At 41.3% G+C, this 128,778-nt stretch overlaps 2 protein-coding genes across 3 annotated transcripts; one reads left to right on the top strand and one right to left on the bottom strand.

Moving 5' to 3' along the window:
- Positions 1-43,103: 43,103 nt before the first annotated feature.
- Positions 43,104-66,099, bottom strand: APIP (APAF1 interacting protein). Its single transcript, XM_079952687.1, has 7 exons — positions 65,952-66,099; positions 58,958-59,058; positions 56,086-56,134; positions 51,383-51,500; positions 48,292-48,427; positions 44,739-44,906; positions 43,104-44,225 (listed from the first exon to the last, which is right to left on the bottom strand). The coding sequence occupies exons 1-7, from the start codon at positions 66,024-66,026 to the stop codon at positions 44,126-44,128; spliced, it is 747 nt and encodes a 248-aa protein (XP_079808813.1). The 5' UTR covers positions 66,027-66,099; the 3' UTR covers positions 43,104-44,125.
- An 824-nt stretch (positions 66,100-66,923) lies between these two features.
- PDHX (pyruvate dehydrogenase complex component X) lies at positions 66,924-118,605 on the top strand. Of its 2 annotated transcripts, none has more exons than XM_079951934.1 (11): positions 66,924-67,111; positions 73,971-74,054; positions 81,586-81,686; positions 84,606-84,799; positions 86,818-86,916; positions 97,317-97,488; positions 98,453-98,600; positions 106,382-106,440; positions 110,957-111,115; positions 113,991-114,055; positions 117,634-118,605. In XM_079951934.1, the coding sequence occupies exons 1-11, from the start codon at positions 66,970-66,972 to the stop codon at positions 117,896-117,898; spliced, it is 1,488 nt and encodes a 495-aa protein (XP_079808060.1). In that variant the 5' UTR covers positions 66,924-66,969; the 3' UTR covers positions 117,899-118,605. The 2 variants fall into 2 exon arrangements, with proteins under 2 accessions (XP_079808060.1, XP_079808061.1); XM_079951935.1 differs by lacking the exon at positions 66,924-67,111 and adding an exon at positions 67,409-67,430.
- Positions 118,606-128,778: the final 10,173 nt, after the last annotated feature.

Raw genomic sequence — 128,778 nt, 5'->3', positions numbered from 1 at the left:
TCTCTAGCCATCCTCCAAAATTAATGTGAAAAGAAAATTGTATTTGAAAATGATGGTGATGAAAAAACATGATGCAGTAACAAACAATAACTCCCAACCACACATGCACACACAGTTGAAAAGGCCTGGGAGAAGAGGGATGTTTTTGCCTCACACCTAAAGATATGTAATGACGGCACCAGGCGAGCCTCTCTGGGGAGAGCATTCCACAAGTGAGGAGCTACTACATAAAAGTGGGTTAAAGCACATTTTGGAAGAGTAAATGAAGCAGTATTTAGATGGCTTCACTTTAATACTCCTGAAAACAACTGCACAGGCAGTTTTGACTCCGGAAACATTTTGAGGTATCAATTTTAACAAATAGAATTTATTCCAACAATTCTTCCCAAGAAAACTACTTGGGACAAGGGATGTAGAAGAAAATCAATTCACTTTGCATTTATGGGTGAACTGCTGTAATCTGGACTTTCCAAAGAGCCCAAGAAGCAAAATACAGCCATCCTGCAAAATTCACACATTTCTGATGTGGCAGTTTGCCAGTCAAGGAACTCAAGTTGATCCATGTGGTTCTATCTCCATATCATTTAAGCTCCACAACAATCCTGTGTGGTAGGTTAAACTGAGAGGCAGTGACTGGACCAAGGGCAGCCAGCGATTTTCATGGCCAAGCAGGATTTTAATCCTGGTCTCCCAAGTCCTAATCTAACACTAACCACCACACCACACCAGCCATTGTCAGATACTCTCTTTGTGATTCCAGTTTTCTCAGCTCCCCCATATGATGTCCTCCTCCTTTCTTTCCTGATGTTTGTCTATGAATTAATACCTTGGAAAGATAACTAGCTTTATTAAAACAAAACAGAATGGCACCCAGGAGATTTCAGTATAACCAATTCTGAGATGCCAATTTAAATGCTAAATGCAGAGTGTCTCAAGAAGATAGCCTTTTCTGCTGAAGAAGCATTTGTTTTTGAATTTTCAATTATGCTGTGGGAAGAGGGAAAGTAGTGTAGTTCAGCACTGCTCACAAGCACCAGAGCAAGGTGTTATGAAAGCTATTTTGCTACCACCAAAAGCTTCACCTTGTGTGTTTTCCCCTGCCCACACGGCTTCATGGGATGCTACTTGTAGGGGAGGATGAAACCACTGCATGGTGGCATCATGGCACACTGTACATTTTAGAGTAACAGTTGTAGGACATGCTCTTCTACCTTCCAGATGTTTTTGAGTACAACTCTCATCTGCCCCAGCCAGTTTGGAGGCACATCTGGAAGGCACATGGTTGGCAAAGGCTATCATAGAACATGGAATAAGCTGCCTCAAAACATGCCAGACTATGGTTCATTTAGCCCAGTACTTGCACTGGCAGAGGATCTCCAGCAACTCAGGCAGAGCAGTCTTTCCCACTTGCTGTTTCCTGGCCCTTTTAATAGGAGACATGATGGATGGGACCTTCTGCCTAGAAAGCATGAGCTCTACCACTGAACTATAGTCCAGGGGAAAGGATAGAGGGCGATCGGTGGCTCCCATAACACCTACTTTTGTCCTCAAATGTTTCTAGACATATTTGATTCAACAATCATTTCCCAAATGTCTCTTGCTTCCTTCAAAGTCAATCCCTGTTCAATGGCAGTAAGCAAAGTACTGGGGTGTGGGTGTGTATGCATTTCTGTGATAAACTTCCCAACCCTTGGAAGTCTCAGAATTCAATGTGTTTGTCAGGGTCATCGCAGAAGGAGTTTTTACACACACACACACACACACACACCTCAAGTCATGTTGATGAGAGCAGCAGGCTGTACAAAGCAGCTAAAACACACAGTTTTATAAATTGCCCAATTGAAATAACCTAGAGGCCACTCAGTCAGAATTATATGAGTTAGTCCCTCAAATCATGAGACTCATTTGAAGTGGTGAGCAGAATTAAATTGAATTAATGTCACAGATTCAATAAACAAACATCTGCATTGTGTATGTAATATTTATAATTTATTCTGGGTTTTTTTTTACTTGCTTTATGGTAAAGTACATACTGGGTCTTTTGTTTATCTCATAATATTATTTATATTTGATTTCTGCTCAGGTAAGGGTGATGCTGAACTTCACTGAAAGCAGAAACCATAAACAAAAGATTAGATGGTTCAAGGTTAATGAGCTCAGAAGCCATTTACCTCTAGGTCATTTGTTTTAGTCTGGAACAGCTTGATAATGAATTTTTTTGTGTTGCAACTTATATGGCCTCAACTCTTAGTTGTTCATTGCAGTGAAGGGGAGGGGCATCAATCTTACCCATAGAAAACAAGGAGCATATTGAGTTCTATCAAAGTTCTACCTAGATTTACTGCTGATTTGAAGGATCCTGATTAAATAAAAAGGCAAGTTCATAGTATTATGCTAGGAATAGTAAACATTTTCAGAGGTCTCTCACAAACAGGTCAACTTCTAAACTGAATTCTTTTTCAATTTCTGTTTCCGATTCTTGTTTTAAATTTTTGTTAATTGCAGTGAATACTAAAGCACTAATACATTTAGGCCGCATGCTCACAGGAACTTTATCTGGGAATAAGCCCCTTTGAATTCAGCCGGACTCACTGTACCATATATGGTGGCAATGTAGCAAAATAAAGAAATTTTGGGAGGAAATCCACTTTGAACTAGAAAAAATGTTAAGAATCTCATTTACAGTCATACCTCATGTTACGTTTGCTTCATGTTACATTTTTTCAGGTTGCGTCCTGCGGCGATCCGGAAGTACTGGAAAGGGTTACTTCCGGGTCTTGCGGCCCGCGCATGCGCACAAGCACCAAATCACATGCACCTGCGCAGATACGGTTGCGGGCTTTTTGTGTTGTGAACGGGCCTCCGGAATGGATCCCATTTGCAACCAGAGGTACCATTGTACTAGAAAACCAGAGGCATATCTGTTGGGCATCACTGATTCAGATATTCCTAAAAAATGCAGAGATCTTTATTTGCATGCAACAGTGGCAGCGAGAGTCCTTATAGCTACAAGGTGGAAGAGTGACATAATTCTTTCTAGACAAGAGTGGATTCAAAAATTGTCTGAATATGCAGAATTAGACAATCTTTCAGGAAAAATAAAAAAATAAACCGAGAACTGAATTGGTATCAAAATGGGAGGCCTTCAGAACATATTTTAAACAAAAAAATACCATGTTAAGACCTGTAGCAGCTTTTGAGTGATCCCAGAAGTTTTTAGCAATTGCTTATATAAACATAAATATTTATAAATTGTGAAAATATTAACACAAAAAATAGTATTTTGATATGGCAGTAAAGATATGTAAAGAAGAATTGAGGGATAAATGGGAGGTTGGGTATAAAACATGAGATTTTTATTTTTATTGTAACATGAAATTGCAATCACAAATTTATGTCATACTTTTTATCTTAGTAACAGATTGTATTTTTTTCCCCCTTCCCGTCTTAAGTTGCACCCTTTTTCAGTATTGTTTTGTGTATTATTTTTCTTGGTTATGTAACAAGCAAGGAAAATAAAATTTAAAAATAAAAAAGAATTCAGCCGGACTTATTTCTAAGTAGACATGATTAGAAATGCACTGTAAACTAAAGAGATAAATAAATCAGCTTATTTCACTTCCCAAATGTCATGTGGTTCTATTCCCTTCTTAGTTCATCATTCCTTGATTTATAGTTTCTGCATGCTAAAATGTGAATTGGGTATGCCATGCTGATATATATTTAATTTCTTAAAACTGAACTGAATAATCCTTCTGACAGTAAATTAGCAGTGCAATCCTATGCGTGTCTTCTCAAGTGCTTTTAGAATTGCAGCTGAAACTTCGAGAAGACTGTTGGGATAGAGTTCAAAGGTCTAGTTCACCGAGCAGATAATGATGGGATTATAGCCTTTTATCTGTTGAGTTTCATTCTGCATTTGCAATGGTTGTATGTGAATCTACAAGCCACATTATACACCAACTCCCACCAATCTCAGCCAGCATGGTCAATGGCTAGGGATGATGGGAGTTGTAGTCCAACAGCTCCACCAGAGCCACTGGTTCCCCACCCCTTTTATACAGGCTAAACTCAAGGTGTTTCATTCATAATTTTCCCCCTCCCCAAAAAGAACACCCAACTGACACACAGTAAATTTGTTTGTAAAAAATAAAAAGTCTTTAGAACAACCTTGTTGAAGGAATGAGAAAGAGTAAGGGGGAGGAGCAGGGAAACCCTTTCTTGAAACAGAGCTGAAGTTGCAGTTTATGTGCTAATAGGATTAGTTTTTGCTCTGCCAGAGATTTCAACTGAACTGTCAATTGGTGCAAAAATTCACTGGGAAAAAAGAAATTGGAACCACTCCTGCCCTACCCCCGCCTCAAGTTCTCCTTTTCATCTCACAGGAGTATTGTGCTGAAATTGACAATGAAAGGCTCTCAATTATTCTTAGGTTTTATCGTAAGCTTTTCAATGAACTACGAGGGTGGAGTTAATCACCTCAGCCATTGCAAAGCATTTCAAACTCTAGAGGCCGGGGGAAAGAAGTTATGGGAAACAAAGGAGAACCCAGGGAGGGGAATAAACATCTCCTTTGATCATTATGGGATGGTTTACTCTGACATTTTGTTTTACAGTGTTAAATTACAGGTGTACTTACATTATGGGAGTATTGAAAGTACCAGAACCAAGAATATGTTTTCCCCTATTTTTTTTCCTTTTTGTGGCACAGACTCTTTAAACCACAGGTCCCTGATCCCTGACATAATGCAAAATTAACTTTCCCCCATAGTGGTGATCAGCATTTCTGACTAGTGGACCAAGAATTTAGCTGAGAGGAAAAGTACAATTGCTAGGTGTATTTATTGGGAAAGGAAGACATATTGTACCCTATATTTCTGTTCTGTATTGTCTTTATCAGGTTGAAATCTGAAGGGTCTGATATATTTGCAAGAGCCCTGTGTGCATTGTTATGCTGCTTGGTTTTGATAAAATGCAGTATTGTAGTTGGTGCTCTTTAGCTACGTCAAACCTTGCTTCACAGCTAATACATGGCATTGGTCCATACCACAAGTTGTGCAACTTTCTCCAGCAAAAATATTGCTGCTTTTTGAGGATTAAGATCATTATTTCAATATGAACTTTGTGAAAAAGAGAAGGGCAGAGGCAAAGGGAGTTTTTCCTCTCTCACACTGGGGATTCAGAGTCACCATGAGCACAATAATATAGAATAAGAAAATCCTCCGTACACCCACAACTTTTTCTTTCTCTTGCTTCTTTGTTTAACCTTTTTCTCCTTCAGTCTTTCCTTCCCTTCTATACTGGATGCAAAAACGTAAAAGAGAAGCAAAATTATTATCCAATGCAGCTACTTTCAGTCTACTTTAAAACAACGTCATTTGAACGTCATTTGAGGTTTTGGCAGTTTAGATGAACTCAAACCTCTACAATTAGAAATATTAAATGACTGAAAGAATAGGAATATTTTCCAGCTCTTGATAAAAAAAAAAATCAAGTTTCTTGGCATTCCTGTGTAGAGTCAATTTCACCAGGTTTCTTGCCCTGGCAACAAGAATGTGTGAATCTGGCATACTGCACATCCCAAAACTGATTTGGTCATATCCAGCCTATTAGTAACTGCTGGGGCAGGCATGGTCCTAGAAACAACATGCCATCTGTATTGCAGAATCTGGAGTAGGATGTTGAGCCTGTGTGAAAGTCCTGCCAAGTAAAATAATAACAATCCATTTAGAACCTGTGTGGATGGGACAGCATGAGAGATGAATGGGTCCACCAGCCAATGGCTTAGCATAGGGTTCCCACAACAACTGAACAATGTATTGCACTTGTGAACCAAATAAATGCACTTAGTTAGATCTAACATGCCTACTGAGAGGGATCTGCTATTTTCTCATGTAAGCATATTGGTTAAGACTGCATGGCTTCAATATTCAGATGACTGCTGGGGGCCAGTATGAAGTTGTCTCTTGCTCTTACGGCTGAAATTATCAATTAAATTGGCTATCCCATGCCTACCTGGAAGCTAGGTCCATTGCAATCAGTGGGACTAGCTGCTGAGTAAATACGCATAGGCACAGGCTGTAAATCTTGATTCATAAAAAAGATTTTACTTTTGAACCATTGTTTACTCTGCTAAAGTTTGTTTGCTTCAGAATGAAACCAAACCCCAGGCATATTGACTTAATCTGAAAGTTGCAAAGTTTGCATTTGGTGTTTGGGTTTATACAATTCCTGACTCAACTGATCATTATTTGTACAAAGTGTGGCCGATTTTTATGTTACAGAAACTTTGTAAAATAAAATAGTTGCCCCCCTCAAAAAAAAAAAAATCCATGTGAAAATTAGCAACTACCAACTGATGGTAGTAAGAGATGAAAGGTGTTGTGTTTTTTTTGGGTGGGAGGGGGGTGAACACAGAACTGAAGCACACCTTCATTCTTTCCCCTATTGTGGGGAGTGAGTGCAAAATAAAGAGGTGACTGTCACTACCAATTACAAGCTCAAAAGCAGAATTCTCATCTCATCTCACACGGCACAGTACTTCTCAGGGGAGGCAGTTCACATCTTCAGATAAGACGAGTGATATGCATGCATGTGTGAACCAGTCTTTAGCAACTCTAGTTCTGAAAGGTACATATTTTTTGCTCTATAAGACTCACTTTTTCCCTCCTAAAAACTAAGGGGAAATGTGTGTGCGTCTTATGGAGCGAATGCAGGCTGTGCAGCTATCACAGAAGCCAGAACAGCAAGAGGGATTGCTGCTTTCACTGCGCAGCGATCCCTCTTGCTGTTCTGGCTTCTAAGATTCAGAATATTTTTTTTCTTGTTTTCCTTCTCCCAAAATTAGGTGCGTCTTGTGGTCTGGTGCGTCTTATAGAGCGAAAAATACGGTAATTTGACATCCTAGCAGTTGTTCCTAGGGTATCCTCGGGCAGATTGGGTTTATTCCATTTTCCCATCATAAAACTCAGTGGGACAAAAGGGGCTATTGTCAAAGTGCTGGTTTGGGAACATTTGACAAGCCTAACAACATGTTTATTTTAGCAGTATGAATAGGGTTGGCTGTCATAGCAAAAATAAAATAAGTTATCACTCTGCCATGGAAAAAAATGACAGAGAAATTGTTCGCTTGGTAACAAACTAGTCCCTTCGCAGGAGCTGAGGGCTTGAGTCTTCCCTGCCCCATATGGCAAAGCATGGGACACCCTTTCTGTACAGTTAAACTTACAAATATGTATTTGCTTTCTGTCTCTGAACTCTGTTCTACGGTTTTTACGATGTTCATTGTAGCTCACACTGGTAATACACATGAATTATTTTGGCCTACTGTTATTCAACTCCCTGGTCAATTTCTTTCCTTGATGTTTCTATCCAGATATTATAAGTGTAAAAATGACAGAAATTCAGGAAGATCACCCCCTTCCCCAAACACCTTTAATAATTAATTAATTAATTAATTAATTATGATTCATTCATTCAGTATGTGAAGGTATCTAAACAAACAATAGATACCTTCACATATTGAATGAATGAATGAATGAATGAAGCATAATTTATTATGATTATGATTATGATTATTTCTTACCTAACTTCCATCATAACAATCCTCAGGAGTCAAAGGTCAGGGCAAAGATGTCCATCTTCAGCATATGATGAAAGTGCACCTCTGTGGGGAGAAAATTCCACAGCTTAGGGCCTGTCAAAGAGGGAGGGAGGGAGAGAGAGACAGAGACAGACAGACAGACGACAGACAGAGTGTAGCACCACTGAAGCTTAGAGTTGCCAAGACCTTACTTGTACTAATTATCTGAGTTCACAGATGAGCAGGTATTTGCACCCACATCTGTGAAGGCACCACACTCTGTACATATTCCCTGTATTATGGAGCGAATAGGGAAGGCAGTTTAATGTGATATATCACATTGTTTGGGCCCACAATAAGGAGCTCAAAAATTATTTATTCTGTTTGCTAACTGCCCTTCCTCTATGAATATCCCAGGGCTGTGTCCAAAAATATCGATTAAAAACAATTGAATAAAACCAGTTAAAATGTCCACCGGTACTTTAAGCAATAATCCAACCATCCAACCCTAATCTAACAAAAAAAATAACACCAATATGTATGACAGGACTCTTGAACGCCTGAGCAAAGAAATGCATCTAAGTCTTTTGCTGGAGCCTCAAAAATGATCAGGTGTTGATCAGTGGTACCTACAACCCCCTTTCTTGGCCCATTCATGATTATACATGCCTCCCACACAATGCCATATGTGACATCAGGTGTAGGGCAGGTGGACATGGTCATGGGCCAAACTGGAAGGCCTCGGGGTCTAATTAGGCCCATGAGCCAAAGGTTTCCCACTGCTACTTTGTGTGCTGCTGTCCCTCTTTAAAACTTCTATTTGGATTTTAAGTTCTGTTTTCTTCAGATTTCATTAGTTTCCCTTTCAATTTCTATACTGATATCTAATAAATAAATAAATAAATCTGATGATCCAGAGTTTAAAACATATCCTATGGACCCAAAGGTGGTACTACTCACTTATCTCGAGAGTTTCACAGCTTACTGAATAAAGATTTAATCATGCACCTTCTAATTGCTGCAAAACTAGTAATTGACAGACACTGGAGATCCCTCAACACAGATCTTTTTTGAAGCCTGGCTCTCAGAGATCTGGGACATTATAGCCATGGGCAAATTAACTACCTTAAGATGTGAACTTTGTACTAGAAAGAGGAGTACCACCTTCTATGAAACATGGTTTGATTTTATTCAATATGTGCAATCCATTCAACACAGCTTTTGCCCACACATGGAACACAGTGGAATGACAATTTCAATTAATTACTTTATTGATGCTTGTGAAAACTTAGAACCAGAAAGAAGCTATGTCTTACTTAGAAGCAAATCCGGACATTTGTTGTTATTGTGTAATTCTGTTTATGATTTCAATCAATAAAATGTGTTTTTAAAAACCCAAAATGAAACATATCCTTCATATTCCTTTGAAACAACCCAGCAGCTGCAGTTCAAGCTACAGTGCAACATTAGTTCAGACAAATTCATCCTACTCCAAGTTCTACGAGGCTCTGTGCCTGCACTTGTATTCACTCAGCCCAGTCACTTCACTTGCTATTCAAAGTAATGTGAGTTCTGGCAGGGTCTACTTTGCTATGCTTTTCATCGTGTACCTCATGTGCACCAACACTGGGTGTTGTCTCCAAAACAAATAACAGTGCTTCTTTTCTTTTCCTGGCATATTTGAGAAGATCTTTGTTTCCCCTTTAATCCTTTGAGCTAGAATTAACTCATCCTGCATACTTGCAAGGTTTTCCCAGCAAAACGTAATTTGCTTGTCATTCTTGTTTGGTTGTTATTCTGCTTCTGCACAAGAGGTTCTTAAAATTGGTTTTTAGCACCAGGTGCAAACATCTAAGCAGGTCTTCTTTTCGTACCCAGAGAAGATGTCCTGCTCCTGCATTTTAAATATTTGTTGGGATTATTTGTTAAAATGCATGTCATTCAATTGTACTAACAGTGAAAGGTCAATTCGTAGAATCATAGAATTTTAGAGTTGGGATGGACCTTGAGGGTTATTTGTCCAACCTCCTGCATTGCAGGAATTTCAACTAAAGCATCCATGACAGATGGCCATCCAACCTCTGCTTAAAGACCTCCAATGAATACTTGCAAAGTATTCATTCCACCACCTCCCGAGAGACTCCGTTCCACTGTTGAACAGCTCTTACTGTCAGAAAGTTCTTCCTGATGTTTAGTTGGACTTTCCTTCTTGTAACTTGAATCCACAGGTTTGGGTCTTAGCCTCCAGATAAGGACAATTCATTTTCTTTTCTTACTAATTAAAAATACAAAATAATGAAAATCGGTATAACATAAACAGAAAAGTTATCCATCCCTTCCAATATAGAGTCTTCAACAATCACACTTGATCACAAACATTCTGTGTGGAAAATACTCCAGCTATTTGTAAATCCATTTAAATTCCTATGCATTAGCCCCAGAAATAAAACTATTGTTATGCCTGCCAAAAGCCAACGGTCCCAATTTAGATGGATACTAAACACATGACCAAGCATGTTTACATGTATGTATCCTAAAGGATGGGGCATCATGAGCCCCCCAAAAAGCTGTGTGTGTACAATTTACCAGATGAACCCAAATGTCAAAGCCCTTTTCAAAAAGCTGAAATCTCACCAATCAGCTGCTCAAGAAAGCGAGCTGCATGTGGGCTTCCCAGAGTCATCTGGTTGGTCCCTGTGGGATGCAGGACGAGAGAGGCCTTTTGTTCAACCCAGCAGGCACTTCTTAAACTCCATGTACCATTTGTGGGACTGGCTCCAATATAATTTAGCCTACCTTCCATGGATCAGCTTCAGCATTCTTAACATTGTCTAAGTTTTACATTTTTCTGCCTGTACAAGTGGGAGCAATTTATTCTTCTGTTACTTTGCCATGACCATATTATATCTATATATAATAAAATAAAATAGAAGACCCTTGGTACCAAGGCAACGGAAATTAGTTTTACATGGAAAAACACTTTCCTATGGAACTGTGGGCAGCTCTGTATGTAACAATTTCCTCTAAAGGTATTGATGTTCATGTAGGAAAACATATGTGGATTGTAATGTATCAAGTGTACTGTGAGTGATTTTCCTGCTACAATATTTTCTGTGATTAAACCCATGCACCATACATATCAGTGCACACAGGCAGACATATCTCAATGTAAAAATAGTGGGGGAAAATGTTATGTGCTTATTAAAAATACTATAATGAAGGAAGTGGTGGTTAGTGGTGATGGGTTAGAGTTACAGATGCTAGCATAATTACCTGCTAATAGACAAAAAATGAAAAAGGGATTGAAAAAGCAGACTTTGAATTTTCTGTTTGACAAAATACATCTTTCCTTGATGAACAGCTATGTCTGGAAATCCCTTTGTGGTTAGGAGCCACAAAATCAGATTAAGTTTCAAGGTGCAACTCACTTTCCATCTGTATTTCAAGCTGATCTTGGAGAAGTCACTGTGTCAGGGAATGATTCTATGCTACCCAACCAAGAAGATAAAGCCACCAAGCTTTCATTGACAGAGTGATCAATGAATGCTTTAAAGTGCATTCCTATACAATATTATTCAGAAGAAGACTCCATTAAGTTCAGTGCCCACTTCTCTGGGAGTAAGCCCTAGTGAAAATTTTAGAAGACAGTTACGAGATTGTGCTGTTAGTTGGGTATTTGGTGGAAGCCAATTTTAATTAATAAAGAGAAGTTTTCATTGGTAGTGGATTTGATTGTCAAGAGCACACTTGAGATTAGTTTAGTTTCTGGTGTGTAATTTTAATCCTTTTGTAGCAAATACAATTGCTGAATAAAATGTAAACTATACTGTATCAGCTTTCCATATTACTATTGAAATTTCGATAATATACTCATGAACTGAGCAGATGAATTGTTTAATCAATTTATAATACTTAAATTAACATGTTTATTACCAAAACCTCAATATAACTGCATTTTTTTTTATGGGAGGAAGTGTGAAATTAACTAGTAATTTCTTAGCTACCATTGATTGGCATAAGAAAAGGGCAAATGGAGCCATTTTTACAAACTTGGAAAGCAACAATAGCTTCACTTTGCTTGGGCCCTGCTCTGTGGCCCATTTAGCACAATAGTTCATCCAGCTCTGAGGGATGATGAGACTTGGAGGACTTCAGATTCCTAGCGTGACTCATATTGATGCAACTGCTTGGGCAAAAAGTGCTCTTGCTTTTTCCTGGTCATTCCAACCTGTTTACTGTAATATGTCACTCATCAATACTGCTGTCACTAGGAAGCAACGCCCCTCTGTTCTGCAACAACAAACAACAACATACCTCTGATAACTCAACATGCCCGTTTGCATGCCCAAATACTGATTTTCAAGCAAGATTTGGTGGTTTGTTGGCACATATCATTGGGATGAGTTGGTGTGTGTTTGTTTGTGCCTTCAACAAAATGTTGCAATAGAGAGGTCCTGTTCAGAATTTTCCCACCCCCCCAGAATCATAGAATCATAGTTGGAAGAGACCACAAGTGCCATCGAGTCCAACCCCCTGCCAAGCAGGAAACACCATTAGAGCACTCCTGACATATGGTTGTCAAGCCTCTGCTTAAAGACCTCCAAAGAAGGAGACTCCACCACACTCCTTGGCAGCAAATTCCACTGTCAAACAGCTCTTACTGTCAGGAAGTTCTTCCTAATGTTTAGGTGGAATCTTCTTTCTTGTAGTTTGGAACCATTGCTCCGTGTCCGCTTCTCTGGAGCAGCAGAAAACAACCTTTCTCCCTCCTCTATGTGACATCCTTTTATATATTTGAACATGGCTATCATATCACCCCTTAACCTCCTCTTCTCCAGGCTAAACATGCCCAGCTCCCTTAGCCGTTCCTCATAAGGCATCGTTTCCAGGCCTTTGAACATTTTGGTTGCCCTCCTCTGGACACATTCCAGTTTGTCAGTGTCCTTCTTGAACTGTGGTGCCCAGAATGGACACAGTACTCCAGGTGAGGTCTGACCAGAGCAGAATACAGTGGCACTATTACTTCCCTTGATCTAGATGCTATACTCCTATTGATGCAGCCCAGATTTGCATTGGCTTTTTTAGCTGCCGCGTCACACTGTTGGCTCATGTCAAGTTTGTGGTCAACCAAGACTCCTAGATCCTTTTCACATGTACTGCTCTCAAGCCAGGTGTCACCCATCTTGTATTTGTGCCTCTCATTTTTTTTGCCCAAGTGCAATACTTTACATTTCTCCCTGTTAAAATTCATCTTGTTTGGTTTGGGCCCAGTTCTCTAATCTGTCAAGGTCGTTTTGAAGTGTGATCCTGTCATCTGGGGTGTTAGCCACCCCTCCCAGTTTGGTGTCATCTGCAAATTTGATCAGGATGCCCTTGAGTCCATCATCCAAGTCGTTGATAAAGATGTTGAATAAGACCAGGCCCAAGACAGAACCCTGTGGCACCCCACTAGTCACTCTTCTCCAGGATGAAGAGGAACCATTGATGAGCACCCTTTGGGTTCGGTCAGTCAGCCAGTTACAAATCCACTGAGTGGTAGCATAGTCAAGACCACATTTTACCAGCTTCTTTACAAGAATATCATGGGGCACCTTGTCAAATGCCTTGCTGAAACCAAGGTAGGCTACATCCACTGTGTTCCCTTCATCTATCAGGCTTGTAATTCTGTCAAAAAACGAGATCAGGTTAGTCTGACATGACTTATTTTTCAGAAATCCATGCTGACTATTGGTATCACAGCATTCCTTTCTGGGTGCTCACAGACTGTTTGCTTAATGATCTGCTCCAGAATCTTCCCTGGTATTGATGTCAGACTGACTGGGCAGTAATTATTTGGGTCCTCTCTTTCCCCCTTTTTGAAAATAGGGACAATATTTGCCCTCCTCCAGTCTGCTGGGACTTCGCCTGTTCTCCAGGAATTCTCAAAGATGACTGCCAGTGGTTCTGAGATCACGTCTGCCAGTTCTTTTAATACTCTTGGATGCAGTTCATCTGGCCCTGGAGACTTGAATACATCTAAACTAGCCAAGTATTCTTGTACTATCTCCTTAGTTATTCTGGGCTGTGTTTCCTCTGCTGAATCATTTGCTCCAAATTCTTCAGGTCGGGCATTGTTTTCCTAATCCTAATCAGTTTTTTATTATTATTTGCCCTCAGTCAACATTTCATGACCATGACCAGTGATCATGCTCAGCCCTCACTGTGCATTTTCCCTAAATATTAATTGTAGTTCAGATAAACTTAGGCAATGAGTGCATGGTAGTGATTGCAGTTTGGATCAATGAGCAGAGGCTTGACAACCATATGTCAGGAGTGCTCTGATGGTGTTTCCTGCTTGGCAGGGGGTTGGACTCGATGGCCCTTGTGGTCTCTTCCAACTCTATGATTCTATGATTCTAAGATGTAGGGTTGATTCTTCGGCCCATACCATTTTTCATATGAAAAGCCATCACCACACTTATCTTAGAATGGAAAAATTGCATATAATGTAAGCAGCCACAGCAATTATATGATAGGCATTGCAGCTCTTCTAAATATCAGTCCCCAAAGGATTCTGTTGTTTTTATTTGTTTGTACTCAAACAGAGAAACTCCTAAAACTTTAAAAAAACTGTTTGAATTGTCATGCTTATTAATTGTTTGTTTTAGTCTATGTAGTTTAGTTAAGGACGTTTTGGTGCCCTAGTGGAATTGTTATTGTGTATTCTAATTATGTATTGTAAACTGCTTAGAAGCCATTTTGGCTTGACAGTGACATATACATTGATATCATTAATAAATAGCAAAGAGATCCAGTGTAATGTAGTGGTTAGGATGTTGGGCTAGGACCTGTGCGACCAGGGTCTAAATCTACAGTAGGCCATGAAGCTTGCTGGGCGAACTTGGACAAGTCATAGTCTCTCAGCCTAACCTGTAATAAATGTATAATAAATGTGTAATAAATGCAACAAATAAATACTTGGTAGCCCCTCTAGTCCATGTACTGTCGCACTGAGCCAGGCAGATCAATGTCCTGACTCTGTATAAGGCTGTTTACTATTGGTATCCGAGATGAGCAGCATGCTGGCGAGGCAATGGAGTATGCAAGACAGGTTCACAAGTGAATGGAATGAGGTTAGCAGGCACATAGGACAAGTGGGAAGAGCTAGGTGAGAAAGCAAGCAAAAGAGATGTCTTCTCAGGCACTCTATGATGCTGTGCGATCAAGATGAACACAGTGGTGAGGATGCAAAGGATAACAATCGCCAAAAGACACAGCCCAAAACAAGCACTGTGGATGATGGGAGAAATAAATTAAAGTTTAGGGTTTTCAGGGACGTTATCATTTCTGTCTCCAACAAAAGGATCATACCAAATGGGTGGAGGATTTTCACATAATTGTCAATTAAGATCTGTCAGGCAATTATATCACCCTTCCCAATCTTTTGCTTGTTTGTCAGCATGTCTGACCTATTTAATTCAAGGAGCAGCTATTGCAACAAAATGCGATAGATGGGAGAACAGCTTGACCGACAGACTGATGAAAAAATATATATACAGCCACAGATTCAGTTATCAACAACAGAAAGACCATGCAGCCATGGTTGTTGTTATTACAGAATCAGAAATGAAGTTTAGAAACAGTCCTTATAAACTGAAGTCCTTTAAAAATGCAGGTCCAGAAGACCTCCTAGAAACCAGAATTAATGGCTCCAAATGAGACAGATCAGAAGAAGGTGAAAATCAGAAGGAGTTTGATTTTAATTCAAATTCTCAGAAGATTTGTTGGATTATTTAATTGAATATCACCCTATGCCTGCATGTTGAGCTGCTGTTAAAAGCACAGCTACAATGGCCGCTTGAAAACACTACTTGGAAAGTGTGCAAAAGAAATAACCTCCCTAGGTTTAAAATGCAGTTTGTGAAATCTGTTATGTGATTACTCTGTTATAAAGCGTGTTCTCCCTAACTGAGAGCACGTGTTGCGGTTGGGGAGCAGGCCGCCCCGGCATGACTAGGCAAAATTGATCAGCAACCTAGCCTTAAGGGTTAATTGGGTTGCTGGGGAACATTGATTGTTACCAATTCGGAGGAGGAGTTAGAAGTTATAAATAGTAGGGCCAGACGTAGGGACGTCCTCTTGGCCGATGTCAGAGATGGGAGGGAAATAATGACTGTTTTTGAAACATTTGACTTTGCAAATCACACAATTAACATTGCATGGAGGGGAATAACAGAACTCTGCCCACTGGCTCCACCTGATGTGCCACATCCCTTCTGTTCATGCAGTGGGGGGCAGAGGGGTCTGTTCCTGGTCACATGGAGCCCCTGCACACAAGCAGGTGCTCAAACGTTGCATTTTCTCTACAAACAACCATGTGCAACATAAGGTTGTTGCAGGAAGAAGCCCTAACAGTGGGGGTGAGGCTAAAGCACAATCCTGCTCTACCGCCAACACAGATATGTCCTACCTAAAAGTAACACATGAATAGGGGTTATGAATTCACAACTTGTATGTGCATCACAACTGCCCAGTCAGACTTTGGGGAAGTAAATTTTGGTGGTCCCCTGTGGCTCGAATGCACAGCTCGTATCAACTGGGTGCTATGAGTTCAGTATTGTGGGCCCAATTTTATGCAACTCCAAGTTTAGGCCAGATAAGCCCCCTTCCTACTGAATTTCTAGTGCCTACTGGAGACACCCCCACAACCTCCGTCTGCAGCAGACACCATCAACTTATAAAACCATACAACAATATATTAAATGTATATGGCTGCCCACCAATAAATATTTCCAGAGCACCTCGCAAATCAAAACAAAATTAAGAATACAGGACACAGTAATTAAAATTATATAATAATCTAGCTCATCACGAAGCTGCAGCTCTGTGTTCACAGAAGTCCACAGCCCAAATCATAGGTGCCAACTCCCTGAGTTCCTGGGTGCCTGAGCACCCACAAAATTCCCCATGAAGGGGCCGGGCACCCACTACTTTTGCTGCCAGGGCCAAGCACGCTGCATGTTCCTGGTTAGTCACAGGAGTGCCCGAGAGTACTTGTTCTGTCAACACAATGGGATTCCCCCATTTGCTGAGATACAAGGAACTGAAAAACTAGGTATTGATACATAATATTTCCAGTTGCTGGTTTATAATTACAAAAGAAGCAAACAGGAGAATGATATGTAGACATTTTTAACCTTCAGCTGGTATCGAATGCAGCTGCTTGGATGCTGGTGGGGGCCAACCGATTGGACCATATGACATCTTTAGTGTACCAGTTGTACTGATAAACTAATCAATTATTTGTTTTTTGAAATATGGCAACCCTATTTAAAAGCCTGCACATGGGAGATTGGCCTCAGAGGCTGATATTGGGTCCACCACTGAGATCTGAGATCTATTAGATTATGGAAATCTGGTCACTCTAAGAACAGGCATATGTTCTGGGCCGTTATTTTGTTTCTTTTTGCCAGGACTGAGCCATCCATCCCAGATACTCTTTAAACAGGTGGCTGGCCTTGAGACTTCCACCAAGGGCTAGATATATACATAGCTGGCTCAGGAAAAAGGATAGGAAAAGCAACAGAAGAAGTACGACTGACTACTAAGAGATTCAAGTAAACTGGGTACAGATGGAGGAAGTGAATCATATCACACTTACTCCTTGATATCCCAATGGTCTTCCAAGTATTTGCAGGTTCTAAAAGGCACAGGGCACCTTTATTTGTACACCTTGTGTCAAACTATCTCCCTCCAATTCAAGGATGGCAATGGAAACAGTGAGTTGTGGTTCAAGCAAGCAGCGCTTGTCTTCACAGTCCATCATATATGTTATGTTAACCCTAACATGTCATACCTGAACAGGATTTCTGTTGTCTTTCAGATATGAATTCATTTTTCATTGTTTACCATTTTTCTGGTTTTAAATTGCTTTTAGGTGTTGTATTTTACCTTGTCAAGTTGCTTTAAGACTTTTTATTATATCAAGTGAGTTACTAATAAATGTCGAAGTAAATGTTAATATTACTAATAATATCAACAGCTACAGTATTAGCCATGATGACTGTGGAGAAACTTCAGCTTCAGAGGCAATGCTCTGAATATCAGCTGCATCCGTGATGCCTTCATGCCCTTCTTGTGACGTTGGAAGCATCTGGTTAAACATTGCAAGAATCAGGATGCTGAATGTTTGTTCTTATATAGGAAGCATGTTTATATCCATGCAGGGTTACTAACCAAAATCACCTACTTGAAGGCCAAATGTCCAACACGTTCATAAACAAGGGCTCTGTTAATTGGGCAAAAAGATATTTCCCTTTAAATTGAAATATAAATGTTCATACTGTTTAGTTGTTAGATCCTAAATAATTTGAGAAATAAATACCGTACAGAGCTCAGGTAGTTTGGCAACATTCAATAGGAGTGTAAGATAACACATACAAGTTTAATGAGATATAAAACAGTGTTTTCTGGATTATACCAGCTATATCTGCTAATCCCTAGCCTAATACTAAATCCAAAATAATATACCATTCAGCACAATCAGATGCATCTTGACTTATTTAATTAGGCATTACTCAATCACTTAGACTTACAGTGTGTGAGGTTGAAGTGCTTAGCTTCAAAAATCAGATATTTTTGTTCAATGTTTTTTATTTAAATAGAAAAGCAGTTTTTAATTCAATCTGAGTCTTAAATTATTATGATTCAGGATTCAGGTAGGTTGCCGTGTTGGTCTGACTTAGTTGAAATGAATAATAATAAAAAAAATTCTCCAGTAGCACCTTAGAGACCAACTAAGTTTGTTCTGGTGTAAGCTTTTGCATTCTGAAGAAGTGTGCATGCACACAAAAGCTTATAACCAGAACAAACTTAGTTGGTCTCTAAGGTTCTACTGGACAATTTTTAACTGTATTTATTTATTATGATTCAACAACCTCAGATATGCAGATGATACAACCTTGATGGCAGAAAGTGAAGAGGAATTAAAGAACCTTTTAATGAGGGTGAAAGAGGAGAGTGCAAAATATGGTCTGAAGCTCAACATCAAAAAAACGAAGATCATGGCCACTGGGCCCATCACCTCCTGGCAAATAGAAGGGGAAGAAATGGAGGCAGTGAGAGATTTTACTTTCTTGGGCTCCATGATCACTGCAGATGGTGACAGCAGTCACGAAATTAAAAGATGCCTGCTCCTTGGGAGAAAGGCGATGGCAAACCTAGACAGCATATTAAAAAGCAGAGACATCACCTTGCCAACAAAGGTCCGTATAGTTAAAGCCATGGTTTTCCCAGTAGTGATGTATGGAAGTGAGAGCTGGACCATAAAGAAGGCTGATCGCCAAAGAATTGATGCTTTTGAATTATGGTGCTGGAGGAGACTCTTGAGAGTCCCATGGACTGCAAGAAGATCAAACCTCTCCATTCTTAAGGAAATCAGCCCTGAGTGCTCACTGGAAGGACAGATCCTGAAGCTGAGGCTCCAATACTTTGGCCACCTCATGAGAAGAGAAGACTCCCTGGAAAAGACCCTGATGTTGGGAAAGATTGAGGGCACAAGGAGAAGGGGATGACAGAGGACGAGATGGTTGGGCAGTGTTCTTGAAGCTACCAGCATGAGTCTGACCAAACTGCGGGAGGCAGTGGAAGACAGGAGTGCCTGGTGTGCTCTGGTCCATGGGGTCACGAAGAGTCGGACACGACTAAACGACTGTTTGTGCTGTACATTTGTACTGTTTTATTGTTGTTAGCCGCCCTGAGCCCGGCTTCAGCTGGGGAGGGCGGGATATAAATAAAATTTATTATTATTATTAAACAACAACATTTATTATGATTCAGTTACAGTATGTGATTAAAAGTGGCATGTGATTAAATGTAAGCCTACATGTACTACCCTACAGGTAGTGTAGTAACAGTGTGAAATTGGGGAAAGAGACAGAATGTTGGTCTCTCTATCAACAGATGGGGGAGATTTCCATTCAGCTCCTCCCTGATTTGCACTTTCTAAAACAATACACAAACCAAAATGCTGCTATTCTTCAAAATTCACACTTTTCTGAATTTTTTTACAATATAGTTCTTCAGTCAAAAACTGTGCAGAAGCATTTAGATTAGGGGGAATTGTGTATAAAAATATTTTTTAAATTAAAATAGATACAATATGTTTTTTTTTGGGGGGGGAAACAACTGATTGCAGAAATATATATACACTGTATTTTTCGCTCCACAAGACACACTTTTTTCCTCCTAAAAGGTAAGGAGAAATGTCTGTGCGTCTTATGAGGCAAATGCGTGGTCCATGGAGCCGAATTGCCCAGGGGCAAAAAGCAGGTCATGCTTTTTTTTTTAGAAAGAGGGAAAGGGGTGTTGAAACAAAGCCGCTGAGCAGCTTCATCTCTCACCCCATCATTTTTTAATGTACTGAAGATCCAAATATATAATAGTCCCTGCAGATTAAAAAGTTGTGTGAGCTGGCCGGGACTGATAGGAACTAGAACAACATTCGTCACAAAAACCTTTGCCCACAGGAACGTCCAAGCAGGCAAATAATAATAATAATAATAATAATAATAATAATAATAATAATATACTATTTATACTCCGCCCACTGGCTGGTTTTCCCCAGCTACTCTGGGCGGTTTCCAACAAAATATTAAAAATACAATAAAACATCAGACATTAAAAACTTCCCTAAACAGGGCTGCCTTCAGATGTCTTCTAAAGTCAGATAGTTGTTTATTTCCTTGACATCTGATGGGAGGGTGTTCCACAGGGCGGGCGCCACCTGCACCACCGAGAAGGCCCTCTGGCTGGAGAGTTGCACTGGATGTGGAGGATTCCAGTGTGTTTACATGTGTGCTCCCTAGCCTAGATCTTGCAATTCTTTCACCTGAACCAGAGTTTGTTGCTCCCTGCTGAATACTGAATACTGAATACTCCCTGCTGAATACTGGACTTACCACCAATTTGCACTGGGTGCAGAGCCTTGGAGGTACTGCAACTATTATGTAGAATGGAAGACAAGAAGCAGGGGGTGCCAAATTTAGGTACTGCGGAGGGTGCCGCTGAAATTTGAGACCCCAAGGTCTGCCACTGCTCCCAGTGCAAGGGTTTCTGGGAAATAATTTTGTGGTGTTCTTACATACATTTTGCAATTTATAAGGGACTGTCTTGCTATCATTTCATGTACTGTGGTGCAGTTTGGCCCTCAGCTGCTATATACTAGTATTCTAAGTAGTTCCTAATACTTGTTTGCCAGCCACTTCCAGGATTGTGCATGCATGCATGATGAACCTCTTGGTTTAATGAGTCCTAACAATCAAGCAATTAGAAATTAATGAGCTCTGATACTAAGAGTTACTCTTTAGAAAGGTACTGTTTAGCCACAACTCAAAGGTCAGACTGACTTCCTGCTGTTTATGTAGCACTGTATGACTAGCCTTTTGCGCAGTAGCTAGTTAAAAGCAAGGCTGGCTTGGTATTGCATTGGCAGCGTCTCATTAATATATATGTGAGCACTTGTTCACTCGTGAACAAAAATTAAAGTATCCTGAAACTGTGCAGTGGTGTATTAACCAGAAGCCCCATTTAGCCCCATAGGATCTGGTCCCAAGTAATCACTTACTGTACAGGATTGCATCCCTAATGGCATACTTTATGCACAGATGGTGTTTAACTCATAGAAAAAGCTAACATAGCTTCATTATATAGAGACTGTCTAATGGGTTGTTCCATGTTGACAGGTAGATTAACTTGAAGGTAGACAAGGGTAAGTCAGAGGTGGAGCTAGCTGCTCCAGCACCTGGAGCGGCACACACGCCCGGGGGCACGGGGCTAGCTGCCTGCGGGGGTGAGTATCCCAGGGGGTGCCGCCCATGGCAAGTGTCCCAGGGGGCAGGGGGCGATGTCACCCCCTCAGGAATGACACCTGGTGCGGACCGCACCTACTGCACCCCCTTTCTCTGCCAGAGGGGTAAGTCCACCCCACCCCACCGGATTGAGCCCTGCCACAACACACATCAGCTGATGTCACCCAGTAATGCTGATTGACAGGTGGGCATGGTTTGCAGGGCAAATTGGGGCCACCTGGTGGATGCAAACTGGCCCCCATACCAGAGGTTCCCACATAACCTAGTTTCTAGGACTTCTTCAGTCCCACCTGGCAATTCTGGGAAGGACTGTCTGGATTCACAACATGTTCTCTTGTCCTCCTCCTCCTTTCTAATGGGCAAACCCTTTCATTAGGCTAGCATTCCATTTCAAATGAAACCAGTTCTTTCTTTCTGTTAGAGGCCAAGCTGGAAAAGCTGTGACAGCGGATATAACGCTGATCGGTTGCAGACAATGCACATGTCGCCTGTCACAGACCTTAATCAAATCAAATCAAAATTGCAAACAAGCAATGCATTTTTAACAAAACTAAAATCAGTGGCCCATTCATATTTTAAAATGTACCTCAAACAACAACTGAGCCAATTAAATCAGATTGCAGAAAGATTTTCCCCTTTGCACATATTGATGGGTGTAATTATGTAAATTTATTCTCAACATTCAGTTATATTTCCTGGATCACAACCTCTGTGAGGCAAGAAGAATTTCAATACAGAAAATACTATTTCATCATATGTCCGCAGACAGGCGACTAAAAGTGTTATCCTGTCATATGTGCAGATTAACCAGCCCTTCGGTATCGAGATCAGTTTTTTTATATATATATAAAATGTTCTGTAGCAATTTAAGCTGGTTCTCAATCCTGATTCCCAGGTATTGAAATTTCATCATTCACAAATGGAATATTTACACACAGGAAAAATAGGGAACATGTGTTGACCTCCCCCAGCTGTATAAAACTACATGATCATTGCTGAATTTCTCTAATTAATTCTATTCCTTCCCCCACCCCTCTAATTCAATTTTTCATTATGTCAGAGGTTAGAAAAAAACAGCAAGTGGATCTACACTGATTTGATTCCCCAATCCCTTTCAGCAGTACAACTGAATCCCTGGGTAGCTGAAGCTGAACATCATTCAGCTAGAGAAAATGTTCATCTGTACAAATGGGCAATGAAATCTACTACTGGGAAATCTGTTGACTCACAGTACAAACAGCATGGAAATGTAATTTCCTGGATTGCTGCAGGTTTCTAGACAGTGGAGACTGGTGCATGCAAGTCAGAGATAAAAGTGCCATTTTATGACTGATATGAGTTTTTGTGAGGGTTTTTTTTTAACATGGGGGAGCATTCAGTCATATAACATCTGACTCAATACTATTGAGTCTGCACTGGTTAATCCATGTCTTTCACTGACCATGTCAATCATGTCCTATAATGGAACGGTAATTCAAACAACGTGCCTAAACCATGTGGGATATAACATCAGTCTTCTTTCATTTATCCTTTTATTAAAGCCAATCTGTGACATATTATGTCAACCTGCGGCATGGTCAGATATGAAAGTGTGATTCAGCCACAGCTTCTGCAGCATCCCCTTTCCTCATCCTTACTGACCCCTTTGACAAAACCATAAAAGAAAACATTGTATGGGGTGATGAGAACAGTCTGTCTCTTAGGAGCCGAGTACATTCTGTTAGGAGCATAACAAGAGACAGGCAATGCTCCACCATCTCGTCATAATAAATGACACTTTGAGTTAATTATTACTTTGTAATTCTTTATTTAAACTTTGTACCAAAATTCATTTGCAATATAGCCTTTCATGCACAACATGAAAGGCATTATTGTGTGCGGTCTGGGTGTGGCAGGATCCCAGGTCAAGTACAGAATAATTTTGTTTACATGCTTGAGTGGTGCAGTGCATAGTGTACACGTTGCACAGATAGCCACTTGATTTATAAGACTAATTATTTACATTGGATTGTTTGCACAAAGAAACTTTTAATATACCTGGATTCCCTAGGCCAACTCTGTTCTCAAGGGATTGTTCTGCCCTGTGCTTAAGTAATTGCACTTAAGATACCAGATAGGGCCTTCTGGTCAGAAAGCTGTGATCAAAACATTTGTGCTGGTATCTCTGCTAAACTGCTGGAGTAAACTTTTGGTACTGCACAGAGACTTTAAGTCAGTGCTAAGAAATACTCTCCACATTCATAAGGTTCCAGGTTGAGTCTTCAGTATACAATTGCACCTCCAACAAAAGGGGTGGGTCTTGAGACAAATCCAGTCTAAAATTGCCTGTAATACTGCTAGTCAGATGCCTCTAGGGAGCCTAGGCCCAACCAACACCTGTTATTTTCCCTCAGCATCTGGTAGTCAGCAGACACATATTTTCATGGATTTTTCCCATGAGCTTCTAAAGCTATCTAAACCAATACATAAAGTGACAGTGAATTCATAAGATTCTTTTCATTATGGTTTACATTTACATTATTGTTTACAACTGGCACAAAAATACCTCAAAGCTACCTATCAACCGTTGTAAAACAAGATTCATACAAGAAAATAAAACGTTTCTTAAGGAGTCTATTCAACAATAAGAATAAAAGGGATGAATCCTACTCCATCCCATTAATTTATGAATTATACACTTCTGTGAGTAATGTATTTTCATTTGTCTATCCTAAATCTTCTGCCAATCAAAATAATTGAGAGCCCTCCCTCAATTGAAGGTACAATTCTGGCAGGGTTATGAGCAAAGTGTCCTCTAGTGGTCCCCATCCTCTGTCTGTGGGCCCTGATGAACTCCAAGTGGTGCCAGATTGTTAGGTGTAGCTGTCATTGTAATTTGCCCTCAGTGCCTCAGATGTAGCACTATTCAAAAGCAGCGGTAGCCAACATGGTTTCCCCCGGATACTGTAAAATTCCAAGCCCCATCAACCCCAGCCAAAATGGCCATTGGCCAGGACTTGTAGTTGAACTTCGAAGCTGAACAATATCTGGCTGCTCCTGCTTTAGGGCATTGTGGGAAATTGAAATGGCAGATAGAATAGTCCCAGCCAGGATACTGGGCTCTGGCTGCAACCCAGTAATGTAAAGTACTGAAGCTGGTCCTGATTTATCTATCATCGATCGATCTATGGATTGTTCTATATCTCCATCTGTCTTATCTATTCTGTTCTAATGTGTATATTTGGAAATTTATGTATCTATTCTCTATGCATTTGTTCACCACTTAAAATATCATAACCAAATTTTGCATATGGTTCCTGAAATCCAGGAGCAGATTTTCATCTATGTTTAGATAAAATTGGACACCACTGTGACTCAAGATGATGGACTGGACCTTTGAAAGCTGCATTGATTTCAATCAAATTTTGGGTAATAGGTTCTGAGATCAAGGAGAATGTTTTCACTGTGTTTGGATACAATTGGACATTATTTGGAATCAAGATGGCAGACTGAACCTTTCAAAACCTCACTGATTTTGTTGGTTTCTTAGAATTTCCAAGCTACACTTAGTAGTAGGCTACTAGTAATTTTATAAATCTCTGTCAGTACTCTCTCCCTGCTCCCACTCCCAAAAAACATTAATGTCAGGCAGGTTTTTTAGACACCTTCTGAAAATTCTAAACATGTAATTTAATTACATATGCATGTTTTTAAATTTTGTTGCTTCTATCTGTAGATTTTATTAATTAAGCAGTCCATAGATTTTGTTAAACAAATAAAAAACTAAACTGCTTAAATATATGATTGACAGCCTGTCAAAGGTACAGGGTTCATTAGTTGGTTGCTTTCATGTTAATGTACAAACCATGAATGGTTTCTTGGAATGTTCATTGTTTTTAAAATGTATTATCTTCAAAGCATACTCACCCTTTATTTTGAAAATAGCAACAAACTCAGTGTCAGCACAGAAGAGTCAGTGAGCAGGCTCTTCATCATAATTCTCTCATTCAGCTGCAGCCTGCTGAGTTGATCAGGATCAGTGGTGAAAAACAAGAACTGAATAAGTACAGTGGTACCTTGGGTTACATACACTTCAGGTTACAGACTCTGCTAACCCGGAAATAGTGCTTCAGTTTAAGAACTTTGCTTCAGGATGAGAACAGAAATCGTGCAGTGGTGGCACGGCAGCAGCAGGAGGTCCCATTAGCTAAAGTGGTGCTTCAGGTTAAGAACAGTTTCAGGTTAAGTACGGACCTCTGGAACGAATTACCGTATGTACTTAACCCGAGGTATCACTGTACCTTATGGTCAACAAAAAGGTACAAAGGTTTACTCTGACCCTGCATAGTGGTCCTCATACACTATTTTTTATCCTACTGATTGTACAGAAAATTACTTCTAAATGCCTCAGGGAGGCCTATTTAATATCTGTTCTAGCAGCTTGTAGATAAATGGACACCAACTCATTTGAACTGGTATCTTTGAAATGGAAAATACTATGGGAAGAAATGGGTAAAAAGAAGGTATTATAGATATCCTTCCCAAAGAACTATTATAGAGGGAAATGTTTTGTGGTTTTGCCCATATCTCTCATAGCTTTCTTTAGAATCCATTTCTTATATAATCCTAATAATTTAAACACACTTCTATTTCCTTTATCAGACCAATGTAATAGAAAGAAAGGTGTGCATTGACAGGCACTGTGTGTTATCTCCCATACCTAAAACGCTTGATCCATATGTAGGGAATTTTATATTTTCTGCTAAATTTGACAAGAACCCCGAAAAAAAGTATGTGAAACCTCTAAGCTATTCGGTGGCTCTTCTTTGCATGGAAATTACCACTAGCTGCTGCAGTAGTCAGAAAGTCATGAAGAAATACTGTGAAAAGGGCTTTATGATCTTAAAGTGGAGTAGATGTATGCACTTCTGTAACCCAAGAAAACCTTATTAAAAACATTTTTTTAAAAAAAGAAGAAATACATGTGAAGATGGTCATCGTTTTCTCAGGAAATACATTTCCTTACTTCATTTTCGTAACGGTACAGTGGTACCTTGGTTCTTGAACGTAATCATTCCGGAAGACAGTTTGACTTCCAAAACCTTCGAAAACCAAGGCTCAAAGGGCTGGCTGCAAGTTCAATTGAGAAAACTGAAAAACATGCAGCGGAAGCCGTTCGACTTCCAATGAGTGTTCGAAAACTGAAACACACACTTCCAGGTTTTCGGCATTCAAAAACCGAAACATTTGGCTTCCCAGACGCTCGAAAACTGAGGTACTACTGAAACCAGCACAACAATGAATGCAGTCAGAAGGTCAGGTCCCATTGAAAGTCCTTTTCTCTCCTTCTCTTAGCAAAGCTGCCCACCTCTTCTGACCAGCTTGTCCATAGGTTGTCTTGCAAGTCTAAGATTCTAAAGGACCCCATTCACACCAACACGTGACACTTATTTTGTCCGTATCTTACATATTTGTGTACTTGACCAAACCCACACAACTCATGGACCACTGAGACAGACACAGTGCTTTAGACATGTCTTGTGGCCTAGCAGGTTTCTCGTAGCTTTTGTAATCTTAGCAAGCAACGAAAACAGGACAGTCGCTGAACCCCTGATGAATCACCAAACACTGCTAATAGACTCCAATTCAGTGCAGACCTGCTTTAGGCAGCTTCTTCATAGCAGACTTTGAACATTCTGGTTCCTTTCACTATATCAGACCCTCCAAGTGTCCCTATTTTCCAGGGACATCCCTAATTTAGAGAAGCCATCCTGGTTTCTGTGTTGGGTTTTCTTAATATTGATGTGGTCAGTGGTGCTACCCAGAGGGTGTGTGTTTGTAATTATAACCTGCATGGCAGCACAATTGTGAGCTCTTGACAATTCAACACACCTGTAGTATCTTAACAATTTAACTAATTAGCAGGGAGGGGAGTTTCCCTGCTGCACCAAATGCAGCGATGTGATAGGGTAATTGATTATTTTGAAAATTGTATTTAAGTTGACCAAATGCTTTGTATGGTACTGGCTGATGTAGAGTTGCAGCTGTTTGATTATTATTTAAAAATAAAGATAAGCAAAGATATTGCGAGCAAGTTTTTACTCCATCGCTGTGCAAACATGGTTGGCGAAGAAAGTCCAACATTCTGATTTGATTCCGGAATGTCCCACATTTCATTAGGATGTCCCTATTTTCACTGGAGAAATGTTGGAGGGTATGGAGTTATCCAACCCCAGCACCGTCTGAAGGCAATCCTGTATAGGGAAGGATTTTTTTAAATATTTAATGTTTTATTGTGTTTTTATATATGTTGGAAGCTGCCTATAGTGACTGGGGCAACCCAGTAAGACGTGTGGGGTATAAATAGTAAAATTATCCTTATGGAATGGAACATCCCTATTTTCATCAGAGAAATGTTGGAGGGTATGCTATATTTTTTCCTCATTGAAGCATGGTCTGAAACTGCACATAATCAGTGTTGACTTTTTTATTTAGATAGGTTGCTTCTGTAATGTAACTTTTAAAGTGTTGCATAGGACACTTCTGTTTATTTGCTTAAATTGCTCTGGTGTGTTTATCTGAATGTCTGTCTAAAATTCCCATGCAGCACAATGTTATACTTCTTTCCTTAGAAGCAAGCCCCTAGATAAGCATGTATCCAATTACAGCCCTAAACTTCACAGGAACGTTGCTTATTAGCTTGTTCTCCCTTTGCTTCTACTTGTGCATGATGACAAATGCATGTTTGTATGCATCATATGTCCTCGCCTAACACTTTCGATTTTTCACTGCACCTATAAATTTGGCAGCAGTTTATGAGTCCATTCCATCAAATGCATTGTGAATGGTAAAAGCATTTGGGGCATAGCATAAGGAGTTCTGTATGACAGGAGCCTTGCTGGAGGCTGTGATCTGTTGTTCAGCATCAGCTACATATTCAGGGTGTTATCCATTATTAGTGTTATGTAGGATAGAACCAATGAAATACCAAAAGCAGTTTAAAACAACAACATCACATTTACAGCTACTGTTGAATAGATTAAAATGAATACAATAAAACAACTGTCTGCTTTCCAAACATCTTCTTTTAAAGGTTGTTGGGTTGTTGTTTTTTGCTAGCTTCTGGAAGGCTGTGCAAGAAGAGGTGTGGTGCCTCCTTTAGAAGGGATTTTTGGAGCATTAGCATAGCAACAGAACAAACCTTTCTCCTGGTGACAAGCAAGCATATTTCAGAGGACAGAGAGGAGGAGCTTTGAAGATGATCTCACTCAGGGGTTGACTTTGGTAATCTTCCGTAATATGGCGCCCTGTGCGAAGCCAAAATTTGGCGCCCCCAATGGATCTTTTCATTGATGAATCTTCTCAGTTTTGTGTGCCTTTGTCTTTGTACCCTGGGTGGGGAAAGTGCCCACACTGCCCTAAATCTGGAACTGATCTCAGTACATGGGCAGGTTTGGGGGAGGAAGGTAGTCCTCTAGATAACCTGGTCCAGAATGATTTGGGGGTTTGAAGATAATCACAACCAATTTGAATTGTGCGTAGAAGCAAATGGGAAGTTAGGGCAGCTGCTATAGTAAGGAATCCCCATGCTCTCTATATGCGGACTCTGTTAACATTCTGGCTGCTGCAGCTTTTGTATCAACTGTAGCTTCTGAGTATTCTTCAAAGGCAGTTCTATATAGAGCTCGTGGCAATGATCCAGGTATGATGTAACTAAGGAATGTATCACCATGTCCAGATCTGCATTCTCTGGGAATGGGTGTAGTTGGAGAACCACTCTAAGCTGGGCAAAGAAACTGCTGGCCATAACGGCCATCTGGGCATCTAGGATCAAGGCCAGGTCCAGGAAACGATTAAGTCTCTCTTAGGTACAGGAGAGATGAGATGTTAATTGCATGAATGCAAACTAATGTGCACATTTTCAAAAAATGTAAACAGCAGCTGAAGCGGGGGGGGGGGGGATTTAGTATTTGTCAGGAGCACAAGAGATCAGGAGGGGGAAGTTTAACTCTTTACTCCTTACAGTCCCAATGAAAACTGATCCTCTGAAGCTGCTATTTGCATCAGAACAGCTTCCCTGTTCTGATGGGTGGGTAGATGTATCAGGACCACAACAATGGGAGAAGGGTTAAACTTTCCTTCCCCACCAATTTCAGTTCTGATGCTGCTTAGGGCCCCAGAGGCTATTTATATTTATGTATTTCTTTCATTAATTTCCTGTACTGCTTTACTTTTCTTTTGGGGTAGGGGGAGATCTCTAAGCAGTATACAATCTATCTTAAAACAAATAAAGATTGAAAATGAAATACAGAAGGTAATAAAGACCCACATTTTTAAAATGCATGTATTTTTTATATTAAAAAGTGTGTTAATTGCATTCACTGAGGCTGAGGATACACAATCTATTTAAAGCACACCCATGCCCCAAAAGGGAAAAAAAATAATCCTGGGAACTAGAGTTTGTTAAGGGTGCTAGGAACTGTAACTCTGTTAGAGATAAATCAGTTCCTAGTATTCTTGTAGTGGGGGGATATGCCTTATGTGTGCTTTAAACTGATGGTGTGTATACAGACTCAGTTAAAGTTACATCTAGTTTAGCTCTCATGGTGGCTCTGTGTTAACTTAGAGGAATTATTGATCATTTGCTCATTAGAAAAGCAGCAACTGAACTGCCTTGCTGTGCGATTCCTCTGCTAGTTAGCAGCTTTCTTGTGCTTTCCAGAAGAAAGGATGCATTTGCTAATGGACAGCTCCTACACACTTGACGTGCTCCAAAGTCATGTGTAGATTCTTCGTTCCCCATTTGCCTTTTTTCTGTACCAGTAATTTATTTTCTATGCCAATTTTTTTTTTTTTTTTTTGCTGAGACAGCTAAGCTGAACGTCTCTCTGTCTCCATGAATGTTTGCAATCCTCCTGAGATATACCGTGTCAGATACAGCACTAGCATTATGTAACACAGTGAGGAGTGCAGCACACAGCACACCCACACTTTTAAAATACCAGAAGGTGAATCTTAATTGCATATTTATTGAGAAATAATACAAAGTGTTGCTGTCTGGTCTTTGACCATAGTAAAGATTGATTGACTGAATGAAAATTGTTTTTCAGCAGTCTTATTCCAAACATTCATGATAAATTTGTGTAGCATTATTTTGTTGTGTCTCAAAACCATTTGAAACATTGGATTGACACATGTGCTTAAAAAAAAATGCACCTTGAAGACATTTATTTATTTATTTATTTATTTGGAAGAAGAAGACGACGATGAGTTTGGATTTGATATCCCACTTTATCACTACCCTAAGGAGTCTCAAAGCAGCTAACGATCTCCTTTCCCTTCCTCCCCCACAACAAACACTCTGTGAGGAGAGTGAGGCTGAGAGACTTCAGAGAGAAGTGTGACTAGTCCAAGGTCACCCAGCAGCTGCATGTGGAGGAGGGGGATGCAAAGCCGGTTCACCAGATTACTGTATGAGTCCACCGCTCTTAAACACTACACCACACTGGCTTTCTTACCTGTCCTTTTCCGTAAAAAATTGGGGTTTGCATGCACACACATTCCAATGCTCTAACTCATTGGCATGTTCAGGTAAATGCCTGAACACATCTTTGATGTTACACTCATCAAGTGATGAACATGTGTTGCTTTTTTATTATTTATTGTTTTCATGCATGAGGATAGCAATAACAGTAAACAGAAACAAAAATCTAAAAGTCTGGAAATGAAATATAAAATCAGTCTATAGCCACAAAACCATTATGGGGGTGATTCAAATAATATGGTATCTCTCACATATACTGTACATCTTATCTAGATCTTACATTGTGGTTCATATTGTCCATATCTGAATAAATCACCCAGCCACAACTTTTTCACCACTTCTGGTAGTGTCTCGTATTCTCCAGTGCCCATTGTATATTGAATAAAGTCCCACCACACAGCACAAAAATGCTTGTGGCTGTGCTTTTAGTTGTAACAAATGTGTGGAGAAAGTATTTTTTCTGATATTGCTATATACCATACGTTTCCATACCAAGTCTTCAAAGACACATTATCCAGGTTTTTAGGTGATAAACATGTGTGTGTTTGAATTAGTACTTAGGAGATGCCTAATATGGACACAACCTGGTTGGTGCAGCCCCAAACACTCCTTATAGTCATAAAGGCATAGTTAATTTACAGTCAAATCCAGCTGAATAAAATAGAGCCCATGACAAAAGCAAAATGAGGTCTGGCTTTCGGTGTGAGGAAAGAGAAGAGACCCCTACTAGAAACATTAATAAAATATGTGATGGAATGAATACACCCTTTGCCATAATTAGTATTTTAGCACTGTGGCTTGCTGGCCATTGCCACGGCACTTACTATATTAATACTATGTAGCAGAAAAGCATCCTTATAGATATGTTTCTACAGCAGCTTTTGTTATTCCAGAAAGGGATTATAAATGCAAATTTTAGGGTGTGTGACTGGGATGAAAAAAATGAGGGATCTGCCAAAGTAAATGACTGAGGAATTCATCTATCAGCGTTCTCAGAAAAGGAGCCAGATGTAGACCACTTCTAAGTATAGCGAAAACGTGTAAATTTGGAAAGCTAAATATTTCTTAAGTTACTTTTCCATCTCCTTTCCAAGGATCCATTCACTGTTTTCACCAAACATACTCTTGCAAAATAAAGGCAGTTTATACACTCAGAAAACAGTACTCACATGTTTTTTCCCCATCGCACATAAAGCTTTGCCCTCTTAAGGTCCCAATCCTGCAGAATATACTTCAGCTGTAGCTGGATTGCCACGAAAGCCTCCCATATATTCAGCATATGTTTTGCGGCAAGAGAGTCCATTTTTGTCATGGTGGCAAAAGCTTCACCAGCTGAATTTTCACATGTTGTGCAGTTATTGAAGAGACAGGAGCTATGAAGGGGCGCAGGGAGTAGACAATGCTTTTCTATTAGCTATGCACCTCTTACCCAAGGATAAATTGGGTAGGCTTGAATAGAGTTGGCCTTAGGGACTGTGTTAAAAAGGCGCTCCTTACTCCACAATTTCATCAGATCCAGGATTTCTGGGCCAGGAAGTTCTCATCATGGTTTTGGAGGAAATCAGTGTTGAAGTGAGTCTGGGGAATCTGGTTTAAAATTTATGTCCTTCGATTTACAGATTGGGTGAGTTTGGGCCAGTCACTGTATTTCACAGTGCAGTTACCTCACAGTGCAGATAAAGGAGGGAGCCATGCAGATTATCCTGACCTCCACAGTAAGAATTGTCTTACTCGGCTCCAACAGAACGTTTTTCAGCAACACACAAACATACACACAAAATTCCCTTAACTGTTTCAAATAAACACCCCGTGTTTGGTTCCCCCGCAATTCACATGTGTGAAGTAAGATCAGCAAGAATGCTCGTTTAATTGCAAATTTCTCTTTTTTGCTTTGTGTTTCGCTTGACAGCATATGAAAGACTCAAGATTAACCTCTGTGAAAATGCCCCATGCCTCTCTGCAAGCACTAGCCCTCTGTGTGCCAGTAGATAGCGTCTGCTTGCCATCCTGGGGCTCACACCGGACCCAGTGGAAACATCTTCCGCCATGATCAATGCTGAATAGCTGCTTCTTGGACCTTCCATGTCTTCAGACACCAGGAACGTAGCAAGCTGCCTTATAACAGGTCAGACTGCTGGTTCATCGAGCCAAATATTGACATCTTTTTTTCAGTGGTTTTCCAGAATTCAGTCTTTCACTCACCTACTACCCCCTCCTTTTAACTGAAGAAAAACAGTGTTTTTCTAATGGGTAGATTATGAAGTGGAAGTCATCGTGACAGCCCTCCATAGCCATGCCTCCAAGGAGAGTACAAACATGCAGGCAGCTGTCTTAACTGATTATATCCATAAACTCAGTGGCCCTTACTTCTGACTTCCATAGGTTCAAGTTGAGAAACAAAATCAGCACTGATGAAAGATCTAGAAAGCTGAAGCACAACCCCTTAGGCTTTAATTAGAAATGCAAACAATTTTGCAAAGATGTGTTATCATTTAAATTGCTTGCATGAAATCGGAGTCTGCTTGATTATTGTCTTCATTCTCCAAATTTGTTGCAAATCAACTTGAAAGCCTCATTATCCCCTCATTCACACATCAGGGCAGGGAGAATCCATCAGTCGTTGTTCTTGTTCTTAAAAAAAAGTCCTGGAGCTGTGCTCCCCTCACCTATACCATGGGAGAAGCCAAGGATTTTTACCGTGACACCTTCCTCATGCAAAGCTTGTAGACCAGATGTGGAGAATCTCTGGACCGCCAGCTGTTGCTGAGTTATAGCACCATCAGGCCAAGCATGAGCAACAACTAGGGATGATGGGACATTAGTGTAGCAACAACTGGAAGGCCAAATTTCCCCCCATACCAATTGTAGACAATCAAGAAGCGACATTTTTGTCCTCATCCTCTGATGTACACCAACAAAACCAAAATGCTCAGGCCCAAGGTGGTTCTGGGAAGGAACCATCCTCCATATCTGCTCTCACAGCAGAAGTGTTTCTCCTACAGGCTGGTCTCAGCTTTCATGGTTAATTCTTAGTCATAAACTCTTATTTTTGCAAGTGACGTTTCTTGGTTTGAGAAGTTATATTGATTCAAAATGGTCACTGCCACAGCCAGTGCTTCAGTTTTTTAAAAGCAAGGGTTCATGTGCATTTAAGTGAAGCCATTAATTACTAATGTATTTCTCCCCAACCTGACCCCCCTTTGAGTCGCTCGTTATTATACTCCTACGTCGGCACTCCTCTATTTACAGACAAACTGAGTAAAACACACCTAGCCATGTTGTGAAATTTTATTGTTTCATTTTTTGGCTAGAACTTTTGTAGGTGTAGACAGGCATTTTTATTTTTGTAGCATGAGAGGCATATCCAAAGTCATTGTAACCTGACGGCTGATTCACATAATAGTGCTTTGACCCAAGAAAATATTACAGCACAAATTATGGCATTTGAGATAAGTAACACCCCAAAGGGATTGGAATTTTACTGAATGGCTTAAATGCACCCATTGTGGAGGCAAATTTATAGTAATCCTTTGGTATTTTTTTGTGGATAGTGACTTATCTAGGAGGAGCGTGACCCAGTCGGTTGCTGCAGCACAGTCTTAAATTACTCAGGATTTTGAGGTACTGACTAATAAAAAGCTTTCACTCATATAAATTACATTTGGGGCTTGGCAACCAAACAATCTTCCAGATTTTCCCTAGCTCTTCCCAGATCATGATTATGCAAATCTTTTACAGGAAACTAGTCATAGTTATGACAGTGTTCATGCAAACTACCAGATTTCTCCCTCATTATAAAATCTTAAAAAGTTCATTTCTCTGCCCAGCAACTAATTTTAATCAAGATAGAGGAAGAGGGTCTCCTGGTTTTGTCAGACCAGACCTCTGCCCCCCTTTTCTCAGAGTAAGTTCTTAGCTACCACTCTGTTGGTGCCTCCCTTTTGCCTTAGCTGAATTTGACCCTCAGAGCTTTACATGTGGATCCCTAGGTTTCAGCTGTGTACCATATTTCCATAATTGATGATTATGCAAATATTTTACAGGTATCTATAGTCAATCCTCGTGAATGTGTTCATGCACAAAGTACATGGCGTGCCACCATTGCATAAGGCACTGAAGGTATGGAGCAACAATATACTTTCTAGCGTGATTTATTTTTCTCATCCTCTTCTGGCCAAAGTAACCGAGGTTGAAATCCTATTTGCCAGCGGTTGGGAACTTTTTCAGCCAGTGGTACACACCCCTCACTGGGGAAGTTTCTGGGGCTAGTGGTGGGCATGCCCTGTGATGGGTATGGCAAGAGGCAAAGGTGGGCAGATCAACAGAGGCAACAAGTTTGGTGTAGCCCTGAGCCAAGGAGGTAAGTAACTAGGAAAGGGTTTTTTATGTTAAATGTTTTACAGTGGTACCTCGGGTTAAGTACTTAATTCGTTCTGGAGGTCCGTTCTTAACCTGAAACTGTTCTTAACCTGAAGCACCACTTTAGCTAATAGGGCCTCCCGCTGCTGCCATGCCGCCGGAGCACGATTTCTGTTCTCATCCTGAAGCAAAGTTCTTAACCCGAGGTACTATTTCTGGGTTAGCGGAGTCTGTAACCTGAAGCGTATGTAACCTGAAGTGCATGTAACCCGAGGTACCACTGTATTAGATTTTTATACATGTGTGATGGAAGCTGCCCATAATAAAATTGCTGTTGTTGTTGTTGAATAGGACATCCCTACTTTCATCAGGGAAATGTTGGAGAGTATGTAGGCTCCATGCCAGCCTCACAAAGGTCAAAGGTTTCTCCTCACACACTCCAGCCCATCTCTGCATCACCCATCCAGGCAAGCAAGAAGCATTTCACAGTTCAACCATACAATCCAGGCTGACAGAAGCATTTGAACTGGACACAGAGTAGGCCTGGTGAGGGGTGTGCCCTTGAGAAAGTGGGTGCACCTGGGAATGGGGCATGGCCCAGTGAGAGTGTCAAGAGCCAGAGGCCTGGAGGGCCATGTTCAGCCCTGGGCCTCAGGTTCCCTACCCCTGCTATATACAGTTACCTGAGACTGAGTCCCCTGAACATGTGCATTGCATTCAGTGTTGCATGCACAGAAGACAAATTTGGGTAAAGTATCTTTCCCTCCCACTCTCTGTTCATATATTTCAAAAGGGTTGGGGGAGTGTCTTGCAAATGTTGTCATCTGGGAGGTTAAGGTTCTTCCACTCAGTTTCAGGTGAATCTTCTACTGCAGTACTGGTCAACACAGCCAATGATTGGTAGTCCCTCATTACCATCTAGAAAAGTTTTTTTTTTGGGGGGGGATATGGGGACGAAGAGGACAGGAGTGCCTGGCGTTCTCTGGTCCATGGGGTCACGAAGAGTCGGACACGACTAAACGACTAAACAACAACAACAACATGGGGACGAAAAGGCCAAGGGACAGATTAGTTGTGCAAGCTGCCTTCTATTTGTGCAATGTTGGATGCAGCCCAATGGTACTAACACCTGAGTACAGATATGCTGGATTGTCACTATGCCTTTCACAATGGAATGCAAGGGTTTGCTAACATCTGCAACTGCAATGTAATGGGGCCTTCTTCCTTCTCCTTCCCTACTATCACAGTATCACCCTCAGAGGATCCTGTGCTGGAAAACTACTCCTGTAAATCTGAGGATCTCAAGGACTATACTGGCACATTTGTGTGCAGGCCATTCTTTGTTGATCTGCTGCCTATAAGAAAGTTACAGTGGTACCTCGGGTTACAGACGCTTCAGGTTACATACACTTCAGGTTACAGACTCCGCTAACCCAGAAATAGTGCTTCAGGTTAAGAACTTTGCTTCAGGATAAGAACAGAAATCGTGCTCCGGCGGTGCAGCGGCAGCAGGAGGCCCCATTAGCTAAAGTGGTGCTTCAGGTTAAGAACGGTTTCAGGTTAAGAACGGACCTCTGGAACAAATTAAGTACGTAATCAGAGGTACCACTGTAACTGAAAATGTTGATACTATATAAAGGTAAAGGTAAAGGTACCCCTGCCCGTACGGGCCAGTCTTGACAGACTCTGGGGTTGTGCGCCCATCTCACTCAAGAGGCCGGGGGCCAGCGCTGTCCGGAGACACTTCCGGGTCACGTGGCCAGCGTGACATCGCTGCTCTGGCGAGCCAGAGCCGCACACGGAAACGCCGTTTACCTTCCCGCCAGTAAGCGGTCCCTATTTATCTACTTGCACCCGGGGGTGCTTTCGAACTGCTAGGTTGGCAGGCGCTGGGACCGAGCAACGGGAGCGCATCCCGCCGCAGGGATTCGAACCGCCGACCTTTCGATCGGCAAGCCCTAGGTGCTGAGGCTTTAACCCACAGCGCCACCTGCGTCCCGTTGATACTATATACTAGTGCTTAAATACTCCCTAGTTTATGATTTGGTGTTATGACTTAATACATTCAATGAACATAGTGTGCATTCTTGTTTCTGGTGGCCACTTATACAGGGCAAAACAAGTAAATGTTTTTGAAACTGCAAAACGTGTGTGTGTGTGAGAGAGAGAGAGAGAGAGAGAATTCATTAATTTGAAAGGTGTCATTCTGAAGAAGATACGAAAGGAAGAGTTTGTTACATAAGACCTTGTATAAGACACTAACAGTGCACTTCTGTGTAAGTCTACTCAGAGGTAAGTCTCTATAAATACAATGAGATTTACTTCCAGATTTGTACAGAAGGGCGACTAACCTGTGACCTATGGGCCTCCTCCTAAGGTTTATAGCAGCTCTCCCGTAGATCACCCCAAAGTATGTGCAGCATTTTAAATTAGTCACTGTGATGACATGATGCCAAATGATATTTGTGTCTCCCCCAAAAGTGTCAAATGGCTATTTTTTTTAAAAAAAGAAAAAGATTCTACCTGAGTTTAAGAATGGATAATGAATGCTAAAAATGATTTAAAAATATTAAAATGATTTAAAATATATGAAATATATAAAGCTGATGAGAAGGCCTTTTGGAAAGTGATCTTGAGAATTGCCCTTGTCACCATGCCTGCTTTTACACTTTGGCCAGTCCCACTTTGACATACAGCTCCCGGAGTCTTGAGCGTGGATCAGTGCCCAAAAAAAGGTTTGCCAATCCCGATGTACAAGATGGCAACTTAATTCTGCCGTTCTTCAAATACTTGAGGCTGTGTGGGGATGCTTCCCCCAATACCACTGGGTGCATGGAGAATTAACTCTGTAAAACTGACAGAACTTGTGTTATTGGTATTCACATCATGTATTTCCCATGAATATTGAGGGGTGGGGATATTTGCCCAGAATCTTGACTATAGTTTGGAGAGTGCGGATCAATCATATCTTTGTGCTGGTTTGTGATAACAACTTGAGACAGTGAGCTAGTGAGGACTGTATCTTTGGGCATCTTATTTCTTCTACGTGACTTCCTACACTTTTTCTTCTTCAAAGTAAGGATTGCATAACTAAGGCCTTTATCAGACATTCCTCTTCAAATTGGATGTTAGCCTGAGACAGCTCATAAGCTATTATTGGAGGCCTGTCTGAAGATGCAGGTTTTATTTGTTTGTTTAAAGACAAATTAACTGCCTTTCAGGTCACACTGCCCTCAGAAGGCAGCATACAAAATTATGTAGCAAAATTAACACTATATAAAAGCATCAAATTAAAATCATATTAAAACTTGAAAATGAATTGTAGCCCATTTAGGGCGTATTCATATAATTTGAATGTGTCAAATTTTATTTTTCTAAAAGTCATTGTTCCCAAACTGAATTGTTGATTTCACAATTACACCGAAATTATACTAGTCTTGCATCTTGTTAACATCTGTGAAAATAACATTATATGAGGAGGAAATGCTTTGCAAGAAAATGTGCCTATGAGTCACAATTGCAAACAAACAGGATGTTAGAAGAAATTTGCATTCTTATGCTGGATTTTCATGAGATGCTCTTTTTTTAAAAAAATGCAAACTGATGTGGAAACTGAATGTAGGATTGGGAAAAAGAGGAACTGAAGTTAAAAGATTCAGACTCCTTTTGGTGATGCTCTGGTAGTTCTCAGCCAAAGGGAAACACACTCAGATGCTTCTGCTAACAGCTGGAGGACCACGCACTACTAAGAGATTGCACTCCTTACCTCCCAGGAAGGAAACAACAGCTAGAAGAAAAACAGCATGGCCCTATCAGAAAAGGAATAGCTGCAGGAATCTTGGGATTGTAAGAATCTGCTTTAAAGTGAGCCAGGCCACTGATCAGTCTAGCTGAGTATTGCCTATATCTCCAGAGTTTTAGACAAGGGGACATTCCCATTCTTACCTGGAGATGCTGGGGATTGAATTTAGGGACCTTCTACATGCAAACCAAATGCTCTCCCACTGAGTTACAGTTGTCCCCTTCACTGCCAGAAAGAACATTGGAATCTATATACCAGCTGGAACCGCAAAGCTGAAGCGAAGCACTCTCTGGCTTCTGCTTCTGGCCAGAGGGCCAGATTGTGTATGTGTACTTAAAGGCAGTTAGTTCCATCTGTCCAGATCAGATGATGTCGTTGAGATTATGTCACTTCAAGAATTAGTATCTGTCTTTGATTCCTTTCCTTTCCTCTCCCCATTGCTTTCCCCCTTTATTATATGTTTATTAGACTGAGTCTTCCAGCATTTTAGAATTTAAAAATTCTTCTAAATTTCTGTACAGGGCTTAGAAAAAAATTTAGGTGCTTAGTAATTAATAAGGGTAATTTCTGCATATTTACATAAGGCGTAACTGCTGCTGTGAGATGGAGATCCAATCATATGGAAGTAGTTTCTCATGGGGAGCCAGGCCACGGTGATAATGTATGAACTGGGCATTAGCCACGCCTGGAGTGCTTATTTTGGCAGAATATGCCAGCATTCCAATGCGCTAGCTCAGCACCTTTCAGCAGTTCAGATGATACGTTTTCGAGGGCACTCTTAGACCGACATCCTAAATCAACGTGGGTAGCTGGGAATAAGATCCTTGAGTTATGTTTACTTTAATCATAAGCCTGCCTCTTCACTTTATAAAGAATATGGTAGATTTATAATTAACAATGTACCACCCTGAATTTTTAAAAGGCCACTAATTCAAGAGTTACACTACCCTTTGCGGTTACCGTTCTTGTTGAGCAGGTTTCTGAAGATTATAAGCTTTACCATTGTGTTGCTCTAATGCCCGAGACATCTGCTTCTAAGGAGGCATCCGAGCTGCAGAACAACAATCCAGTTGTGGTTGGCGAAGTCTCTCCGTTTTTGAAGATTGTTCATTAAAAAGTGATGGTGAATGGCTGACAGAAATCAGGGTGGGGGGAGTCCTTTCTCATTATAGTCTTTCTGCAGAAGATTTGAGACTAGAGCACATGAAAGATTTCATCCAGTTTCTTTTTTAAAAAATATTTTAAAATCATTTTCCGTTTTACATCAAATTCCAATACCCCATTTATCCAGTTTCTTGGTTTTGATTTGAAGAAACCCCAAACAGCAAAAAAAAGGTTACACAATATATATAGAATTGAAGATTAAGAATTTTATCAGCATTCACACATACACACACCCCTTACTACGCTTCACAAGTTAACTTTAACTGTTGAACGGGGTGGAGCTGCATAGGATTCAAACTCCCATTGGCCCCAGGCCAATCAGGAATGCCCAGTTATCAGGAACGAGGGGAGTTATAGGCCAGCAAGAGCTGGAGGGTCACTGGTTCCTTACCTCTGCAATAAAATTACTACCTGTTGACCCTTTTCTTGTCAGTGGTACCTCAGTTTAAGAACAGTCCATCTCCAAGGGCCTTCTGGCAGTTCCCTCACTGCGAGAAGTGAAGATACAGGGAACCAGGCAGAGGGCCTTCTCAGTGGCACCTGCCCTGTGGAACTCCCTTTCTTCAGATGTGAAGGAAATAAACAACTGACTTTTAGAAGACATCTGAAGGGAGCCCTGTTTAGGGAAGTTTTTTTAATGTTTGACGTTGTTGTTGTTTTTATTATTGTTATTGGTGTTCTCTTGGGAGCCGCCTAGTGGCTTGGGAGACCCAGCCAGATAGACAGGGTATAATTAATAAATTATTATTATTCTAGTCTTTACAGCTGCATTAAATTGATCACATAGTTGCCTATGATTGACATGCAATCCTTGAGGAGTGAGAGCAGGTACTTTGAATTATATGAGCAACTGATACTGATGTTTTTGCATTGACTTTGAATTAGTCATTAATGCTAACTTCAGTTACCTTCAACATGACACACTTTCAATTCATACTAGACAGGAAAGGCACATAAGTTTTGAGGCCTTCAGCAAGGTGGTGTCCAGAATTGCTTTTTAAGTATACTCTGAGAACTCAAAAGTGAATCTACTCATAAATACACAAGTGAAGCAAGAATGAAAACGTAAGCTGATTATAACTTTCACTTATCTAGCACCCTGAAACAAAACTTGGAACACTGTTTATTAGGAGTAATAAGGCCTGTGGTGTGTCTGATTCATCATATATTTGTGTCTATAGTGTTGAATGGATCTGATCAAATAGTAGGCAACCTTGCCAATTACTTACTGATGACCTGCTACTAAATTCTGGGTGCTTTGCTACAGGAGTGCACAGGATAGGTCTGAAGTGTCTTTATGAGCCTTTTGTGACACCTAAAACCATGATAGGCAGAGAGCCAACAACTAGCCTAATAGTTTAGCAACACTGACATTGAAACAGTTGTCCAAACAGGGTGTAGCTAAGACAACCCTCTTGCAGTATCCGACAGGCAAAGACAATGTCTTAAGTGTATCATCCACATACAAAACCAACCTCTGGGGGAAAGGCAGAAGGTACTGGGTTCAATCCCAGGCATTTCCATGTAGGACTGGGAGAAAGTCTTGTAAGAAGTCCTAGAAACCTGTAGACAGTACTGAGCCAGAAGAGGCAATGATACCAAAGTAGAATGTGAAACTTCTGCTCCCTTGATGTTTCACCAAACCTAGAAAATTTTCTAGAAGCGCTTCAAGATCTTACTGACTGGTTGTCTGGGACTGTGCTGAGGAGGGATGGTGGGAACCCCCCCCCCCCAAGATCCTGTCTTCCCAGGAAAAGGAGGACAGTGTAGATTTGGAACAGCGGTTTGCAGAGAGGCATAGTTCAGAAGGCAGGAACTGGGAAATACTGGATGGGGAACAGTCTTTGGACATCATTCCTCCACTGCCCTTCCCAAGGTCAAGAAGAGCTCAGAAAGTCTCAGAACAGAAAGCGCAGAGGGTATAAGTTCAGATTTCAAGATGTAGGAGTGACGTAGATTAATAGGAATGGATGGGGTGTGAGCCTTAATTGGGAGCACCGCCATTTCTAGGGAGACATTTTCTTTTGTCTCTCACTGTGATTACTAAAGAATCTAACTGGTAAGATGTTCCTTTTGTTTGATCTTCTTTACTGCCACAGGGGAGGAAGCTGATTCCCCGAATCCTGACACAGGTAGACCTTTAGCTGATGGAAGTGTGGAAATATTCTCTTCCTTGTATCTCCATCCTGCATGAAATATTCAGATGTTACCTGTTTCATGGAAGCTATCTGATACCAATATATGCCTAATTAAAAAAGGGTATAGTACAGGCATAGGCAAACTCAGCTCTCCAGATGTTTTGGGACTACAACTCCCATCATCCCTGACCACTGGTCCTGTTAGCTAGGGATGATGGGAGTTGTAGTCCCAAAACATCTGGAGGGCTGAGTTTGCCTATGCCTGGTGTAGTGCCTTATTTACCATCCCAAACACAGTGTTTGATTCAGATTTAAGGGCAGCTCTGTAGAGACGAGGAACCCCCTGGCCTTTTTAAGAAATCATACAGGAGCAGCAGAGATTCTAGTCACACAGAAACTGCTCGTATAAACCACCCACTTGTAGAATTCAAAGCTTTTGTAATCAAGTCTCTTTAGTAAAATTACACATGGTGTAAGCCATACTGAAAGAAACTTGGCACAAAGGTCTACTTTACGAATATTACAGAATTTAATTTTCCTTGAAAACAGAGTTGTTTCTAAAGAGGATTAAATCGTTTGGCAATATTATCCAACATAGTTATGTAACTGAAATGGTGAAGAAATGATATGTGCTGTTTTATCCACAACAATATCCTTACTGGAAGAAAAATAAATAAAGACAATAAGCTTTTTAAAAAGGAATGGAAATGTTTTATAGAGTATTTACAAACAAATTGTAAACAAATCAAGACATTGGTAGGATTATTGTAAGAACCTGCGGCTTTAAAAATGTTTGTGAGATAGATATGAGAATAGATGAATAAAATAATAAGTTAATTTGGAGTATGCAGTAAATGATGAAAATAAATGCAAAGAACCGCAGAAAGAGGGGGAAGAAGAGTCAAAGTTTGAAATGTTAGAACGATTGTTGAATAATTGTACATTTGTACATAAACGGAAATTATAAATTTAATTATATAAAAAAGAAAGTCACCATGTACTTTCACATATCTGATTCTCATTTCTACTTCAAATATTATCATTTTTAATGCATACATTTTCTCCTCTGCTTAACTTACAAAGAAGGCATCCATTAAAATTAACCAAGAGAAAATCTATTGTAACCTAGGGGTTGCTGAGGAAAGAGGATAGTGTAAAATATAATTACTACTGCACTTTTCAAAGAGAAAAGGGTAATGTCCCATTTTGGCGTACTTTTATACGTTGCACTCTTTCAACACTATCAAGCTTTTCCAGACCTAGACTCTTTGTTGATTTAGTTTAAAGCTGTTTTAAAGAACTTTTCCATTTGGTGCCATGCTAGGCTTTCAAAATACAACATGTCTTTTATTTATGAAAACCTTACAATAATTTGAAAAGTTGTAAGGCCTTTGCATTTTGATCATGCTATATCATAGAATATGAGCCACAAGGAAAATCCTAAAGAAACATGCCAGTTGTACTGTGAAAGTAAAGGGAAAGGGAAGTCCCAGATTCTTTAATATGCACAACTGGGAATCCATACTGCCTTGGGAATCCTTCAGGATTTTAACAAACAGCATAAAATGGTCTGTATTTAGCAGCAATATTTCACTAAAACCAATAAGCACATATTGTGCAAAATGTTAAAAGTTGCTTGGGCGTGAACCCTAAAACCTATTGATATTTCACTGAAATATCAGTGTCATTTTGGTGAGAGATGTCGAGGTATTAAACGATCCCATTTTCTTCCTTTGGAACTGCAGTAGGATCAAGTCCATGTTGCTTCATTTGTACCGCAATATCAAAAAGGTAGTCATAACATTCACACCTAAAAGACAAAACGAAGAAAGTTGGCATCTTGCTATGTGATTTAGCACCAATTGTAGCAATATAAATTTTGTGTGTTTTTTCTTATACAACATTATCTTGGTAATGTCTTTCCTCACATTAGAAACGCAATCATAAATAGCAACAAGACCCGAATTAGTTTTTTTAAAATTATGCTTAGCTCCCAAGTCTGTGCTACGATCTGCAAAACATGTGAAGGCTTTTGAAAATATTTGCAAAAGGGAATTGTACTCCCAGGGATCTTCACTTTTGGGAATCTGAGTGTATGAGAGCTGTTCTCAGTATCTACATATATTAAAGGAAAGACACAGGTGAAGCAGAAGTGGCGATACCTTCACCTGAAAACAACATGAATTCTCTAGTACATTCAGGAATGTAAAATCCAGTGATATTTGCTTGCAACAGCAGTGAGCTACCATTGTGCTTCTTCGTAGTTGTACTCACATAGTTGTACTCGGCTATGAGTGACTGCCAAAGAAGAAGAAGAACTCACATTGTCTTGGCTTTTCCCCAAGTTTCTCCCCAAACATAGACCCCATGACGTCTGACCAGCACAGCACAGGAGTCTGGGTAGTCATCCATTGCCTGAGCCATTCTTTCCTTCAGGTCCTTCTCTTCAGGTGTGTTCTCGACAATAGGAACCACTAAGGTATCATCATACCTGAAAAGATGATGGAATTGGGACACATGTTCCTTTTCAGGTTAGCATTATGCTTCTGCTACCTGGAAAGGCTGGTCCAAAGCAATCTGGTTGGCATCTGTCTGTCTCAGGAGACAATGGAGGAGTATGTCCCACTTTTCTGCCACAAAGCCGCCCAGGTGATTAACAATGAATTAAAATCAGCAATGGCATCCCGTATACCCAGGGAAGAGCAATCCTTTCTACCCAGCTCTCCTGGTTCAGCTGGCCTCCTGCTGGCCATCAGTGGTACATGACCCCTTCCATCAGTTGAAGGTGCAGGAAGGCAGGAGGACCACTGCTGGGATGCCTAGCAGCAGCAGTCGCCAGTGGAAAGCCCCAATGCAGGGTGTTCTGGATGTGGGGATTGACTGAGTCGGTCCCAGGTCTGCTGGATCCCAAGCCAGTGTCACTGTTGTCATGCAACAGCATTAAGCCTGAGCTGGGTCATATTACAATTCTCCCACCTTCTGCTCCACGAGCTGTGTGCAGCAGAGCTCTGGATGCTTGGTGGCCCTGCGACTCTGTAAAGGCTCCCCAGTGTGTGTGTGTGTGTGTGTGTGTGTGTGTGCTGGATTGCAGCCTAAATCACGTAACACAATGACGACACCAGCACCATGTCACTGTGGTATTAGGAGGAGTTTGATCTAAAGCATAGAAGTGAATGAAAGAGGAACTAAATCATCAAAGAGATAGTGAACATCACAGCTTGTTTGTACTAAGGACTTTTTGAAACAAACGTTTCTTTGAAAACATCTCCCTATCTATGTTCCCATTGGTTCATCATGGAATTGGCACTCAGGAATGGTAGTGTTTAGGTGCACAGCATCAATGGGCACGACCAACCACATGACTTAAGGCAGCAACCATGCACCACACGCCTACCCAGGAACAAGTCCCACTGACACTTATTTCTGAGGAGAAATGCATAGGATTGCATTGCAAGTGTCAACAATTTCAAAGAAGTTGAAACTCTTCTTAACATTGGCTAGACTCTATCAATTGTTCTGTATTTTGCATTTATTTGTCTTAAGCATTTACCAGCAGCAACGGACCTTCACTCTGCTGTGACAAACAGCACAATATTAATCTCTTGTTATTAATCACCAGCATATGGTAGGTGATGCTACACTGTTGGAACAGGTTATTACTGCAACGGACATAACACCCATGAATTGTAAAAAACAAAAGTCTGCTTATGCCACTGGTCATCCTAAAACACTAGAGAAGTCAATTCCAGAAGTTAATTGTGCAAAGATCAGACCACTGATCAGTTTCGTTGGGTCCTGAGTTCTTTCATTTTGAAGGGAGTGAGGAGAGAAAAATATCACGTGAATTCCAAGAATTGATGTTTTGTTCCCTTGTAATTGTTTGCTTAGAAGTCTTAGCAGATCATTCGTGTTGTTCTATCATATTCTGAGAATCTCAACTGTGAGCAAGATGGAGCCTGTCCCGCCCTGGAATTTGCTCTATGAATACTAAAGTGGGATTAAGATAACCTGGCATTGTTTAAACCAAGTTAATTAAAACTGGCAGGGTACTAGCTATACACTGTTGGAACCATGACAGAAATAATAAATTAAACATGCCACAATTTATATGCTTGAACTTTGTTGTTCTAAAATAAGATATGACTCTAAGTATATCTCGCTCTTATATGTAAAGATGATTGGGCACCTCTCACTCACAGAAGTATCGTGATTCTTAGGATACTTTCACGTGATCTAGAAAGGTTAAATACAGTACATGTAAGTTCAATCCGTCTTGATTACCAGAAACAAAAAACCTCTGCAAAGGGAGTATTTGTATGTGTCCTCCATAAAATGGGGGGGGGGGGCGTGTTAGAAGTAAAAACCAGAGCAGCATAGTAGGCCCCTCTGCACTATACATTTACAGTGCATCAAACTACTTAAAACTGTTTTGGCTTCCCCCCAAAGAATCTTGGGAACTGTAGTCTGAAATATGGGGGTTATGGTGCTCAGAGTTGTTAGGAGGCCTCTATTCCCCTCACAGAGCTCCAATTTCCAGAGCAGTTTAACAATTAATCCCTTTTTGCCCAGGGAACTCTGGGAATTGTATCACTTTCAGGGGAACTGTAGTTCCCAAAATTACTTGGGTGAAGCCATGACTGTTTAAAGTGGTATAATACTGCTTTAAATGTATAGTGCCGATGGGGCCTTACAGTTTAACCGTAACCACGTCCTCTCAGAAGTAATTCCTATTGAATTAAATGGGGCTTACTCCCAAGCAAGTACGATTAGGACTGCAGGCATACTTATTAATCAGAAAGTTCCAGTTTGAAACTTGCCTCTACCATGTATGTGCTAGATGGCCTTAAAGCAAGCCACTCTCATGCTACTCCCCCACCCCACCCCATCTGCAATATGGGAGTAATAATGCTGACTTCCCTTACAATGTTGTTGTAATGGGCACAACTAAATAATTAAAGTTACAGTGTCAAAACGATCAAGCTACTGAACTAAGACGTTTCATAAACGAGCTACAAAGCTAGAATCTGGTATACAAAATGACCCAAGAAACCCTAGTTACTAGGAAAACATAGGAGATAATTTTACACTAATGTGCAAGAAATGTGCTAGGTAGTTGAAAATGCAACAACTATAGGAATTTGGATTTGAAATAATATCTACCACCCTTCTTTACCCAATTCTTCCAAGGATGTCTGTAACAGTAACCTGGGATCTCAGAGATTCTGTGGAATTATTAGATAGCTCTACATCAGGGGTCAGCGAAGTTTTTGTGGTTTGGGCCGGTTCACGGTCCTGCAGACACCATGGTGGGCCGGAGTGTGCGCACACATGCGCAAATGCTATTTCTGGCTTCTTCCAGAGCAGAGGAGGTGTGTGAAGCTTCCCATTGGCTGCTGGAGCTTCCTGCAGCCAATGGGAAGCCAGCCAGAGTCACGGAAGGCAGTGCCCACTCTGCTCTGTACTGGTTTAGCACAGCGCACAGGAGCTGACTGAGCGGGTGGCGGGAGTCCATGGGCCGGGTAAACGACCCCCATGGGCCGCTTGTGGCCCATGGGCCTTAGGTTGCCAACCCCGATCTACATCTACTAACATAGGTTTGTAAAGGCAGAAGAGGTGTGTCTTGTACAACAACAGCCAATTTATGCCAGTTCAGCTCATATGTCCCACTGAGTTCAACAGAATTTGTGCCCAGCATAACCATCTATAGGACTGCAGACATATTTTCTGGGAAATTACCAGAAGAAGTTCTTTTTTTAAAGTGAAGTATTTGCACATTGCACATAAAAACAGATTATCTGAAATATGAACAAGAGAGATTGTTCTGAAATCGGGGTAAACTACGACACGAGCCTGAAAACTTCTCAAGGAGAAATTACCTGAAATAGTCTCCTGCTGTGCATTTCTTGATCCCTTTTATCATCTCTTGATGAGTAATTTTAAACTCTCTTCCAGGATAGAGAAGTGTGGCCATTACAGCAGCTTTGGAGTGCGTATGGATTACTGCTCCAGCTCCTACGAAAGCGAAAACTTCTATGTTTTATTTTTAATGAAAAACATGACTCAAACATCACTCTTCAATCGCAGCTCCTTTTTTTCTTGATATGTTCCTGGTATATAAACTTACGACCTACGTTAAATATTTTTGCTAATACGGACAAGGTAAATTAAAAGACAAAACAACTCACTTATTTAAATCAACGGAAAGCATGGCAGACTGCACTCAGTAATCCTCAGAGAAAATGTATGGGTTGCTTCAGTTTCACTAGCTTAATGCAGCCAGCTTCTTACGCACCACAAAACAATGAAGGAGGCATTTGTACATTTTCCTATAAGCCTTCTTTGTAGTATTTTATCAGAGATCAGCAAAACTTGGTTTTATTATTTTAACCCCGATTTGTAGCCAAGAGCTCAAGAGAATGCTCCGTATATCCCAACACTGGCATTGAATATTAGGAAAAGGGAAGTGTGTGTGCCAAAATGTTAGTAGTGACAAATATTCAACAGGGTCCACACCAGGAGTGTGGTGCTCCTGCCAATGTGACCACACTGCTCCAAGCTTGTCATCACCCAGTTCTGCCCCTGTTCCCTCCAGGTAAGTTGCAGTGACGCCGGAAGGGTGGGTTCACCCCACCACAAACTTTCTTAATAAAATTGTTTCTACATCTATACCAATTTCCAATTGTTGTTGTTTAGTCGTGTCTGACTCGTCGTGACCCCATGGACCAAAGCACAACAGGCACTCCTGTCTTCCACTGCCTCCTGCAGTTTGGTCAAACTCATGTTAGTAGCTTCGAGAACACTGTCCAACCATCTCGTCCTCTGTCATCCCCTTCTCCTTGTGCCCTCCATCTTTCCCAACATCAGGGTCTTTTCCAGGGAGTCTTCTCTTATGAGGTGGCCAAAGAGCCTCAGCTTCAGGATCTGTCTTTCCAGTGAGCACTCAGGGCTGATTTCCTTAAGAATGCATAAGTTTGATCTTCTTGCAGTCCATGGGACTCTCAAGAGTCTCCTCCAGCACTCCAGGGACAAAAACCAGTTTCCAGTACTAATTACTAATACTAGCATGCAGCTACCAGCTAAGTAGCACAGGTGGGAAACAGAGGCAATATTCACAATTTCTAGTAATTTGTATTCCTTGGGGAACAAACTTAAAAGGAAGCAAATAACAATCTAGAAAATTATCTCTCTCATCTTGGACTTCAGCCACACTCTCCACCTGAGGGTGTATTAATTACATTCAACACACACATCCCCAGAAGGCATACATTCTCAGAATGAAAATTCAAATGCCCTGTCAAGACTGAAATACCCCAAACTATTTCTTTTCTCTCTCTCTAAGATTTGATTTGATTTAATAAAGAACCAGTCCTTTGAGTTTAACCTTTGAACTGGTCCTCCACCCATTCCATTCCAAAGGTGCCAAGCAACAATATGAACAGATTCTGATTTACTGGCTCTCTTGTTAGTCACGCTAGACATATTTTCAGGATTATACAGTCGTACCTTGGTTTTCCTGCAGCCAATCAGAAGCAGTGATTTGGTTTTCGAACGTTTTGGAAGTCGAACAGACTTCCGGAACAGATTCCGTTCGACTTCCAAGGTATGACTGTAGTCTAGTCCTAACGATAAGGACTAGAGTCCCACAGTCAAACATTTGTCTTATTTTGAACTGAGCTAGAAAATTCAGCCTTCATCTCCCTGCATTCATTCCTACCAAGAGCACCCAGACCCCTGTCCACAGACACAGTATAAAACTTTTCTCCAAAACCTGCCTGCTTCCTTGTCTCCTCCTTCCCCAGCCTAAGTGGTAGACAGGTTCATTGATTTTGAACATTCTGCTACTCTTTTCCAAGTGCTCCTCCTCCTCATCGCTTTTAATGTCTTGCCACTGCTAATATGGCAGCAACACGCCTCATTCTGAAGAAGAAGGGGTATTTTCTCAAAGCAAGGCACTGCGGGACAAGTGGCCCAGGAAAATGCCTGAGCTGCCACTATTCTGGGGTGGCTGGGAATTATTTGAGAGAGGATGTCTACTAACCCCCCCAAAAAAACACTGGAAAAGCATTCTCTGAAGCCACCTCGCCCATGGTGCCTCTTTGTCTTCCTCAGAATGAGGCAGAGAGGAGGGGAGGATAAGCTGCCAGCACACGAGCACCAGCAAAACATTGAAAATAAGGGGAATGGCCAGGAGGTACTCATTCATTGCCTCACCGCTAGCTGAGGCAACTGGGCACCTCTGATTCTGCCACTTATGATTTCTCCCTCAGAAGACTAGTAAGTCAGCCATACTCTGTGCACATACAGAGAGATAATAATAATAATAATAATAATAATAATAATAATAATAATAATAATAATAAAAATAAATATACCCCACCCATCTGGCTGGGCTTCCCCAGCCACTCTGGGTGACTCCCAACAGAATTAAAAGCACAATAAAACATCAGACATTAAAAACTTCCCTGAACAGGGCTGGCTTCAGATGTCTTCTAAAAGTCAGATAGTTGTTTATTTCCTTGACATCTGATGGGAGGGCATTCCACAGGGTGGGCGCCACCACCGAGAAGGTCCTCTGCCTGGTTCCCTGTAACCTCACTTCTTGCAGGGAGGGAACCGCTAGAAGGCCCATAATAAAAATGTCGCAATTGTTACCAAAAAAGAGAGACTCCATTGGGGTACATATTTGTATTTGCCGAATGAAGCTTCTCTGAATCATTCCTTTTCAAAAAGCCATCAAGAGAGTTTTTTGTTATAAGGAGGCATATATATACTGTCAATGAAATCAACCAATCAGTAAAAGAAAGATGTTTTAGCTGTTATAGCAATTACTGCAAGAATTGCATTGTACTGTTGTAAAGGCATGTTCCAATTCTGCTGCAGTTTCAATTAAGAAATCTCCATTTTATAAGCAGAATACACTCGTGTTTATGAAGTGCTGACTTTTCAATAACGCTGCTTGCTGCCTACCTCTCATGGTGTAAGCATTCATGAAGAGAGGCGTGCACTGACTCTTCTTTAGCTTCTTGTGTGGTGGGGGACCACTGATGTCCCGTTCTTCAATGTCACACACAAACATATCTTCAGGCTATAATGAAAGCATTTGGAGACACAGTTTGAGTATTTATGCACACCTACATTTCAGCGAACTAAATTATAAAGGGTTCAAAGATCAGAGAAAGATCTGCATTGTGAGCTGAAAAACCACTGCAACTTTTTTTTGGCTCTGCTTCGGAATTTAGTAACTGTTTTCTGTTATGATTTTGTTTGATGCTTGGTTTTGCATTTTAATAAAACAAGAAAGGAAAAACCCACTGGAGAAAGTAGTTCTTGATAAAATACATTCAATATAATTAGATTCTGAGAGGGTGCAGAAATGTGAATGTGCAGTGAGTTGTTAAGGCATGGTGGAAGTGACCAGTTCCCTGTCCAGGATCAAACTTGGGGGGGGGGGGTAAGGCCAATGACGGAGATCAGCATTTGACTAGCTGATAAATACCATATTGCTCTGAATATGCCACACTATTTTCCAAATTCCGACCGTGAAAAGTCAAAGTGTGACTTAAATTCATGACCTTACCAAAATTGCTTTTTAGGATATTGCTGCTGAAACAGACATACGGTAAAACACACACACACACACACACACACACACACACACACACACAAAGCGAGACTCTTGTGCAATTAATTCTAGTGCCATTCATGGCTTCCCCCATATTTTACAGGACAGTATTGATTTTTTATTTGCATTTACAGTGCTATGAACAGGTGTTTGACCCACTTGCGGGTCCTCTCTGGTACCTTTCGGATTTTCTTCTACATATGCCATTTACGGGTGTGAACACCTGCAGAATTTTAAGGAGCGGCTTATATTCTGGTATTGTCTTTTTTTCTTCTCCCCCCTTCCAAATTTTAAAGGTGCAGCTTATTTCCGGGTGTGGCTTATATTCAGGCCAATACGGTATATTCTTTGAATGCATTGTGAAGCCAGTCTTGCTCCACAGTGTGCATACACAGAATGGCGGTAGGGCAGGAAATGACAGCACATACCTGTCCTCCTGGCCTGACCATTGCCACTCTCGTCTACTAGGGGGCAGCGGGGCCAGGCAGTGGAGAAGATGCTTCTGTGAAGGTGAATGAGCAGAACCAAGGCACCATTTCCACCAGAGTGTCCGCACAGCACCTCTCTGTCTCTGCCACATCAGCTCTCCCCTTCTTAGCAAACTGCAGTGGTGCTGGTGCCACGTCAGGCGTATGATGCTGCCTTTCCTGAGAACATCATTTTTTAGTTGTTCCCTTTCTGGTGAACTAATTTACGATAACATTAAGAAAACTGTATGACCAGTACTATATAGATCTATAGAAATGCACACCCTTCTATATCACTGATTCTATTTTATTTTTAACATTTTGTGTTGCTCGACTTTAAGAAGTAAACTCCCCTAGGAAATGCACTTTGTTAGAAACTACCACCATCTTAGCATGCTCGTTGGTTTTCGAAACTCTCTCTTTCAAAGGATTAGAGACACACAAATGAAAGCTGAGACCGAGAGCCTCTGGAATCCATCTTTTGATTCTGGCACACGTACAAACAATCGCAGAAAAGACACAGAGCCCTGGTCAAATATTTGCAGAGCAACCCTATATGCACATTTGTTCAGAAGTGAATTCCATTGCATTCAATGGGCTTGCATCCAGGTGAGTATAGGATTACAGCCTTCATTTGAAAATATACCTTAATATTTATTTCACTAATGTTGCAGCAGAAACAGCCTATGATTTAATCTGCACTCCTACATCCATTTACCTGGGAGGGAACTCCCCTGAACTCACTGGGGCCATCCTTTGAGTCAATAAGTATAGAATAGCACTTAAGTTTTATTTTACCGATACATTCTTGGGGCACCTATGAGAATTCAATCTAGTAACTTTTTTAAAAAAAAAACCTGTATTGGTCATGCTTTCTGTTAATCACAACACAATATTCACAGATTGAGTTTCTGTGCCAATAGAACACAAAGATTTCCTTTAAAATCAAAATTTTCGAGTTCAGACATCTGACTCGTTTTGTCAGAAGTCTTTTTTATTTAAGTGTTTATTTAAGTATTAATTAGGAAGATTAAGTTTTTTATGCTGCTTTTTCTTCTTTTTTTCTGTATTTTCTTCTTTTCTTTTTTCTTAATTGTTTTTTCTTTAATTTTCTTTTTGTAGTATGAGATTGTAAATTCTTTGTATATGTGTGTAATTTAAATTAATAAAGATTATTTAAAAAATAATAATCCAATTTTTCATTATGGTATACAACAGGCACGTCCAACATCCAACAGGATATGATCCATCATCCAATATCAAAAACTGGCAGTGAGCTACCACGCTCTCCCATTGTCATTCTTCAACTTAAACGTATTATATTTAGCTGGGGAAACCCAGCCAGACAGGCGGGGTATAAATAATAAATTATGATAATGATAATAATAATAACAAATTATTACCCCCATGCTAGCCCCCTCCCAAGGCCATTGGTGCACACGGGAAGCCAACACGCCCTGAAATGTCCAATTCCCCCTTTACCGGATGGAAGAGCTCTGTAGGGAAGGGGGCAGTGGCTTACTTTCAAACAAATGTATCTAGGCTGGAGCTGGAAAGGCGGGGAAAGTTCAGCATCCATGCAGAACTAGGAGGGAGAGAGTTTTCTTTCCATGGGAACCGGTGAGAGGGGGGAGAGGGAGGAGAAACGTCATGGTCTCTCTCACACAAGCTGCCCTTCCCTCGGCTCGCCAGCTGACTGGGAGCCTCCACAGGTGCAGCCCGTGCAGAGCTGTGCGTGCCCCATTTTCGCCTCCCTGCCCAGAGGCTTGTTGGGGGTGGAGGCAGGTGCCTCGTGCCTTTCCGGGCTGGCCAGCTGACTGGGCATCAGGCAAAGATGGCGGCCCAGCGGGGTGCTGGAGGTGCCCGCAATCGACCAAAATCCTTGCGTGGTCCCTGAGTCGATCGCGGTCGACACGTTGGACATACATGGTATACAACATACAGGCCCAACTGCACAGGCCTATTTTCATCATATTAAGCACTGTTTCTTCCCAGCTTTGCAGACTGCTCCAGCATTCTGGGTGGGTAGAAGGAGAAGCCCCTTCAACCAGCCTCTAAGGTCAAGAGAAACACGGCTGTACAGAGCCAATTTCTTGATTCATTATTAGTGGCGATTCCTGCTTGGCCACTGGACGAAAGCAGTGCTCCTAATCAACCCTGCTATTGTGGGGGTTCTTCTAGCCCAATATAAGGGTAAGGCAGGCAGCCCACTCTTGTTCCTGACAGTAGCTCACAGCAGCAGTGGCATTAATGGCAAGTAAAACCCTCCAATGTCATTTGTGAAATAAACTTGGCTGCAAAAAAGAAAATAAACCATCTCACTTTACCACTCCCAAGTGTCTGAGGGGTGAGGTGGCAGGAACAAAGGACCAATAAATGGAAAGGAAAAGATGATAATTAAGTGGACATACATGCATGCAGCGTGGATTTGATTTAAATCAAATCGATTTAAATCACGATTTAAATCACTAGTCAGTAAGACTTGATTTAAATCATCATTATTTTTTACAGAAAGGCTCATTCTCACTGGTATAATGTTAATATTTACTACCAGATGAAGGTTTCATATTTGTAATAATGAATTTTCAGAGTACTTTTTACAGTTATATCAAAAATTACTGATTTGATTATACTAGTAGAAATACATAAACAGATAATTATGAAATTATTGTGAGGTTTAATAAGTTAACTGTTTATATTTGGACAACTTTTCTGCTGTATTTAATTCGAAGGAGAAAAATAATCATTTCCTTAAAAACAATTTAAGCATTTTATTTAACTAAAACAATAACATTATAGCAAATGTATCCATGTTTGTTAACTGATGTGGTTAAACATTTTTTTTAAATAAAAAAACTTAGACTAAGTTTTAGCACACATGAAAAACTTAAAACAAATCCTTATTTGTTGATGAATAGCCTTTGGACCATAATGTAACTTAAATAGAAAACTATCTTTAGAAAGATTTTTCCTCCAAAAGCATTTTATTTTAAAAATCCAATTTAAATTTTAAAAACTCTGATTTAAATTTTAAAAATCTGATTTAAATTAAAAAACCAATTTTTTATTTTTTTAAATTTTAAAATCATTGCTTTTTATCCACCCTGCATGCATGTCTTGGTTATGTGGCTTCAATAAGTTTCTCTCTAATACAGAGAAACTCATTTTGGCTGTCCAATAGGAATTGCAACCCTTCCATACAGGCAAAAGGGCTCCCCAGAGTGAGAAGATCCAAGCAAACTATCACCTCTCTCTTGCATACAAGGAACACTGCAATCTATCTGGCCCATTCATCCAGGCTGCCTCCTTAGTTTTTTCTTTAGCCCAGGATACCTTAATGCCACCATTCAAGGCTGTTCCAAAATTAGCCTGTTTAGGCCAGAGCTAATTAGAAAATGAAGCTTTTGAGCTTTCTTCCTACTAATAAATGTGTGTTTAAATATGTCTGTGGCTGCAATCCTATACATATTTACCAGGGTGTAACTCAGCCAGACTTCCTTCTGAGTAAGCATGGGCGGGATAAATCTTCAGATTAGTTTTCAAGGAAGATTATCAGAGGTAGAAATGCTAGCTGTACCTACCTGAATTCTTTCTTTTTGGACACCAGAGGGAGCAATATATATCTCACTGCTAGAGGGGGAAATCAGAGACATTTAGCTGTAGGCACAAAATAGCATGAAACATATGGCTTCATTTATCAACAACAGATCATACAGCAATTCCTCCCATCACAACATGATCTACATCTGACAGCAGTGCTTAAGCTACTGCCACAGGCTTAGCTAGCCCTAGAACACCCGACATTATTATAGCTTAGAGGTGTTATTGCTTGCCGTTGCCCTTAAAGCTCTTCATAGTTGTGATTATGCAGTGGACGCTATGAGACAAAGAAATCCCTTTTGATTTGCAGGGGAATAAACATCTATACTGCTGTAGGTTAACCGAGGCTGCAATTCTAAGGAAGCCGAAGAAAATCCTTTTGAATCCAAGGGGACTTGATACACAAATAAAGCGGTTTAAGACTAAAGTGTGAAACATAAGCTGTATGCTTTGTTCTTTCTTACGAGTTGTTCATATTTTGCTGTGTTTAGCGTACGCCACTATTTAGGGAGGAGGAGAGGGATTGTAAATGATTTAAAATAAATATATATGTTTTTAAAAACTATTGCACAAATCTGTTTGTGGGCAAAAGAGAAAGTGAAGCAATGTCTGCATGAAGAACCGTTGCTTTTAATAATATTGAAGTACTATGGAGCTCTTACTTGGAATTTTGCAGAGCAGAGACACCTAGTGGTTAATTGGTCAGGTTATGCACAGCTGATATTTGAAGACATAGGTACATTCATTGGATGTTAAAGGGAGGTGGGTGGGTGCACATTTATGAAGAAGATTCCATTTGGTCACTCAACTGGCAAGGATTTGCAGTCAAACTAAAAAGCACAATATATATCTGTGGGGAATACAGTGGTACCTCCGGTTGCAAACGGGATCCGTTCCAGAGGTCCGGACGGATCCCGAGGTTTTCGCAACCTGAGGATCACTGTTATACGCATGCACACAGCGGTAGACCACTTCTGTGCATGCGCACATGGCGAAACACTCCCGGGTTTGCCTCTTTCGCAACCTGAAGTTTACGTTTTCCAAGGGTAACGTAACTCGGGGTGCTACTGTACAGTGGTACCTCGGGTTAAGAACTTAATTCGTTCTGGAGGTCCTGAAACTGTTCTTAACCTGAGGTACTATTAGTACCGCCACTGTGCGATCTCTCACCTCGAAGCAAAGTTCTCAACCCGAGGTACTATTTCTGGGTTAGTGAAGTCTGTAACCTGAAGCGTCTGTAACCCGAGGTACCACTGTACTAAGAATCAACATGGTATCTTGCATAGAATTGTCAGCAATGAAAGCACAGTGCTTTTTGAAATATATACAGTGAGTATATAAGGCAGCAGCCTCAAGTCACGGACTAACTTTTGTGACACAGGAGCCATTTTCAGTTTAGATGAAAGATTAAGGCTGCAGTTGTTACCCCATGATCAGAAGTGCTGGTGGGAGTTAGGATTAGCTGGCAGTGTCCCTCGGCCGGGCTCTATGTGGGGAATTTCGTTGTGGCCACAGCATGGCTCCAAAATGGGGTGTGGAGCTGAGCAGGAGAGCTGCGCATATGGCAAGCAAAAAAAAAACCCAAACACATATACACAAACAGCACTTCCTCTACCTTTTGCCATGGTGGACAGGAACCAGCAGGGGTTCAGGTGAGGCAAAGGATATGCCACTCTGCACCTCCCTGGACCCTCTTAGGATTGCCCTGCATGCCAACCTCTTCCCCAAGGCTTTTACACATTTGTAATAAAATTAAGCAAGGATAATTTTAAAATGTCAGCATTTGAAACTGACATTGCACTGTGTTTATGGGAATGCTATCCTGGCCTTAGGAATAATTTAGCCTTTATTAAGTGGTGAAGTTATTATTATGTTAAAAAAAACCATCAATGGGATTTATTTCTGCATCATGTGTTTTTGTTTTGAGAGCTGTTACTTTATGGTTTTCACTACAACAGGCCTTCTGCTTCCTGTGTCTCCAGCCCCGAGATGAATACAAGTGGTGCTCTCCCATTTATTCCTCCAAAAAATTTTCTATAACCCAAGCCACTGACTTCAGTCATCCTGCCGTCCAATTCTAGCCTGTTTTTCTAAAACCTCTCTTGCTCTTTGGGGGTAGTGGAGTCCCACTTCTGTTGCCATTGCTACTTCCACTTTTGTTTATCATCTAGATTCACCTTCTTCTCCAAGCATGCACTGCTTGTCCAATACTGGCTATACAGGAAGAGGGAAATGGCAATTATCATTGGAAAACTCTTTTTTGGAACAGCTCAAAATCCACCTGCTTGAATCCACATGTGACCCCAAGGCTAGAAATTGGCAACCCATGTGGCAAAACCCTTCACAGTGTAACTAATATGTCTTTAACCAGACACACATATCAGTATATCTTTATGCCAACAGATTGAAAGTTTTTCCTTTTCCCACCACTAAGTGGAGCTAGGTATCCACAAATGCAAATATCCAGAGCAACTCGGAAATAAGCCAAACATTTCATGTACAAGTTTCTTTAGAAAATCTATTTAGAGCACTGCACCTGCACGAAATCATTCACTTTATGTTCTGCTGTCAGCTGGAGGAAATTATTTATATTCTGCTCAGAGAGTCTGAGGACTTACTTGCTTAAGATATACAAGAATGACAGCTTTCTTATCCAGGGCCCATAAAATTCATAATCTGCTGTATTGCACGTAAGTAGCCTTCTTTGACAATTGTTTAAGGCCACTCTAATGAAGTTCCAATTGTCTACTTCTTTTCAACATCTATCATGTTTTATCTTTCACTTTCCCTCCACTTACGCTGATCTGTGCCTAAGTGGGTATTAGTTTAAAACAACTACTACTAAACACTCACCCGTGCTTCATGCTGATTCCACCACCAGTCCCTGTAACCCATCCTAAGTGATAAAACTGACGGCAAAGCTCTGGGATCAAATTCCTTGGATGCACATTCTCCTACGGAGGAAACAAAAAGAAAAGGCACATTTTAAAACGGCTTGTTTGCTTTTTAAATGAAAGCTGCAATATTTATCTGATTTATTGATTAAATTGTGATTCCAGCTGATCAGGAAATCCCCCCATTTGAAGTTGTTTTAAATAGAAATACTTAAAAATATTGCTATTTTGAACAGATTTCTGCTCTTCTCTCTCAGTCAAGGGGGATTCCTTCTTCCTGCTGTAACACACGAATCTCTAAAAACAAAGTATGCTTTTTCTTCAGCATTATGGTTTGTTTATATGCAAATTTGATTAATCAAAACTCGCACAATAAATTCACTGAGATTTGTTTAAGTGGATGGCAGCTGTTATATAAAGTCCATATAGCATGGGTGACTCAATTATCTATCTCACATTTAAGATTTTGCTAAGCTAGAACTCCCATCAGCTCTAGCGAGCATCCCACGGATGATGGGAGTTGTAGCTCAGCAGCATCAAGAGGGTAAAAGGTTCCCACACATGGGCTCTATCCTTTTGGTCAGTGGTAGACAACATGGCGACCTCCAGATGTTGAACTACAATTCCCATCAGCCCAAGGCAGCATGGTCAATAGTCAAGGAAGATAGCACTTGGGAGTTTAGCAATTTCTGCAGGACCACAGATGAGCCATCTCTGCAACCAAGTAAGGCTGCAACTTACATGGGGGATCGTGCCTAAAGCCAAAATTGTGTATAGTCAGAACACACTGGGTTCAATGGTGTTGGGAATACCAAAGTCATTTTTTCCAGAACTTTTCCCCCTTTCCATTTTGTTTTTTAACTGCCGTGCACATAGGTTGTTGGCTTACTGTATATCATTTTACTTTGTGCAGAAGTGTCACCTACCCTTCCACACTATCCATATAAACTGTGAACTAGGACTATGAATGAATCAGGCCACACATAAACCATAAGCATTGCGGCACAAGCATCCAGGAGTCCATTGTGATTTCTGTGCAGAATGGGGACCTGTTTGACCTGAGATAGTCCTGTCCCATGATTCTAGGAGGGACTTGACCCCAGTTGTTTTTTCTAAATAGCACAATTCTCACCATTTGCAGCTATGGAGGGCGGGGTACATGCTTCTACACGCTTGGCTGTGGTTGACCAACAGACTTTTCAGGTCCAGTCCAATGCAGAATCTGCCCAGCAGTGAAAAGGGCTGCACAAAAAGCATTTGCTCTTGTGCATATGGCGAAGAACAGTGTTCCTTCTGGTTCCTTTGCACAGCATTGCTTGACACCTTTAGATATTATGGGTACCCGTGGGTTCAATACCCATCTCTGCAGTGGTTTCAAGTAAAAACATGAAGGTTTCCTGTACCTGTGATATATTGTGCACAAGGTAGCTATCCATTGACTTTTATGTACAGCTTTAAAACATCTGCTTCTAATACAGCTTCCGAAGTTGCACAGTCGACTGTGCTTCTTTTTTTAATATTTCACGCAAACTGAGACTCTATATATTTTCTTAAAGGATGAGCAACTACAAGATTCCCTAAATATTTACATTTAAATTGAAGGGAAAAATAAATTAGATTTCTGCAACTCGTTCAGCTTGATAATCGGTCATCAGTAACAGACATTGAAAGATAACTTTCAAATGGAGTTTCATGAAATTACTATTAACAACTGCAATTTGTCATTCTTCATTTACCACATTTTAGCAGATGCCAAGCAAACACTCCAGGGCACCTTCACAGTTGATGTAAACTGGAGTATCTGTCCTGAATGCAATGCAGCCATGCAGGTTTACACCAGTTAATACTGCAAATCATTACTAATCCCAAATCTGCTATGAAATCAAAGTCCTTTGAAACCTTTCATATTATTATTATATGTTAGTCTAACTATTATACACACTATTTGCTGCAAAGAAAAATGATATACATTTGCATAAGCTGGGTGTAAGCTTCATCTCAGTAGAACACCTTTTAGTATGAGCTTCAACTTATGGTATGTATCAGCGTAATGACAAACATTTGCAAAAGGATTCACCAAGGATTTACAGAATTACTGTTAAGCCAACATGACTGAAGTATATTGATGGCAGGGTGGGGGAGATTGCCACTTTTCTCTAACATTTCAAATGAAGTGAATCATTTATCTGACATGAACTTGAAATTGTTGTTTTTAAAATACAGATAAATCTGGCATGTACAGTGGTACCTCTGGATGCGAACGGGATCCATTCTGGAGCCCCGTTCGCATCCTGAGCAGAACGCAACCTGCGTCTGCGCGTCTCACGATTCACCACTTCTGTGCATGCGCATGACGTCATTTTGAGCAGCTGCACATGCTGCGAAACCCGGAAGTAACCCGTTCCATTACTTCCGGGTCGCCGCGGAACGCAACCTGAAAATGATCAGCCTGAGGCGCCTTTAACCCGAGGTATGACTGTATTCCAAAATATGCACTAGGTTGTTAGTGAAGGCAGGTCCACGCAGTCATGAGCCAGGCTGACTGTGTGAATAGCAGTTTTAGGGCCCCTCCCCACTGTGCACCCACAACTGCCTTCATTCACACACCTGTGTGCAGGTATTCTCCATTTCACCATCTGTTGCCTCCAACTCAACCATTTCACCTTCCTGTTCTGGCAATCCTATATTCATATGGTTCTCCAAAATCACTGTGTCCTCTTTAATTCCACTTCCCATTTCATCCTTCTCTGGTCCACTTTCATCAATCCTAGCTCTGATCTCTTTTTAACTGCTCATCAAACAATTGCTAAAGGATGCCAACAGTCAATGGAATGTCCAACAGAGTATTTACCATACTGAATGTTCCTGTTAACAATTCAGTCTCAATCTTAAGATCTTCAATCTCCCGTCTCCACTTTAAGATCTTCACAGTGTTATCTCTTATCAGAACACATTCCTTTCCCACAAAGCAAATATGAAGTAACAAAATTACTTTTGATTTCAAGGCAACACTTTCACTGGGAAAATGGAGAATTAAATTTTTTTAGCACTCAGAACTCACTTTATCATAAAACTTTCTTGGTTCAAACAATTAGAACATTACCCCCCCCCCCTTGCTTTCAGCCCTTTAATGATCAACTCTTCTTAAAGCCAGAAAGTAGCTCACACACCAAATGTAAATTTCAACCAGCAGACAGAAACATCTTTCTCATTTGTAAATTTTAACAGTCTCAGAGATCTTTAGAAAAAAGGCAGACTTGCAGCCCCTATGGCCTTCAGGGCTCCTGAGTGGCTTTTGGGCAACATGCTGATCCCTCCATTCTAAGTTGCTCACCCCCACCCAGATTCCAAGGTGCTGACAGCTTCTTGGTCTCCCGGTGCAGAAAAGGGCTTTTTCAGAGCATCAGAGGTTATTAACCTGTTCACTCTTATCTCCAGAGTGAATTTTGATAGCCAAGATTTATGTCCTGGCTATCATCAGTCACCATGTAATTATCTCTGTCAGCAACTTGCCAACAGAAGACGTTCAGTCTGCCATGTTCATCCCCTGGAAATCCTCCATTTCTCATAACACCAGAACCCAGAGCCATCCAATTAAGCTGAATGGTGGAAGATTCAGGACAGACAAAAGGAATTACTTATTCACACATTTGCTCCTACAAGAGGTATTGATGGCTACTAACTTGGGTGGTTTTAAAAAAAGAATAACATCAACAGTACAGTGGAACCTTGGGTTGCAAACGTGATCTGTGCAGGAGGCACGTTCGCAACCTGCAGTGTTCACAACTCGCAGCACCGTGTCTGCGCATGTGTGGGTCGTGATTTGGCACTTCTGAGCATGCGTAAAGCACTATTTATTGCTTCTGTGCATGCGCCGAAACCCGGAAGTAACCCGTTCCAGTACTTCCAGGTTCAGCACAGTGCAAAACCCAAAATCGCGTAACCTGAAGCGTCTGTAGCCCGAGGTACCACTGTAAAGGCTACTAGCAATGATGGCAATGTTCTGTCTTAACTTGGAGACCGTATGCCTCTGCATACCAGTTGCTGGGGAAAACCGTTGGAAAGAGCCCTATTGCACTCAGGTTCTGTTTACAGACTTTCCATAGGTATTTGGCCACTGCAAGAACAGGATGCTGGACTAGATGGGTCTTTGATTTCCAACTTAATAACAGGGAAATGAGTTCAATACTGACTGGCATAAACCAGCTGAATGCCACGTTTCTGAAAATACGCTCTCATATGGAAGGATTGTAGCTCAGTGCTTTAAACATGAGAAATATCACCTATGGAAGTGAACACTGCACGATCTGAAGCAGTCCTTGAACCAACAAGTATTATGAAATGTGTTAGCTTAAAAGTTGGCAAGTAATTTTCTTTGTCCATCAGACACCCGCCCCATTTCAATTCTACCACGATTCTCAAATGAGAAAATTTCCATTTAATATAATGGTGTAAAGAACGGTCATATTCCTTTTATAAAAATAGCAACCATAAAACCTTTAATTAGTCAGTCTTGTACAAAATGTATCAAAATAATTCACATGATATATAATTTTGTTGTTTTATTTTTGGAAGGAGATGAATTACATCTTAATTATAGAGAAGAACTTATAAACTAATGTAGTCAGAGCTTCTGCAATTTTCAAAATTCCAAAATAGAATTTGAGCTCTTCTCATTTCAGTTCCTTTATTACAAGAATTAGAAGCATTAATAAACTGAGGAAGCAACAATAGATGAGGCAGCTGTGCTGATAACCTTAGCAATTTAAGTGCACAAAATGATACATATGTAAGAAGCACAACATGATTTGCAATAATCCTTTAAAACTAGATTAATTCAACAGCTAGTTTTCCAGGGGAATTGACAGTAGCATTATCATGTTTAAAGGGCCCTGGTGATTCTTGGCACCCTACAGTTATGTTTCCCCTCTGTTGAAACCACAGTGTCTCCCCATTGCCACTGCTCCCCTGCTTGCCTGCATACTTGCTGGCTTGCTCTTTAGCCATCTATTCTCTCTTCTGAGGATAGGATATAGAGAGTAACAGCCTGGATAGCCCACTGCGGAGTAGTGCGAAGTAGGCTTCCCACTTCCTGTCAATACCATTTGCAAAATGGGCAGCAGGCAGCCTTAATCAGAAGAACGAAGGAGACTTTCTGGCCTTTGGGGTCTAAGTATAAAAGTTGGGGTGGGCACTAATGCTATCAGCTTGGGTAGTATATACCATATACTATATACCATAAGGTAGCAGGAATCAGAGAATAGGAATAAATGTTGAGATATAGTGGAGTCTCCCAAGGATTGATATTGAGACCTGTGCTTCTTAACTTGTTCATAAACATTTTAGAATTAGGTGTGAGCAGTGAGATTGCCAGGTTTGCTGATGAGACTAAACTGTTCAGGACCATTAAAAGAGTTTGTGAAGAGCTCCAAAAGGTCCATCTGCAGCCATTTGGGTGGGTACATTGGGGAGTTCTTTGGTGGTTGGGCTCCCAGGCAGAGCTGAACTGAAATGACAGATCTCACACTCTCTCTTGTTGATTTCACCAAACCAGTGGGTCCTTTCACTGATTATGAAAGTGGTACAACTTTCATTTCTTTACACATTGAAATTACTCATTCTGTCAAAGTTCTGACCACCTTGGATCTGAAATATAAAGCTAGAAGATTACTGCAGCTCAGTTCTATGCTGACTTCAGCTCAACTCTCTCAAATAGTACTGAGAACGCTATTCAAATTAAAATTGAACAAGAAAATTAGTAAGTATTGACAAATAAAAGCATTAAAGCTCATAAAGCTGTACACTTACAATTTGTAATACAGCTAGATACAAATGTGTAAATATACTTATTAAGTTAACTGAATTTAAGCCTAGTTTCCAGTGGTTACCCAAATGTTGTAATCCAAAAGCCACTCTGCCCCAGAATAAGAAGCAATGTAAACAGTAACTGCATGCTGATTAGTAGGCATTTCAAAAATAGATATTAATATAGGTATTGTATTCATCTTTGATGTGGGCACATTTGTCAAGTAAACTCCACCCAATTTTAAAATGCGTTATACAGGCGCATATGGAAAACAAGATCTTAAAATAACTTCAATAATTAAGCAGTGTTTTAAGAAGTACTCCCCAACAGAGCAAGATTAGTGACTTGCCATAGGCCACCTAATAAACTTCATAGCCAAGAAGAAAACAGATCCTGGATAAGAGTTGACTCCAGAAGGTGACAAGGTCATTTTTATTTACCCCGTAGGGACTCAAGATTGGGAAGAGGCTCCCTGTCGTGCCAGCATTCTCATTTTGCACAGAATCCAGGATGCAGAACTAGGGAATTATTTTTTTCATGCTCTATTCCTCTGCGTCAGGCAAAGGCAAACTCGGCCCGCCAGATGTTTTGGGACTACAACTCCCATCATCCCTAGCTAACAGGACCAATGGTCAGTGGCTCTGGGTTATTGGTCTTCATTCCCATCACTGGTAAAAACTGAAGGCACAGTTGGATCCTGCAGTTCCCTGCATTTGCTTGTTATCAGCTACTCCTGATTTCTGCCCCAACCTTTTTAAACAGCTATGATAGCCAGACATGGTAAAGCCTTCCTCTCCGTTTTCTCCTTTCCTTGCTGATATGGCTTGTGTCGATATGCACCGTATTATTAATAATAACAGCAATCTTTGCATCATGCTTCCCAGCCTGTAAATGAAATCTTTTCATCTGCTGAATTTTAGGTTTTCCCCAAAACAGTGTCCTCTCGTTTTACAAACGAAAGTTTCCCTAGGAAAGTGAGCTTGGCGACCAGGGCAACTTAGCCTTGCTCCGGCGGGCGATCTTCCCGGCTCCACCTGGGACCCTCGGCTGAACCTGGTCCCTCCCCTCCCACCAGGAGGCCCCTCTCTTTTCCGTGAGGGGAGAGGGAAAGAGAGAGAGGCTGGAGCTGATCGGCTTTGCTCTTTACCTCGGCTTTCTCTAGGCCCTTCCTGCAAGGACAGCCACAGTCGCCTCGCTGCTGCTGCTGCTGCTTTTCAGCCATCTCGCTGCACGCGAGAAAGAGAAAAGGCCCCGCGCAGGGAGGAGCTTGGCTGAGCCGCCGGCAAAAGAGGAGGCTGCCCTCCAGGCCGGCAGCAGTGAGTCCTTATGTCCTGCAACCTTATCACCTCAACCCCGACGAGCCACAACAACAAAAACGCGATGCATTAAGTGGAATGCGTGCATTTACTCAAACGTGAAACCGACCAAGTTCAACGGAGCTTACTCCCAAGAAAAGGGTCGCAGCTATAAGGCTCCAAATGTCGCTATTTAGCAGGCGGGGGTGCGTGTCTCCGTGCCTAATTTGCCGCTTAGTAGGGAGTGAGAATGCATTTATTTTTTTACCTTTTTGTTCTGAATTCGCCGATAAGGCTAGATATGACTGGGGAGCAGCTGGTGACGGGGAACCTGGGAGCAGGTGGTGTTAGGTGTTGCAGGTGTTGTTAGACTCCAACTCCCAGCATCCCCAGCCAGCGCTGCCAATGGTCTTGCACGATGGGAGCTGGCCAAGAGAATCTTGCCAATACAGTGGTACCTCTGTCAAAACAAAATAAAATTTTTTTTCCCTTCCAGTAGCACCTTAAAGACCAACTAAGTTAGTTCTTGGTATGAGCTTTCGTGTGCATGCACACTTCTTCAGATACACAGTATATCTGTGTATCTGAAGAAGTGTGCATGCACACGAAAGCTCATACCAAGAACTAACTTAGTTGGTCTTTAAGGTGCTACTGGAAGGAATTCCTTCAGAGAGAGAGAGAGAGAGAAACCTGGCGCATCCACCCGCTTGCGCTGCCTGGGGAGCCTCAACTCCGGAGGAGGAATTCCTCTGGCGCGCATTTTTGTTCAGGCGCTTAAAGGGCACCGCGCCGTCGCGGGAGTATTTCTTTTCAGGCAGCGGCGAGGACAGCCCGGTGGGCGCTGGGAGGGGGTGGTGAGAAGAGGGCAAGATGGCCGCCTCCTTGCGGCTGAGCTGCAGCGGCCGGGGAGCCGCGAAGCTGCTGCTCGGCAGGAATGTCGCGCTGGGGGCTCCCGCTTGCCGGCCTCCCGCGGCTGCCTGGAGGTTCCTGCACCTCACCCGGGAGCGGCTGGGTGAGTGTTGGGTTTCATGACACGCAGAAGCCCCGCATTGGTCACCTGCCTCTAAAGGGTCGGGGTTATTTGGCTGCCTGTGGGATCAGGTCGCGGGGTCCTTGATTTGGTGGGAGAAGGTGGCGCCTGTTTGGGTACTCGGAGGGTCGCAGGTGCCCTTGCTCTGGGATGGAGTTGAGGATTCATCCCCGGCATGCCTAGCGGCCTTTTACGTAGGGCTGTCTTTTCGATGTACCTGCAGCTGCTTCTGTTATGTTTCTATGCTGCCTTTGGGCCGAACAGGGTCCCCGATCCGGTTTTCAAATCCTAAATTCAAACGGTATGACTGAGTAGGGTTTCATGTGTCACTCGCTTAAAAAGAGATTTAAAAGTACAAAACCCCAAAGAAGACATCTTTTTTGTGCCTAAAAGTAAAAACACCAGCCCTCCAAAAATGTGAAAAAGCGGGTAGGAGTAACTCCAGTACAGTGCAAGTAGCCAATATATTGTTCACTATAAACTACCCACCAGTCCCACTCAGCATGGTCTGTAGCCAGAGATGATGAGATTTATAGTCTAAAATATTTTAAAAGGGTTAGGTTTTGGAGAAGAATGTGTAACAGTCTCTTCAGCAGTGTCTCTGAAGCTGTTCCTCTTAGTACCTTAGCTTTAGTGATAAAAATCAGTAGTCTGAGAAGATGCCACAATACACACTTCTAGAATCGGGTAATTGGGATGCTGACGGTCATCTAGTCTAACCCCTGCAATGCAGTAATCTCAACTAAAGCATCCATGTCAGATGGCATTCCAACCACGGCTTTAAAACCTCCACAATCTCCCAAGGGCATCCGTTCCGCAGTCGGGCAGCTCGTACTTGGCATTCACTCGGGTGTTCTTGTAAAATGTAACATTCATGAATTATTTTTTAAAAGACGGAAAAAAATGAGAACTTTTAACACATTGAAATGAAAAGTTACAGAATCTTAGAAAAGTCTGTCAATTCCAGGCAATATGTTGAAAACAAAGAAATTGTTCAGATATTGGTTCTAATTATAAATAAGGCCGCATTCATGAACTCTGTCTGAATAAACTTCTGTCAAAGAGGACCCTTTAAATCCCTCTATTGTAGTTTATTATCTAGGATATTCCTGTTCTTCATTTCAGAAGGACTCCCTTAGACAGAAGATAAGGGGTAGATGGTTTCTTAGAAGTAAGTCCAACTATGGTACCTGGTGCTTACTCCCAGGTAGGTCTGCATAGGACTATAGTCTTCAGCCCTCATCATGTGTTTCTTGCATTAAGAGGTTGTGGGACCACACATTTTAGCCCTGTATTATGGAATTACTTCTAAAGTAGTTACTTCTAAAGTAGTTTCTTTATCTAACTATTTGTTACCAGTCCTTCATAGTTACAAACAATTCCAGAACGAGATACATAGCAATTTTAAAACACAACACCTCAAATTACAAAATAAATATATTTGTAGACTCCCTGCACAATTTAAGAGTACTGGAAGGTCAGGATTCTCAATCACAGGGGAAATGTACAGTAATAGAAGAAGTAACACCACCAGCACCTTTGATGTGTGCTATCCCTTTGTGTGAGTAATGCTTAAAGAGGGCTTTAATGAACTCACGGATTATGTAAAAACTGAACTGAGGGCTTTACACTCTGAGCCAAGATGTCACACGAGCTCTGAAGCTGGAGGAGGTTGTTAGGCAGCATCATACCTGACCCTACATTACTTCTTCAGTGACTTTTCTGTACTGCCTAAAAGTTCTGCCTTATCTAGTGATGGTGAATATTCGCAGCTTAGTAGCATTGACCCAGTTGAATGTTTGCAGCTTAGTAGCATTGACCCAGTCTGCTCCTATAGGTGGCCTTGCAGTGTCAATACTCTCTTATGACCCTTCCCCAGAGAATGTCTGAAGGCACAGTGGTGGTGATGGTAATGGAGTCTGCCCTTGAGCTGTGCCTAGGTTGGAGAGCCATATGTAAGTTGTTGTGGAGTTCCTTGGAAGAAGAGTAGGACATATGCAACACTAATGGTAGTAGTAGTTATTGCTTCCTGTCCTGAATATTACTTTGATGGTGCAAGAAGCTACATAGTTGAGCTGGACGACTCTTTGAAATCCGCTGTTAGCCAAATTGCTACACTCTTTCATAAAGGCAATCACTTTTACAATTGGGAGCAAAGCACACCAGTCCACAAATGATAACACTGGGCAACAATTTTTTACTTTTTGAATGTTGTCTAGATTTCTACAACTGATTTAGGGTATTTTTGCACTGCTGAATCAGGAAATGGCATCCGTTTCTCTCCATCAGGTCAGGTTTACTGTAAACTGAATGGTGGGCATTGATAAAGGTAAGTACATGTAAATTGCATGTTGCTTCACCATTTTTCAAACTTCAGGGCTTGAACTTCTGTTTCTTGGAACTCCTGGAATGCTCAGCGGCAGGGAGGTCTCTCTTCAGAGTCCAGCAGTAGTCAGCCATCATGACTGCGTCCCAGCGATCCTGATACCTGGTCTCCATCTCTTTCATGTCCTGATGGAATCTCTCCCCCTGCTCGTCACTCATTGAACCCAGGTTCCCAGGAAACCCGTCCATATGTGAAAATAGGTAGTGCATCTTGACACTCATGTTGCAGCCCAGGTTTCTGAAAGCAGTCAGCATGTTGTTGACAAGTTCTGCGTAGTTTCTGGCCTTATTGTTGCCGAGAAAGTTCTTCACTACCAGAACAAATGCCTTCTGCGCTTCCAGTTCCACTTCGTTCATTGAGTTTCTGAACTCTGGATCTCTGATGAGCAGATGGATCTGAGGACCGTCAAAGATGCCAGCTTTCAACTTCTCCATGGTCAATCCTGGAAAAGCCTGGCACAAGTAAGTGAAGCAGTCACCATCCTTGTCCAGAGCCTTGGTGAACTGCTTGATTAAGCCGAGCTTGATGTGCAGCGGTGGGAAGAGTATTCTGTCTCTGTCCACCAGAGGGTCGTTGATGACGTTCCTTTCTTTGCAAGGCACCAATTTCTCCTGCACAGGCCAGTCCTTCATGTAATGCTGAGCACGGTCCCTACTATCCCACATGCACAGAAAACATGGGTACTTGGTGAAGCCAGAGTGTTGTCCCAACAAAAAGTTCACCATCTTCAGGTCAACACAAATAAACCACTTATGCTGATCATAACCATTTTTCTCCAGCACATACTTCACCGCTTCATAGTTCTTCTTCAGTGTACTCGAGAGAGCCAGGGGTATAGAGGCAAACTGGTTGCCGTTGTGTAGCAGAACACATTTCAGTGATCGCTTGCTGCTGTCAATGAACAGTCTCCAATCTTTGGGTTCGTACTGTGGCACTCCAAGCTTGAGCAGAAGCTGCGCAATATCTGCACAGTACACCAAGTCCTTCTCTACCAAGAAAAAACGGAGGTACTCTTGATGCCTGTTGCGGAAGAAGCTGATGAGAGCACTGTCAGAGAGGAAGTTTTTTCCCTTCACTCTGGATGCCACCAGTTCGGCAGAGTCCTTTGACAAGCTGAGGTCGCAAACTAGATCATTCAAGTCCTTTTGGGAAAATGGATGTAGAGCATCATCTTCAAGAACCACTTCTTCTTCTTCATGTGTCCTTCAACACTGGAGGCATCTTCGTCACTAATGTCAGGAAGTTCTCCAAAGATAGGCCCTGGAATTTCATCACAGTGAGCTACAAGATGACGTGCTGATTGAAGATCAGGATACTTGAGGCTGCTCCGGTTCTTTCTGTTGATCCCAGTCACATCAACAGCACAGAAGTAGCAGTCAGTGACATGGTTTTATGACTTCAAACATCCCTTTTCGACATAATCTCCCAGAACTATCGGACCTGAATACTTCTTGTCATTAAAATAATCATTTCCAATCAAAACAATTATTCGACATGGCATTTTACCCCCACCAACTTCTTCTAAAATGCTCCACACAAGCGTACATGTGAACAAAAATGTAAAAAAACGACATGTGGCCATAGCTCAAAAACTTGACCTGATTGAGCAAAACCAATGTGATTTTTGGATTCAGTGCATCAGATTCGTCCTAAATCAACTGAAAAAATGCAGACAACAAATTTGTTGTTGACCAGTGTAATCTAAACGTTAATGTTAACTCATCTTGCCTCTAAACTTTCTGTATTGTTGCCTATGAAATATTTCTCACCAGCCACAATAATTTTAACCTGCAGGTGGCAGAAGTACATATTCTGGAGCATAACCGTGACGTTATCCTAGATGAATATTTGCATAGAAAGGCTGCTTTCTAGCTGATAGATGCATAACTGAAGCAGGAAGAAGGATAAGGGGTGGATCCCTACAATGAAAAATCATTTGACATCTTGTCCTGCCGTTGATATGTTGATGAATATTATAGAAATAGATAAAGTGAGATGATGCATGTTTCTGAGCTCTCTGGAGAAATGGGGACCATAGAAATATGATTAATAAGTATTTTGTATGTTGTACATAACTTTTAGTTTGCATTCAGTAGTTTGCATTTTAGTTTGTATAGTATTATGTGTTCAGAGATACTTGAGCACTATATCCTGGGTTCTAGCTAAGTCAATAAACGTAGCTTTACCACAGGAGTAGGAACCTCCAGCCCACAGACATAGTACAGCCCACCAGTTGGGAAGAGCCCCCTGTCACTCACAGCTCTTTCTTCACTCTCTGTCCTCTTCTCCAGCTCTTTGCCATCCTTTGGTAGGGCTTGCCCTGAATGAATGAATGAATGAATGAATGAATGAATAAATAAATAGTAATGTTAACAACAAAGCAGGAGAGATTTGTTGAGTTGCTTGGTTAGCCGTATTCAAATTCTTTTCAGTTGTATGCATTTTGCTTCACTATTATAGCTGATCGCTAAACTGTTGTGTTTCATGGCTTATGTATTTTTTTTTATTTGTGTACCACTTTTCCACAAAATTGAGTCCAAAGTGGATCATATCATATCAACAGAGCAATAAGTATTAACAATTTCAAAATACATAGAGGGATAGTTAGAAATAATCATAATATCAATAAATAAATCCAAAACAATCCATACAATAATGTAGAAAACAATACACATAACCAAACCTAATTTAACAGTTTAAAACTAAAGAGCGAGAACAATGCCTAACAGAAATAAAAAAGTGAGCATTCACAATATTATCATATTTGTGGAGTTCTTTGGTGTTCTCTGGAAATTCACTAGCATGCATGTACAAAATCCTATCTGTTACAATAATGGGAAAATATGTACTTTATCTGGTAGGTAAAACTGTCAGCAGCTGTCTTGGTAATAGAGGTCTGTGATCACACATTTGATACCTGATGTCTTTATTATTATTATTTAAAAATGAGACCACATTTCACACTATAGTCTGATTTTGCAACAGCTTATTTAGTCACCTTTCTTGCTTAATGAATAATGATCCAGTTTTAGAATTTCTCCAATAATGATGTTGTAACTCTGACAGATTACTCAAAGGCAGGTCACTGTGGTTTCTTTCCTTTCACAGATGGGTATAATTTGAGTTTTTCAACGCATTGCTCAAGTGCAGTCTGAGATCAATATGAACCTTACCCAGTATTATACCAGTGCCTCAAAATACCTTATGGAATGCATAGTTCTTTGTGATTACATACTGATGACTTTGGCAGGCTAGGTTAAATGAGAAAGTCATATCTAAAACCTGTTGAAATTAAGTTAAGGTTGCTTGTAGTTAGGATTTGAGCAATACATGAAATAGTTCTTATAATAATCCAAAAAAGTATGTAATCACAAAATTCAGTTTCTTGGTAATATTGTTTGGCATTATGCTTTGTATATAGGCCTTTCATTCCCATGACAGATCTACAGTAGAGAAGCTTGGGAACATTGATACTGTGGAAGCAAGCATAATTTAATACTATGTTTGGGCATCCTATGTGCAATGGTGAATCATGTGTTTTGATGGAAATTTTATTTGTAAAACTTAATAAAACATATTTATTAAAAAATACTATGCTCGGGCATGTATTTTTTACACTGCATCAAGTTTATCTCTTTGGTTGCCCCTGTAGGAGTTGTTAAGGATATAAAGGTAAAGGTACCCCTGCCCGTACGGGCCAGTCTTGACAGACTCTGGGGTTGTGCGCCCATCTCACTTAAGAGGCCAGGGGCCAGCGCTGTCCGGAGACACTTCCGGGTCACATGGCCAGCGTGACGAAGCTGCTCTGGCGAGCCAGAGCCGCACACGGAAACGCCGTTTACCTTCCCGCTGGTAAGCGGTCCCTATTTATCTACTTGCACCCGGGGGTGCTTTCGAACTGCTAGGTTGGCAGGCGCTGGGACCGAGCAGCGGGAGTGCACCCCGCCGCAGGGATTCGAACCGCCGACCTTTCGATCGGCAAGTCCTAGGCGCTGAGGCTTTAACCCACAGCGCCACCTGCGTCCCTTGTTAAGGATATACTGAGATCCAATTATTTAGACTAAAACTGGTGTGGGTAAATTTGTATGTAGACTGAACTGAGCTTATGACACAGCCATGAGGACATCTTCCACCTTGATCCACTTTTACTTAAATTGCCACCACTCAACTCTCTATGGCAGTGTTGTAGTACAAATTACAAATTGTGCTTGTGGCAAACTCTTTACGCAATGACTTCACCATGGGCATAATTCAGCTCACATTCTGGCTACACGAATTACAGTGCAGCTGCCAGACCCCTCCTGTATGGCTGCTTTGTGGCAATTCTGATGGAGTTCAGTGGGATTTACAAAGGAGTAAGTGTGCATAGGGTTACAGAGGATTCTCTTACGCTGATAAAATGAAATCATATCCTTATCGAGAGACTTGATGTTCCTCTTTTTCTTTCTTTCCAAGGTACCCCTGCAGTTAAAATCCTCATGCCTGCGCTATCACCTACAATGGAAGAAGGAAACATAGTGAAATGGCTGAAAAAGGAAGGTGAATCTGAGTTAACTTAAATGTCATTTTGGAGCACTGAGAACTGTGTCTTTTTTCCACTTCAGCCTAGTCACTTGCCACATCTTAATTCCATCAAAAAGAATTACCACAGTGTAATCACTGCAGTACATTATATTTACACATTGATATCCTGCGTCTCCTCTCAGAAGTTTATGGTGGCATATGTGGTTATCTCCTCCCCCTGCCCCACAACTGTATCCTGGTGTGAGCTTTGTGGAAATTTGAGCCTAGGTCTTCTCAGTCCTAGTTCACACTAACCACTACACTACAGCGACTCTGCACTACTTCTAAACCATTACCGTATTTATTTATTAATGTATTTTTATACCGCTGAATCACAAAACATCAGAGTAGGTTGTATCATTTATTTATTTAATTTGTTTACTGCCTTTCATCGATAGATCTCAGGGCAGTTCACTACATAAAAATACAAGATTTTTTTAAATTGCAAGATTTATCAACTCTCTGGAATGTTTCCAGCAACCTGTCCAGTGACTGCTGCGGTTGCGATACGAATTAAGATGATTAAAATTTGTGCAAAAGAGAGACTCATTTAATTCAGTTTTGGGCTTCTAAGGCAAAAAATGTATGCATCGGTTGATATAACTTTAAAACATGTTGATTTGTAGCTAAACGGAGCTTACTTCGCCTGCAAGCCATAAGCCACAGAAAGCTTGAAGCCACCAAATTTGCTGCACATTTTGCACTTCTTTCCCTTCAGGCATTTTCTGGCCAAAGGCTCTGGACTTCAGCAGCGTGTATTTGTTTCACTTTTCAAAGTTATTTGCAATTTGGAAGGTGGACTGACTGAACCTTGGTCTCCAGCCCACATGCAGGGCAGATGACAGAAGCTTGAGATACCATCCTCCCTGCAAATTGAACACTTAACACAATAGGGGGAGAGGTTGTAGTACAGCCAGCTTTGCTAGGTTGGGTTGTTGTTTTTTAACGTGCAGGGCATTTTCTAGATAGAGAATCATTTTAAAATGTGTTTCACCCCCCCTCCCATGTGTATTTTGAGTTGGTTTAGTCCATTCCACCACAGGACTTTACAACTTTGGTTCTTCATGGTGTGCTCCATATGTAGATCAGGTCTCTATTGGTAGGAAGAGCCACCTCTTAAATGAAGGAAACAATAAAATTGACTTGGCTTTTGAGAGTTCTGTAGCATGAATTATTCGGACTCCTACTAGTCTATAAAATATTTTAGGAATATGCTATTAATAAATCAGCCTATCTGTAGTGTTAATGAGTTTTTGAAACATTCTATCAGTTTGCAGGTGCCATCTCTAAATTAGGAAAGGCTTTTTTATTTTTAAGACTAACTTCTTAACAAAATGATATTTTGGGTCATTCATTACCACTGCTCTTCTACAGTAGATAATCGCCACTTAAAATAGCTGCTCTTTATTAAGGCATTTGGAAGGTTTTAAATCAGTACGGTTTAATCACATATTTTAAAGAGGATTTGAGTGGCTAGGGGGGACCCAAATATAGTCTGAACCCTGGGCCTCTGAAAATTTGCATTAATATGTTTGTTTAGAAATAAAGGTAGCTAGCTACCTTTGTTGCTATCTTAAATAAAGCAGCACAGGAGTTTGAATCTCCCATAGCATCAAAAATGACTCATTTTTGGCCCCAGTTTCTGTTCTGAACATGGGATTTTCTTATTCTTCTCTCTAAAATTAAGCACTCTCTCATGCAGATGCTTGCTATCCATCTAAATAGTTCCACATCTATGCCATATGTCAAAAGGACATTCCAAATCAATAACATTCATTCACGAGGCTGAAATACTGGCAAAATCTCTGACATAAGGCATCTTGAGAATTCTTACTAATTCTTCAGGATTTAACAGGTAAACCCATAGAAAGCAAATAATGGGAGGAAAGATCCAATAATCCAAGAAGTGTTTTATTGGACAGATAATTAGACCATTATTCCTTTTCTTAAAGTGAAATGTTTGAAGAGACCAAATACGGTTTTGAAAGAAGTTTGCATTTGGCAGCTGCTTACTGTTACCAAAGGCACCTGAGTTATAAACATCTTTCAATATTCTCTCTTTTGTTTTCCCTGAATGTAATGGAGGAAGGAAAAGACAAAGACGTGTGTGTCATTTCATTGACACAGCTATTACACATTGCCACCGTAATTGCTCAATGTTTTAAGTGTTCCATAAAGAAAGCAAAGGCAAATCCAATTTAGGGCTTAGGCAAGTCACTCCATTTCCTTTAGGCGAGACAGTTAAAAGCCTTTTTTTTCATATTTTGATGAAAACTGTACTGCATGCAAAGTTGGTACATAAGCAAGCCTTTGTTACTTCAGTGCTCTAAAGAGAAGGTGTGTGTTGCATGGCTTTGACCCCAGAACCATTCAGAAGCCTCTCCCGCTTCCCACTGTAATCCAGCTTTAATGGCAGCCATCCAGCAGGTCTTTCAGTAGACAAAGGCGTCTGAGTTCACAGGTCTGCTATCACAAGGCAGCAGATGGTGATCTTCTTGAATTGAGAAGAAAATATTGGCTTGAAATGATTCCATTTCATTTAAAAAATGAAAATGCATTTCTAAAAGGACTGTTTCATGTTGAAAGAAACTGAGCTTGCAGAGTTGCTTCCCAATTTTCTTCTCTTTTTGGTAGGGTGGAGAAGGCAGAGGAGCATTGCTTATCTGCAAATGATAGTATGAATTAAAATCTCATTTGTTTGAAATCTCTGCTTAGAAGCTCAAAACAATTTATCTTTTAAAGAATATATTGCTTATCAAGACTGGACTTCTTTATCTACAATTTTTGTTGCTGATTCAGATGGTGCCATTGATTTTTTTAAAAAATAAAAAAAAACCCTCTCTGGATTGTCCTAGCTTGGGAGCAACCCTTGTGCCTGATTCTGAATCAGCCATTGGTTCATATCCCTTACAGCTTTTTAATGTTTTTATTTAGATTTTCCAGTGCTGCCTTTCCCTCATTGCCACCCTAATCTCTCCCCCACTTGCCCCAGTTCACACTGTCCTTGCTTTAACAGTTGTTACTGTCCAGCTTGCTGCCATCCATTTCCCATATAGGTTTGCTGCCCCCAACTTGACACTCTTTTCCCTTGGAGGTAGCAAAATGATAGAGCTGGTAAAGACTAAAGCTGCAGTTAGCAGTGGCAAAGAGAGTACAGTCGTACCTTGATTTTCGAACAGAAACCATTCCGGAAGTCCGTTCGACTTCCGAAACATTAAAAAACCAAGGCGTGGCTTCCGATCGGCTGTAGGAGCTTCCTGCACTCAAGCGGAAGCTGTGTCAGACATTCGGCTTCCGAAAAATGTTCGAAACTCAGAACACTTACTGCCGGGTTTTCGGTGTTTGGGAGCAAAAATGTATGAGTACCAGGGTGTTCGAGAACCAAGGTATGACTGTACCTGGCTTCTTGATATTTAGTGCACCTACATGACAGGCTATAACCTCCGCCCCATCACAATATGCCAAATTATATGATGATGGGATTTAGGGTGGTTTTGATTAAAAAGTGGTAATAAGGTTCTGCAAATGCCTTTATTCCTCACTTTATATTACTGAGATTCCGTGAACTGTAGAATCATTTTGTAATGCTATTGTGAGTTGCTAATAATAATAATAATAATAATAATAATATTTTTTTATTTGTACCCTGCCCATCTGGCTGGGTTTCCCCAGCCACTCTGGGCGGCTTCCAACAAAGATGAAAAATACACTAAAATGTCACATATTAAAAACTTCCCTGAACAGGGCTGCCTTCAGATGTCTTCTGAATGTCAGGTAGTTGTTTATCGCTTTGACATCTGATGGGAGGGCGTTCCACAGGGCGGGCGCCACTACCGAGAAGGCCCTCTGCCTGGTTCCCTGTAACTTGGCCTCTCGCAGTGAGGGAACCGCCAGAAGGCCCTCGGAGCTGGACCTCAGTGTCTGGGCAGAATGATGGGGGAGGAGACGCTTCTTCAGATATACTGGACCGAGGCCGTTTAGGGCTTTAAAGATCAGCACCAACACTTTGAATTGTGCTTGGAAACGTACTGGGAGCCAATGTAGGTCTTTCAAGACTGGTGTTATATGGTCTCGGCAGCCGCTCCCAGTCACCAGTCTAGCTGCCACGTTCTGGATTAGTTGTAGTTTCCGGGTCACCTTCAAAGGTAGCCCCACATAGAGCGCATTGCAGTAGTCCAAGCGGGAGATAACCAGAGCATGCACCACTCTGGCGAGACAGTCTGCAGGCAGATAGGGTCTCAGCCTACGTACCAGATGGAGCTGGTAAACAGCTGCCCTGGATACAGATTTGACCTGTGCCTCCATGGACAGCTGTGAGTCCAAAATGACTCCCAGGCTTCCCACCTGGTCCTTCAGGGGCACAGTTACCCCATTCAGGACCAGGGAATCCTCCACACCTGCCCGCCTCCTGTCCCCCCAAAACAGTACTTCTGTCTTGTCAGGATTCAACCTCAATCTGTTAGCTGCCATTCATCCTCCAACCGCCTCCAGACATTCACACAGGACCTTCACCGCCTTCACTGGTTCTGATTTAAAAGAGAGGTAGAGCTGGGTATCATCCGCATACTGATGAACACCCAGCCCAAACCTCCTGATGATCTCTCCCAGTGGCTGCATGTAAATGTTGAAAAGCATGGGGGAGAGGACAGAACCCTGAGGCACCCCACAAGTGAGATCCCAGGGGTCTGAACACTCATCCCCCCCCACCACTTTTTGAACATGGCCCAGGAGGAAGGAGCGGAACCACTGTATGACAGTGCCCCCAGCTCCCAGCCCCTCAAGACGGTCCAGAAGGATGTTATGGTCAATGGTATCAAACGCCGCTGAGAGATCCAGCAGAACTAGGAAACAGCTCTCACCTTTGTCCCTAGCCCGCCGGAGATCATCAACCAGTGCGACCAAGGCAGTTTCAGTCCCATGATGAGGCCTGAATCCCAACTGGAAGGGATCCAAATGGTCCGCTTCTTCCAGGCGTGCCTGGAGTTGTTCAGCAACCGCTCGCTCAATCAACTTTCCCAAGAATGGAAGATTTGAGACTGGGCGATAGTTGGCCATTGTGGCCGCATCTAAAGATGGTTTTTTAAGAAGCGGTTTAATAACCGCCTCTTTCAGCGGGTCTGGGAAGGCTCCCTCACGGAGGGAAGCATTCACCACCCCACGAAGCCCATCGCCCAGTCCTTCCCGGCTAGCTTTTATAAGCCAGGATGGGCAAGGATCCAGGAGACAGGTGGTTGGCTTCACTCGTCCAAGCAGCCTGTCCACATCCTCGGAGGTAACAGATTGGAATTGATCCCACACAACTTAATTAGACAGGACTCTTGCACTCTCACACCCTGGCCCTGCTCCCACGGTGGAGTCTACTTCCCGAATCTGAGCGATTTTTATCTGCAAAAAACTTTGCGAAATCATTGCAGGAGATCATGTGGCCCATACTGGGCCCTGATGTCGCAGGTGGTTCCGCTAAATTGTGAACCACCTGAAAGAGTCTCCTGCTGCTGTTTTCTGCAGATGCAATAGAGGCGGTGAAGAAAGTCTTCTTCGCTGTCGCTATCGCCACTTGGTTGAGCTCTAACCTGTGTCCGGTCAGATTCTGAATGAGTTATCCGCCACCGGCTCTCTAGCCATCTCAACGATTGTTTCATTGCCCTCAGATCCGTGGAAAACCACGGGGCTGTCCGGGCTCCATGCAATCGGAGAGTGCGCTTTGGAGCCAAACAGTCAATAGCCCTGGTTAACTCCACATTCCAGCGGGCCACCAGGGAATCGGCTGAAAGGCCATCAACATGGGATAAAGCATCCCCTACGACTCTCTGGAAACCATTTGGATCCATTAAGTGGCGGGGGCCGACTATCCGAATCAATCCCACCTCCCTGCAGAGGGGATGGGTCGCAGAGAAGCCCAGTTGCACCAGGAAGTGATCTGACCATGGCACTTCTTTCATTTCACTTTTACTTAGTGTCAGATCATCAACATCCATAGAGGTAAACACCAGGTCCAAGGCATGTCCACGGCTATGGGTTGGGCCAGACTTATTCAGGGACAGCCCCATGGAGGCCATGCGTTTCACGAAGTCCCGAGCAGCCCCTTGTAAGGTTGTGTCGGCATGGATGTTAAAATCCCCTAGGACAACCAAGCTAGGTGTCTCCAGGAGAATATCCGCCACAACCTGAAGCAGCTCGGGCAGGGAATCCTTGGTGCAGCGGGGAGGTCTGTACACCAAAAGGAATCATGTACTGCCCCTATTGCCCAACTTCCAGAACATGCACTCGGAAAACTGGGTCTTCCCAATAGGACACCTGGTGCAAACTAATGACTTCCTAAAAATCACTGCAACCCCCCCTCCCCGCCCACATGACCTGGGTTGCTGTGCATAAGAGAAACCTGGTGGACAAGCAGCGGCAAGGACAGGCCCATCTGCTTCATCCAACCAAGTCTCTGTTACACATGCCAGGTCAAGTCCTCCATCCATGATCAAGTCATGGATGGCAGTGGTCTTATGAATCATTGACCTGGCATTGCACAGCAGCACCTTCAGGTCATGTGGGTATACCTTGCTGATTCTAGTATCCATCCGGTCAGGAACAGACCCGGAGGCAGGGATAGTGCTCAGACAATGGCTAAACCTGCCTCCTCTGTAATGACATGGTCTGGTCTTAGCGTAACTCCTCCTCCTACCCATGATCACTGAGATCGGTTGTCCCAGTGCATCCCGCCCTGTGGACCATGCCCCAGCCATTTTGTGGGCTGGGACCTACTCCCCGGCAGCCCTGACCCCTCCCCTTAAGAACAAAATAACACCTAAAAAAAACCAAACAAAAAACCAATAAAACAATACAAACAAAAAACAGTAAAAATTACAAAAACATAAAATCAAACAAATTCCCAGGCCCAATAAACATCCATCCCACCCCCACCCCCCCACATACAAAAAATTCAAATCTTTTAAACATTTTAAAAGCACTCTGCACCCCTCCAGCAGTAACAGCAACTGTCCTAGTGAGGCCCGTCAGGCCCTGCCCTGGGCCAGGTGGTAAGTGGCAGGAAGGAGCAGGGCCCCCAGACACTCACACAGGAGAGTCCTCCTAGGCAGCAGAGCGCAGCAGTCCCTGTGAGGCTTCAGGCCCCGCCCTGGGCCAGGTAGATGGTAAGCGGCAAGAGCAGGGCCCTCAGACACTCACACAGGAGAGTCCTCCTGGGCAGCAGAGCGCAGCAGTCCCTGTGAGGCTTCAGGCCCCGCCCCAGGCCAGATGGTGAGTGGCAGGAAGGAGCAGGGCCCTCAGACCCTCACACAGGAGAGTCCTCCTGGGCAGCAGAGCACAGCAGTCCCTGTGAGGCTTCAGGCCCCGCCCTAAGTGTAGTCCCTCTCTTTTCCAGTATCAGTTTTCACCATTGTGTCTTGACTTTCTTTCTAAATAAGCTACACTATATGGTTTTAAAATACTGTTTTTTCTCAGTGCTCTGAAATGAATTGATTTAAAATGTTGAACTATCTTTTGATTTTTACAGGAGAAACAGTGACTGTTGGAGATGCATTGTGTGAAATTGAAACAGATAAAGCAGTGGTTACCATGGAGTCAAGTGATGATGGCATATTGGCTAAAATAATGGTAGGGAGAACTTTTTTATTCTATATTATGGCCTTTGGTATATGAGCTCAGCAATCAGTAGACTCTTTGCTAAGACTTTCCTTTATTTCAGGGATGTGGAATTGGATCTTACTGGCAGATGAGATCCTCCCTTCTCCCCACCACTCCACAGGCCAACTTTGATACATGGGCAGAGCCACTCACTTGTCAATCACTTGATATTATTACGTTGTCAAGCAACAACGTGAAAGGGGCTCACCTTTAAGTCTGTTTGCAGGAGGTTTAGTTCATTTGCAAGTGGTTTTGTAAAGGCAATGTTTCTTAGGGTCCATCAGCTGATTGGCTCTGAGAGACATCAGTGTAAGCAAGCTTCAAATGATACATGTTGGCGCAGAAAAATCTCAATTTCACATATACCTTCATGGGGTCGAATCTGGCAGTGACTAACCGGAAACAAGACCTTGGATTGCAGTGGATACCTTAATGAAGATGTTGACCCAGAGAGCAGCAGCTGGGAAATTGACGATTTCCACACTAGCGATCGTTAGGAAAGGAATTGAAAATAAAACTGTCAATATTGCAGTGCCATTATACAAATCTGAGGAGCAACCGCATTTGGAATATTGTGTACAATTCTGTTCGCTTTCCCTCTAAAAGGATTTTGGAAAAGCTTCAGAAAAGAGTCACTGAAATGATTAAGGGGACTCCTCTATGGTGAAAGGTTTTAGCTGTACACTTTTATGCAGCTCATAGTTGAACTGTGGAACTCGCTTCCATAGGTGGCATTGGTGGCCACCATATTGGAAAGGATTGGACAAATTAATGGGGGATAAGGCTATCGGCGACTTCTAGCCATAATGGCTGTTGTCTGCCTCCGCTGTTGTAGGCAGTATGCTTCTGAATACCAGCTGCTGGGAACCACAGGAGGGGAAGAGTTCTCTTGTGCTTTGATCCCACTTGTTGGTTTCCCAAAAGCATCTGTGTGACCATTGCAAAAACAGTATGCTGAGTTAATGGGCTGTTTGCCTGATCCATCAGGCTCTTTTTATGCTCTTAGTTGAAATGGGTTTACAAATCAATTGATCCCACAATATGTGTACAGTGGTATCTCGGGTTACGAACTTAATTCGTTCTGGAGGTCCATTCTTAACCCGAAACTGTTCTTAACCTGAGGTGCACTTTTGCTAATGGGGCCTCCCTCTCCCACCGTGCCGCTGGCACATGGTTTCTGTTCTCATCCTGGGGCAAAGCTCACAACCCGGAGCACCTACTTCTGGGTTAGCAGAGTTTGTAACCTGAAGGGTTTGTAACTCAAAGCGTTTGTAACCCGAGGTACCACTGTACTCATACACATGTATATAAAATACGCTTATGAGGATAACTTATTTGTATTCAAATGTGCTTGTTAGGCCTGTTGGCATCAGAATGTGATTGATTTGCTAGTCCACCAAGCATCTGTTTTTTAAATGTTTTTGTAATGCTTTTTGACGGAAGAATTTTATTTTAACAGAAGCTGCTCTGTGTCTGGAAGTAATACTTTTGCAGCTGGTAATGAGGAGGAGACCTTTTGTATTGTCAGTATGATGGGTTTTTATAATGCAGTACAGATTGAACAAGTTGAGAAATGTGTTCATTGAAATGAAGGGTATTTCTTGTTTTTCTGTTCTTCTTTCCCGCTATTGGTAAATACATTGGGGGAGAAAAAGGGGTGTAGCAGAGTGGAGAACAGTCTTAACCAAGCAAAGTCATATGCAGAAGCCCTTCTGTCAGCATATCTTACACTGAGGCTGCATTTAAAACACTATTATAAAGTCTAATAATGTTGCACATTAAAATCCCATTAAGGCAGTGTTATGATGTGCAGTCCCTTGTGTAAATTCTTATCACATCACTGGTCCTGATACTGAACTTGTAGTGAGCTGAAATAGTTTGCTTAAGCGTGTTTTGCAAATGAGTTTCAAAGATAGCCCAATGTGTGAAAAGGATATGAAATAGCAGCCAGGCTAGTTAAGGAAGAAACCAAGCAAGAAAATGCCTGCTTGAAGCATGATGTAAGATGTGCCCTTTTTAGTTGCTTCTTATGCAAACAGTACAGTGTTTGTTTGTGATAACCAAATATGTGAATTTCTGTTCACAAAAAAATCCCCTGCGCACCCCCTATCACCTGGTTAGAAAGCAAATCTTATTAAATGGGAAAATATGGAACATCCTGGCATCTGTTCCCTCCCCTTTTCCATATCCTCCTCTTCTTTTTGTGGCTTAATTAATACAGCTTATAATTACAGTCATTCTGAACACTAAGAATTCTGAGCATTCACTCATGTGAATCTCCATCATCATTTTGAAATGGTATAGCCCAGACACAGGTTTGTCACCTTATCTGTTTCTGGGGACAATGTCAGTAAGCATGTTTACTATTTGCTGAGCATATTTACCTCAGTACAGCATGTTTCTGACCGTGCAGTCCTATTGGGAGCAAGTCTCACTGTAATCAGTAGGAGACTTGAGATGAGTTTGATTGGATACATATGCTTAGAATTGCAGTGTGAAATAGTTTGCTTTGTGTCTATGCTACAGCTTCTGCAACTAACTTCAGGAGCATGGCATAGTTATACTAACTAGAATATGAGCCTCTGTTGGCTTCAGGAGCATGGCATAGTTATGCTAACTAGAATATGAGCCTCCAGGTTGGCTGCTAAAAAATACTCTGGTTCTTTCATGGGCTTGTATTTAACTTTTAGCGTTAAACCTTCTGCTAGATATCCTGCAGGACTAGGCAGTCCTAGCCCCTTAGAAGAAGTGGTTGGGCTGGTGAAGCTGCTGAGTGGGTGCAGGGGAGCATATTTCTCTTTCCCAACTATAAAACATTTACATTAGTTACAGGTGTGTGCTTGTAGACATCAACCTGATTTCTCTACCACCACCCCCATCCATTTTCAGAAGGAAGAAGGAAGCAGAAATGTGCGTTTGGGTCAACTAATCGCCTTGCTAGTGGACGAAGGACAAGACTGGAAGCAAGTTGAAATACCAACTGAAACGAGCATTGCTGTGCCAGCAGCAGCAGCAGCAGCCCCACCTCCCACTCCTTCAGTAACATTGGCCCATAAAGTGGAACACCATCCTGGAAAGCTACAGTGAGTTTCTGCATACTTTTGAGCCAAGGCTTTCACTTTTTGATCATGCCCAACAAAAAGTTAGCGTTTGATGACAACCAAATTCAGTGCCCTTAATACTGCTGCAAAGCTATGGCAAAAAGAGTGATTACGCCTGTAGATTTGCATGCTATACAAAAGAGAAAAATACAGTGGTACCTCCGGTTGTGGACAGGATCCGTTCCGGAGGTCCAGTCGGATCCCGAGGTTTCTGCAACCTGAGGACTGTTTCTGCACATGCACACATGGCAACACCCGGTAAAATACTTCTGGGTTTGCCGCTTTTGCATCCCGAAGTTTACGTAACCAGAGGGTTACTACTGTAGTGCTTTTGGATGAAGATGCAGGAATCTTTAACCAACAAACCTTGGTTAAAGCATGGAGGTAAGAGACCAGTTTTAATACCCCTGTGAACTTTCAGTGATAGCAATGGTATTAGCAGTACTAGCTGTATAAAAAGCAAAGGGAACCATGTCGGTCCATAAGAATAAAAAAACCTCTCCGAAAGCCAGAGTTAGGTAATATCTTTATTAGGACCAAACAAAATGTCACAAAATAGTGACATGATTTCAGAACTCTTCATCAGGCAAGATATTACACAAAGCAGAAGAAATGAGGAAAACTGCTGCGGTTGTAGACCTTCCGATACTTGTGTCATAACATTGGAAGACTTGACAGTCATCCTTCACTTCAGAATGTAATGAGCAATGCTGAAATAAAGCATTGAAATAAGTGACCAGTTATACTGTAGTTGAGCTTGTGACATTCTGCATGATGGGGAACCCTTTAATGTCAAGGAGGTCCTTGAGGTAAAGGGCCCCATGTCTTTTTGGATTTGCTTGGAGACGAAAGGATTTAACTTTTCTGTAGGGCTGTATATTGAGTCAGACCGTTGGTCCATTTAGCCGAGTATTGTCTGGTCTGATTCTCAGCAACGCTCTTGGAAAGAGTGTTCCCCGTGATTATTTTTTCTTCCATTAAACACATTTCAGAATCTCAGTTATATGGTTGTGATGGGAGATATACCCACCAACTTATTTTTCATGTGTAGAGTGTTTTGGTCATTTTTTTTGTTGGTATAATCTTCAGTTGTGTATGTGAAAACAATCAACTTCTAAGCATTCAAAATTATGCATAGCTAGAGCTGTACAACTTGATAGTTTCTTGGCAATAAGAGAAAGAGCCATTAGTCTGGAAATAAGGTCCACAGATACATAGATCATCCAGGTATTGGTGGATTTCTAAAGTTCATTTATATGTATGCAACAGGATAATCAAATGTGCTTCTTTTTAGATGCTACGTTCTTAAATATGTTGTTGTAATGGTTCTAGGGGTTGCTCGTGCGTAAACCGGTGCAACACCTGGCTGGGTTGCCTGAGTGAACCTTTTCTGTCCGGACAGCCACTCACCCATGGCTGTCTCAATCGCTGGCAGAATCTGTCAGTGGGCGTTTCTTGAACTTCTTCCAGCAAAGAAGCTCTTTGACGCCTAGTCTCCTCCTACTCTCCCTGCGCGGAAGCCTTTTGCGCAAGGAGGGTGTAGGCAGCGGAAGACCCTTACTCTCCCCGCTGGTCCCTGGCAAGGAGTCATGGGACCGCCTCGCCGCTTCCCCCATCTGCCCCCCTTCTCCATTGGTGCTATGCTGATTCTCTTCCCCAGAAGATGGGCTGCCTCTCCCCATCCCGGGATGCTCTCTGGGACACCTCCGGAGCCCGCTCTCTCCCTCTGGCCCTAATGGCAGTTCCCTGACAGTTGTTTAATATTCTGGCTGTCCTGTATTTTTTATTTTATTTTATTTTTTTACTTCTACTAACTTCAGGGTTACCACAAGTCTCCTGATACTGTGTGTGGCCTGTTGTCATTTTGACTACAAAAGTGAGAGCATACAAAGGCTTGGTTCAGAATTAGAATATAGGATGATGGTGTATAAACTCCTTTACCAAAACTGACAGGTTTTTAAATATGTGCCTTTTTAATGCAGTTTTTGCTTTGTCTGTAGGTTTCGGTTAAGTCCTGCTGCTCGCAACATTCTGGAGACACATGGACTTGATGCAAGTGGTTGCACACCTTCAGGTCCTCGAAGCATCTTCACTAAAGAGTATGGCATCTGTTCACCCCTTTCTTCCTTTATTTCTATATTTCTTCCTCAAACTTTTTTTGGAGGAAGGATCAATACTAGGTAAATGTTGAGACTGATTTGATGTCCAATGAAACAGGTATTGGAAGCTATTTTAGGATGATTTTCCGATTGTTATTAGATTGTGGCATATTTGAACTCTGAAATATATTGGTATATATGTGTGGTAGAAGAAAGGAAGGATGAAAGAGAAAAGCAGACTGCAGCAAAACCTCATATAGGAGGAAGTGAGCAGGCAAGGGCTGGAGTTGCTAGGTCTAGAGTCTTGACAGGAAAGGACTAACATCTAACTCAGTTGGCATGAATGGGAAAGGACTTGTGGGTAGTGGAGCTCAATGTACACTAGTGGTCAAAATTGTGGAAACCTTTTGGGAAAAGTGTATTTCTCAGATTTGTGGTCTAAACTACAGAGCCTTGGGCTTGCTGATCAGAAGGTCGGCTGTTCGAATCCCCATGATGGGGTGAGCTCCCGTTGTTCGGTCCCTGCTCCTGCCAACCTAGCAGTTTGAAAGCATGTCAAAGTGCAAGTAGATAAATAGGTACCGCTCCAGCAGGAAGGTAAACGACGTTTCTGTGCGCTGCTCTGGTTTTGGTGTTCGGTTGCTCCAGAAGCGGCTTAGTCATGCTGGCCACATGACCTGGAAAAACTGCGGACAAATGCCGGCTCCCTCGGCCAGTAAAGAAGATAAGCGCTGCAACCCCAGAGTTATCTGTGACTGGACTTAATGGTCAGGGGTCCCTTTACCTTTTTAACACCTGATTGGCTCTCTAAACACTCGTGCACATTGGCTACATTCAAGTGAAGGAAAACTACTGCTTATCAACCTAAGCAAGTTGTGCTTCCTTTTTCTAGTTATTTGGCTATAACTTTTGATAGAGTACAGATAATTGAACAAACTTTATTGCATTATATTCTTCACTAAATTATCTTCCCATTGATATATAATTTTATGACATTACTAAAAAAAAAATGGTGGTGTTATGAGCCATCAAACCTCAGAAATACACTTTTCCCAAAAGGTTTCACAAAATTTTGGCCACTAGTTTATGCATCACACATTCCACAGCCACAAAAGATTCTGATGTCCCGATTAAGCAGTTTCTGATATTGAAACCTGTGTGATCAATAGATTAGTAGCAGATGAATTACAGTGGTACCTCAGGTTAAGAACTTAATTCGTTTCGGAAGTCCATTCTTAACCTGAAACTGTTCTTAACCTGAGGTACCACTTTAGCTAATGGGGCCTCCTGCTGCCGCCGCCATGCGATTTCTGTTCTCATCCTGAAGCAAAGTTCTTAACCCGAGATACTATTTATGGGTTAGTGGAGTCTGTAACCTGAAGCATCTGTAACCCAAGGTACCACTGTATAATGCTTTGGTTTTGGTTTTGAATTTATTGAGATTTTTCAAGTAGACAGAAATTACATAACTTGGATGGAACAGTTTCTCGAAGGCCTTCTGGTACCTCGGGTTACAAACACTTCGGGTTACAGACTCCGCTAACCCGGAAGTAGTACCTCGGGTTCAGAACTTTACCTCAGGATGATAACAAAAATTGTGCGGCGGCAGCACGGCGGCAGCAGGAGGCCCCATTAGCTAAAGTGGTGCCTCAGGTTAAGAACGGTTTCAGGTTAAGAATGGACCTGCGGAACGAATTAAGTTTGTAACCAGAGGTACCACTGTAGATATCTTTTGCTATAGAATCCCTGATGGGCAGCCATCCAACCTCTGCTTGAAGGCTGCTTTCCCCCTACCTTAGAAAGAATAGTCTGCCTATACTGTTATAGACCTATACCAAGTCAAGACCTAGATTTAAATGGTTTAGGAAATTATATATTAAAACAAACAACAATGAGAAGCAGCACAGCTTGTGCTTCGTTCACATTGTGACCTGATTTAGACAGAACAGTGAGCTGTGTGGATGTTATATCATTTGTAATAGCAGCTCATTATCAGGAAGCTTAGTCATTATGTAAGTGTAACTGTAAATTATGGTATGTAAGTAGTTCGTGGCAGGTGGGAACCCTCTAGGTCACAAAGATATCTAATTAACTTTTCCTAGTAGCCATGGAGATGTACCACAGATTTTGCCAGAGGAGTAGAGGGAAAGTTTGCAGCTAGAGAAATGCCTTTAAAACACACACATGCCAACACCTACCTTTATTATTTCTTTTAACAGAATAAATTGTCTTGGAATAGCCCATTTGAAAGAGGAGTTTGCTGCTTAAATCATCACTGTAAAATTACTAAATTGTGGTAAAAAAGAGGGACACATTCACTCATAGTTGTTTTTTAAAAAGTGTATGAAATTTTTTTGGATAAACAGATTTGAATGAATGTTGGTTGGGAAAATATATGCCATGCAGCTAAGGCTTGCATCCAAAGTACTGCAAAGTCTCATGTCCCATTAGTTCAAGGATTTATGCTTGGGCAACGAAACTTTGCTGGGCATGTGCCCTGCACTCTTCCCAAATCCCAGCAGATGTAGGGAGCACATGAAGAGAGGGGAGAGGGGAATGTTATACTGCACAAACATCAGGCGTTGTGCTAATCCAGGCATAGACAAACTCGGCCCTCCAGATGTTTTGGGACTACAACTCCCATCATCTCTGACCACTGGTCCTGTTAGCTAGGGATGATGGGAGTTGTAGTCCCAAAACACCTGGAGGGCCGAGTTTGCCTATGCCTGGGCTTATGGAACAAAGGCATTGGATATTGCCCTTAGAACTGAATTACCGATAAATGCTCTAGGGTTCCTTTCCATGGAGATACAGTGGTTCCTTTCCATGGAGATACAGTGGTACCTCCGGTTGCAAACAGGATCCGTTCTGGAGGTCCGACCGGATGCCGAGATTTTCTCAACCTGAGGATCACTGTTATACGCATGCGTGTGGTGGTAGACTGCTTCTGCGCATGTGCGCACGGTGATAAGCTGCTTCTGCACATGCACGCGTGGCAGTAGACCGGTTCTGCACATGCGCACGGCGAAACACTTCCAGGGTTGCTGCTTTTGCAACCTGAAGTTTACGTTACCCAAGGAGCTACTGTACAGTGAAATGCAACTGATGCTATTTCTGTACAGTATCTGTACAGTATTTCTGTACATGGTTCTTTCTGATTCAGAGTAGATGTTTCTCAGGGCTGGCACTACTAATAGGTACAGTGAGGCAGCTATCTCGGGCAACACATTTCAGGTGTCATGAAAGGGCAACAAGTTGTTAATTTTATTATTATTGTATTTTTAATGCCAGGATGGGAGAAAAGGTGTTCATGACGTTTGCTAGCTCAGATGCCAAAATAACCTGGCTGACCCTCAGTTCTTGACTTGTAGATTGGTGGGAAATGTCATTGGTTACTTCACCTCAGGCTACAAAATGTATTGGGCCAGCCCTGATACTTCTGGTGTGAAACTATCACAGAACAGGGGTTCTCAGACATTTTTTAAATGAAATTATTACTGCTTTGTCAGGCTTACTAGTTGAAGGCAGCAAGGCAAGTGCCTGTTTGCAGTATAACTTGTTTATTTATTATTCTGTAGATCTCTTGAATGCAAGAAATTTAAAAGATTGAAATATATATCCAGTGCCATCCGGTTTCAGTATTAAGTGCAATTCATCACACATAATGTGGTGGGTTGTATCATTGTCCTGGAAAGTACTGCAATGCTTACAAATATATATTCACATTGGCACTTACCATAAACCTTGATTAATCATTGCTGCCATCAAATCTTGTTCTTGTTCCTCTTTCAGGTTTCCCTATTAGCATGTTGTTACCCAATTAACTTTTATGTTTACTGGACAGTCGAGTGTTTTATGTAGTATACAAAGCTGCGTAATTGCATAAGCTGTCTGCAATTATTTTCATAATGGTGGTTACTATCAGTATAGCATGTGGGCATTACTGACAAACAAAAGACTCAAATTCTGTAGATGATACATTCAGCAATTATTTTTTGCCTTGGCTACTCTTTTCAAAACTCAAAGGAATGGCAGTACATATATCCTGTGTATTTGAGCCATTTCCCGGGGTAGTATCTGGGAATTAAGCATACAATTCTTCTATTGATACCCTGTTCAAAATCCCTGAGCAATCAAAGACTTGAACTTTTCCCATATATGCATTCATTTGTGACTTGGAATACCTTGAAGTGTTTTAGCTGGATTATTACTGTATTTTTCTGTGTATAAGACTAGGGTTTCCCCCCCCCCTAAAAAAATAATGTCCAAAATTTGGGGGCGTCTTATACACGGGGACCATCTCCCCCCATTTTCTTAAATTGGAGTCCCCCAAAATATAGTCTTATAGATGGAAAAATACGGTATGTCCATTGTTTCCTCTGTTTGATTAGGCAGCATTACTTTATTTAGTAATTTTGGCACTTTTCATTTTATTTGATTAGCTATCCAGTGTTTACATAATTGAAAAAACCCAATTCCTATATTAAAGGAAAAAATATGGACTAGGATCTTAGAAAGCTACTATAGGTGCAGCCAAGGTTTTGAGCTTGGCTAGTTAGTTTGCTTTTTACACTTTTAATAGCCTCCCCATGCCAGCTGTATCACAAATTCAAAGTTTCCTAAGTTTTGAGCTACGGCACAGGGATCTGCGACTTGAAAGACACAAGCCAAAAGTCCCTTGTGTGTGTGTGTGAAATTAGTTGCACAGTTCTTTGGAGTCTGGCCATAGTCTTAATATGAATGCAGGTGATATTTGTGGATATTTGAATATTAAAAATAGGGGCAGGTGTGTTTCTACATAATATGTATGTACCATGCTGTTTGGAAACCTGCCAAATTCAGAAGGGCTGTTCATTCTTCCAACTTTGCTCTCACATCTGCTTTGAGTTGTATTGCAAGGAACAAGTAAACATGGATCTCTTGTATGTGAGAGAGCGATAAAAAAAACTTACTTGGATGGGTTAGGCAACCCTTATGCTTTCGGTAAACCCTTTTCAGTAGGAAAAATAAATAAATCCTAAAATAAATGAACTATGGGCAAAGTTGCCTGCTTGGAAGTGAGTCCCTAAACATGCATGAATCAGCAGTTCTGTGCATAGAAGTAACATTCAGTGTGCACATGACAACTGCCTGCTGCCTGAATGTTATTTACAGATTGCAGTTCATGGTCTTTATGCCGGTAGTTGGATTGCTGAATGTTATTGGCCGTAGCTGCCAAGGAGACTGAATGTTCCATGGCAGCTGTAGTTAGTCAGTAAAATGACTACTTGTGTGGAAGCCAGAGGGGAAACTAGTGAATTGTGTAAAGATGGACCTGCCATGTGGGAGATATCACCTCAGCAGTTTTCTGTCTTGAAGGTGACTTAACTTCGGCTTGGGAAATCTATCTTTTTTTATTATTGGATTTGTATAATGTCCTTCCTCCCAAAGGGGCCCAGGGCAGCAGACATCCAAATGTTAAAAAAATACAATGTTAAATAATTTTTATTTTTAAAAAACATATTTTAAAACAATTTAGAATATTTCAAAGCCATCGCATCCCCTCACAGTTACTAATTTCAGAATTGCCGTGGCCAGTATCTTATCAGCCATCAAATACCTATACTTATCAGCCATCAAATCTCTAAATTTTCTCCTGAAAGTCAATAATGAGGGAGAGAGACACACCTCACCAGGCAGGGCACTCCATGAACGGGGAACTACCACCAAGAAGGCACTGCTGTAGGTCATTGCCAACAGCGCAGCTGCTAGAGCACCACCAATAGGCCCCTACCGATTGTGGGGCCCAAGATGGTTGACATGGGGGAGATGCTTTCTTAGGTTCTTGAGTCCCAAAACCGTTAACACTTGGTACACTAGCTAACATTTTGAATTGGGCTCGGTAGTTCACTGGCAGCCAGTGCAGAAATTTCAGGATCAGTGCTAGCCTGGCATCCAAACTGAAACCTGCTTATGTAGCTTTGAGAAGAAATTCAGAGTCCAGTTGAAGCCGTGGCCCTACAAGCAGTGCTTTTCTTCTAGAAAATAAGGTGCCAGAACTGCTTGCCCCTTGAGTACCCCTAGGAAAAAGCACTACCTGCAAAGAACCCTCTTAGTTGTTCTGTTCACACTATTCTGCTAATCTTACTGACAGTATTTGGCTCGATAATTCCCAGTCTGGTTCTTTTCAGAACTGCAGGTGGCAGCAAGACACAATTTTTATAGGCCGTGACATCTTAACCAGTTAAAGTAGCTAAATCCCTTGCATTCTATCTTGCAAATTAATTGTGGAAATGGATCTGGATTCCATATAAAGGATTCATTGGTCAATTACCACAAAATCTTTACTAGCATGAACCTGTATTTGGTTTTAATAATACTGGCTTTTACCTTTATTTGGAAATATATACATTGTCTGTTTGTTCTAACCTCTATACAGTTTAGCGGAAGCAGTTTCTGTCCCGTTAAAACATACCTTTGCTCTTTTTGCATCACAAACCAAGAAATCCTGGAAACCAGCTTATATGCAAAATTGGAATATGAATTGTATTTTTTTATACCCCAAGTGTTGGGCTATAACCACATTTCCTCCAGTGATAAGGATCTATCTACAACCTATTATAGCATATATATATATATATATATATATATATATATATATATATATTAAAGATCAAATAACTATATACAGCATACTTTGAGAACATCTAATAAAAGGCAAAGTGACACTTGTTTGTGTAAATTAAACAATAGTGAAAAGGAAGCTCACACACCAGGTCAGAAGTTTATGGCTGAAGTTCATATTTCATTGAAATCAGTCGCAAAACCCCTATTGATTTTAATGAGCCAGATTGGCTCCCATAATTATTAACTAAAGCACTGCATGTCACAAATAAATTAATTCATAACTAGCAGCAATATATTATCTATGCAAGTCGCAGAGGAAGCAATTAAATTTTATGGGGGTACTGTGGCATCTAAAAGAAGATGTATGTATGATATATATGTAATTTTCAGTACATTTAAGCATTTTTCTGGCTGACAAATGGCCTGTCCTGTTGAACCCTGTAATTATTTATTACTGTTACAAAGATTTTCTATAGTGCTTTGAATATGTTAATTATTCCAAAGTCACTGAAGCTGGTAATGGTATGAAAGAGTTGATAATGGTATTTTATCGTATGAGAAAGAGTGAAAACTTCTTTCAACCACAACTTTCAAATCTCTGTGAATTAGGAAAAATCTATTAATAATGCAGCTAGCAGTATAAATTTCCTAATAGCTATTTTAAGCTATTTAAGCTCTTTCTGCACAAGCTAGTTATGGCTTTTTGAATTAAGAAATTGAAGACTGTAAAATTTTATGGCTTTATTATATCAGTCTTTAAAAATAGTCAATGTTCCATTATATGAACCCTGTAATATAATTCCCTAGGCTTCTTTTTGTTCTTTACCTACCAAAATGCATCTATGTAACTTGGAACAAGGTTATTTTTTCCCCACTGACAGGTTTCACACATGCAGTTATATGCTGGCTTTGATTTCCAATGATGTCTTGTAGTGCAAAATAAGAAAATAGTACGGTTGCCTTAAGAACGAGAATGAATGACAGAAAATCCTAACTAGTGTATTACTATTTGCGGTCAGTAGCACCTCAATTCTGTTGTTTGCTTCTAGTATCTGATATTACCTCTGAACATTGAGGTTCCATTTAATCCCATTGCTGATAGCATCTGTTAGATACATTGATCCACTTCACATGTCACAGGAAACCATAGTTAATAGTTTGCCATGAATAAGCCTTTGGGGGCTGGTGTGTGGAGGAAACAAACTTCAATTCTAGCTTTAATGTTAACCAGGGATCATGGCTTTTGTTTTACTCCCAACAAACCATGATATGTAGCCTAGACTTATTTTAGGCTTACTGCATGTAACCATTTGGTGCCTGTATATAATGCTAAGCCTGGAATCATGGTTTGTTCTTCCATATGCTAGCACAGCAGTTGCAGTCATGGCAAACAATTTATGGTGGTTTACCGTGACGTGCAAAAAAGCCAATCTTTAAGAGTCATCTAAGCTAGTAGTCATCATCACAGCCTGAGGCAGTGAATTCCTTCTAGGTATTCTTTTTAAATCACCAATTAAAGAGAAAAGGAGGATAAAACAAAAAGGTAAATAATGATGCTTTTGTTATAATCTTGCCAGTATGGATGTAAAGTTAACTTCCTCTAAATCAGGCATCCCCAAACTCGGCCCTCCAGATGTTTTGGGTCTACAATTCCCATCATCCCTGACCACTGGTCCTGTTAGCTAGGGATGATGAGAGTTGTAGTCCCAAAACATCTGGAGGGCCGAATTTGGGAGTGCCTGTTCTAAATCATGGTTAAGAATTCAGGAACCAGCCTCGGGAATGTGAGTTCACTCTCCCTCTTTCTGAAGCAAGTTCTTTCCCTTCTGCTGTAACCACATTTAAAGGAAATGTCAACATATAACATGGTTTTGGACACGATTTAAATGGGAAACTTTGTCAGCCACCATTAATGTAGATATTTCCTTAGCTATAGCGAGAATTCACCCTAAGGATGTGGGGAAAGGGACTGCATATCCATCAAGATGGCTCCCTATTTTTTGGTGAGGAAACCAGCACATACCGCCCAAGTGCCCTAGAAAAAAATGGGGCACCCTGTTTCTTCAGGTGAGATCGTGGTGGCCATTTTGGATGCTGCGCTCTTGCTCCATGCTCTTGCCCCAGAAAAAGTGCTTCTTCCACGTTGAGAGTGCAGCATGGGTCACATGACTCATCCAGAAGCAGACCAACGTTCAACTTATTCTGGATCCAATCCATATTTTTAGAAGCCTTAAATACGCCAGTAACTTTCTAAATTGTCTTGTGTCTTGTAAAGTACAGTGGATATTTGAGCTGCATATTACCAGTTCGAGAAATAGCTGAGAGGAAGAATAATGTTTAGTTGGTACTGTTCCATTTAATGTATTAGGCTGACTGTAATAACTGTAGCTGTATGTGCAGCCATAATTGTAAAGTGGGGGGGGAGGGGGCTGTATGGACTGACTGGATGAGAAATCTCTCATGATACATGAGAAATACAACAGTGCTGAGCACAAGGTTGATCAACTTTTAGTTATTCATCTCTGAACAATTTGCAATAGATTTGTGGGGGGGGGGGAATTGTGTTAAAGGATTCAAAGTTCAATTTGTTACAGTAAACCAATTGTTGGTCTGAGCCATGTAAAAAGAACCCTATTCCTCAATTCTGCCTTCCTGAGCCACTGTTTTGGACCAGGCACCAATTGAACCTTTGTGTTTCAGTAAATAAAAAGAGATCTCACCAGTCTACAGTCTGTCCACCTCATGGATGCTTGTGGAAATAGCACCATTTGAAAGATCTGTTTGGTACACTGGATTAATAAAATCTGTTATAAACCAAATTACTCATATTTGAATATTTTAACTTCTTGGGATACTTGTTTAAATTCTTCATATCTGAAGACATTTTAAATAACTGGAGTAAGATTTTTAAAAATCAAAAAGTGATTCTGCTTCTGTAACCATGAAAATGACAATAGTACATTGGCTGGAAGCATATACATCCCTGGAGAATTTGTTGTTTGCTGATGGAACTTCACCTGTACCTTGTACTGAGCATTTCATGTACCAAACTTGTGGGAAGATTACGTTCTGTATATATTGCATCATAATCCCTGGACAGAATAATAGCAGTCTAGAAAAGGTGTTGGCAGGGCAGGGAGACTTTGCGTGCGCAGGAAATCAAAATGAAAAATGTGTTTGTTTCCTATTTCATAAATTCTAATCTTGGATTAAGCACTTTCCACACAGTCTTCTCACCCAGGGTTTTTAATTTTAGTTTTAGTCTTGTGATATAAAAAGCAGGTCAGCTGCCAGCTACATTTTTAAGGTGTTGTTGCAGTACTAACTCACAGCCTTGTCACGTTTTCAGCTTTTGTGTTGCCAACCCCTCACTCCCAACCCAAGTTACACATTTGATTTCAAAGGTGATGAAGTTTTCGTGGATTAACTTCCCATCACACCATGGGATGTGGTTTGTTCAAAATATATATCTCGAGGGCAAAAAGAAAATTGAAAGGTAGCCTTAGCAGAAGAAAGATGATAAAAGCTCTTTTCCCCCACTCCCCATACCACAACTTGGCATATTAGTGAACCACTGTTTCCATAATTGTTGAGGATTACTTGGAGCAGGAAGTGGCTCTGGTTTGAAGAAGAAGAAGAGAAGAACTTTACAAATATTTCAAACAGTTGTTGGGGTTCACAGCAAACCTCATTAGCATTAGAGATTTAGTTTTTAATTTGGGGGTGTGGGTTGTTTTGCGTTTCTGCTTTTACTGTATTCTAAAGTGTGTTTGCATTTGTCATTTAAACAACAGGGATGCCCTCAAGCTTTTAGAGCAGAAGCAGAAAGGGAAACCTGTAGCAGCAAAGCCAGTGGTTTCTTCACTCCCTGTACAACAACCTGGAGTGCCTTCAGCAACAACACCTCTTCCTCCTTCTCGTCCTCTGGCTCCACCTGTTTCTGTGCCAGGTCGACCTGCTTCCATGGTAATAACTATGGCGGAATTGCCTTCCCCCCTTGAATTTTCAGACAGGTCAAAACAAAACACAGTAATGTGGGTTAAAATAAGAGGAAGCTTTGTAGTAACAAAGAGGGTTCTTCATCTTCAGATCACAGTATCTCGTTCAAATAGCTGGTCAGGGGAATAGATAGATACAGGGCTATTTCTGTCATAGTCACATACAGATTGGACTCGAGAGATGCCAAGGAAGAAGAAGGGAGCGAATTCTAGAATCTGTCACATCCCAGTTGAAAGAAGACAGAACATTTTGCATATATCCACCACAGGGACATGGATAAGCATGCACAAGTGTCCCCAAGAGAGCACTGTTGAAATTACATTAGTTAAGCTTATAAGGTGGGCAACCCATCCCCATTTTAAAAAGAGTTGCATTTCTTAGGATCTACTTAGATTGAGTTTTCTGCATTGCGTTGGGTTGGACTAGGTGACCCTCGGGGTTCCTTCTAACTACAATTCTGTGGTCCTGCTGCATTTTTTTCCTTCCTTCCCCTCCTTTTCTTGGGTTGGTGGGAATTTAAAAAGAGCCTCACGGCCCTCAGCCGCACCTAGTCCTTTTCTTTTTCTGCAGTTAAAAAAGGCATCCCCGGCTCTCCATCGCTTCTCTATCATGGACACTCCAGAAAACATGCAGGGCTATTTGGGAAGCCAAAGATGCTCTGGCCAGGAGCACACCTTCAAGTAAAATGCATCTATCACTTGTGTCAACAGTATAAAAATAAAAAAGTGTGTAATGAGTTCATAAAGATGAGAGGTCATTTGAAAAGTTTCCTTATGGCAGAGATGGTTCTGGGTGGATCACATCATTCCAGCTTTCACCATCAATGTTGTTTTGAAATTCAAACTTTGTTATTTATTGCTATTAGCATATTTCATTGAACTTGTCTTCCTTTAATGTAGTATGTGCAATGTATTTTTTATTTTTATTACAGGGCACATTCACTGAAGTCCCTGCTAGCAATATTAGAAGAGTTATTGCTCAGAGGCTAACAGAATCTAAAACCACCATACCTCATGCATATGCAACTGCTGATTGTGACCTCGGTGCTGTTATGAAACTAAGGCAAGAGCTGGCAAAAGGTGAACTATTACTATTTAAAAAAATTTGTTTCATATAATATGCTCCATTTGCCGATCTATCCTGATCTACTATTTGGTCAGCAATTCTGCATACTTTGTCATGGATGGTTAGTATTTGTATATTCAGCGACCCAGCTAAGCATTGCTGGTAATAAATTAAACTGTCCTGCACGTGAAGGAATGAAACTGTTCACTCCTTCGTGTTTTGTTTGCCTCTTATAAAATTGTTACTTTTTGCTGAGGTTCTCATGCACAGGAAATTTAATTAGGGTTGTTGCTGTGATGTGTTATGCGTTGTTGCTTTCCGTTTTACCGTTCTTTGGGATTATACAGTAATTAAAAGTGGGCAAGAAGTGTTTTAAGTAAACAAACAAGCCTAGCAATGAAGGGGAAACACACTCTTTCTAATTAGCTTTGGAATCAAGCGAGAAAATAAGGTAGTTGACTTGTTGCGTCAGAGCCATGACAATTGAAGAGAGGGAGAAGAAAGGGCTGTGGAAAAAACACAGTTGGGCATTGCATCAGAGAGGCCAGAAAGGGACCTAGAAGCTGAACTGAGAGGTGGAAATGTTGACTTATTGACTTGGTTCGGGAAATGGTCTAACTAGGTACATATTTCTCTATTGATTTGCTCTTATGAGTAACTACTCACTCTGTAAACCTAGGGTTTCCCCCCTAAAATAAACAAAAACTGTTAACTTGTCGTCTCACTAAAACCTTAAGTTAAAGCATGACATGTTTGGGGGGAAAAATGTTCTTGGGCCTTGTTTATTCACCCCACACCTAAATGCCACACCACTCTCCTCAGTCCAGGGAGTAGGTTGGGCGGATTAAAAGTCCAAGAGATTAAAGGGCTGTTGAGTGGAGGCAGCCAGAAGAAAAAAGATATATCCACTTGGGGGCAGTGATGAAGCTAACAAAAAAGAATGGTTGGCTTGGCAGGTTTGCTTGCCTCCTCTCCTTCTCACGGTCCAGGCTTTAGCCTGTGCCATCACACTACAAATCACCAAATTGATTTAAGCAATTTTGCTTTCCCCATATTTCCATTTAAGCTGCCTTGATTTCTTAATTCTGTTTCGGCTGTAACGATTTTCCGTTGAAATTGAGAGTGCTGCCTCTCTATTACTTAATGCTTTAAACACAGAGAATGAAATTGCTTCCCTGATTGGGGGTATAATTTAAAATGCTCTGTTTAAAAAGGTATTGGCGCTTCAAAATTGCTGGTTCACTTTTTATACATAAATTAAAACATTTACAAAATGAGTACATGCTGTGGAACAGGGGTGGGGAAATTGCTGCTCTGTGGACTGGATGGGGTTCACAGTGCTCTGGCCCACAGGCTCACTCACCCATAAAGCCACGCACCTCTCCAATGCAAGGCTTTTTTGAAGCCTAATTGCTGTGCTGGAGGTGAGAGGCTAGAATGAGAGACTGAGAGCATGAGCTGTCAGTGTTTGGAGCAGCCCATTCACTCTCAGCTCTAGCCATGCCCACTTTGACCATGCCCACTTTTGATTTCGCCCTGCCCACCACTGGCCATGATGTGTTTCTTAAAAAAGGTGAAAAGCCAGAATTATCTGGGCAACAGCAGTAGGGGTTTTTTGGGGGGGGGGGTATTAAAAAAATTTCTCTAAGGATTCAGATAGACTAAAACACCTCTTGTTAGACAAATATGCACATGTGAACAACTGTCTGAAGCTGAATGGGTCTCATTCGATAAAGTGTAACAGACAATGAGTACAACTGCTGAAGATGGTGTGTGTGTGTGAGAGAGAGAGAGAGAGAGGGAGAGGTCAAGACAGAAAAATATCGTTGAACTAAGCAATCTTTGTGCCCACTTAATAGGAGTCCAGATTGGGAAGAATATGTAAAATATGTAAAATCTGAGGGAGATAAAGGATTAGTTTCTTGAGGAAGATCTGTGACTCTTTCACAAGGCTAGTTCCCATGAAGATGCTGTGTCTTAGGGAGCATGACTTGATCAATTTCACCAGTCCTCATCATCAAGTGGAGGAGCCAGGCTCTGGTGAGTGAGATGCACCTGAGATTTCCTCCAGATCTGGAGCTACAGTGCAGGTAGTGCTATTCCCCTTGTTCTTTCATAATGGCAATGGCGCCCACCTGAGAGGTGCAAGAATTGAGTTCCAGCTGGAGAAACCCACTCTTGCTCCATACACAAAGCTTGGCAGGAGCCTGCACAAGCATAGCAAGGTTCTGCCTCTCAGTTCAGAACAGAAGGCAAGACATGGGGGTTCCCTCAGCTTGGAGCAGCTGGCAGGTTTAGAAACAGAGCCAGCCTCTTCCTGTCCCTTCAGCTGAACAGTTGTGAGTTGCGGTTTGTTGCTCCTCCCACTCCTTCCCAGCTGCAAAAATTAGAGTGATTTTTTTTTGGCGGGGGCGTTCTTTTTAACAATTTTGCATATTTTTAATCCTATTTTACATGTTCAGCGATTAATATGTTAAATGAGGGTATTGATGTAAATAACACAACAAGACATTTTCCCTTGACCTCTGCATCTCAGAGACCTAGCATGAAACTTGAGAGGAAAGAGGCTCTCCCCTATTCCTTCATCCCTCTTCCAGCAGAGTCCCTCTGTGGATGGTTTTCATTGAGCTGACTCTTGGGATTGAGTGATGACTTCCTTAAAGCTTCTCTTAGATCTCCCCAGGCTCAACTGGTTGTTCTCAGAGACCCAGCAAGTACCTCTGAGCCTGGGAGGGGGAACATCCTAAAAAGTGAGTTTCTCTGCCTGCCATCTCCAAGGAGAAGTCTAGCACAGAAACAATGAATTTTGTGTAGGTGGAGAGAGAGGCAACTGCCCTCTGTTGGTCCTTCCCTGGGGGGACATGCCCCCTTCTGGCAGGGAACAGATTAGTTGGGGAGGGAAAGCAGACAAGAGGAACCCTGGTGGCTGAGGAGGAGGGTTGAGACCAGGAAAATCCAGAAAAGATTTTATTCTCCAGAGTCTACAGATATTGCATTAGGCTGCAGAAAGGCAGCGGATTTTTGCTAGGCATTCTGTCTCCCTTAAAAAAGGAAACTGATAATTTAGGTCAGTGCTGCTGACACTGTTGTACAAAAGACTTTAAACCAGAAATGCTAAATAGTACACATGATAGCACATGATAGCAAAGGCTATATCTGTGTCTAATAATTAGCTCAGTTTCATAAATGTAGACAGCTTGGGTGGTGGGTGAGAAGACAGCCTAGTAGAAAGTGTAGCAAAAGGAAACTTCCAAAGTGAGCCTAGCATAAAGGAGATAAAAGGTATTCAGAAGCAGTTTGATGTCTTTCATATAATGAATGTCTCTTCAGCAGTGACTATACTTGAGGGGGGGGGCGGAATTCCTTGACTCTCCTAATTCAAAATTACGGTATGTGTTCAAGATATGCAGTCCCTCTGATGACAGTCCATTTGTGCTCCAAAACCTGGTGCATTTTAAAGGAACAAAATTTGTCGTTGCACCACTTTACAGTCTTCTGAACCTTAGCTGTAGTTTGGTAGTCGGCTTCTCTTTCTCGTGTGTGTGTGTGTGTGTGTGTGTGTGTGTGTTGCAATCTAGCATTTAGCACTGATCATTCGTAAATTGGTTTTGATGACCAACAGGGTCCCCTGGATGTCATGCCACAGGCAAAGGATTTTGATTTAATGGAAGCTTTGCTTCTGCAAAGAGTTAAACTGCTTTGATACGGCCATATTCCCTACTGCAACAAGAATCCACAAGTTCCACTGTAAGCTTCCTCACATGAATGGCTTTGCCTTTTGGCTGAAGCGTTTCAAGGTTACCTTTTTAATTAGCAGCCTTGGACGATGTGAAGGCCAAAAGTCTTCCATTAGAATTCTAAACAGGTACGGTTTATTCATATGGTGATTCTGGTTTTCCAATATAAAACTAACTCTATTGAAGTTTGTGTTTTGTTTTTGAGCTCCCATAATTAGACACTTGACAGCATTACAATTGGGGGAAGGGAAAAAGAGATTTCCAGCTTTCAGGTCTCCAGCAAGAGATTTCTGTGGCTTAAATAAGAACATTGCATGGCATTTATATTATTTTTTTCTTACTGCTAGTGTACTTTGTTAGGACAAATAGGAAAAATGATTAGGCAGCTTGAGACAGGCATGGGGTCAGTGGAAAAACTAAGGTCACTATGATTTGGTGGTAACATTCTTCTATGGTTCTGCAAATTCTCTCCCCCCCACCCCCAAATATACAGTGGTACCTCGGGTTAAGTACTTAATTTGTTCCGGAGGTCCGTACTTAACCTGAAACTGTTCTTAACCTGAAGCACCACTTTAGCTAATGGGGCCTCCTGCTGCTGCTGTGCTGCCAGAGCACGATTTCTGTTCTCATCCTGAAGCAAAGTTCTTAACCTGAAGCACTATTACTGGGTTAGTGGAGTCTGTAACCTGAAGAGTATGTAACCTGAAGCATATGTAACCCGAGGTACCACTGTATAGGGGGTTAAGTTCATAGTAATTTTGTCTGGTTTCAACCTTCCTCAGCTATATTTTCGTAGAACAACTGTGTGTCCCTTTTCTGTTGTTTGTTTAAAGGCTATCTTCCTATTTATTTTCTACACAACTCTCAGAAAAATATATTTTTTGCTCCACATTATTGATTTAAACAAACTGCTCCTCTCAAAACAAAGAAGGCCAGATACATTTTGAAACATGTTTTAACAATCTAACCCTGTGCATGTCTGCTCAGGAGTAGCTTGTTTTGAGTTCAATAAGACTTAACTCCAAGCAAGGTTAGTGTGTATATAGGATTGCAACCCAAGTCATAATAAAGTTCACTGTAACCTAATGAAGGATTTTCCACCACAATTCTGTTGGCTGCTTGTATTATATATACTGTAAAAGTGTTGTGGTGCTAACTGCAGGCTGCATTCTTTTATATATATATATATATATATATCTTTGGAATTTTGAATATTAATCCTGATTTTGCGCAGATCTAATAGAATTCAGGTACCCATTTTTATTAAACTTTCTAAGCAGACCTAAATAGAACCTGAACCAATGAAGGAACTGCCCTGTGGTATCCAATCCAGAAAGGACAAGGGCAGGTTATCGGGGACGATTTGTTTGTTTTTACCTTTTTCAAATACGTTAGAATTTTCAACTATGCAACAGAGTTCCTACCTGCTTTACTTCTATTGTTAAAGCAATTTCATGATTTGCCAGTGCCTTCATCTCAGTAATCTGAACAGGACAAGTCCCCAAGGGACATCACACAATGACATGTTTTGCTTTTACAGTTCAACAGATATGCTAGATAATTCTTTTGATTATTCCATTTCATGCATCATAGAATATCAGACTGAACAATGAGATTTCTATTTTCTGTGTTTTTCTCATTTGGTTGTATTTTTAGACATACAGTAGAATTTTGCATCACAGTAAACCAGTGATACCTCGGGTTACATATGCTTCAGGTTACAGACCTTGCTAACCCAGAAATATTACCTTGGGTTAAGAACTTTGCTTCAGGATGAGAACAGAAATTGTGTTCCGGCGGTGCGGCAGCAGCAGAAGGCCCCATTAGCTAAAGTGGTGCTTCAGGTTAAGAACAGTTTCAGGTTAAGAACGGACCTCCGGAACGAATTAAGTACTTAACCTGAGGTACCACTGTACTTACACATTGCTGTCATTCACTGGTATGTGTGATAAAATTATGGATAATATTTTGTGCTGGTGTTGTTACTACAAATGTTTGACTTCAGGTTAGCAAATCTGCACATGACATTATTCCTGTGTGTGATATTATTCCTTCAGTTAAATATAATTATTAACCTGTTTCGTTCTTTTATGCCTTTCCAAAAAATAGTTGCGCGTCAACTGTGTTTTGGTTGGTAGGTAGGTATATGAAATCATTTATGTGCTATGAGCTGTATTCAGCTAAATTGTTTCACTAGCAAATGCCAGCAAAAGGATTCCTGCTAGTACAACAGGACTTGCCTCAGTCTCCTTACCCCATATGCATTCTACACCATGCTCAAATCTTCTCCATGCTCAAACCCCAGAACAGATTTAAGGGACACACGGTGGGTGGGGGGAGAGAGAGCAGGAGAAGGTTCCATCACACAAGAAAAATCCTTGCCCTTAATGGAACAGCCTTAGCTCTACATCATATACAACCCTCTATGTTGTATAGAACCCTTACCACTTTCATTCAGAATGTTGTTATACCTTAAGAGCTATATTTTCTGACTAAAACATATAATGAATATATCACTTTGGGTTCTCTCCAATGCTGTGCCATCCCATTTGCACAACAGACTTCCACTTGGGCAACTGAACTTCCTCCTACTCCTTTCTTCTCCCTTGTAGCTCTTCACCCTCCCTCAACATCTGCTCTAGAGACATATTTGGGGGGCACATAAGGAAATGAAGGGTAGTCCCATCATGTAAGTAGAGCTCCACATTCACAGTGTTGGGTACAACCCTTAATATTTAAAAATGCTTTCCAAAACTACCTGCATCAATGAAGTAACATTTAAGCCTTTAGCTTACTGGTTTAATATCATGTTTCTTTTTAACTTGATTACAGTAAATGATCCTGAAAGCTTGATATAACAGCAGTATTTATTCTGAATGACTGGCATCTTACCCCCATTTTCGAGTTCAGCACTACTCTTGTATTCCAAGTTACGTGGTCAATGAACATTTCATTTCAATGAGTCAGTTGGAAACCTTGCCTGCTCGACTTGGATGTATACCTCTAGTTACCATCTTTTTGATTGTATAATCCAGTGCACCAAATAAGAGCTCCTGCACATATACCCAGCTACATGGAAACACCTTTTCCCATGATATTGCTTGCTGCCCCCGAGCCCATGTGTGAATACCAAAACAACATGGGCAAGACCGAACCTCTGGGTCTTTTGCACCTCATGCTGCCCCGGAGGAATACTGATTGAGTGCAAAATGCTCCTTCAATTGACCCAATTTATGTGGCTGCAGTATTATTGCAAGCTTCTCTGTGTGAAAAGAAGAGCTGTACTTCTTGTGTGAAAAGATAATAACATCACCTATCTTGACACCGACTTTGGCATTGTGAGCAGTTTGAGGTTTAAATGCTAATACTGTCAATCGATATGCTCCCAATAAAGATGCAGCATAGCTCAGGGATGAGGATGAAGAGACGATAGTAGAGTGGAGATGAGGAAATTCCAGCGTACTTCTGCAAAGGCATCTTGGCCATCATTGCAAATACCTACATATTTTGTCTTGAATAAGCCTTCCCCCTTTCTTCTTCATAGGTGGACCAGAGTAGAGGTGTTTTTGGTGACTAGTGGTTTTCCATCTCCTGTCTTGTTCTCCATTTCCCCCTTGTATTTACATCTCCTTTTAAAAAGGCATCCAGATTTCTGGGTTGGTCTTGTTTGTTCTTTGCTGTTATCTGCAAAAGAATGGGAGCGAAATAAAACATTATTATTGTGGAATGCATTAAAAAACAAAAAGACTTTCCTTTCTGGTAGACTCTAGAGGATGCAAGTATTCTGCTTTATATGCTCTCAGTTAATAGCATATCATTTCTAAATCACTGTTTTCCTATAGCAACAGCAGAAATATGTTTTGAGTTTCAGATTTATGGTACTATAAAAACACCCCTGCTATGAAGATAAGTAATTAGAACTGTTTTTGACTACATGATTTTCTAAGAGGTCATTCTGTTCTTCTGCTAATGACTAGTATATTAATTGTACAAATTGGGGCAGGTGGACTGTTTATCTTGAAACTATGTATCTTAATTTCTTGCTCTCTTTTATACAGATGATATTAAAGTGTCAGTGAATGACTTTATTATCAAAGCAACAGCAGTTACCCTGAAAGTAAGTAACCATTCTTTAATTATAGTTGTAGATTTTCTGTGTTCAATAATGGTAAGTGCTGTGTTGAGTTAGGCTGAAGGTTTGGTGCCTTGGAAGTCAGCTCAAAATCAGTTTCCCCTTTCTCTGTTCTTCTGGAATATCTGCTAGCCTCAGAAGTAGTTTCTTAGTCACCATTCAGATAGACATTCTCTTAATGGTGAGATTACAGCTTCTGTGTTGTTGCCATACCAGAGACCATCTAGAGCATCCCTCAAACTAATACCTTTCATACGTTTTAGACTACAGCTCCTATCCGTCCCAACCAATTTGGCTAGCGGCCTTGTTTCCAGGTGGGGAAAGGCTGATCTAAATTCTTCTACACACATGGACTACTGTTGTTTCAAGGTTATCTAGTCTTCGGATTAAAATCATCTTTAAACCTTTGTTACCAATTAGACAGCACTACTGGGAGAAAACTGGTGGAATTTAAGCACATCTTGCCTTGAATATGGTTTGGTATGGCAACTAGTACAGGTGCCTGCACTACCATTAATAACAAAATGGGACAGATTCCCACTCCCCATTCAGATCTTCTTCTGACCAAGAGCACCTCTGTCTGATCTGGATTAACCCTCATTATCTTAGCCCACGTCCAATTCATCATTGTATCTGGTTGTGAATGAATAAATGCAACCCCACCACCTGCAACTTCCAAAAAAAGTACCATATGTTTGAACATGGGTTTATGTTTACATAGCAGCATAAAATGCAAAATTTTCTGACTGCCCTGTTTTTCAGTTCTAGCACTATGCAAAGCAAAACCTGTGTGGACTGCTATCTTGGATGGGATTTGAGAGTGTAATTTTCAATTAAAATTATGTCCCTCATATGTGGGCATCTTCTTCCTTAAGAGGAAGCTAAAATATTTCCCCATTATTCTGGGATTTCCAGTTCACTTGATCTGTATCAGCTCACTGAATTTGTAAGAAAGATGTGCTAGTTTTATTTGGCCTTCATGCAGAAAACATTATCAGTGAAGACGCCTTTCTGTTGAATATTTGTGAGTATCTTTTCCAACTCACAAACCGTCCAGCACACTCCTCTGCATGCACCACTCTGTGCAGCGTTGTTAAGCCTTTTGAGGAGACAATCACTGATGCAATAAACTCACTTCACACCCACGATTCAGGAAGTAAGTTGTAGTGCTGGTTTACAGCTTAATGGCTCAGTACATCAGTAGGGGAGCAGGTGGTGCTGTGGTCTAAACCACTGAGCCTCTTGGGCTTGCCGATTGGAAGATTGGCGGTTCAAATCCCCATGACGGGGTGAGCTCCCATTGCTCTGTCCCAGCTTCTGCCAACCTAGCAGTTCGAAAGCACACCAGTGCAAGTAGATAAATAGGTACCGCTGTGGCGGGAAGGTAAACAATGTTTCCGTGCTCTCTGGCTTCCATCACAGTGTTCCATTGCTCCAGAAGAGGTTTAGTCATGCTGGCCACATGACCCGGAAAGCTGTCTGTGGACAAACGCCAGCTCCCTCAGCCTGAAGCGAGATGAGCACCGCACCCCATAGTCACCTTTGACAGGACTTAACCGTCCAGGAGTCCTTTACCTTTTTAACATCATTAGCCCATAAATCAGTCACTAGCATGATGCTAGTACGGTTCGCATCTGGAGATGATTTTCTCCCTCCCTGCAGGGAGAAGAACAGAGCTCTTTCTCCCTGTCTCTTATCTAGGCCCAAAGGCACATTGCTCATGCTTCTGTCCTTGAAGCCACCTGCTTCTAGATTTACATTATACTGTGCAGATAAGGAATGACTACTAGTTTCAGTTTCACATACGCCAACACTTTCTTCCTAGGTTTAATATGGAAAGAAAACTGAACATTGAGCTTGATCTTCATTTACCTTTTTGTCTTTTAACTGAAAATAAACCCTTGCCTGATATTCCTTTTTGGCCCAGCACTAATACCGGCTTGTTGGTTTGTTTATTTGGTATTATTCTTTTCTAGCTTGAGTACTGCTAGTATAGGTAAAGAGGTTAATATGCAGGTATTTTATACGTCAGTAAACTTTTCTATCCTTAAAAGATCACATACTTATTAGCTATGACCAATTAAAGGTAAAAGGTAAAGGTACCCCTGCCCGTACGGGCCAGTCTTGACAGACTCTGGGGTTGTGCGCCCATCTCACTCAAGAGGCCGGGGGCCAGGGCTGTCCGGAGACACTTCCGGGTCACGTGGCCAGCGTGACAAAGCTGCATCTGGCGAGCCAGCGCAGCACACGGAAACGCCGTTTACCTTCCCACCAGTAAGTGGTCCCTATTTATCTACTTGCACCCGGGGGTGCTTTCGAACTGCTAGGTTGGCAGGCGCTGGGACCGAGCAGCGGGAGCGCACCCCGCCGCGGGGATTCGAACCGCCGACCTTTCGATCGGCAAGCCCTAGGCGCTGAGGCTTTTACCCACAGCGCCACCCGCGTCCCATGACCAATTAGCATCTGTCAAAAAGCAGGTCTCCCATGCTGTACTAGTTGCAGCCTTTTAAACTCTCCAACAGCAGCCCTACAGAGGATGCCCTGTGGTAATCCAAATGAGACTTTGCTGAGGGCTGCAGTATGCTAGCCAAGTCCAGATCCTCTGAGACAGAGCAGCTCATGGTAGAAAGCATTACTGGCTTCCTTTTTTATCCAGGTGCTAAACTAGATCAAAAATATTCCTCAGTTGGAAACTTTTTCCGTCGGTGCTGTCTAGAACAGCCAAACACCTGTCTTCCAGTTGAACCAATTATCAACATCCTTGCCTGGATCCCCATCAGACCTGGTGCCAGGCAAGACATCTACCAATAGCCTGCTTTATCTGAATTTAGTTTCAGTTTCTTAGCCCATGACATTGAGAGATCTTTTTGTCATTAGCTGAGTCTTCCTTTCATCCAGGGAAGTAGAAAATAAGCTAATTGGTGTTGATGATGGGGCTGACCTTTAAAACCCTAAACGGTCTCGGTCCTGTATACCTGAAGGAGCATCTCCACCCCCATCGTTCTGCCCGGACACTGAGGTCCAGCACCAAGGGCCTTCTGGCAGATCCCTCCCTGCAAGAAGTGAGGTTACAGGGAACCAGGCAGAGGGCCTTCTCAGTAGTGGCTCCTGCCCTGTGGAACGCCCTCCCATCAGATGTCAAGGAAATAAACAACTATATGACATTTAGAAGACATCTGAAGGCAGCCCTGTTCAGGGAAGTTTTTAATGACTGATGTTTTAATGTATTTTTAACCTTCAGTTGGAAGCTTCCCAGAGTGGCTAGGAAACCCTGCCAGATGGTGGGGTAGAAATAATTTATTATTATTATTATTATTATTATTATTATTATTAAATGTTCCAACTTCAATCCTAGGAAACTTTTCAAAGGGTCGTGTTCCACTTCTTTCAAATGAGTTTCTATATGTGTGGTGACTTGTGTCTGAAAAGGGAAACTTGCAAATGGCAGCTACTGGGGATACATATAAACATTACATGAGCCAGGAATGAACAGGCTTTAGGCTTGGGGAATCTACCTTGTGTTTTACTAGAAGCCCCAGATCCTTCAACCAGAGCCTAGAATTGAATTATCCTGAGTTCAGGCATTTGAATATCAGAATTGAACGGAGCTCAAAGCCCTTCCACATACATAAAATCCACTGCTGGTGGAAAAAATATTTTTGATTTGCTATTGTTAAACAATTAGGAAGTAGAAATCCTTTCCAATCTACTGCTTTAGGCACACATATGTCTTGCTCAGTGCATTTGTGTGATCAGCATTGGGAAAATTTTACAAGTAGAATTCATCATGTACAGGTTTTAAATAAATTAGTTACATTAGCTTGATAGAAGCCATGAATATGGGAACATGAGTAGGGGGAAAATGAGAACATTCTCATACAAAATATCCATTTGTATCCAAAGCAAAAAAAAACCCCTCAGTCTAATTTTAAAACGTGAAATTTAATTCTGACATTAACAAGTTTCAAATTAGTCAAATTTTGTTTTACATTTAGAGCAGATGCTGCTAACAAGGATATGTTGATGTGAGTTTTTCTTCTTTTTAACACTGAACTTGTATTTTCTCCTATGAATCAAGTGGCAACAGAAAATCCATATGTACTTCCTTATGATTGGGGCAGCAGTCACAATTCTTGTTTCCAAGGCATCTGCAAGTTGAGGGTTGATATCCGATGGGATTGGAGTCTGTTAATAATTCACTAGCAGTTCAGAAACCGTGTATTTCTTGGCTGCCTGCAGCTGTGCAATTTCCAGTATCCTGTACATTCATGCCTTGTGACAAAGTAGGTATACATGGATGCTAGCTAATAAGATAGGTCTATTTTTAGACTCACATGACAGATCTTTTGTTATTATTAACCTTGCCTTGCTTAAGGCAAACCTTTCCACATATGTGAATTCCTCCATCACCACACTTTCTAAAGGATTTTCCTTTTCCTTGGTAATTGGTTATGCCATTATTCTTTTAACAGCTGCGCCTCCCTCTGTTTCCTTCTTCCAGCAAATGCCAGATGTGAATGTGACCTGGGATGGAGAGGGCCCCCGGCAGCAGCAATCTATAGACATCTCTATTGCTGTGGCAACAGACCGAGGTCTCATTACACCAATCATAAAAGATGCTGCAGCCAAGGGAGTTCAGGAGATTGCAGCTTCTGCAAAGGTAGGTATTCCACATACATGGTCGTAATCTTTCGGAGCATAATGGCATTTAGATGTGCAACCAAAGACATGGTGTATCTCGGAAAAAACACACTGCTTTAAAGCCGCTTCTCTGTTGGATATGAGACATCTGTGATGATGTCCCATTCCACAGGAATTACTGTGTTTTGCTTTTGGCAGGCATTCAGGGATTTTAAGTGAAATTAAAATCAACAAATACATTTTGTTTCTGGCCTACATTTATCTAAAGTTCCCCAGAGGGAGGCTAATTTTGAGTTCTTTTGTGGAAGTTGGGGACTGCACATGCTGTTCCTTTCTTCTTGCAGTAGGTCATCATTATTAATCCCATTCTGCATACAGGAGCCTGATGCTCTGAGATCGAGTCTCGTCTAGTGAGTTCATCAGAATAGTGAAATTTGTATCAGACTCTTTATGATTTGCCTTTCAGTCTTTTAGCCACTGTGCTGCACCAGCTTCACAAAAGCTGGCAGTATGGAAAATGGAGGATTTCTTAAGATTAGTTAGAATCGCCATGGAGGCCATTAAAACCCTAGCTAGTGCACTAGAGTCCACCTCAGTATGGATGTTGAAATCACCCAGAACTATTGTTCTGGGCTCCTCCAACACCATTCCGCAAATAAGTTTTCATTACCCTTTGAGAGAGAGGTTTAGATGTTTGTGTATTTTAGAAAAAAAACCAATAGGCAAAATATCCTTGTTCCTTGCCCACATTTAGGCCTGTCCTCAACTCTTTGTTTATTGAAGTATTATAAACCACAACAATGGAATGATTTGGAAGATTTTATTTTGCCAGTAATCACCATGGGGTTGTAAGTAATAATTCAAAAATCAGTTAGAAAGAAGAGTGTGCTTTTCTTTATCTTCCTGCTTGCCAGTTGTAGTAACTGTTACAGTAATTCTGAAAGGATGATCAATGAAGGCAATTTCATCAGAGATGCATTTAAATTTCAATGGAAACATATATTTTTATCTCCAGCAATAAGCAACTAGGCAATGCAATATAGGCCAAGTATAGTCATCCATATCTCAGTTCAGTAACCAAGACTGCAATCCTAACCCCAGTTATCTGGAAGTCCAATAGAATTTAAGAAGTGGAAGAACAGACCTAGAGAAACCTATGCATATCTGTGGTGTTCCTTTTGTTTTTGTGTTTTTGCTGAAAGGAATGTAGACAATTTCATTTTGTTGATCTTTACTCCTTAGCTTCCTGCCACATGGTTGTGCAATTTTACTTTGTTTTTTCTTTGATAAATGTTTGATAGTGTTGTACTCATCTGTAAAACTTTATGCATGTCATCTTAATTCACAAAGAATATTCTAGTTCTACAAAGAGCCACTGGAGCATAATCTTAAATGAAACTATTGCAGATTTCTTCTCCTGTGTTTATGTAAAACCTAACAACTTGTTTATCATAACTCTAATGTGCAGCAGGAAGTAGGCATCCATAGTAAGAGGTATTAATCTACAAGTATCTACTAGGCCAATATATTTCCATAAAGATAATGGATGGATTTCGGAAATCTGAGACTTCCATCTGTAACAATAAGCTTTGCTATTAATATCTTTAGCAGAATTCCAATCCCATCTTAAGGCTATTGGGGCATTCTTTACTGCCAGATATTTTCAAATAAAAGGTGCATTACCAGCACTGTAGTTATAAACGCTTGTCAAGATTAATATTTTTGCTTTGAACATAAGCATGTATTATCCCTCTCAGTATTGTCATGACCTGAATATATTGAAGGGCTAGGTCTGGTCAATAGAACTGTCCCCTAATGCACTGGGATTCTTACAACAGATGTAACATTGCTTTGGCATAGCTGAGCACAGTATTGGACTGTAAGGACTTACATATATCACTGTGAATTGAGTTTACAGTGTTATCTTTATCACAGCTGAGCTGAATATTCCTCAATTTTAATTTTCTATAATTTCTTCCTGTCTCTCTGGCAACCTCTTGGATACCTTTTATTTCATTCTCCTTTAGTAAACTGAGATAGATTATGTAAGTGGTCTAAGTGATCTTTAAATCTCTGCGTGCATTGATGTTTTATATTGAAATTGCCATGGCTATGGTGGCAAGACAGTAAAAACAAATATTTCCCATAATTGTGGGGAATTTTCAGTGACACATGTCTCTCAAATGCATTTTTTGCACTATTACTTTTTAACTGCTATAAATCTGAAAAATTGAAATTTCCGTTCTAATTGTATATTGTCCGTATCTTGTTTCTGAAAAATGCACTTTCAGACAGTGATGTCATGTGTAGATATCTCATGCATCCAAATATGTCATATGAAATCATAGGAAATGGTAATTTTTCATGAGTCTTGTTGCCTCCTAGAAGGAATGATTTGACACTTTGTTAGCTCCACCCATCAGCTGTGAATCATATAATAGGACTTACATTTTCCTCTCATTTTTGGTTGTAAAATAGTTGGGTGAAATTTCCTGTCAGCGTTAGAATTAATGGCTACTTACAATGAGATCAGACTATTTCATCTATAGGTTGTAGGCAAGGCAGTGCTGACAGTTGAATAACTAACACAAGCTAAACATAACAGAAAATGTTGTCTGAGACTATTCTAAAGCTAATTGAGGGATCACCACAGAAATTTCTCTGCTACCTCCAAATGTATATTCCTACTTTGGAGGCCTATTCCCAGAAGATACAAATTTAAGAGTTTTGCTAACACAAATTACAGCATCTGCTTGAATTTATTGATATTAATTAAACTGAACTATTTATACAAGCAAAATACGTTTAAGAGCATATTTATTTCACAAATACAATTAACTTTGCTAACAGAAATTCTTAAATTACTAACATATGTTTGGATTTGATTTCCATAGGCTCTAGCAAAGAAAGCAAGAGATGGAAAATTGCTACCAGAAGAATACCAAGGAGGATCTTTTAGGTATTTCAAATGTAGTTTAATTGCTAAAAATTTAGTAGCGTGGAATGAAGTTGTGCTCTTACTTGTGCTCCAGAATATTGTTAGTCTGTAAGTGAAGCACTAAACTTGGTTTATCTAGCTTTTTGTAATCTTAGACTGTGTTCAGATGTACCTACAAATAGCACATCTGGTGTACTGCATGAGCTTAGTTTAACTCCTCTCATAACATTCATATTTGTTCAGAATGCATTGCTGATTTTCATTTCACCCTCACTCCATGCTGCGGGAAGCATGACTGTCAGCAGCTCTTCCAAGTTTCACACGGGGGACACTCCCAGGCCTACCTGGAGATGCTGAGATTTGAAACTGGGATTTCCTGAATTCAAAGCAGATATTCTGCCACTGAGATGCATCCCTTCCCCTTAGCAGCATAGAGTATACAGAGAGAGCAGTGCAATTCCACTGACTCAAAAATATTAAGTACAATCCAGTCTCTGGTCATGTGGCTGGTCATGGACAATCTTGGACTATAAATCTGTTGTTTTTCCTAGACTCTGGATAATGGTTCCCATCAATGTCTTCAAAATTCATACATAACATGTCAGAGGAGTAATCTCTATAGAATTGTTTCTTGAATGCAAACCTCTAGCTTTATTATGAACAACTGGTGACTCCCAATAATGTTTAGGATGCACTAGTAATGAAGGTACCAGCTAATAGGTAAAGGTACCCCTGCCCGTACGGGCCAGTCGTGTCCGACTCTAGGGTTGCGTGCTCATCTCGCTCTAGAGGCCATGAGCCGGCACCATCCGAAAACACTTCCGGGTCACGTGGCAAGCGTGACGAAGCTGCAGCTGGCGAGCCAGCACCAGCACAGCACACGGAAACGCTGTTTACCTTCCCGCTATAAAGCGGTACCTATTTATCTTCTTGCACTTAAAAGTGCTTTCGAACTGCTAGGTGGGCAGGAGCTGGGACTGAACGACGGGAGCTCACCCCGCCGTGGGGATTCGAACCGCCGACCATACGATCGGCAAGTCCTAGGCACTGAGGTTTTATCCACAGCGCCACCCGCGTCCCTAATATACCTTGTTTAATTGGGATATGGTTCTATAAAACACAGCGCCTTTTCTTTTCTTATGAGGGGTTTTCAGATTAGAAAATTACTCCTTGAACGTAAACAGGTATTTCATTAAAACTGTTTAAAGGCTAATGGGGACATAGCAGAGCAAGAATATAGACCCTAGTTGGCAGGAAAAGCTTCAATGTTGAGAGATGTTTCACATAAATTTAAGAATTTCATCATATCTAAATGAGTGTCCTAGAGTTGGCCAGGAGGAATGTCCATTGTTAGCTTATTCCCATGTTGAATAGTGCAATAGAGTGAGTTTAATATTTAATTTTAAAAAAATTGTGGGGTGGGGGTTGGTGTAGCATGCTGTGTAAAGGGTTTCAGAACGCCAGGAAATTACAGCTGTTGAGGCCACAGCCTTAACTGATGCACTATTGAGGCAATATTAATACGCCATGGTATCCTATGCTTTGATTAATTTCACCTTGGATGCTTGACGTTACCCAAGCTTCCAATCTCTTGGCCCATCTGCACTTTGAATTCTGCAAGGCTGAGACCTATTCTGTAACATTCTTGCCTAGCAACAGCAGACTTCCGTACTTCCAGAGGCTAAGATTGGCCAGAATGAAGTTGTGTATATGATACTGAGCAAAGATGATAACCTAAAAGGAGCCTTCTGTTTAGATGGGCCTTCAGGTCAGGGGTAAATGCTGATTTCCTGTTGGCTTCCATTCCCCTTTCTTGTTTTCTGTTCTGAAGATCTTTGTGAGAAATCCTAGATGGTAGGAATATTGGGTGCATGGAAACCCCATTACAGCTGCTTGGTACAAAGGATACACTTTATTATAATTTCCAGGACCATCCCATGTTCTACAAAATTGTGAAAGGAAATGGCAGTGACAGTGTTTCCCACCCCTGCCCCCCACTAGAACTGTCATGTTCAATTTATGGCAGGGAAGAGCCTTCTTATTTAGCAGGGAGAAGTTGTGTTAAATCAGAGTTACTGAATACCTGCATAAGCAGCCAGGAAACCTTTTTCTCACTTTACCAGATGTTCCTAGCATTACTTCCACTGCTGTGTAGCAGCCAAGGTTGCTTTCTCTACTCTTGGATTCATTCTGACATTACCTCAGCTGAAGAGACAGGATAAATCACACTGTAGCCAATGTGTTTTTAAGAATCTATTGCTATGTTTCTCATAACGCTAGTAAGCCAAAGAAGGTAGTTACATCCTAGAGTCTTAAATATTCTGAATTTGCAGTAGTTAATAGTGATGAACAGGTTCAAAGTTTGGTTGGAAATTGGTTGGTTGTATTATTTTCTGCATCCATGCCTATTCCAGAATCTATTTAGTAGACTCCATGCCATAGGACAAAGCTTTCCTCCAAAAGTCCACTATCACGACTCCATGGCCTATTTTCAGCTAACAGTGCAACCCTACACATTTCTGCTCCAAAGTACGCCCCACTGAGTTAACTGAATTTAAACCAGCCCCAGCACACTGCTACCATCTCAGCCAGTGATGACAAATGAGAGCGAGAGAGAGAAAGGTGCCTGGTGGCAAATGATGAGATGGGAAAAAACTTGAGGGAGTATGACTCTCTGTATATAGTTTTCAGACTGAAGTTAACAACAAAAAACACGAAAAACTGTCATTTAAATTCAACTCAGTGTTGATCCAGAGTAGATTCCAATGTATCGTTAGCAAAGTAACAACTTAAACATGTTGCAGGATTCCTAAAAAATAGACCAAAGGCAATTGTATTTCATCCAGCAGAGCTTTGCTGCTACTAAAGGCAAATAAGCAGAATGGTCACAAATCCAATACATTCAGGATTGGTAATGTCCATAAGAAACCCAGTTGCAGCAGATTTAAACTTACAATAACTTATAATTAGTCTAAAAGTTTAACACTAAGCATACTATGTACAGAACACTACACCAGAAGGAAAAGAGATAGAAACAGAAAGTGAAACTCAGGCTCCTTCTGGCCTTACTTTTATAGTCAGCAGGACCTTGATTGAAGAGATAAGACAACCAGTTTAAGCCATCTCTACTCAGGTTCTCTGAAGGTATAACCCAAACATCATGAACCTTCTTTCACACAGAGAGGCTTCCAGAACCCTCTTGAATTAAGTAGAAGAGGAAAGATCTCTACACTTCAGATCAATACTTTCCGCACTAAGAAATGCAGACTGACAAAAACAACCCCAACTAGTCTCCTTTTAGTTCATCACATACTAACAAAATCAAACTGATACTAATACTAAAGTTATATTAATATAGGGAAATGGTGTATTTCTTTGTGTGTGGTTTTTATTCACCCTTATTCTTTATTCTAAACCTTTGGTTTTAATTCATTAAGTTAAATTTCTAACTCCATATGTTTATGGAGATACATATACTTTTTTCTGTGTCTAAATGAATCCTTAGTAATTTCCTAAATATGTTTTCAAAGTGCCTTCTTCATACTTATCCTTCCCCCCAATATTTGTTTGTCTGTCTTCTTTTTCCCTTCCACCAATAGCATTTCCAATCTAGGCATGTTTGGCATCAGTAGCTTCATTGCTGTCATAAACCCTCCACAAGCCTGTATCTTAGCTGTGGGACGAACTCGGACAGAACTCGCAGTTGCGGTGGATGACGAAGGGAATGAGAAGCTTCAGCAGCATCAGTTGATGACAGTAACGCTATCAAGTGATGGCCGAGTAGTAGACGATGAACTAGCTTCACAATTTCTGGAGAGACTTAAAAGCAATTTGGAGAATCCAGTTCGCCTTGCCTTGAGCTAAAATGGTCAAGATTTGGTCCTCTGCTTGGCAATATAGGGGACTGAATGCAAAAGGAGATGAAAGAAAACCAGGTACAAAAGATAGGAAGATAAATGCTTAGTGAGACATGGACAATTAAACAGCTTATTTATTTGAACTGACTTGAAACACTTTCAAAGATTTCCAGATCTTGGTTTTTATATGCTAAATACTGTTATTGAACATGCTGAATTTCTCAAACTGTTTAAGCAATTGCACAACAGGGTGGCTATATCAGATGTGGATATCTTCAATATGCCTGAATGCATACTGAATGGGTGAAATGGGTGAAAAGTAGTAAAAGAGAACAAAACCATCCTTTCTTTCATTTTTTTTTTCAGACTGAAAAAAGTTGAAAGCATTTTCAAATACCATTTTCAGTCTAGCAGATTGTCTGTGTCAGTTATGCAGCTGTTTAATAGAGAAAGAGAGTGTTCCCATTAAAACTAGGATTCATCCATGTGAACCTGGAATTTTTGTTGGGAATTCTTTGTATTGGTTCTCTGCTTACTGTATATGTAATGGTTGTACTGGTATGATAGTTTTGAGAAATTAAGAGTAATAGTGAGTCAAGTCTAAAGTGTAAAACAGATATAAATGGGGGAAATGTGTATAAATATTTATAACAATGTAATGCCCAGTGCTGACTTCAGAAGAACAAATTGCATTAAAAACACAACAGATAATAAGTGCTCCTTTCCCTGTTGAGTTCTCTGTGTTGTCTACCTGTAGTTTCTTGATCATCTTTATAATTCCAGTCACTGACTAAAATCCTGCTCACCAACATATTTTTTTTCTAGAAAAAACGGTGCCAGAATAGTCAAGCTGCAAGCCCACCAGTAGCCGCTCCCAGTCTGAGAACCATTGTTTCAGATCATAGGCCACATCATTGCCCTTCTCTCTAGCAATCTGTTTACGGAAATTTAGCAAACTTAAGAGTCTTCTGACATAACCATGAAGACTCTATGCCTATATATGGAGTAGATAATGCTTTCTATCAGCGAAGCAGGTAGCACTGAATACCAGCCTTTATCTTCACATGAAATAGTATTTAACAGCTTCTTGCTGACCTTTAGCTCAAAATTAACTTAAACAGGATGGGTTTGTCCATATGATTGAGGCACCATTACCATGCCTCTGAGGCCTGTTCTGAATTACAGCCCTATTGTACATGCGGCCACCACATCAGTATAGGATATTAGGCCATTCAAGCACAACATTAGATATGTTGAAGTTCAAAATGAGAAGTCCTCGCATGCTAAACTATTAATTGAAACTACATTCACTTGGAATCAAGAGGGCATCTTCTAAATGCAAGTGCTCAGTCCTGCATTGCAAATTAGGGACTTGGAACAAACACACACAGCTTAAAATTGCCACTTTTTTCAAAACAAAGATATACATAATATGCTGACCGGCATTCTTGGACTGAATATCTGTGTACTTGATGTTCTTGGTGATTTGAGCAATGTGCTATTTTTCAATCAGATATACGTTAGGTGTAATTAAATTGACCACTGCACCATCAAGTATAACGGTTCTGATAAATTGTGCCTCCAAGCTGGCCAAACATAAGAAGCTTCTTTGGGTCCTTAGAGATGTCTTGCTCTGAGGAAACTGAAACTCTTCTAGCTTCTATAGATGAGTTGAATAAAGTTCTCCAAGTTTGACTGGAGAAATCTTGAAAGAGTTCCACCAGCTCAGAATGCAAAGATGAACTATTCAGAAAAATACAGGCATTGTCTTGCTGTAGGACAAAGCTTTCTCCCAAAAGCACAACTCATAGATTAAGGTCTCTAAAACCTTTGACCCACACACTTTTGCAGGGCTACCTTTTCCATTCCACCAAGCAGGAATTAATGGACTCCAGGAAGAATATACTGGCTCTATTTGGTTTGAATTCAGAACAAATATTTCCTCACTTAAAATATTAAGGTATGAGACACTGCATATATGCTTTTTATGATAAAAGTTGCATCCAACTTCATATCTTAAATAAAATGAGTTCTAAACCAATGTCTGCTTCATTGGTTCTTTGCAAAAAATAAATAAATAATCCAGTGGCACTACTATTGACAGAGTAAGGGACGCGGGTGGCGCGGGAGCCTAGGGCTTGCCGATCAGAAGGTCGGTGGTTCGAATTCCCGTTGCTCGGTCCCCGCTCCTGCCAACCTAGCAGTTCGAAAGCACGTCCAAATGCAAGTAGATAAATAGGTACCGCTCCGGCGGGAAAGTAAACAGCGTTTCCGTGCGCTGCTCTGGTTTGCCAGAAGCGGCTTAGTCATGCTGGCCACATGACCCGGAAGCTGTACGCCGGCTCCCTCGGCCAATAAAGCGAGATGAACGCCGCAACCCCAGAGTCGGTCACGACTGGACCCTAATGGTCAGGGATCCCTTTACCTTTAATATTAACAGAAGCAACAACAAAACTGGTGGAGGAGAAAAGCAGAGTTTGGTTTTTTTGCATGGAACACTGAAACATATTTCAACAAAGTGTTTGATAATAGGAGAATACTTTCAAGGAAGAATAACATGCTTACTAGGTAAAGCTCCCCAGTTTGGCTTCTGTTGCCTTTCCCCCCCCAGCACACCATCTAAAATTAATTTCTAACCCTGTTAATATGACTACCTAGTCTTCTTTTGTTCCTGTTCTCCACCTACCAAGGAACCTGTGTGTTTTGCCTAAGGATGGAGAAAGAACTGAGTAACAGCTGATGGTTTTACTTCTAGAGGTGAAGAATCTGCCATTACGTGTTCCTTTTTCCCAGGAAACCTTCCTGATACCTGCATAGCACAGCCACATTAGAAAGTCTGCTACCTCTTCCCACAGTCTACCTTAAGACTCTTACCAGAGGCAAACGCAGCTGGCTTGAACACCAGACAAGATGTGTGCGTTTTTTCCTCCCCACCCTTGCTTTTTCTTTACCACCTTGTCTGATGAACAGTTCCGGAAAACTCAAAAGCTTGCACACTATTGCAAGACATTTTGGTTGGCCTAATAAAAACAATATCTGAAGGTGGATTTCAGGGTGCTTGTTTTTTATGTGGGAACTCTAAACAAATGCTTTCATGTTTGAAATTTATATTGTGCTTGGCATTGTTTTAAGAAACATAATGCACCCTTCCTAACCTAATTAGTCCCTAATTGTGTTTCCATCTTCTGTCCTTTTTATTTACACACACACATAAATTTGTTGGACATGGAATCAACTCAAGTGCATGTTTGAAGAGCAACACAGGGCTAGGAAATGGATGCTCTTTTTTCATTATCGCATAACAGGCTTGATTCTAGCATCTCTCACTCTTCAGAAGCACGATGGAGAAGGGGCAGTTGGCTGTTGGGAGTAATGGATAAATGGTGTTAGTAAGTGGGCTTCTAGAGCAGGCATACGCAAACTCAGCCCTCCAGATGTTTTGAGACTACAATACCCATCATCCCTGACCACTGGTCCTGTTATCTAGGGATGGTAGGAGTTGTCCCAAAACATCTGGAGGGCTGAGTTTGCTTATCCCTGTCCTAGAGTTTCTAGTTTCCATCTTCATATCTGCTGAAGATTTGAGTCTCATGAAAAATTGTGGAGAAGTCAAAAGTTTGCTCATAACTTTGTGACAAGTTGATTGGTCCCATCAAAGATAATACTTTTTTGTTGTTTTGTGGAATCCCTTCAACACATAAAATGCACAAACAGAGCTAGCTATTTTTGTCTAATTTTCTGTGAAAGTGTACCTTTATCTGTCCCTTCTTTCGTGTTGTTTCATTAAAGGCAAGACATATTTTTAAACAAACAAAAAAGACTTTTTAAGAAGTTTTCACTCACAATGTCATCAGAAGCTTGTAACTTGTATCCTTGTGCTTCAGTTAGTTGTGCGTGAGGGAAGGAAGGTGGAGAATAGTGTGCCCAGGAAAATGGGACACCACACAGTACCCAGAGTGCAGCTGGACGTCATATCAAGTGAGGACTCTCATGTTTGCGCATAGTGTCTGGCTTTGAATACATCTCTGGCTGTAGATCTTTCGAACATGCCTTACCTGAAGTTAATCCATCTAAAATGTCACATTTTGAAATAAAAATGATCTGCATTCAGAAAATTATCACAGTGGGGTGTGGATTGAGATAGAACCTTTCTTCCTGCTGTGTTAACATTTTTTTTATTCCTCTCTCAAGTAAACACAGAAAATTTATCTCGCAAGTGAAGTCTGAAGCAGTGCAGTCCATTCTCCCACCTCATTCTGTTGATTGTGTAGACCAGCCCTGAGTTGCAATCAAATATATGCATTACTGTGTTAATCAGAGGATGTGCCGTCACAATGACTACAGTTCTTGAAGAAAGCTGATTAAGCAATGAATCTCACCAGGTAGCTTTGGACAAGTTGCTGTAATGAGGTCATTGTAAGATGAATGTGAGCTGTGTAGATAAATGCAAATGTTCAGCACATAAAGATAAGTTACGGAAATGATGTTATCCATGATTCATGGGTGGGGAGGAGCTGCTGGGAGAAAAATAAACCAAAAAAGGTATTTTTGTGGTTGTTGCTTAAGTCTTTTTCTGAATTTCTGAATAGATTTCCACATTTTTGCTAATTAATACAAATTCTAGGATTGGGCATTCATCAACAAAAAGTTTGCTAATTTTATTTCCCATCATCCTGGTTGATGTTCAGAGAAGGCACCGGTTCCACCTAACAGGACAGTGCATTGCTACATCCTCTGTAAAGAGCAGATCACTAGTCTTGAGAAGACAAATTCTATTTGAAATGTTCCATGTTGTTGATTGGCTTTTAACCAGCTAAATATGTATGCTACAAAACCACACTGCAGTTGCTACTTTGAAAGAATGTACAGTCGTACCTTGGTTTTCAAACAGAATGTGTTCCGGAAATCCGTCTGACTTCCGAAACGTTTGGAAACCAAGGCGTGGCTTCTAATTGGCTCCTGATTGCGCAGGCATGCTGGAAACAATAGCGGAAGCCGCATCGGACATTCAGCTTCCAAAAGAACGTTCAAAAACCGGAACACTCACTTTGATCGTTCGGGAGCCAAAATGTGTGAGTACCAAGGCATTTGACAACCAAGGTACGACTGTAAAAGGACAGGATCATTGGTGTAAGAAGATGTCGGTTATCACTCAGCTGTCACTCACTATTAGAAGGACATCTAAAGGTAAAAGTAAAGGGACCCCTGAAAGTTAAGTCCAGTTGCAAACAACTCTGGGGTTGCAGTGCTCTACTTTTGCCTTTATTGAGTTTTGCAAGAAAATGCCCTCTTGGAACACACTCATAACTTTATAAAAAAATAAATTCAAGGTTCATTTGGCATTGTGGAAAATAACAAGACAAAAACTTGAGGCGCTGGCTTAACTGAGCACACCTGTTCCAGTTACTTGTGGTTCCTACTGTTGGAAGAAATAGAGAAGAAAGTACACTCTCAACCTTTCATCAAAGTGAGGGGCAGGGAAAGAGAACTAAGAGATAAGTCACCTGCAGGGCACTAAGCTCTTTAGGAGTCCTGAGTTCTAAAAGCCTGTACTGCTTTAGTCACAGTCCAGATCAGGGATTGTGTCTACTATGAAACTAATGAATCTTCAGCTTAAGACCCCAGAGGGGTTGCAGAAATGACTTTAGTTCACATTGCTTAAAATTTTGGGATCTGTCTTGGACACATGGTGGGATCTATGTAAACCACGTAGAAGTCTACTTCCAATAAAGCAGTTTGAAAGTTTTGTTAAATAAAATAAATAATAAATGTAGATTGTATATAGAACCAAGTGACTAGGAGGGATCAGGTGTCCTGAACAAGCACCATCCCACTTTCCTGAAACTGAGCTGATTTAGGTCTGAGCTCAACTGAAAAAACTTTTGTCTATGACAATTCTGAGTCATCTTTCCCAAGTTTGTCTTCATTTCAAGTCTATAAAATTGACCGTGACTAATCAGATTATTTTAATTGCGACAGAAAGGGAGGGCAGTCTCATTTCTGGTGAGCTAAATATATTAGTAACCACACCTGGGTGGGTGGGGCTAGGCTAAAAAGCTCTCATGAAAGGAGACTGTGGAGACATGGTTAATAAGGCAGATATAACTACCTATTGTGTGTTGGGCTTGAAGCGTCTTGCGGGTGGAGCTGAACAAATTTGCCCCTCCAGTCACACTCTTCAATGTAACGCTGAAATGAAGGCTCTCGTTAAAGAGTGCCAGAAGAACAAAGACACCATCAAGAGTCAAGAGACCGTAGCAGGTTTTTGGAATGAAAAGTCAGTTGAAATATCAAGTCACCGCACGTATTTGATCATCAGCATGCTCTTTCAATAAACTTTTATTGAAAGACCGTTACGTCCATTTTGCTTTTCCTTGCCCCTCTTACTTGGCTTATGGCTCTCAAACACATAGCACTAGTGGGACGCGGGTGGCGCTGTGGGTAAAACCTCAGCGCCTAGGACTTGCCGATCGCATGGTCGGCGGTTCGAATCCCCGCGGCGGGGTGCGCTCCTGTCGTTTGGTCCCAGCGCCTGCCAACCTAGCAGTTTGAAAGCACCTCCGGGAGCAAGTAGATAAATAGGGACCGCGTTCCGTGTGCTGCTCTGGCTCGCCAGATGCAGCTTGTCACGCTGGCCACGTGACCCGGAAGTGTCTGCGGACAGCGTTGGCTCCCGGCCTATAGAGTGAGATGAGTGCACAACCCTAGAGTCTGGCAAGACTGGCCCGTACGGGCAGGGGTACCTTTACCTTTAACTATCTTCTTTCTGGCAATATTGGTAATATTTTTCAAGTTGCAGTACAATGTTTTGCCAATCTGCATCAATAGGGTGCAGGTCTCTAAAGGCCTCGCAGTTGTCCTCAAACCTGTGTATATATTTGGTTGAATGATCTAGCATTCCTTTACCCAAAGACTCAAGGATACTAACAATGCATTAATGGAAGGAAATAGAATAATAGAAGGAAATTCGTTCTTGTAAATCATTTAGAGGTTTTACAACAATCAAGCAGCATAGAAATACAAAATGATCATGGTCTTGTGACACACTTGTGCATATCTGTACTTTTGCTTTCCCCCAGGAAGCCTTTGGACAACCCTCTAGTCCTAATACCTATTGTAGGCATAATTGTAATAATTGTGTATATTTCCCATCTTCAGCCTAGCTTCCATAGCCCTCCCCTTCCTTTATTGTTTCTCCGTGTCCACTTTTAGATTGCAAGTCCAATGGTACAGGGTCCTATTGAACCCCTGGAAAATGTCGTGTGTATTTGGTGCTATAGAAATGAACAACTATAATAGTACATATGATACATAATTACTGATCTCGTCACATTTTTTACAGCTGTGTTTTTGAATCATCCCATCCTTTGTATCAAAAAAGCATAGTCAAGCTGTATTGTATGATTTTGTATGTGTTTCCCATTTGTTCTCCACTATGATGCTGTTTATTTTCATCTGCAGCTGCTCAACCTTTGTTATCTTGCACGTAAATCATCTTTAATTAGATTGTAGCATGTATCTGGGGTGTATCAGCAAACTTAACAATATAAATAGAATTATCACTGGCACCTTCTTGTCTAAAGGCTAGGTTCCTGTCTGGTGGAGAAGGGGGGGTATTTTAGCTGTACAATATCATTTACTGAGTGGCACTAGGCTGGTTTAGCTTCATCCTTCAGTGTGTGTCTAATTTGTATTAAATTAATTTTTCAGTCCTAAAGCAAAATAAGTAGCTTATTTTTGTTGCGCTCCTGCGGCATATCTTTGTAATTCATTAGCAAACACAGGAACACAGAATGGTTGCTCCTCTCTGTAACCAAATATATTACTAGGGCACACAGGTGTAAACACTTCTTAAAGGCTATGAATCCTTTGCACACTTACTTGAGAATAAGCTCAGCTGAACTCAGTGGTACTTCTGAATCAACATAGGGTTGTGCTGTGGGTTCAGTCGCAAGAGGAACTTGGAAAGCAGCCTTATATCAAATTAGACCATTAGTCTACCTAGTTCACCACTGTCTATCTAGTTCACAGCCATACCTGAAGACACCATGAATTGAACCTGGAACCTTTGCCTACAAAGCAATTCTCTTTACCCCTGAGCTATTGGGGGAAATCTAAACATGTGCTTAACTCTCCCAGTAAGATCTATGTTATGAATGAGTGGACCAAGCCTCTACTTTTCTAAGTTTCCAGAATCAATCTGTTAATCATGTTTAACATGTTAATCTATTGCAGCAAAAAACAACTAAATGTCTTATGGCACCTTAAAGATCAACAAATTTACTTATTCTTTTATATAAATTTGCATGCCATTTCCCCATATAAATATGCTCAAAGCAGCTCACAATGGAACAAAATTGCAAATCAATACAGCATTACAAATACCAAATCAAAACACAACAGTGCAACAAATAATTCGACATGATTATATGAACACGATAACATTTTTAAGCCGTCATAAAAAAACACTTGTTACAACATAGCAATTAAAGACCTGTGATAAACATTCCAGTGCAACTGCATGTTGTCACCAATAATATCACCAACAGCCAGTGCAAAGAAATGGTGCAAAAACTAACATGTAAGTGTACTAAGTATATTATGGCATAAGCTTTCTTGAACTTCAGCCTACTTCATGTTTCTGATGCCATCGACTTGAGTCCATAAAAGCTTATACCATAATAATTTTGTTAGTCCATAAGGTGCTGTGATGTTTGTTTGTTTACTTTCGTGTTGTTGTTTTTAAGGAAAAGATGAGTTTGCTTCTTTGCCATTTTCTCTGCTTGGTCTTTTTCTAGTACATTTTCACCACACTGTTTTTGGGTATTTGGTTACTCTTCCCTGCTCAGTTTGTGAGTCAGCCTAAACAGTCTGACATGTGTTCAGATTTTCCACTCCACTATGCTTCCTGTTTCAGCAACACATTTAGCCCAATAGCAGACATAACAGGGGAAGATAAGGATGAGGGTGGCATCAATTCTGTGTATCTTACACACATGGACACACTGTCGGAAGTCTGAAGCGTTGCCCACAAGGAAGCATTGCAGAAATAAATGCTTCAGGCAAGTGCGAATGTTCACTGCAGTTGACATACAAAGGCAATAATCGTGGAGGTGACTATACACTCTGCACATCTCCCAATTGCAAAATTCAAACTGGTTAAGGCTCCTGACACAAGCAGAAAAGGCAGCTTTGTAAACCGAGAGCGGAACACCAGAAGTAAGCAATAAGCGTAGCTAAATTGCATTGTGCTTATGGCAATGAAGCTTCTGACAGGGGTTATTAGCTTGAGCAGGTGACAACATTCCAGCTGTCCAGGCACTTAAAGCTGTTGGAATATTCAGAGGAGGAACAGGCTTTAAAGAAACCTCAAAGTGCTTCAGGCCAGGACGGCCTGTACACTCTTGATGTGCGTGGGAAGACAGAAGTTCTAGGGAATCTGGCCAAGAGACAAGTTGGCAGAAGTGGGTCACATGAAATGGTCTGAACATTCAGAGAGCTGAGGAAACCATGGTGAGAGTAGAGGGAAAGCATTACCCAGGGTCCTAGGAACAGGAGGGGTTCTTCGTTGTTCGCAAGAAGGAAGTAAGCAGGGAAAGGGGTGCTCTTATCAACCATGTTAGTGTTTTGCTGTGTTTGTGTCAGATTTTATGTTTGATGCACCCTGCCCTGGGGTCACTTGCATGATGAAAGGAAGGCTGGAAAGGCTGCAGAATGCAGACCAGGGAGCCAAACAAAGCAGGTTATCAGGTCTTATGGTCTAGACCAGGGATGTCCAACAGGTTGATCGGGATAGACTGGTCGATCCCCAGGAGGTTGCTGTCGATCGTGGGCTCATTTTCCTTTGCTTTTGCCTAAGAGCACCCAGCCCCTCCCCCCTCTCCTGATCTCTGTAACGGAAGACAGAGTTTTTGCTGTGAGGCAAAATGCTTCCACAGTGCTGTTTTGGTGAGTGACTAATCCCCTTCCCCCTTAAAACTTGCCCCCCCATGGAAGTTTTCTTCCAGACCCCCCCCCCAAAGTGGGCATAAAATGGGGTAGTAAAAAGGTAAAGGTAAAGGTACCCCTGCCCGTACGGGCCAGTCTTGACAGACTCTAGGGTTGTGTGCTCATCTCACTCTAGAGGCCGGGAGCCAGCGCTGTCCGCAGACACTTCCGGGTCACGTGGCCAGCGTGACGAAGCTGCTCCAGCGAACCGGCACCAGAGCAGCACACGGAAATGCCATTTACCTTCCCGCTATAAAGCAGTACCTATTTATCTACTTGCACTTGAGGGTGCTTTCGAACTGCTAGGTGGGCAGGAGCTGGGACCGAACGACGGGAGCTCACCCCGCCACGGGGATTCGAACCGCCGACCATGCAATCAGCAAGTCCTAGGCACTGAGGTTTTACCCACAGCGCCACCCGCATCCCCGGGTAGTGGCGGTAGTACTCACCTCTAAAAAAAGGTTTAAAAATTTCACCTGAAAGTAAATCGCAGTCTCTTGGGAGTTGGCCACCCCTGGTCCAGACCAACCCTCTCTCTATCTGGTGCACTCCTACTGTCTCAACTATAGCTCCCCTTATCCCTGAACATTCTACATGCTGGCTAAGGCTGATGGGAGGTGTAGTCAAAACATCTAGAGTCACCAGATTGGGAAAGGCTGGTCTAGATCCTAAAATATCTATTTCTTTGAGAGCTACAAATAAGACAAATTCTATTGTTGCTGTCCTGTTGTGGCTAAACCTGTGACAAGGGCCCAAAAGCAGAAGTACAGAGGAGTAGAAGCTGAATTCCACAAGCTTTATTTCAACTGATTGAAAAGCCCTTGGTTTCAGGCTTCTTAAATTTGCAGGAGGTTGTTGTTGTTTAGTTGTTTAGTCATGTCCGACTCTTCGTGACCCCAT

The sequence above is a fragment of the Podarcis cretensis genome (assembly GCF_951804945.1).
Source record: "Podarcis cretensis genome assembly, chromosome: 1".
NCBI classification, from domain to species: Eukaryota; Metazoa; Chordata; class Lepidosauria; order Squamata; family Lacertidae; genus Podarcis; species Podarcis cretensis.
Note: the sequence above shows the minus strand (reverse complement) of the source record. Positions and strands in the feature narration are given on the sequence as shown.

Bases quoted from the DNA above. Each gene is read 5' to 3' on its own strand.
- APIP (XM_079952687.1), bottom strand. From the start codon at position 66,026: ATGGCTGAAAAGCAGCAGCAGCAGCAGCGAGGCGACTGTGGCTGTCCT. The intron at 59,059-65,951 runs GTAAAGAGCAAA...TTTCCTCCGTAG, and splicing joins AGGGCCTAGAGAAAGCCGAG to GAGAATGTGCATCCAAGGAA. The intron at 51,501-56,085 runs GTAGGTACAGCT...CTTTCATTATAG, and splicing joins TCCAAAAAGAAAGAATTCAG to CCTGAAGATATGTTTGTGTG.
- PDHX (XM_079951934.1), top strand. From the start codon at position 66,970: ATGGCCGCCTCCTTGCGGCTGAGCTGCAGCGGCCGGGGAGCCGCGAAG. The intron at 74,055-81,585 runs GTGAATCTGAGT...TGATTTTTACAG, and splicing joins GAAATGGCTGAAAAAGGAAG to GAGAAACAGTGACTGTTGGA. The intron at 81,687-84,605 runs GTAGGGAGAACT...ATCCATTTTCAG, and splicing joins GCATATTGGCTAAAATAATG to AAGGAAGAAGGAAGCAGAAA.